The sequence below is a fragment of the Triturus cristatus genome, chromosome 1_2, assembly GCF_964204655.1.
Source record: "Triturus cristatus chromosome 1_2, aTriCri1.1, whole genome shotgun sequence".
Lineage (NCBI taxonomy): Eukaryota > Metazoa > Chordata > Amphibia > Caudata > Salamandridae > Triturus > Triturus cristatus.
Window position 1 is genome coordinate 404,720,744 of NC_140580.1, and position 144,179 is coordinate 404,864,922.

The window sequence follows — 144,179 nt, forward strand, 5'->3', positions numbered from 1 at the left end:
TGCAGGAACATACTGTGGCAGTCCCATGGCGGTGCCACAGCACTTCTGCCCGCCAAGGATTACAGTCATAATCCTGCGGGTGGTGTGGCGGTGGCTTTGGCGGTCCTCCCGTGGAGCACTGGTGTGGCACACCACAGGAAGTCCTATGAGCATATTACGAGTTGCCTCACCACCATCCTTTTCATGGCTGTGAGACTGCCATGAAAAGGGTGGTGGTGAGGCAACTAAGGGGGCCCTAACAGGGCCCCCTTGTGCCTCTGTGCATTGGGGTGCATGCAGGGGGGGGCACCTCTTGCACCCACCTGTAGTTTTGCACCCTCAGTTTCTGCACAGTGAGGAATGCATGAAATGGTGCATTTCTTCCCGTGCAGGAACGTACAGCTGCAGTCCCATGGCAGTGCTTTGCTAAGGCTTTCCTATGAGCCATAGACAGGCACCGCCGCAGCACATCCGCCCACCAAGGATTACAGTTGTAATCTGGCAGGTGGTTTGGGGACAGCTTTGGCAGTCCTCCCGTGGAGCACTGGTGTGGTGCTCCACAGGAGGACCACCAAAGTCGTATTCGGGCCCTAAATATTACCTGGGAGAGGACAAGTGCTCAGTCACATGGTATATTCACCTAAATGCTATATAGTGGTAAATGTATAGCCAGAGCAACTGAAACTAAGCAATTGTGCGGCCATGACGCATTTGCTACATAATCCTTCATCTGCTATATATTCTACAGATTTTATCCTAAAAAATGTTTCTTGCTCAAACGGTTCAAAAGTTACTAAAAAGCCCTGCAACACTTGTTGCCATGCAATGGAAGGCCCATTTGAAAGTTCACTGGTCACCTATTGTTTGCTTATTACTATTTTTGGGTGGTAAACTGATACCAATGGGGGCAGCCTATCTACCGATAGTGTTAACAATTGTAAAATGAGAGAATAATGAAGTAATACTATGACAAAATGTACTGCATTACACTGCATACATTTTTTTTACCACATCATTTAGTGAACCCTGCCACACAATTTGGCTGTCCTCTGCTGCATAATTTCAGTGGCCCTGTGCATATCCTTTGCACCAAGTAGAAGTGTGTCACTGTCCTGGCTCTTCTAATTGAATCAACTGTCTGTTCCTGGGCAAATAATAATCTCACTGTGCCTCATTAAGTGATTTAACATTGTGAAAGCACTTTGAAAAAAACTTACAGGGCATACTCTCAGTTTAGGTCCTGAGAATAGGTTTCATGCATTCATTTAAGGCTGTTTGCATCCCGCTAGCTGAAGGCTCTACTGAAGCTGCTTTGTGCAGGACCCCTGGTGTGCTGCAAAGCCTCCCTGTCTGCCATACACAAGCATCTCTTTCACAGCTCATCAAAAGCTGAAAGAGAGTTGGTTGCCATTTGAAGGGTTAAAAGTGCGGGACATGGGGTGTCCTGCTGTGCCCTTGTGTGGGCAGCACACCCCATGTCCCCAATCATAGCCTGTGATTAGCCTGGGAGAGGCCCTGAGCATTGCACTTATGGTGTAGAGCTGAGAGCACCAGGGGATGGGGCGCCCTTTCCCTGTACCTTGCAGTCATGGCACAGTGTGGTGAGGCTCAGGAAAGTGTGTCCCTGTAATTATTATTATAAAATATCCACATCATTGCGAGGCATTGGGCCTCGCAGCTCTACATCACAGTTGTGAGGCCCAAGACAGGGGCCTTAGAGGTGCGGGCCCCATGTTTGTCGGCTGGGCATGGGGCCCTGGGCAGCTGCCCATACGACCCATGCCTAGCGCCGGCCCTGCTATCCACTTCTCCAGAAGTCATACCTCCAGAGAAAACAACTGCAAAGCGCACTGGCCTACACTCCCCGGATGACGGACCCCACCGCACCTGGTCCCACACCACTCCTGCTGCCCAGAGTGGTCGGACTATGGTAGGCTGCAGTCAGGGGCACAACTAGACCCAAACTTCTGGGGGGGTGGGTTGGGGGGGAAGGGTTTTAAGACTTGCAGCCAGGTCTGGTCCTAGCACTGGTCGCGTATGGTGCAACAGTCTTTTTTGGCACCCCTACCCCATTTCCTCCTCCACCATGAATAACTAACACTTGCCAACAATGCACATCATATCTCTATAGCCCCTTTCGGACAAACATTTCATTTTTTTATAGGGCTTCTCGTAGTTTACTCACACTCAGGTCTGTGATCTTCATGGTACACGTTCTTTGTAGCAGGCACATTAACCCTCTGCATTGTGTGGGTGATAGGAGTGCCCATGTGAGTGCACGGTGAGCAATGCGACAGTGTGAGAGTAGGGTGAGGAGTGACTGCAGGGTGAGTGAGGTGACCATATAAATTTGGGTGCGGATGTAAGAGCAGAGTGGAACGAATTAATGTGTGGTTAGAGATGGGCTTGTTTGAGTGAGTTTGCAGAGTGAGCAGTGAGGGGGACAGGTGAGTGAAGTGTCCCATGAGTGCAGGGTGAGTAGTGTCCTAGTGTGACCGCAGGGTGAGGCACAGGGTGAACAGCGCAAGTGCATTGTGGGTGCAGAGTGATCACTGTGAGTGCAGAGTGAGCGGTGTGCTCATGTGACCGCAGGGTAAATGGAGGGAGAACGGTGTGAGTTCATGGCAAGTGGCATAAGTACTGTCTGGTCATTGTGAGTGCAGTGTGAATGGCGTGAGTCCATGGTGATCAGTGTGAGTTGCATTGTGATTGCTGTGAGTCGAGGGTGAGTTTGAAAGTGAAGGGCGAGTAGTGAGTTGCCTGAATGCAGGGTGCACTTCCAGACACTTGAAGTAACTCAGCATGTTATTGAGCGCTGGCGTAAGGTTTCAGATATCAGTTAAACTATTGCTATTATGACATTATTCAGGGACAGGGCTGGACTGGCCGTAGCTGGCACCGGGTTTCTACTCGGTGGGCCAGAAGAGTCGGGGCTGGTTTTGGGCTGGTGGGTGCTGTTTTTGGTACAGGGGTCTGCTTTTTCAGCAGTGCTGCATTTGCGACCCCCTGTACCAAAAGCAGTTGCAGTGTTTTCCACACGCTCCTCCCCCCTCCCCGAGTACCACCCCACCCCTCGCGGCTGGTCCGACTCAATTGCCAATGCCGGTTTGCGTTCCCAGGCCAGCCCTGTTCAGGGATTGAGGGTGGAGGAAATAAATATATTGCTCATCCTGCAAGAAACTTCCAGTCTTGTGATTAGTATTGCCAGCTCATTACATTGATGTCCCAGACATTACAAAAATAAGCAGTCACCTAAGGCCTATTTTCAGCACTTATCTGTGCATACTTGGAACAGCAAATATAAAAGCCCTTCCAGCCTAATGGGCATTTCATGCCTGGCTTCAGTGCTCCTCATCCCAGGGACGATGAATGAAAGTGGTGTACCAGTTGGTGCTCACCACTGCAGCCGAATCCAACAAAAGGGAGAAAAATCCCCCAGGTCTGGATACAGTTTAGCAGGGAGAGGACGTCCGAGAGAAGGCAGGCAAAAGAGCTCTTGGGCTGGAGGAAGTGAAACAGAGCATGTTGACAGTCACCAGGAATAACCAGGCAGGAAGGGTGCGATCAGGTGCTAAAGCCCCTTATTTGACCAGACTGGTTGCCACCGAAAAATGTAGCCACAGTTTGCCCTCTGCCCTAAACTGGCTCAATCTGACCCGCACCTGTCTCAGTTGCTTGAGTGGCTGCGTCAAGGCCCCCAGTCCGTAAATACCTCCCTACGTTTCCTCCAAAGCTGTGCTTTGTCCACACCATCACAAGCCATAGGGAAATGTCTAAAACAAGCAAACTATAAAAGAAAGTGCAACTGTCTTAGAAAGAGTGGTGCATGAACATAGATAATGCAAGTAGGGAGGTTCCGTGTTTGGATTTGCATAGAAGCTTTATCATCATGTGAACAAATTCATCTATAATTGTAGGGGTTCGCCTGTAATTACAACTTTAAGAAGGGGTAAAAGATGGAAACCAGAGTAAGATACCAATGTCAAAGCCAAGAAATAGCTACAAAATGGGGATATCCCAAAACAATGGGATTTCTTTAAATAAGCAGCTCGTATGCTGATAGGACTTGGGCCGCCGTCAGTCCTACATCCCCAGGTGTTTGGTGGCACATCACTGGACCTATCAAGATGATTAATAAAGGACCAGAATCTTTAGGGTCCTCTGAAAATTACATGCAAACTGTGGTTTGGTATGACAAACAGGCATACATGGAGAAGCAATGGATTGAGATCTCTGAGATCAGTTAAACTGATCTCAGAGATCTCAATCCATTGCTTCTCCATGTATGCCTGTTTGTCATACCAAACCACAGTTTGCATGTAATTTTCAGATGCATTGCACATACTAGGTTCAACATTCAATGGCAGATTTACGAAGGACTTGTGTTGTCCTTACGTGACGCAAATTATCGCAAGGCAATGCAAGTCTTTAACCAGGGCCGGACTGGCCACAGAGGGCACCTGGTGTTTCCCCGTGAGGCTGCCAGAGTGGGGGCCGGGTTTGGACCCCTGGGGGCCGTTTTTGTTACCGGGGAGCGTTTTGACCCATAGTTGCAATATCACCCCCCTGTAACGAAAGCAGCGGCAGTGTTTTCCACGTGCCCTCCACCCCTGCCCCCCTACCGCCTGCGGCCAGTCCGACTCAAGTGCCAGGGCTGGTTTGCATCCCAGTCCGGCCCAGCCTTTAACAGGGATTTGTTAAGCCATGCAAAGCCACTTTGCGTGGTTTGGTAAATGCAAAGTAACGCAGCGCATAGTGCTGTCTTGTGTTACTTTGAGGTGGGTGGGTGTCTCATCGGTGGAGAAGGGGCGTTCGCATGCATCCACCCATCTATTTAGGTGCAAACCAAGATTTACTAAGATTTATAAACCTGGGTTTGTGCCAAAATGGTTCATCGCCCGACACAGGTGCAGATGTTCAAACCTCATGATTATCCTGACCGAAGCGAATTTGCATTTGTTTGGCAATAATTTTGCATCTTGAGCAATTGTGCATGCCAATCACATTCACCTGCATAAGCAATTGAAAAGGTGTGTGAACCTAATTTGGGAATCTATTTCAGTGTCTCATTGAAGCAATCATCATCTAAGGAGCTAAATGTTGGATTTCGTATAAAATCACCAGTCTTAACCAAAGCTGATGTGACCTGATTTACCTTTAGCTGTACTAGGACCTCTAAAAGCTGACAAAAGGATCATCCAATGTAAAATATGCTATTTTAGATAAAGCTTTCCTGAAACATAGATGAAAGTACCCCCAATGCACGTCCCCTGTCGTCAAGTTTTAATGCTGGAGCACTAAAAATGTCAAATACCAGCAGCGGGATCTCATCCAATGAAGACGATTCCTAGAGGCAGGTGAGGTCGCATGATGAAGTTAACTCCGCCTCCTCCCAATCTTGGGCCCTGATCCCAGCTGCTGAATAAAACCAAACCTCAGGTATGAACTGAAAAAAGCATGGTTAAAGTGAAGTTATGGTTAGCTCATATTTAATATCTTTACGAATGTTAAAAGAAACAAAAGAAATTCACTTAAAACGGCAGTTAATGTGAAGCTATTATTTTGAATCAAAACTGAAAAAATACTCTGAATTTTACAAGTTGTATTTAACTCTGCAATCCATACCTTGCACGACTGCCAGTCAAAGCATATCTCACACACAAGTACAATGTTTATGACTGTTAGATTTGGGGGTCTCTAGTTGGCATAGGTAGGTACCTGTGACAAATAGGGACCCTTGCGTCTAGTCAGGGTAAGGGGGTACACTCCTTAAATGACCCCTGCTCACCCCCTTGGTAGCCTGGCACGAGCAGACAGGCTTATCTCAGAGGCAGTGTGTAAAGCATTTGTGAACACATACAGTAATCAAGTGACACCACTACAGATGGACACCACACAAGTTTTATATCAAAAATAAGTATTCTTTATATAGACTTATCACAAGACCACAACAGACAAAAATCCACAATACTGTACTTTAAAATGGTAGACTTAGCTTAGTTCTCTTAAGATGGTAAATGCGACACTCAGAGTTCCATGTACCTTAAGATGCGTAACGCAAGACAACGAAAGTGTTGCAAGGACGGTGATGCGTTGAAGATCTGGTGCAAAGAAACAAAGATGGCGCTTTCTTCTTGATGCGACACGCTTCCCGGTGATGAGGCGGCGTCTGCTGCAACGTAGGTCCTCTTCTCCGGCGATGCGAGATGTTTCCTCACGATGTGAGCTGCGACAGCCGCTGCAACATGCTTCCCAGTGATGTGGCGGCGTCTATTGCGACGTCGATCCTTTCCCCTGGCGATGCAAGTTGCTTCCACAACGATGCGACCCCCAACAGGTCTTGCGACACTCTTCCCGGTGATGCGGCTGCATCTGATGCGATGTCGATCCTCTTCTCTGGTGATGAGCTGCGACAGCCCCTGCGACATGCTTCCCAGTGATGCGGCGGCGTCTATTGCGACGTCGATCCTTTCCCCAGGCGATGCGAGTTGCTTCCACAACGATGCGACCCCCAACAGGTCTTGCGACACTCTTCCCGGTGATGCAGCTGCGTCTGATGCAACGTCGATCCTCTTGTTCGGCGATGCGAGGCGCTTCAGTGGACCTGCGATGCCTTAACTATTCTTCCGCGATACGCTTCCCGGTGATGCAGCAGCGTCTGATGCGACGTCGATCCTCTTATCCGGCGATACGAGGCGCTTCGTGTTGTGAGGCGGCAGCGGCAGTTTGGCGATACGCTTCTTGTTCGTGAGTCGCGCTTCCAGCTACTTGCGACACGCAGTCCCTGAGAAAGCCTCGCAAAACAGCAGGCACTTCCAAAGAACTCTGGGGAGCTGGTGGGTGAAGTCTGTTGTCCCTCAGACTTCAGCGGGAGGCAAGCTCTTTTCAAAGGCCTTGGAGATCCTTCACAAGTTGAATAAATTGCACACAAAGTCCTTTCTCCTTTCTTTGGCAGTCAGGCAACCACTGCAGGCCAGTCCCTCAAGCTTAGGGATAGTCTCTCCTCAATCTCTTCTGGTTCCGCTCCTCAGAAAAGGTTTCTTCTTGTTTTCCAAAGTGATCTAAAGTTCTTGCGTTTGGGTCCCAATATTTATACCCAGTTTCTCATTGTTCTCTGAAGGCAGAGAGGCCTTTGCCTAGTCCAACCCAGTTCTGGCCAGTCCTGGAGCACTTTGTTGACAAGACTCCTTCTTTCCTTTCAGAGTGCAGGGCAGAGACATCAGACGCACCACAGGAGGTGGAACAAGCATTGTGGAGGGAAGGCACAGCTCTATTCATGTCCCAGGTGCAACTCCTTCCACCCATCTAGATGCAGATCTCTCTATTCAGCCCTGTGCTGACTCACCCTGTCTCCTGAAATTTCCCCAGCCCCTGTCACTCAAACTCCAGACAAGGAATACACAGCCTAGCAGAGGCAGGTTTGGATGGTTAGACAAGACAATACCTACTTTCTAAAAGTGGTATTTTCAAACACAGAATGTTAAAACCAACTTCACTAAAAGATGTATTTTATCATTCTGAGTTCAGGCATACTAAATTCGAATTTCTACCATGTTCCCTGAGTCAGCTAGGATTATAGGATGTAATAATCAAACTGACGATTCTGGCCTATGGGGAACAGGTAGCCTTGCAATAGTGAAAATCTAAAATGGCTGTAATTCACTATTAGGACATGCCACACACACCAGAGCATGTCCTACCTTATACTTACAATGTACCCTGCCCTTGGGCCTACCATAGAGGTGTCTGATATGAAGAAAATGGAAGGTTTAGGGACTGGCAAGTGGATGCACTTGCCCAGTCAGCATGGCAGTACCAGACTGCACACAGGCTCTGCAATGGCAGGCCTGAGACACACTTTTACAGGCTGCTTTTGTGGGTGGCACAACCAGTGCTGCAAGCCCACCAGCAGCATTTGGATTTACAAGCCCTGGGCACTCCTGGTGCACTTACTAGGGTCTGGCAAGTAAACCAAATCAGCCAATCATTGAATCCCTAATTCATACTTCAGTTTACAATAGGGAGCACTTGCACTGTGGCACTGGACAACAGTGGCACAGTGCCCAAAGCATCTAACACCAGCAAAAACACATGAGGCAACAGCAAAACATGGAGGGGAGACCCACGCCAAGGTGCCAGGTCTAACAATAACCATACAAAAATATAACCAGTAAGTAACAATTGTTAATTAGTGGCTGGGGAGTACTCCATGGTGATGATGGAAGATCTACCTTTTAAGATTTAACACTTGATGAAGTTTGTCAGGGTCTATGGGGGGGTGTTCAGTAGTCTATTGCTAATAAGCAGGCATGGAAATGTTTTATTCAACTGTCAAGAGAAAGTATGCAAGTGAATTGCAACCCCTTAGATATTGGTATTAAATGCAAGATCTTCTCGGGATAAAACCTCCCTATCACTTTCTTTCACGGCAAAGGTAAGGTTTAACAAATAACACATAGGTGTGCTCAATAAACAACCACAATTACAGAGTGCCTCAAGCAGTTTAAAAAAAAGTGGCCTCAAGTTCATCTAACAGGTTTTGTATAGCAGGTGTCTGAGAAGAGGATGTTTGAAACTGTGAAAATTCATCTCAATAAAGACCTTCATCAGGTTCTGTGGATATGATATCACAGAAAAGATCAGATCACCTTTGCAGATTGAATACATTTCCCATGTGGAACTGATCCACAATATACACTTCATGTTATATAATGCCCTTTAATACTCGAGAAGCTAGGGAAGGAGCAGAGGGTGAATGATAGAGTGGGGGACTCATTCAGATTTGGACGCTAAAGAGCCGAAGTGACATTTTTAGGTCGAGCCTAGACTCTGGTGAAGATCTGCTGTAGTTCAGTACATGAGGGAAGACCCACCAACTCCCCCACCTATATTTTTCATTTGCTTGTCCTTCATAAATGCTGCCTTTGAGTTTGTTGATAGACTTGTTAGTCCCGCCTTATTACGGCCATGTCCTCATTTGTATCCTCCCATTCTACTGGCTCCTTTACTTCAAGTGTTACATAGTACGTGTTATTTAGACTGTAAGCACTATTTTCTTTAATGAGGTTCTCCTACTGCCTTCTCTACTCCCGCCTCCATCCTGTTGTCTGTGCCATCTCCCCCCCTCCCCCGCCGGCACTTCCGTTGTCCGTGCCTGTTTGCCCCCTTCTTCCCCCTCCCCCGCCTGCACTCCCATTGTCTGTGCCTTCTCCCCCCACCCTCGCCTGCACTCCTGTTGTCTGTGCCTTCTCCCCCTCACTCCTGTTGTCCCTGTCTCCACCCCCGCCCTCCCTCTCGTTGTCCGTGATGACTACCGTTTGCAATGCAATAGGTCTCGCGTAATTCCGAGTCCTATTGTATTGTATTGAAAATGCTTGTTTTAGGACTTGTGCCATGAGTTTACCAAACTTCCTTTCACTCAAGGTGGAGTTAAGTGAATGACTTGTTTGCGGCACTCACAAATTAAGTCTTTTTTCTCTGTCTCTGGCTCGGTGATGCTTAAATCACTTGTCAACCCCAAACGAACGATGGTGTTTACCGGGATGCAGCTAGGAATTTCGATTAGTCGAGTGGTGGGCTACTGACCCCGAGGGTGAGCGGAGGGGAAGAGGATGCTGAGCCGCCTCCAGGAGCTAAAGCGAGAGGAGGAAACGCTTCTCCAGATCAAAGCAGCATTGCACGATCAACTAAATCGCTTAAAGGTATGTATTTCTCCGATATCCTCCAACGTAAGGCACTGAAATAGTGTCACTCCTAAACAAAGGCCTTTGTAACTTATATGGGCATGTGGTGAGTGAAAGAAAACTCCCTCAATAGTACGCCCTTTACCCTGAGAAGTCGCACTACTGTGATTGAGCATGTATGCAGTCTCAATAGGTACTTTGTTATTGTCTTGTGTTTGTGGCGGTCCGTTCCATCTCCTCTACTTCCACCTTTGTGGGTTAGGATCTTCAAGTTACTCTCTTCAGGGATGAGACGCACTCACTTAGCGGTCAGATGGGTTTGGCATCTTTCTCAGGAAAAAAAAATATCTCTATTTGTGTTTTACGGCTTTTGGAAAGGCCAAGTGCTGGTAGATAAAAAATAATTTGTGTACATTTCACAGTATTCTTTTGTACAGTGGCGAGTATCCCTGTCACTTGCTATAATCGTTCAGCATTTATTTAGGCAGCTCCCTGGTGATTTCTTCATGTGTTTGGTTTTTTTGGCTTACATTTTAAGAGGGAAACTATTAGATTTCACTGCTTTTCCATTTTTTTCTTTACTGGCATGGATTTTTCATAAAATCATAGTCCAAACCAGTAAAAACCAGAATAGCCAGGTGGTAACTTTAAGGTTAGGACGAGTGCTTGCTCAAACCAGGCTAAATCTCACACTTGATGAGGAGGGATAGTAACAGAACTTAAAACGTGCCTTTGCTTAGACCTCAACATTGTGCTGAGCAGCTTTTTGACTGACGAAGAGGCTGCAGAAAGCCCAGCCCACCTGCTGAACAGATCCTGAGGTTTTCTAGCTCCGTCCATGATTAGTTTACCCAGTACAAGTTTTTTCTTTGCATTCTGGAGTATGTATACTAATGGATCAACAGGACTCCAAATCTAAGAATATAAAAAAAACATGGACGACCAACTAAGGCACGGTCTTGGAAAAATGAGCACTCTCTGCCCAAGCATGTAGCAGACATATGCTCCTCATTTTCCATATTTTATCTGGGCACATGTGGTTATCTATTCAGTGCTACTGTCATTCTGTTTTAAAGAGGTTTTGATGTTACTTAACCTATTAAATTTATTTAGGTTTTTTAAAATCATTTTAGCGACGTATTGTAATAGCATTTTATAGCCCTTTCTACCTCTGCGGAAGTGTTTTCAAAATACATCCTTGTATGTATTTACCCCCTTTTGTGGTGGAATTAACAGATGTGATTGCTAGTGGGAGATTCAGGGGTATGTTAGTTTGTGTGAATGGGCAATGTAGAGAAGGATTAGAGTATTGCTAGACTGCAAGCAATCAACTATCAATTTCTAAAGAACAGAACTATTATGGGGAATTGATTCAGATGTGGGCAATGCACAGAAATAAAAATGGAATGAAAATTCAGAGGACATGCAGTTTTTAGCTGCACTGCTCTGTGAGCCATGCTGTATTGGAGTATGTACTTGAAGCTCCGCCCACTCTCTACCGATTATTAGGCTTGTTAGTCCCTCCTTAGTAGCGCCTTGTCTTCATGTGTAACCTCCCATGAGGACTGTCCCTTTTGCTTTGGTTGTATCACGGTACGTCTTCGTTAGTCTGTAAGCACTATTTTCTTTAATGACTGTCTCTTACTGCAGGAGGGCAGGAGGGTCTCTTGTGTGCAGCTATGACCACCAGCTTGTTTATTTAGCTCGTAGCAAATGGGGTGCTCTTCAGGGACCATGGGAGACAGAAGGGGGCAACTCAGCGATGCCTTCAAGCATTTGGAAGGCAATAGGTCTAACATTTTCAAGAGTTTAAGCTATTGGCATTGTAAATGTCAATGCCTTTTATTTATGTTTTAAAAACCAAAACATAAATAAAAGGCAATGTGATTTACAATGCCAATACCTCAAACTCGTGTAAGTGCGAGACCTATTGCATTGCAGAAGCTTGTTACACTAGTGTTCACCTACTTCAATGCAACTTCAATGGTTGTGACAGTACTGACAAAAAACATCATGTGTCAATATCTTTATAAAAACTCTGCCCCTTCTAGCAGTGCTCCTTCCCAGTAGGAACTGAGTTAAAATTAAAACAGACAACTTCTGCGGGGAGAAGGGATTGGTGATATCAGTAGTGTAGCAAAGATGCCATGGGCCCTGGTGCACGCAGGATAATGGCCTCTTTGACTGCTGTTGGCACGGTAAAATACAGCCATTAGCAGCGTTTAATAAGCCCCTCTATGCCGCGGTGCTGCTGCACCTGCTGCACAAAGGGTAGTTACGCCTCTGGGGAATGGGTCTTAGCAGGAATTAGTAGCAGTGCCTTTTAAGCATTACCAACTTAAAAGGGTAAACAACGTTTACCACAAAACATTTTCCCCGCAGGTAATTACAACGCGGTTGTTACAACGACCGCGTTGTAGTTCCGCATACCATTACTCCGCAAGTCGGAACAACGACTTGCGGAGGGGGGGAGAAGGTGTTGGATGTAAAATCCAACACCTTCCCTACTGTCCGTACAGACTGGAGGGGGAATAGTAAATTATACTATTATATACTAAATATATTGTTACGACTTGCGGGGTAATGGTATGTGGAATTACAACGCGGTCATTGTAACAACCGCGTTGTAATTCCCTGCGGGGAAAAACACTGCGTGATTACGAGGTGTATTCACTTAAAAGAGCACCCTGTGCCCTCCATTGTCAGACGCCCCACCATCAGGAGAACATATCTGGGGAGCAAAGGGTGCACTACTAGAACTAAATACTCGCATGGACCATACTCAGTTGAAGCAAAATGTGGATCCCTGGCACAAGCCAAATGAAGATGAATAGAAATACATTACATTCACCCAGTCACAACACTTACCGATACATCAGTCCTGCAAGCAGCTATACTGGGTGGGTGCATCATGAGAACTGTCTCCAGGCCAAGATGACTAAGTGAGCCCTAAGATATTTTCTACATAGCACACAAAACAATTTAATATTCATTGTTTTCCCTTCATGGTTAGAAAGTTGGCTACCATGTAAAGACTAGCGTCATTTGTGTATGGTGTGTGGCTACCATAACCTTGGAGAGGTAGTCAACATGTTAGGAGTTCAAGGGCTTGTACCAGTCTGACTACGTGTTAGTGGTGATGAACAAGAAATGTAGCTGCACTAAACCGTTTGGTGTGCCTTAACAAAAGTGGTTAAATAAATAGTTAATAAGCAGGTTAATGTAGAAATTAAAATCATGTATTTTACTTCATTACTAAATATAAAATGTGCATCAATGTAGATTTTCCTGACGCTAGAGCGGCAGAATGTTGCAAACGTTTGAAACACTCTGGCGCGCCAGTAACATTATACAGTCCTCTCTTGAATAAAAGCAGCAGCAAAGCTGGCCATTGCAATATAAAATGCGATTCATAGAAGCGATGCAGGACCACAGAACTAATAACTTCAGCAAGTCTGCCACTTTTACCATGCCAGATCCGATTTAAGCTTTTCCACTTACCACTTTTCTAATGGATGTTGGAAAGAAGAATTTAAAAGTGGCAACAGCATAAGGAACCGAAAAACAGTTGTCAGAAGACAGTTAAAATAGGGATAGCAACAATGGAAATTCAGAGTAACAGTGCCACCTACAGGTCAAACCCCGTCTAGAGGTAAGTTCATTGAAAATTCAAACTGTAAAAATAAATACAAATTATGAAAGTAAACAGGCCTTAGGTTGTTTGTTGTATTTATTATTTCTTTTTCAAATGCATACAGCACGCGATTACCAAGAAGATGGCCTGGTGCTAATAAGCCTGAGTCATGCCATACCTGGGACTGTAATACGTACAGTACTTTAGGAACGCAAAAGGTGCGTGCGTCCATTTTTTATACTTTGGTATTACACAGTCCCTTCTGTAACACACGTATCGTCTGCATACATATAGTACTGATGCTGTCTTAAGGGGGTATTTCCTCATTTGCATGAGGGCGTGGCCTCAGAGAAATGAGGGAAGCACATTGTTCCTGTACTCACGTTGAATTATGGAGGCAGGCATAGAGGCAAAAAGACTGTAGGGGCACTGACTGTGTGTGCCACTAAGAGGTGGCGCACTACCAGGGTGCCGCCTGAGGGCAGCCATCTTAAGGGGGCAAAAGGAGGCCCATGGATCACCCAACAACCCCAAACTGCAGCAGGTGCAGTCATTCCTTCCATGCATCTGCAGGTGGATCTCTGTGCCCCTTTGAAGTGCATTTTGGGTGCCACCTGCTCTGTGAAAGACAAAGCAGCAGCTTCAAACAACTGTTCTGCCTTTTGCTAATTCCCAGCCCCTGTGACAGCTGAGTTTGTAGCCGCCCTTTAGGCAGCGCATGGATTGTAATAGGATACCCTGGCCTGGTCTTGTCAAAGGTGTGCCTTGGTGCAGACCAGGGCAGCGAGCCCTTCTATATTACAGCCCCAGATGTCCAGCTCGCAGCTTCTGCTTTTACATACTTAATTCTGAAAGTATGGACAGATGGCGTGTCTAATGGCAGAGTTGCAAGTGGTTCCACTTTCAGAAACACCTGCAAAAGGCCACAATACCGGCAGAAATTGCTGAATAAGTGTACAAAAATACCATATAATCTATGGTAATGTTGCACAGAAAGTATTCGCAGAGAAATATCATTGCATGTCATGTACCATTTTAGGGGTACATTTTTAATACCCATATTTATGAATACTATTCAACCAAGAGGAACAAGCACAGTACATTTGTTGTCATGGACCTTTTCCCCAAGGCAGTTTCCTCCAGGGCTGCAGGCAAAAGACTAACCACAGAGTGGCGCGTACCCTCCAGCAGTAGACAGAGTTGGGAGCAAACCAACTTGCTGGAAGCAGGGCCGGACTGGTCGTAGCAGGCCCTGGGCATTTCCCCGGTGGGCCAGAGAGTTGGGGGCAGGTTTTGTAGCCACGGGGGACGTTTTTCTTACAGGAGGCCAGTTTTGCAGCAGTGCAGAAATATCGGTCTCCTGTAAGAAAAGCGGGAGCGGTGCTTCTTGCAGACCCCCCCCCCCCCAACCTGTGGGCCGGTCGAGCAGCAATATGCCAGGGATGGTTGCTGTTCCCAGTCTGGCCCTGGCTGGAAAGCATTAACTAAATATAGAAATGTGAAGTATATTAATAAGGCATCAACTTTAGGTGTCTTATGACTACCTCCAAAATGAAAAAAGATTGAAGCATTCCTGCTAAGGTAGATAAAAATATCACAGTTGGCAAAGCACAACCGAAGATCCTGGTGACCTACTGGAGTAGAACATCTATGATAGGGAACCAACCACCATAATAATAGCCTGGAACTCTGCAACACTGATGGCAGATAATCCACTGAGAGATATTCGTACGTCCACCATGAAAACATTGCTGGAAATGCATGCTGAGAAAAAAGTTCATCAAACAGGAAAAACACAAACTAAAGCATCCAAAAATTGTTTTACACTTGGAAGATCACTACCGGCATTAAGATCAAATTGAAAAATAATTAATGCATGTCATGGTGTTCCATCATGCATAGGCCAGAATAAAATAATTCTGAGGTATGAATCAACAGCAGGAGAAGAATAAAGCAACAAGCCAGCAGTGGAACATCCATCCACCACCTCCAGATCTGCTCCTATTTTAGGATTAAAAATATGACATGTCTAAGCAAGACTGAGCGTCATAAAGCAGTTTATCGGGTTGACAGAGAAAGGTATGTCCACTGTGGCAATATGTGCATCCTTTAAGTATTGTATTTTAATGTATTGTAATTGTATTTATATAACGCTTACTACTTCTGATGAGGTACCGAAAATAAGCGAAAGAGACAAAATGCAAAGTGAAATCCCAGGAATTTGGGGAAAAATAACTGTGAGGAATAGAAAATTTGGGAATCACACCAGGGCCAAGATTTAACAGGAAGTCAAGTAACGCAGGCCAGAAAATAAATTTGCTGTGCTGCACTGCATGAATATCTCCAATGATGTGGCACTGTTCTGCTCTCTCCCCATGTTGGCACACTTGTGGAAGCCATATGCCCACGCAAACACCTTTACGACATGGTGCAAGGCTTTCGGTGTTGTCTGAAGCATAGGCTTGGTACTGGAAGGTAGCCCTTCCAGTACAAAACATATGATTTAAGTCTATATCTACTTGGTATGTGTGCTTTACAATTCAGTCAAATGAAAATTGGAAAAACAAGAACAAATGAAAATGTTTCTCCTTTTTGTTCCTGCCTTGAGGACTCGTAGGATTATAGTGCAAATCCATGTTTGCTATTCTTTGCAGACAGGAATTTGTGTCAAAACCCATGGAGGTTGCACGGGAATGTAATGTCAAAAGACAAGGACCCCCTGCTACTAATATGGATTCCTAGGGCAAGGAAAATACAATAATGGAAGAAAAAACCCCTAGGCAGCAATCGGTCTCAACAATATGTAAGACCTAACCAAACACAGACATGATATTGGAGACTCAGTGTACACTTAAATTCAATAAAACTTAATTTTATTAATACAAATTCTTTCATAATTATAGTAGTGAATGTTTGAATAATTCCATAAACATAAAGTGCTAAACAATAACATCACAACATAACTCACAAAATGGACAATAAAAGAGGAATACAATCAACAGACAAGTGCATTTTGACGGCACACACAAATGACAATTCATAATTTTCTACAAAAATGTATCAGAAATAAGCTAGATAAATTAAATAAACAATGATTTAGTCAAGTGGCTGGTTGATGAATCTTCGTTTCAGCATACAAGACACCTTCATCAGGAAAGCCACAATAATTTGCGCGTTTCGGCGTACAAAACGCCTTCTTCAGGAAAGCCACAATAATTCCTAAGCATAAAATGGGAAAATGTACACTGAGTCTAATATAAAAAGGACACATAAAACATGTTAAAAGCCTTCTTGCTCTGTGATTAAAAAGAAGCAGGAGCAGTGATTTAAAAGAGGACAGAAAAGAAAAATTACCATTCACCAAAAAAGTAAACAGTGCATAGTATTTGAGTGGGAAATACCTTGGAATGGTAAAAGAATCTAATAGGAGGAAAAAGTTTTGATAAAGTAGCGTAACTGTAATATGTGTATCCCCATAGTGAACATAAAAGATAAGAGTGAAACCTAAAAGAAAATGGAAACAAATCTATTGCTTACCATGAAAGGATAATGTATGGACCAAACAGAAGAGAATGAAGGAACATGGACAATAATAAAAAAGTGTTGGAACTCTGAAAAATAAAAATAAATCATGTAAGCCTCAAAGGAATGAATATACATAAAAGGCTATCTTCTACAACCGTGTAGGATGCAGAATAAATTGAATTGCCTCAAGGAATATCGCAAGGCGCTTGAGCCCAAGCTGCCTTAAGTCTGATTCAAAGCTCAAGGTGAAGAATGTTTCCATAGTAACTGAAAAGTAATAAGGCTGAGTGTGAAAAAATGTATGTGAAAACCAACTGTGATGGTAAACAATACAAAAAAGGAACATAAATGACGTGTAGTTCAGTCTACCTGAATACTAGTATAGTTGATGCGTCGTTTGTGGAAACAAAAACCTTCTCAAAATGGGGCTTCATCACCCTCACAGTAGGAATAAGATTCATGTGATCACAATGGGTGAGGGTTGCCCAAGAATTGCCTCTGAATAAACATTTCACTCTACGGAGGACAGAGGATAGGATAAAGTTAAAATTGGCCCAAGTGTTGTCCGTGAATAAACATCCCACTCTACAAGAATAGAGGGTCAGTTTTAATTGCAAATGATACGACATGAAGTCCGTGGATAATATAGTTCAGAAATAATCAACAATAAGTCGTGCTGATCACGCAAAATGGGGAAAGAAGAGAGGAATTCCCAAATAGAAACTACAGCTCAATCTGACCCATCGTAATGAGTCTGGCTCTAAAAGATTACAAAAGTTTATGGTAAAGCATGGGAATGCCCATTCACTACCCACAGAATGTCCGCTTGATGCAAAGTAACGCAAGGCAGTACAGTCCACAACTTTGCGGTATTTTGGATTACTGTTCCATGCAAATCACCATTTTTGTTGGATAGTAAATTCCATCTGAGCACTTACCATCGGGTTTTTTTTTTTTTAAAACGAACTCAAACCTGATGCAAAGTGATTGTAAATCTGGACTCAGATCCCTAAACTGAGGCTTGATGCTGCTGGTATATGAATTCATGATCCCAGGTAGGAGTAAACATACAAATTAGAGTAAACATACAAATTAGGCCCGGGTGAAATTTAAATGACACCAGAGCAATTTGCATAGTTTTGGCAACTTCACCTTGCATTTGTTACGTAAAAATCCTGAAATTATGCTATTACACCACGTCGCGTACTTACTCAACCGTTCGTGCTACTTTATGCAGGATGCATGCATGAATACCACGAAAGGCCAGAGCATGAGAGACTGTTGCCTGCACACCATATGTTGTTCACACTAAATTTTACTGCAAAATTCGTCCTACGATCAGAAACTAACACAAGGAGAAATTTCACTCTAAAATGTTACACAAATGAGGGATTAGCATTTCACTTAATTTCATAAAACTTTCAAAAAAATTCTCATAATTATGTGTAATTACACAAAAGCAAAGTACTGGAATTTCCCACACCTCTAATAGAAATCACTAACTCATAAAACAGCTGGGATTAATGTGAAAGAGACAGTACATAAATTCAACTGCACAAGAAGAAAAGTCTTGTCATAGGCTATTCAGCCTTCAAAAATAGCTCTGATTGCTGTTTACTGGAGTAACAGTGCCATCTACCGGCCAAATTCATTAGAAATAAACCCAATGTAAGAAAATGAACAGGCCTTACTAAGGGGCATATCAGCAAGGTGAAGTGATAATTATCGCTAAGCGCACTTAGTGCTAGGATAATTATCGCTGGCTATCGCTGGATTCTATTGCGGAGATAGCGTGCTATCAGCAACGCTTATCTCCAAAGCGATAGAAATCCATGCGTTAGCTAGAAAACAGTGCGATTATCGCTGGAAATCCAGCGAAAATCGCACTGTGACAGGCGATACCTTGCTGATAGGGCAGGGTGGACTTAGCCATGTAATCCACCTCCCATTAGATTAAATAGCTAAGTCAGAGTAAAACAGGCGCACAGGAACCTGCGTTATGCACGTTTAGCTCTTCTTTTCCAATCGCTAAGCCGGTTAGCGATTCCCTTGATAAATGGAAAAATGTAGGTTACCGACATTTCTCCAGTTATTTTGGGAAGGAACACCCACTTTGCATCTCATTAGAGATGCATAGTTGGGTGTTGTGAAAAAGTGCGCTAAGGCAAGGATTCACACGATAGCGTGACCTTGCTGATACTGCGATAAAATTATGGCCGCTTTTTGGCCGAAAACGGCCGCAAAAGCGGCGATAATTTTATAGCGCCGCCTAGTTGATATGCCCCTAAATTTGTTGTATTTATTCATTTTTCAAATTTATAGAGTGCACAATTAACAGGTGCTACCTTGGCGCCAAAATGCCTGAGTCCTGCTGTAACAAGGCATCCACCAAAAGACATCTGGAGCAATATTACATCCAGTGCCCCTGGATTGTGAATGAGATGGGCATGTGCGCCTGTTTTTAGTGCAAGTGGGGCACTGCAGGTATTATGCAGCCCCTTCGCTAAAACAGATAACGTCTGAACACATGTATCGCCAGCGCTACCGTAAGAGGCATTCCCTCATTTGTATGGGGAAGCAGTTTGCCTCTGTGCTTGAACCATACTATGGATGCAGGTCAAAGACAAAGGGGCTTATTTACAAGCCCCTTGCGCCACTTTTGCATCATTTTTAACATGGGAAAAGTGACATATGGGTGGCGCAAGGGGCTTGTAAATAAGCCCCAAAGAGTCTGTCCAGAGGCTCAGTGACAGTGCAGTGCACCACAAGAGGTGGCACACAATCAGTTTGCCTTCAAATGTCAGTGCTCAGACACCCCTCATTGAAGGCGAGTGCAGTCGTTCACTGCACCTGCCTTCAGGGGTGTCTCTGTCCCCCTTTGAAGTGCAGGCTGAGCACCGCCTGCATTGTGAAAGGAAGAGCAGCTGCTTCAAACAGTTCCTTTGCCATTCACGGGTTTTCTGCCCCCACAACAGCTGTGTTTGTAACCACACTGGGAGCAGTGCATTGATATTATTGGGGCACGCTGGTCCGGTCTGCACATAGCACACCAGACCGTGTCAGTAACACATTTCTATATTACTGCCCCAGATGTCCCCTCCGCCGCTTCTGCTTACACACACCTCATTGTGAAAGTGTGCAAAGATGGCATGTGCCATGGCAGAGTTGCAGGTGGCTCTACTATCAAAAACGCCAGCAAAAGTCCATAACTCCACCGGGAATTGCTGTATAACTGTGCAAGACTACCATATAATCTACAGCAATCTTGTACTGAAAGCATTCTAGAAGAAATATCCTTCCACATCATGGAAATGTTCACTTTTGGTACTGGAAGTATACCCCTAATTGGCGACATATTTCCAACACCCATATTTGTACTAGTCAACAAGCAGAACAAGCATGGTTCAGTTGATGTCATGGATATTTTCCCCATGGCAGTTTCCTCCAGGGCAGTGGAGGACACTTTGCGTGGAAAAGACCTGCCACTGTGTCAGGGAATTCTAAATGTATCAGACATCACCCCACCAGCATGGCAGTGGTGCTCCGTCGCACTAATGGATTGACGCCCCAAACACCAAGGTGTGCCAGAACCATAGTCTTTAATGATAATGTGCTGAAACGATACATTTGCATTATTGCTTGCACTTTGGGTCCAAATTAGCACCACCTCCTTATTGTTACTGAAAGGGACGGATTTCCTGTGCAGACATTTGGTAATTAATACCACTGTCTTTGTGTGCCTTACACATTCGATATCAACGATTTTGCAATCTTGTGTATCAAAAATGTTGGACATGCCAAAGTGTTCCAGTCTCAAAGCCATCTCGCTCAATTCCTTTTTTGCAAAATGCCTGATTGTAATGCCATCTTGAAATATCATGCCCCTCCAAATTCAAGTTGAAGAGGAAAATAGGTCAAGGCTATTTCAGACACTTTAAGTAGGAGCTAAATTTGGTGGATGTTAAAAACTTTGGGGCTTATTTACAAGCCGCTTAAGTAATTTATGACCCTGTGACCTGTAGCAACCTTGTACAACACAAAGTATTTCCGTCCGATTTCGAACCACAAGGTCACTCACGGACCTTGTTGCTTTTTAATCATTGAAGGCACCCCCAATCCCAATTGCAGCAACCTAGAGTGCACAAACCGTCACACCAGGAATTTCCCTGATCCAATCAAGAATCTTGTTCACCCTAAGACGATAAAGGGTTTGTTCCAAATCGGCTGTCTTTACTACCCCCTGTCCTGAAGAAGACCCGTTTTTTGATATCCTCAATTAAGCCTGTGATAGGGTTGAAACGTCGACGGCCATCTGTCCATACTTCAACTGGTCACCAAGCTGAGAAATTAATTGCAATTCAATTACAAAGCTTGGGATATATGTTATTACGTGATGAAATTGGACCCTCTTTCTTTCATCGCCCTCCCAGAAAATGGACTAATTGTAAAAATATGTTCAGTATCTTGTCACCCAATATACACTTAATCTGTCACTTTCGCTTTATCCACTTGTCACTTTGAGTGACCTATTCACTTGCATCATTTATATATTTGAATATAACTGACAGCATGTGATTATTCAATATTATTAATATTTTTTTAAATGCTAAGTAAAAGATGACTGCTTTTTTTCATTTCTGGTGTTGTGGAAATATGGATTTTTCTGGTCAGTTATGTCCCCTATCTTGGACCCCAACGGTTCTATGTGCATGTTACAAGTACATGTATGTTCCCTCCAGTTCCAGTTATGAAGACGCAAACACATGTGCGTCCACCGTCAACATGTCCTCTGTCAGATCCGCCATGAATAGGCCGGATATTCCATTCCTAAGTATGAAAGGCCACCGGTTTTATATGGTTCACTTATGCCATTCTACAGTCCAGGCAAGTAGGCCCTGATTCTGTCATCAAACTCTTCTTGCCTTCTGCCTCTGAAAACTCCAGTCTGAGCCTGCATCTGTGACCATGAACTTTGTCTCATTCTCTGCACGGCTCACGAAGCCTGACATCAGCCTATTCTCTGCCAAGAACTGTATTTCACCTTCGAGTTATCTGCTTTCCCCTCAGCCGATGCATTCCTGCCTAGTAGTTTAAGTAAACATTCTTCCAGTTACCAAGCAAAAGGCCCGGCTTCTCTGCCCTTATGCAAGTAATTCATAGTCCTGTTACCATGGAATATTTCTACCCCCTCGCATTTAGTGTAGACACTTAGACGCTTGTACACGCACGCACAGTCAGTATAGAATAGATTCTGTCCGAGAGTCCTTCTTTCGTGGATAACATAGTTCTTTAAACATAGGATGTTAGATATGATTTGGGATTAGGTTGACTTGACCCCCCAGACTTCTTGTCTCCACATGTAGAGCTAAATGTCAAGTCCCCTTCACCCCCTAGTTACACGTCAATTACACGTCATGTTGCTGCGCGCGCATCTATGCCAAGTATTATCTTATAGATCCACCTATATGTGACATCATAACCAATTATGTTCCTTTTTACTCCTTATTACACCCATTTTCGGTTACACATATGAATCGTCATTTTCCTTATCAATTGTTACGCCTACTGCATTCGCTTCATTGTAATGTATGTACTATAAAAGTCATTTCTTGTCAATAAAGTATGTACTTCACTTCCTGAACCTCCGTGGTGATGGAACTTGGAGCAACCGATTATAATCGTTCATTGGAATAAAGCCCATTCCGAACCTCTAATACCACGGATTCTGCCTCTCATTTTACTGAGCTATTTTATTATGTTTCCGTATCAAATTAAGTCCCGGTAAAGGAATTTTATTTACCACATGAATGGCGCCCGAATAGGGACACTTTCTCATCTCACGCGCCGGCGGTGAGTTGCAGGCCCGGTCTCCTGCCACAGCTGGACGGACAACAACGCGTACCAGCAGGATTTCCTGTATCTCCCTCCGGTCAAGCGGGGGCGACTGAGGCTGCGATCAACACCCAGACGAGGCGGTGAGAAGTGCGAAGTATCCCGACCAGAGCCTAGCTGAGAGAGCAAGATCCGAGGTATACAGAGGCCCACCAGTTTCCGAAGTCCCAAGTCGAGTCCAGTTTCCGACGAGTCGAGTCGAGTCCAGTCCGGTCCAAGTCCAGTTTCCGAGGCCTTCCGTTTCCGAAGCTACCCGGTGAGTACCATTACTGGGGAGGCATTTCTGACGTGCACATAGGTTGTGCCGGTCAAGACGGGTTTGGGTACACAAATCCGGTCTGCACTGTTTTAGCAGTGTATATGTACTGTTTAGCAGTATATCAAGTATTCCGAAGTATCTAGTTATTGTCAAGAATTATGCTTGGTGATTAGTTATGTAGACGATCATCATTGTTGGTTATTTTAAAGGTTAAAAAAATGTTTAATGTTTAATGTTTAAGGTGTTAAACGTCCTGCATACTGTGGTATGAATGGTTGTTCATTATTGTGCTTTTGTACTAAGTGTGTTCAAGATTAAGTATCAGATCAGTTCTCAATATGCCGCTCTTTTCAAAATTAAGACAGATCACAACAAGAAAAGGGGTACTCGAAGAAGCCGTTCCTATTCCTCCTAGGGACACTCCGGGGTACTTCATGTATCATAAACATGGCTTAGATGCTATATTATTTCTTGATTTATGGGTAGACTACACCAAGGAATTACCAGAAAGTCAGAGGTGGCCCACAGCGGGAACCTGGGATGCAGAGTGCATCATGAAAGTAGAAGAAGAGTTATGGAAAAGGAAAGTCAGACAGTCACAGAAAGATGCCATTGAATTATGGCGTAAAGAATCACATAGACGAACAGAAAAAGCACGTAGACAGGAAGAGAAGAGTAAAGAGAATTCCAATAAAGTTCGGGAAAATCTATTAATTGAGGAAGGGATCCGAGTGAAATCAGAACAAGTAGACAGACAAAGAAATGCCCTTATGAATGTCACCCCAGATGAGCAGCGGTTAGCTGGGATTTATATGATTCAACAACTCATTATACTATATCAGAGTCAGCGTTCGGACCCTGGTCCCTTACCTGACATATTGACTGAATTGCTTATGAATAAATGGAGAGGTGCAGGTACTAAATTAATTAAAGAAATTCTAGAATCAAGAAAGCAGTATATTCTTTTTGTATGTTCAGACCGTGTCTCATTGCCCATCAAGGAAAGAACCACGTATTACATGGATAGACAGAACCCTCTACGAGAAGTGCACCCAATAAAGGGCGAGGACAATGAGTTTAAGCGCGTATTTGTATACACGCCCATATCAAAAATAGAATTGTTAGAAATGAAGAAAGTGGTACCCAGTCATGACAAAGACCCAGCGGGTTTTCACCGAGAAATTAAAGACATGTTACTCATGGGAGAGTATACCTATCCCGACATTATGACAATATTAAAGGTATTGATGCCTGCTGGCATTTACGAGAAACTCAAGGAAAAAGAGTGGGAGGTAGGAGATCAAAAGATAGATTGGACAGCACTAGAAGCAGAAGAAAAGGCCCGAGGTCCAGGTTCGGGGTTTGGGGACAAAACTAAAGCACTACCAGGTTTATTAGTACAGGTACTGCCACGTTTATTAACTACGAAAAAGGAAGATTGGGGTACAATTTCAGCCTGTAAACAGAAGCAAGATGAAGACACTAGTGATTACTATGCCCGATTTGAAAAATGTTTTGGTATAAATAGTGGCCTAAAAGCAAGTAGCGAATCATACCCACATCTGTTTGTAACAAAATTAGTAGAAAATGCCCTGCCCCAAGTAAAGAATAGAGTATTAAAATTCGAGAGTACCTGGCAAGGTAACACTCCATCACAAATGTTACAAATGTTACAATACCATCACAATAGAATTAGAGAGGAACAAGAACATGAACACAGACGCATGAAAGACACGAAAATGAAAATGCTAGTTTCTCAGACAGTTCCAGCTGAAGGACATAAGAAGGGTATGACACATTCCGGTGATTCAGCAGGACCTGTAAAAGGGACATGCAATTATTGTAAAAAGCCAGGTCATTACGTACACGATTGTCCAGTTTTGAAACATAATATCAGCATAGGTAAAACACAAGAAAGACCACGGCCACCTAGACAGGACCAGAATGAACAAGGAGCTCCGCAGCATGCACAGTCCATGCCAGCTTCACAACAGTCTATACAGTTTGTGCCAGCTGCACCAGCGCTGCCTGTCGCTGCCACACAAACCACGACACGACAACTGTACCAGACCGCACAGTACGACTATCCTGATTATCAACGATACGCATGAACAAGCCTAGAGAGGGAAGTTGACTTACCCCTTATTGAAATACCTGTAGATCAAGAAGGACCTTATGTACATAGTGAATTATTAGGCCAAGATAGAAAATTTTTACTCGATACAGGGGCAAGTCGAACAACTATAAAACGTAGTGAAGTTCCAGGGGCACCCCTCTCAGGCTCACAGAATATTTCCCTTGGTTTTTCAGGAAAACCTATTGTTAATGAAGTGTCACAACCTCTTCCACTTACGATAGGACCTCTGACCCGAACTACAGATTTATTGCTTACTAAATCATGTCCAGAAAATCTGTTAGGAATAAAAACACTGAAAGCTCTAGGAGCCATAATATGTTGTTCTCCGGAAGGAGTAAGGTTGTTTTTACGTGATTTTAAAGGTCATTATGTGTCTAGAGACATGGATCCCCGACTGCAGACTTTACCTACACATCTATGGGCACAAGGCCCTACTGATGTTGGATGCATGAATATTACACCATATCGAGTCACATTAAAGGCAGGAGTGGTGCTACCACGAATGCGACAATACAAGTTACCACCAGATACTGTAGTGGCTTTACTACAAATCATTGACGAGCTCATTACCCAAGGAGTAGTTGTAGAAACAGACTCCAATGTATGTAATTCACCGATAATTCCGATTCTTAAACGAACAGATCCAAAGGCCCCGCCAGTATATCGATTGGGTATTGATCTGCGCGAATTAAACAAGTGCATTGTGCCACAATTCCCTGTGGTCCCAGATATCTCGTCATTACTGACAGCCATTGATTCCGAAGCAACATTCTTTACTGTAATTGATCTCAAGAATGCTTTTTTCAGCGTCCCAATAGATCCGGAGAGCCAATATTTGTTCGGATTTAGTTTAAATGGACGTAGCTTTAAATTCTCACGCGCACCTCAAGGATTTACAGAAAGCCCCAGCATCTATAGCCAAGCACTGAAACGAGAACTAGATAGTATCCACATGCCAGTTAACACTGCTCTGCTCCAATACGTCGATGATCTGCTGATCACCGCAAGAAGCGAACCGGAATGTGAAAAAGCATCACTGACAGTTTTAAAATTTCTAGCCGAAAAGGGGCACAAGGTGTCCCCTTCTAAGCTGCAATTCTGTGTCCAGCGAGTTGTTTATCTTGGACACTCGCTGTCCAAGGAGGGAAGGCAGCTTACACCGGACCGCATTCAGTTAATAGCTAACATGCCAACACCCAAGACACAAAAGGAGGTGCGGGCTTTCATAGGTCTCACTTCATATTGCAGGCAGTGGATCCCTCAGTACGCATTTCTAGCAAAACCACTCATTCAGTTAACCACACAGGAGGCAGCCACATCGACTGTTCTCCCTTGGACTCAGGAACATACACAAGCTTTTGAAAGCCTAAAGAAAGCTTTATGTCAAGCACCTGTTTTAGCAACGCCATGTTACAGAAAACAGTTTACACTCTTTGTTACAGAACGCGAAGGTACTGCCTTGTCAGTACTCACACAGGAACAAGCAGGAGCACGCAAACCATGTGCTTATTTTTCTAGTACATTAGATCCCGTAGCTCAGGCTTTGCCTGCATGCCTAAAATCAGTGGCAGCGACAGCTTTAGCAATCAGACAAAGCGATGCCATAGTGTTAGGACATCCATTGACAGTTCAAGTACCACATGCAGTAGAGGTTCTTGTAAATAGAACGCAAACACAACACTTGACTATAGCGCGACTTACAGGGTACGAGCTTACATTGTTTCAGCCACATATAGAAATCAGACGCTGTAACACATTGAATCCTGCCACACTTTTGCCAGTAACCGGAACAGACCCACTAGCTCATGACTGTATTGAAGTTATTACTATAACGACAAAACCCAGACAAGACTTAACCGATGTCCCATTGTCAGATCCAGACCTGACATTGTATGTAGATGGTTCATGTATGAGAACAAGTACAGGAGAGTTAGTGGCCGCTTACGCAGTCACAACAGATACTGAAGTCATTGAAACTAATCGTATAAATACTTTGTCAGCTCAAGCCGCAGAGCTCATCGCTCTGACACAAGCCTGTATTCAAGCCACGAATAAAAAAGTCAACATATACACTGATTCACGTTATGCATTCGGAGTTGTACATGACTTCGGCGTGCTGTGGCGAGAGAGAGGTTATTTAACTTCCCACGGTGCCCACATTCAGCACGGACCCCTCATTCATGCCTTATTAGATGCAATACATCGACCCACTGCAATATCAATTATGAAATGTAAGGCTCATACGAAGGTTACTGATATCATTTCCCAAGGCAATGATCTAGCCGACAGAACAGCTAAACAGACTGCTCAAACTCAAACCCCCGACATGATAAAGACAATAGTCCCGACACCGACACATTGTATGACAGTTAAAGATCCTACTTTTGACGTAATTGACATCCAGACACATGCTACATCAGAAGAAATAAAGAAATGGACTGAATTAGGAGGGATCCAAACGGATCAAGGATGGATGATGAAGGAAAAGTCCGTGTGGTTCCTTCCTGATTCAATGGTCCAAGTTATAATTAACACTATACATAGTCCAGCACATCTAGGAGAAAAAGCTATGCTAGACAGCATTCAACACATTTGGTTCAATAAACATTTACGAGCAGCAGCCAAACAAAAAGTCCGTACCTGTATGATCTGTTGCCAGTTCAACCCAGGAAAAAGCGTTCCCGTAGAACAGGGTGGATTTCATCCTCCTGATCACCCTTTTGAAGCCCTCCAGATGGATTATATCCAGATGGAACGATGTCGAGGATTCAAATATGTTCTCGTAGTTGTCTGCGCTCTGTCCCGCTGGACGGAGGCATACCCGGTTTCAGATTACACTGCCCCGACTACTGCCAAACAGCTAGTTCGAGAATTCTTCCCACGATACGGTTTACCACGTGTTGTTCACTCAGATAACGGCCAGCCGTTCTCATCCGAATTAATGAAACATGTTTCACTCTTGTTAGGTTATCAGTGGAAATTCCACTGTGTCCGACACCCTGAGGCAGCAGGTCTCGTAGAAAGACATAATCAGACACTGAAAATTAGATTGTCCAAAATATGTAGGGAGAAAGGTGTCGACTGGGTAGTAGCACTACCAGTTGCACTCTTCTTCACAAGAATGGTAGCACACTCTCGAACAGGGCTATCCCCGTATGAGGTGATCTTCGGCAGACCACCAAATATGTGGGGGACGCCTATACCACGCAAAATAACTGATGTTGACTGTAATATGCTGACAGATTACTTGGCTTCCTTGATGTCTGCACTACAATCTTGTCGTTCACAGGTAGCTGCAGCCTTTCCCGACAACACTGAGGTGAAACCCCATGACGTAGTTCCGGGTGATCTCGTATTTGTGAGAAATTTCGACCGAAAGACTCAGCTGGAGCCCAGGTGGAAGACACCCAAGTTGGTTCTGCTCACTACAAGGACAGCCGTGAAGATCGAGGGCCGCAAGGGCTGGATTCATTCAAGTCATATCAAGAAATTTCATGGACTATCCTCGGATATAGACATTGTGCCCTGCACTCCCTCACAGACTGATTCAAAACTTCCTTTGGTTGAAAAGACTAAAACCGAACTCTATAAAGTAAAATTGAGGCCTAGAACGTCAGACAATTTGATTGTTTAAGTCCTCTCCAAGGTGAAGCGGTTGAATTTGTCTCTGACATGTATCCTCTAGACCTGAATCATGGACAGTCGCGGAAAATGTTGAAACGACAGGCGTATTGTAAATCACTGCGTAGCCATTGCATACTGACATTAATAATCTTGTTTTTCTTAAGTCTTTTAATAATTACTGCAAGTATATTGTTGCACATATATTACCCTATTGCCAGAAATGTTTACAATGTTACTGCTGAACATTCTTTTAGTGACTTACCCCCGCATGAATTGTCTTATAGACTTGCGCTGCGCAATAACACTTTCATTAGTATGTTACATCATTCCCACCAGACTAGTAATGCTACTAATTGTTGGGTGTGTGGCCGGCTCCCTCCCTATCAGAATTATGAAGGAGTCCTGCCTTTCTTTCCACATCCGTTTACACATAATGGCTCCTGTGGAGCATGGTTTAGTTTAATCAATTCCATAGACTCAGATACAGCCGTTTACCAAGACCAGTGGGTATGGGGAAATCTGAACCTAGTTTTATTCAAAGTCTGTTACCCTGACAAGGAGGGTCGCCCCAAAGGAACAGGAACTGATCTAGAAAATGAAGTATATGGATTAGGTAACTTTACTCCTAATCTCATGATTCTAAATGTCGAATCCGAAGTTGAACTAGTCTTACCCACCATGTCAGTATTCCCAGCGAAGGGTGAATTGTGTGTAAGAAAGGTTGGTTCCATACATATGGGCCATAGTAAATGCACTACTATAGTAGAATTCAGTGATCAAGGCAAATCTTCATTTAGAGCTTATCGCCACTCCTACTTTATATGTGGTCAGACTGCATATATGCGTCTACCTCTAGATTGGGATGGTACCTGCTACATTGCATTCCTTTTGCCACCTGTTTTCCTAGCTCCTCCTGATTATTACAGAAATATTCATTTAGTACACAACAGAGAGCGGAGAGATCTCCCAATTGTCGATTACACTGAAACAGCATGGGAAAAATACACAGATTTCAATAAAGGTCTCTTTCCCTATATAGGTACTGTTACTAATAGTAAGCTGATACGTAGATTAACTAGAACCCTTGAAGCGGTAGTGAATGAAACTATTTCCGCCTTAGGCAATTTAACAGAAGAGCAGTCTGCTATGCGGATTGTTGTGCTTCAAAATCGTCTTGTCCTTGACGTCATCCTGGCTGATAGGGGCGGAGCTTGTAGGGTCATCGGATCAAGCTGCTGCGTATTCATACCAGAAAATTCGCCATCTGTATATAAAGCTATAACTCGCCTTCATAAGATTGTAAGCCAGATACACCAGAACCCAGGCACTTGGACTTGGTCCGGTTGGTTTTGGAGTGTATTATCTACCTTTGGATGGAAGGTCCTATCTTTCCTAGGTATTGGCCTTCTCATACTATTCAGTTGCTGTCTATGTCTACAATGTGGACCAGCGATCTGTGGTCTGTGTGCCACATCGTGTATTCCACCACCAAGATCTCATTCGTCATGGAAGGAGAAAGAAGAACAAATGATGTTATATGAACAGATCAATGGATTAATGAAGATTGATATCTCTTGACGGGCAAGTAGGGGACAAGGAGGGAATGTGGAAATATGGATTTTTCTGGTCAGTTATGTCCCCTATCTTGGACCCCAACGGTTCTATGTGCATGTTACAAGTACATGTATGTTCCCTCCAGTTCCAGTTATGAAGACGCAAACACATGTGCGTCCACCGTCAACATGTCCTCTGTCAGATCCGCCATGAATAGGCCGGATATTCCATTCCTAAGTATGAAAGGCCACCGGTTTTATATGGTTCACTTATGCCATTCTACAGTCCAGGCAAGTAGGCCCTGATTCTGTCATCAAACTCTTCTTGCCTTCTGCCTCTGAAAACTCCAGTCTGAGCCTGCATCTGTGACCATGAACTTTGTCTCATTCTCTGCACGGCTCACGAAGCCTGACATCAGCCTATTCTCTGCCAAGAACTGTATTTCACCTTCGAGTTATCTGCTTTCCCCTCAGCCGATGCATTCCTGCCTAGTAGTTTAAGTAAACATTCTTCCAGTTACCAAGCAAAAGGCCCGGCTTCTCTGCCCTTATGCAAGTAATTCATAGTCCTGTTACCATGGAATATTTCTACCCCCTCGCATTTAGTGTAGACACTTAGACGCTTGTACACGCACGCACAGTCAGTATAGAATAGATTCTGTCCGAGAGTCCTTCTTTCGTGGATAACATAGTTCTTTAAACATAGGATGTTAGATATGATTTGGGATTAGGTTGACTTGACCCCCCAGACTTCTTGTCTCCACATGTAGAGCTAAATGTCAAGTCCCCTTCACCCCCTAGTTACACGTCAATTACACGTCATGTTGCTGCGCGCGCATCTATGCCAAGTATTATCTTATAGATCCACCTATATGTGACATCATAACCAATTATGTTCCTTTTTACTCCTTATTACACCCATTTTCGGTTACACATATGAATCGTCATTTTCCTTATCAATTGTTACGCCTACTGCATTCGCTTCATTGTAATGTATGTACTATAAAAGTCATTTCTTGTCAATAAAGTATGTACTTCACTTCCTGAACCTCCGTGGTGATGGAACTTGGAGCAACCGATTATAATCGTTCATTGGAATAAAGCCCATTCCGAACCTCTAATACCACGGATTCTGCCTCTCATTTTACTGAGCTATTTTATTATGTTTCCGTATCAAATTAAGTCCCGGTAAAGGAATTTTATTTACCACAGTGTATGTGTATTTATCTATAATTTGGTTCTCAAAAGGAATCTTTTCAGTTCTTGTTTGCCTCGAACTATAATTGGCACTTTGCAAAAAGAATTTACTTAAGATTACAAAGGAATTGTACAACCCAACAGAACTAACTGTTGTTGATATAACTTAGGCCCAGGTTCTGAAGGATACTGGGTTACCCCTTGTTCTTTTACTTTGCATTGGCGCATGGCGGCCATTTGTGTGCCAGCGAAGGGGAAAGCACAGGGATGCATTGTATTGGCGTAAATATGGAGCATCCTTGTGCTTTTAAAATGATGCAGCTTGGCACACCAAAATGGCTTGCGTGCTGCATCATTTTGTTGTAAATGAGGCCCATATTTTTTGGCCTGCATGTACGCATTTATACATCTTTGCCACATTTGTCTTTTATGTGCCATCTTAACTTTTTTAAATAGAGATCATGTCCCCTAACATGTATTTGTTCTCTGTGCTTTGCATGCGTAGTGTTGTCTGTGGTCGAAAAGTAATATACACATAAAACCACGCACAAGGTTTGAGGAGTGGGTAGCTCAGGGCTTAGTTTGCCTTGTGAGTTTGTAGAAATTCACAAACATCTCTTAGTGCCTTTATCACTCCAGAAATGGTCAGAGATTTGCTATTGGAAAGTGCTGACACAAATCCCCTTCCAGATTGGGATGAGGAACAGAACACTCCTAAATTTTGTGGGGAAGTAGAGGGAAAAGAGAAAAAACAGAAAGAAGCAAATGTGTTATTGCTCAGCAGGGCTGCCTATCCCCAAAGAGGAATTGGATTATGGACTCCACTATGAGTGCCTGAGATAATTCTAAATTGTGCAGTAACTACTATTCACCAGACATACTGGAATTAAGAGGGTTGCAACAAACCGAACTCCCCCTTTTTTAGTCAAGTCACACATGCCAATGATGGTCAGAGGAAAACGTCCAATAAATGCTGGGACACGCAGATTTTGATACTGTAAACACCAACATTGTTTTTTTAAGGGCAATACTAGATAGAAATCAGTGAAAATGTTCACACTCAATCCATTCCGAACACCTAGGGATAAGATTGTATAAAGTGTGTTAAATAACTGCCAGGACATCGGGACCCTACTAATCGAAGTGTATGTGCACACTTTTTCACAATGGAAATTGCAATGTGCACAAATGTGGGATTATATTCCCACCTAGTGTTTTACTATGCGAATAGCCAGCTTAATGTACTATCCTTGAAGATAGCAAATAAGATTGTTATTTATGCTTCATACGTTTCTTTCAAATTCTCTACAAAGATCAAAATATTTTATATTAGAATAGTTAATTGCAAAGCAAAATGATATGATGGAATGTCCTTTATCGTAGTATCAATTTGTGTATTTCAAGGGAAAATTGTTCTGACATCATTCATTAATGACAAAAGGATTTACAAGGAAACGTAATAGCGATTATTATAATGATTACTTAAGTTGACTCAAATAATAAAAAAGTGCAAAAAATAAATAGCGCAGCACTGCTTGGTAAACTTACACACTTTGACACCACACTGAGATGCCTTCGAGGTCATGTTTCTTACCATTATTCTGGTCATACTGCTCCACACAACTATAAAAGTCTTAAGATTGTGCAAAACCGGCCTAGAATCGAACATGGTACCTGTTAGTGGTCTCCATTAGATGCCACCCTCGAAGAGCAGCAACACGGATGTCTGCAGAGTGTGGCCAACCTAACGGGCTATGCTATCAAGCACAAACTGCATGTGGTGGAAGAGAAAGCTTTAAGAAACTTAGGGGAGAGGATGTAGCCTAAGGGCTAGAGCGGTCGACCTCGAAGCTGGGAAACTGAGTTCGAGTCTTGGCAACGACTCTAAAACATCCTGTGATTCTGGGCAAATCACTTTGGGCCCAATTCACACCTAAAGTCTAAGTTTACTTTGGTAACTTGGCTTCTAAACTTAGGGGCAGATTTACAATAACTGGCAAGAGGTGTATGCCGTGACGCAAAATAGGTGGCGCATCCCTGCTGATATGCAGGGATGCGCCACCTATTTTGCGTCACGGCATACACCTCTTGCGCCACCATGGAAGTGCTGCATTTACAATGCGGCGCACCATGGGGTAAGAATAGACAGATGCGTGACGCATCTGCTGTCGTAAAGGTGACGCATTGCTGGAGTCGCGTCGCAAGTGCGACGCAGCTCCAGCAAGGCTCGGGGTACCTCTATGCCTAACATGCTGCGTCAATCCTTACGCCTGCTTCAAGCAGGCGCAGGGTTTTGACGCAGCATGGCCGTAAAAGTGACTGAGTGAAATCTTGTAGATTTCGCTCAGCCACTTTTAGGAGGCGTTCTTGTGCCCGAACGCCCCCCCCCCCTCCCTTCGCTGGAACGCCCACATTTGGCGCAGGGCTTTACAACGTGACGCATCTCCCTAGATGCGTCACATTGTAAATACCCCGCAGCATGGCGCTGGCTTTGCGCCGCTGCTGCGTCACAAAAGTTACGCAACGGCGGCGCAAATTTGGCGTACGGGGCTTGTAAATCTGCCCCATAGACTTCAGGTCTAAGTTTATCTTTGTGAATTGGACCCTTCATCTCCCCGTGCCTAACAAAACAAATGAATGTGTACTTTCTCGGGTCTAGCGCGCTATATAAAAAAAAAGAAAAAGTGAACCATCCTATGCACATGGCTTTCATGGCCTCATGGCCTCCTGAGTAAGGCCAGCCTTGAGGTCAATGCACCCGCACCTGAATATTCACCTATGGATTGCTTTGCTATAAAACTCTTTGCTCCCTGTGCTGTGGGTAAGAGGGAACTCACTGGGAGGTCAAGGAACTTGAATTTACTGCAGAGGGGGGGAAAAGTGCACTCACAGTAACACTCTACTGACGTTATTTAGCATTCCTGCCCTCAGGCCCTGTTGTGTGGGTGACATGCTGTTGGCAGTGCCCTCGACATGGCACCGCTGCAGCATAATTTTGTCCTCCATTGCTGCATAATTCCAATGCCCCCAAAGCAGGCAGCACATGTTAAAAGTGCTTGTGCATGAAGCAGAGAGACTGTGAATTTTGCAAACTTAGGGGGATATGTACAAGTCAAGTGGCGGAGTGAGGTGTTAGCCGTAATGGCTTAACGCCTCACTGCACCACTTTAGAAAATCAAGGCTGCACCATATTTACAACAAAATGGTGCAGCCTTGCGTTTCCCCCTGTGCTGGTGCTACACTTAGCAGTGTAGCGCCAACGCAAGCACCCTTGCACCTTAGTGCAAGGGTTTCTGCGTGCAGGGAATGATTGTTTATGTGTCGGAAGGTGTCCCTTCCTGTACATAAGCAATCCTGAAATGCCATTTTGTCACTTTCATTTGCGCTGCTTCACGCAGCACACATGAAAGTCACAAAAGGGCATTTTTTTTACAGATTCTTTATGTAGAGGAAGGGGGAACCTTCCTGTACATAAACAATCCATGGCATTGTGTTTATTCCATGTGTGCTGCATAAGGCAGCACACATGGAAAAAGCAAAAATGTGGAGAAATAAAGTATTTCTCCTCGTTTCGCCAACTTAAGACCAGGTTTTCCCTGGTCTTAAATTTGGCGCTGCCTCCTATGCATGTTGCCCTTGTACATAGGGGGCAGCGTCAAAATCAATGGGTGTTGCGGTGGAACACCTACTGCAACACCCACTGCCCACCCCTTTCACGTTAACGATTGCGTGAAAGGGGCCTTATTTACAAGGCAGCGTTAAGCCAAGTTAAGTGGCTTAACGCTGCCTTGTAAATAAGGGAAAGCCCCTATCGCCAACACAACGTCGGAAAAAGGTCCGTTGTGGTGGCGATAGGGGTTTGTACATATGCCCCTTAGTTTGGTGTGTATGCAAATCCTGCATTGTCAATCCCTAGTAATTGCAGCTTCTACTGCTGAAACTAGGCCAATGAAGGTACCAATGGGTGAGGCAGACTGGCCTCAAGGGCAGGGCCAGCTGGTGGCGCCCTGTGCAACAATGTTCGTTGAATAATAATATCCACATTTGTAAAGCGTGAACCATCACCCGTAAGGGTTTCTAGGCGCCGTCGAGAATATTAAGCAAGCTATTGCCCAGAGTCACATGGTGCTAGGCTAATCTGCCGCCGGCACCGGGGATTAAACCGTAATCCCCAGATTCTGGAGTCAGTCACCCTGGCTGCGGCGCCACACCTCTTCCACTTTGTTGGTGCCCCTCAATGACCACCTCTGCCACGGATTCCTTCACTACTACCCCTTAACAGTGCCCCTCAAGTTTCCATAACCACGCTCACTCTCACATGCATTTAGTTTGATTTACAGAGCCACTGAAATCAGTGTACGGTGTCAGAGCACTTACATCACACACATTACACAGAGACAATCAATCATTTGTGTGTAAATCACCGTATAGGAAGTTTTACATAAGATAAAGGACTACAAGGTGTAGGATTCACATGACAACCATACTAGTAAGCAGTATAGTCTAATAGTGATTGGTCTGGAGAAGAACAAACTCTGAATTTAAAACGTAATACCAAGGTTGGGGGTTCTCTTTAATAATCAGAATTGATTCATATCCAAATGAACACTTTTTGCAACATTAGGATAATCAAAGACTGGGGGGAAAAATATAATGCTCTAATTTATACCTTGCAGTTTGCATGCAGCTCTTAGATGACAGTTAATAGATCACTGTTCTATGCTAGTATTTTAACTTGTAAACTGCAAGTAACAAAATGATCTCTCTGACAAAAGCAGTAACCCACTGACCTATTTACATTCTGTGCACTTTGTGATCTGAATGGTACGTGTTCTTTGCAGCAGGCACATTAACACTCTTCGCTACCTTTCGATGAGTCAAAACTTCCACTAGAGAAAACTCTGACCTCTCTCTAGAAGAACATTAATCACCAGAGTTATCATGGCAATTTTATTGTTGCCGAAAATTGCTGGAGGCCAGGAAGAAGGCAGCAAGTGCATTTAAAACCATAATATACTTGCAAACAAGATGACCCTACTCGAAGTCAGCGCCCGATGCGATCCCACCGCCCTAGAGCCACCCTGCTCAAAGGTCCTATGACCTCAGTGACAGAGTCACTGTTGCTCTAGGATGTGCTACTTTGTAGGCCTGCCCGCAATACTGGAGGTGAACTTCAGTATGGATTGTGGTGGACAAGCCTTTCAGGTTACCCCACACTTGCCATCATTAGGGTCCACCTGCTGGTGCTAAGACACCAGCGCTTCTAAGGTCTTGCGGGCCTTCTAAGGTCTGGCATGGGAATGTGCTCCCTCAGGAGAGTGGTCTGGGGACTGGTCATGAAGGCTGAACCTGGTTCCTCAGTTCCAAATTCGGCAGCTCTGACCATAGTGCCAAATCCTCCCCCCTCACTGAACACCATACTGCCCCATTGAGAGAAACTCGCAATGCCTTCAACTACATCCCGATTGTGCCCCCATATAAACACCTGGATGCGACTCAATTCAAATTACGTACTGGACTAGAGAAATATGCTGACTGAAAAAAAAGTAACATCCTGGAAAAAGCAAACCCTCATAGGGAAGGCAAAATTAAGTAAAGCATGTGAAATGTAAGCAGGAAAAACATTGTTACCTTAATGATTTTATATACTCATTATTCAGAAATCAATTAGTGATTTTGTCTGAAAAGTTATGGACATGACTACAGGGCCCAGAAGGGACCCGTTTTAATGTCCATTGCTTCTATCCTTACAGAACGTGAGCAGTATGGTTTAAAAAGACCACATCCCTGAACACATTAACCAGGAATTGTAGTACCTCCAGGAATGGTGCACTTCCCCACCTGCGGAAAACAATGTTTTTCAAAGAAAGATGAGAAAACGAAAGTAGCGCTTCACTGGCAAACTCTATGAAGTGGCGCTAATGTGTTTAGGTGTGAAGAAGAAAACCAATCTGGCTATTTTGCGTCAACTTCGTCTTGCTTTATTTATTTATTTTTCAGATTTTAAACCTATTTCTCTCCATCCAGAGGCTACACTTTGGAATAGAAAAATGTAAGAAAAAGATTAGCTTTCCAGCATGTTTATCTTTTTTGGATCCATTTCACAGGGGATTAAATAAACGAGAAGAGGAGAGAGAGGGTGAGAACCGTAGCTTGAAGTCACGGTTTTCAGTAAGTGGGGAGGAGTGAGACCGAAAGAGAGGGATTAAGAGACAGCTGACAGTGGCAAAGCAGAAGTGGACTTCTCTGGGCATGAAGGAAAAGTCAGTCCTTTTCCTTCACTGCTCACCCGCCCCCGCACGCCAAACCTTATCTGTAGGCTATTTCAGCCGTACTGGGACACGTTTTAAAAAACAGAAGTAGGGGTACTGAATCGGTTGAATTTAAGAAGTAGGGGCACGCTGTGCCCTGCCGATCCCGTCCACTTCGATCACTGGTCCTGACCTCTTCAGACTATAGCTGCTATGACGATGCAGGGACTAGAACAGAGGAAGCACATGCACACCAACTTCCCGAGAATAATTCTGTGATGCAGGGCGGGGCTCTGGAAGAGAGCTCTGAGGCTGTTTTCATTTAAAGTGATAGCGCTTGCACACTTCCTATGCACTAACGGCGGAGCTCAGGGAAAGCGAGAGGGAGGAAGGGATTAAGGGTGGGTGCACTGTGGGAGGGTGACTCAGGAAACAAAGATAAAGCCCTGTAAGAAGCTTGTCTTGAAGCAAGGAGGTGGCTTGACATGTAAAGCAGCTGCCTTTGGAGCTGGAGATCAGGGTTCGATCCTCAGTGTGGGCTGTATTATCTAATCTTAAATAAATAAACAGCGATCTCGGAGGTGGGTGGGGAGAGATACACAACACGTGGAGACAGATATAATATTAAAAACACTGTCAAATGTAGCAACGGACAGTGCAGGGAATTAAAGGGAGGAGGTGGCACCAACAAATACGGACTTGAGCCTCGGGGTGGGCTGTAATAATTAAAGGGAGATCTCAGATGGGGGTAGGGAGAGACAAATAAAACAAGCATTGGCAATGAACAAGCATTGGTAATGCAATAGTACAGGGGCATGAGAAGGCATGGGAGGGAGTCCCAGGAAGAAAGTAGTCTGTGCAGTATAGGGGCCAATAGCCGTGGAAGGACACAAATGAAGACATGTCCATCATAAGGCGGGACTAACAAGCCTGCAACCAATCGGAAGGCAGCATTTAAGTCACAAGCCAATGAAAATGATGGGTGGAGAGTGGGAGGAGCTTCAACGAAGCTTCCATGCTATAGTGTATACTGCATGTCTCAACGAGACAGCGCAAGCGCTGTCTAGGCGAGACCTAAAAAGGAACATAAATGACGTGTAGTTCAGTCTACCTGAATACTAGTATAGTTGATGCGTCGTTTGTGGAAACAAAAACCTTCTCAAAATGGGCTTCATCATCCTCACAGTAGGAATAAAGATTCACGTGATCACAATGGGTGAGGGTTGCCCAAGAATTGCCTCTGAATAAACATTTCACTCTACGGAGGACAGAGGATAGGATAAAGTTAAAATTGGCCCAAGTGTTGTCCGTGAATAAACATCCCACTCTACAGGAATAGAGGGTCAGTTTTAATTGCAAATGATACAACATGAAGTCCGTGGATAATATAGTTCAGAAATAATCGACAATAAGTCGTGCTGATCACGCAAAATGGGGAAAGAAGAGAGGAATTCCCAAATAGAAACTACAGCTCAATCTGACCCATCGTAATGAGTCTGGCTCTAAAAGATTACAAAAGTTTATGGTAAAGCATGGGAATGCCCATTCACTACCCACAGAATGTCCGCTTGATGCAAAGTAAAGCAAGGCAGTACAGTCCACAACTTTGCGGTATTTTGGATTACTGTTCCATGCAAATCACGATTTTTGTTGGATAGTAAATCCCATCTGAGCACTTTGCATCGGTTTTGTTTTGGAAAACAAACTCAAACCTGTGTTTGTAAATCTGGACCCAGGTCCCTAAACTGAGGCCTGATGCTGCTGGTATATCAATTCATGATCCCAGGTGAGAGTAAACATACAAATTAGGCCCGGGTGAAATTTAAATGACACCAGAGCAATTTGCATAGTTTTGGCAACTTCACCTTGCATTTGTTACGTAAAAATCCAGAAATTATGCTATTACACCACGTCGCGTACTTACTCAACCGTTCGTGCTACTTTATGCAGGATGCATGCATGAATACCACGAAAGGCCAGAGCATGAGAGACTGTTGCCTGCACACCATATGTTGTTCACACTAAATTTTACTGCAAAATTCGTCCTACGATCAGAAACTAACACAAGGACAAATTTCACTCTAAAATGTTACACAAAATGATGGATTAGCATTTCACTTAATTTCATAAAACTTTCCAAAAAATTCTTATAATTATGTGTAATTACACAAAAGCAAAGTACTGGAATTTCCCACACCTCTAATAGAAATCACTAACTCATAAAACAGCTGGGATTAATGTGAAAGAGACCGTACATAAATTCAACTGCACAAGAAGAAAAGTCTTGTCATAGGCTATTCAGCCTCCAAAAATAGCTCTGATTGCTGGTTACTGGAGTAACAGTGCCATCTACCGGCCAAATTCCTTAGAAAAAAAACCAACGTAATAAAGTGAACATGCCTTACTAAGGAGCATATCAGCAAGGTGAGGCAATAATTATCGCTATGCGCGCATAGTGCTAGGATAATTATCGCTGGCTATCGCTGGATTCTATTGCGGAGATAGCATGCTATCAGCAACGCTTATCTCCAAAGCGATAGAAATCCATGCGTTAGCTAGAAAACAGTGCGATTATCGCTGGAAATCCAGCGATAATCACACTGTGACAGGCGATACCTTGCTGATAGGGCAGTGTGGATTTAGCCATGTAATCCACCGGCCATTGGATTACATGGCTAAGTCAGAGTGAAAGCAGGCATACAGGAACCTGCGTTAAGCACGTTTAGCGCTTCTTTTCCAATCGCTAAGCAGGTTAGCGATTCCCTGATTTCTCCAGTTACTTTGGGAAGGAACGCCCACTTTGCATCTCATTAGAGATGCATAGTTGGGCGTTGTGAAAAAGGGCGCTAAGGTGTGGTAAATATTTCATTACCGGTACTATTTTTTATGCGGTAAAATCTAGTAAGAATAACTCAGTAAATATAAGAGGCAGAATCCGTGGTATTAGAGGTTGTAAAAGGCTTTATTCCTCTACAAAGGAAATACAATTCGAATTGCAGGCTTCACACTCCATCACCATGAGGGTTCAGGAAGGAAGGCAATACATTATTGACAGGTAAGTATTTTTATAAGAAATGCATTATAGTGTAACAGATGCAGGAGGCGTAACAGTTGATAAGAGAGATAAAATATGCATACGTAACCAAAAGGGCGAACATATAGGCGTAACTTAGAAAACGTCATTATACATGATGTCACAAGTGGGTGGATCCATAAGAGAATCCTGCAATGTCAGCAGAAATATTTGGCAGAGATGCGCGCGCAGCCGCATGACGTGTGATTGACGTGCAACTAGAGGGTGAAGGGGACTTGACATTTAGCTCTACGTGTGGAGACAGAAGTCTGGGGGTTATGTCAACCTAATCCCAAATCATATCTAATATCTTATGTTTAAAGAACTGTATTATCCAAAAGGAAAGGTCTCTCGGACGAAATCTATTCTATACTGACTATTAGTGCGTGTACGAGCGTCTAAGTGTCTACATGAGATGCGAGGGGGCAGGAATCTTCCATGGTAACAGGGCTATGAATTACTTGCACGAGGACAGTGAGGCCTGGCCCTTTGCACGGTAGCTGGAGGAGTGTTTACCTAAACTACTAGACAGGAATGCATCGGATGAGGAGCGAAGCAGATAATCTTGAAGGTGAAATACAGTTTTTGGCAGGCAACAGGCTGGATCAGGCACCGTTAGCCGCGCAGGGAGTAGGACAAAGTTCATGGATACAGATGCAGGCTCGGGCTGGAGCTTCCAGAGGCAGAAAGCAGGAAAGGCTTGATGACAGAATTCAGGGCCTACTCGCCTGAATCTGTAAAATGTGGAAAGTGAACCACATAAAGTCGGTGGCCTTTCATACTTAGGAATGGAATATCTGACCCATTCATGGTGGATCTGAAAGAGGACATGTTGACGGTGGACGCACATGTATTTGCGTCTTCAAAACTGGAACTGGAGGGAACATACATGTACTTATAGCATGCACATGGAGCCGTTGGGGTCTACGATAGGGGACATAACTGATCACAAAATTCATATTTCCTCATTCCCTCCTTGTCCCCTACGGACCCTCAGGTGATATCGATCTTCATCAATCCATCGATCTGTTCATATAGCATCATTTGTTCTTCTTTCTTCTTCTGGGATTTTGAACGAAAACTTGGAGGTGGGATACACGATGTGGCACACAGGCCACAAATCGCTGGCCCACATTGTAGACATAAGCAGCAACTGAATAGTATGAGAAAGCCAATACCTAGGAAGGATAGGATCCTCCATCCCCAGGCTGACAACACGCCCCAGAACCAACCGGACCAAGTCCAGGTGCCTGGACTCTGGTGTATCTGGCTTATAATCTTATGAAGGCGGGTAATGGCCTTATATACTGACGGTGAATTTTCTGGTATGAAAATGCAGCAACTTGATCCGATGACCCTACAGGCTCCGCCCCTATCGGCTAGGATGACGTCAAGGACAAGACAATTTTGAAGCACAACAATCCGCATAGCAGACTGTTCTTCTGTTAAATTGCCTAAGGCGGACGTAGTCTCGTTTACTACTGCTTCAAGGGTTCTAGTTAATCTACGTATCAGCTTACTATTAGTGACTGTTCCTATATAGGGAAAGAAACCTTTATTGAAATCTGTGTATTGTTCCCATGCCGTTTCAGTGTAATCGACAATCGGGAGATCTCTCTGCTGTCTATTGTGTACTAAATGGGTATTTCTGTGATAATCAGGAGGAGCTAGGAAAACAGGTGGCAGAAGGAATGCTATGTAACAGGTACCATCCCAGTCTAGAGGTAGACGTATATATGCGGTTTGACCACATATGAAGTAGGAATGACGGGAAGCTCTAAATGTAGACTTGCCTTGATCACTGAATTTTATTACAGTGATGCATTTACTATGGCCCATGTGTATGGAACCATTCTTTCTTACACATAATTCCCCTTTTACTGGGAATACTGACATGGCGGGCAAGATTGGTGTAGCTTCAGATTCAACGTTCAGGATCATGAGGTTAAGTGTAAAATTACCTAATCCATATACTTCATTTTCTAGATCAGTTCCTGTTCTTTTAGGAAGTCCCTCCTTGTTAGGGTAGCAGACTTTAAGCAAAACTAGGTTCAGGTTTCCCCATACCCAGTTGTCTTGATAAACTGCGGAATTTGAATCTAGGGAATTAATCAAACTAAACCATGCTCCACAGGAGCCATTGTGTGTGAACGGATATGGAAAGAGGGGCAAAACTCCCTTATAGTTCTGATAGGGAGGGAGTCGGCCACATATCCAACAATTTGTGGCATTGCTGGTCTGGTGGGAATGATGTAACATACTAATGAATGTGTTGTTGCGCAGCGCAAATCTATAGGACAACTCATGCGGAGGTAATTCGCTAAAAGAATGTTCAGCAGTAACATTGTAAGCACGTTTAGAAATAGGGTAATACATATGCAGCAATATACTAAAAATGATGATCAGAAGACTTAGAGAAAACAAAATTAATAATGTTACTGTGCAGTGACTACGAAGCGATTTACAATACGCATACTTTTTAAGCTGCATCTGTTGATTTCTTTCTCTATTCCGGTCTAGAGGATACATGTCAGGGACAAATTCAACCGATTCACCTTGGAGAGGACTTAAACAATCAAATTGTCTGACTTACTAGACCTTAATTTTAGTTTATAAAGTTCAGTTTTCATGGGTTCAACCAAGGGGAGCTTTGAATCCGTCTGTGAGGAAATGCAGGGCTTAGTGTCCACACTGGACGGTAGTCCATAAAATTTCTTGATATGACTCGAGTGCAACCACCCTTTACGTCCCTCGATCTTCACGGCTGTCCTTGTTGTCAATAGAACAAGTTTTGGCGATCTCCACCTAGGCTCCAGTTGGGTCTTCCGGTCGAAATTCCGTACTAGGACCATATCACCTGGAACCACGTCATGGGGCTTTACCTCAGTGTTATCGGGAAAAGCTGCAGCTACCTGTGAACGACAAGATTGTAGTGCAGACATCAAGGAAGCCAGGTAATCTGTCAGCATATTACAGTCAACATCAGTGATTTTGCGAGGTATAGGCGTCCCCCACATATTTGGTGGTCTACCGAAGATCACCTCGTACGGGGATAGCCCTGTTCGAGAATGTGCTACCATTCTCATGTAAAAGAGTGCAACTGGTAAGGCTACTATCCAATCAACACCTTTTTCTCTACATATTTTGGACAATCTAATTTTCAGAGTTTGATTATGGCGTTCCACGAGACCTGCTGCCTCAGGATGTCGGACACAGTGGAATTTCCATTGGTAGCCTAATAAGAGTGAAACGTGTTTCATTAGTTCCGATGAGAATGGCTGGCCGTTATCTGAGTAGACAACACGTGGCAAACCATACCGTGGGAAGAATTCTCGAACTAACTGTTTGGCAGTAGTTGGGGCAGTGTAATCTGAAACCGGGTAGGCTTCTGTCCAACGGGAAAGAGCACAGACAACTACGAGAACATATTTGAATCCTCGACATCGTTCCATCTGGATATAATCCATCTGGAGGACTTCAAAAGCATGATCGGGAGGTTGAAATCCACCCTGCTCTACGGGAATGCTTTTACCTGGATTAAACTGACAACATATCATACAGGTACGAACTTTTTGTTTAGCTGCGGCTCGTAGATGTTTGTTGAACCAAATGTGTTGAATGCTGTCTAGCATAGCTTTTTCTCCTAGGTGCGCTGGACTATGTATTGTGTTAATGATGACTTGAACCATGGAATCGGGAAGAAACCATATAGATTTTTCCTTCGTTATCCATCCTTGATCCGTTTGGATCCCTTCTAATTCAGTCCATTTCTTTATTTCTTCTGGTGTAGCATGTGTCTGTATGTCAATTATATCAAGGGCGGGATCCTTAACTGTCATGCAATGTGTTGGTGTCAGAACTATTGTCTTTGCCGCGTCAGTTGTATGAGTCTGGTTCTGAGCAGTCTGTTTAGCTGTTCTGTCAGCTAGGTCATTACCCTGAGAAATGATATCGGTAACTTTTGTATGAGCTTTGCATTTCATAATCGATATTGCAGTAGGTAAATGAATCGCATCTAATAGGGCTTGAATGAGGGGTCCGTGTTGGATGTGGGCACCGTGAGAAGTTAAATAACCTCTCTCTCGCCACAGTACGCCGAAGTCATGGACGACTCCGAATGCATAACGTGAATCTGTGTATATGTTGACTTTTTTATTTTTAGCTTGAGTACAGGCTTGTGTCAGAGCGATGAGCTCTGCTGCTTGAGCTGACAAAGTGTTAATACAATTTGTTTCAATGACTTCAGTGTCTGTTGTAACTGCGTAAGCGGCCACTAGCTCTCCCGTACTTGTTCTCATACATGAACCATCTACATACAATGTCAAGTCTGGATCTGATAAAGGGATATCTGTCAAGTCTTGTCTGGGTTTTGTCGTGATAGTAATGACTTCAATACAATCATGTGCTAATGGATCTGTTCCGTTTACTGGCAACAGTGTGGCAGGATTTAACGTATTACAACGTCTGATTTCTATGTGTGGTTGAAACAATGTCAATTCGTAACCGGTGAGTCTCGCTATAGTCAAGTGTTGTGTTTGTGTGCGGTTCAAGAGAACCTCTACTGCGTGTGGTACTTGTACTGTCAATTGATGTCCTAACACTATGGCATCGCTTTGTCTGATTGCTAAAGCTGTTGCTGCCACTGATTTCAGGCACGCAGGAAGAGCCTGAGCTACTGGATCTAATGTACTAGAGAAATAAGCACATGGTTTGTGTGATCCTGCTTGTTCCTGAGTAAGTACTGACAAGGCAGTACCTTCGCGTTCTGTAACAAATAGTGTAAACAGTTTATTGTAACATGGTGTTGCTAAAACAGGTGCTTGGCATAAAGCTTTCTTTAAGCTTTCAAAGGCATGTGTGTGTTCTTGAGTCCAAGGGAGGACAGTCGATGTGGCTGCCTCCTGTGTTGTCAACTGGATGAGGGGTTTAGCTAGAAATGCATATTGAGGGATCCACTGCCTACAGTACGAAGTGAGACCTATAAAAGCCCGTACTTCCTTTTGTGTCTTGGGTGGTGACATGTTAGCAATTAACTGGATGCGGTCGGGTGTAAGCTGTCTTCCCTCCTTGGACAGCGAGTGCCCAAGGTAAACAACTCACTGGACACAGAATTGCAGCTTAGAAGGGGACACCTTGTGCCCCTGGTCAGCCAGAAATTTTAAAACCGTCAGTGACGCTGTTTCACATTCAGGTTCGCTTCGGGCGGTGATCAGCAGATCATCGACATATTGAAGCAAGGCAGTGTTAACTGGCATGTGGATACTGTCAAGTTCTCGTTTCAGTGCTTGGCTATAGATGCTGGGGCTTTCTGTAAATCCTTGAGGTGCGCGTGTGAATTTAAAACTTCGTCCATTTAAACTGAATCCGAACAGATATTGACTTTCCGGATCTATTGGGACGCTAAAGAAAGCATTCTTGAGATCAATTACAGTGAAGAACGTTGCTTCTGAGTCAATAGCAGTTAGTAATGAAGAGATATCTGGGACCACAGGGTATTGTGGTACAATACATTTATTTAGTTCGCGCAGATCAATAACTAATCGATATACTGGTGGTGCCTTTGGATCCGTTCTTTTAAGAATCGGAATTATCGGGGAATTGCATATATTGGAGTCGGTTTCTACAACCACTCCTTGTGCAATGAGCTCGTCAATGATTTGCAGCAAAGCCGCAACAGCATCTGGTGGTAACCTATATTGTCGCATTCGTGGTAGTACTACTCCTGTTTTTAGTGTGACTCGATATGGTGTAATGTTCATGCAACCAACATCAGTGGGGCCTTGCGCCCATAAATGCGTAGGTAAATTCTGCAGTCGGTGATCCATGTCTCTGGACACGTAGTGACCTTTAAAATCACGTAAAAATAATCGTACTCCTTCCGGAGAACAACATATTATAGCTCCTAGAGCTTTCAATGTTTTTATACCTAACAAGTTTTCTGGACAGGATTTAGTAAGCAATAAATCTGTAGTACGTGTTAATGGACCAACCGTGAGTGGAAGAGGTTGTGTTACGTCATTAATTATAGGTTTTCCTGAGAATCCAAGGGAAATATTCTGTGAGCCTGAGAGGGGTGCCCCTGGAACTTCACTACGTCGTATAGTTGTTCTGCTTGCCCCTGTATCAAGTAAAAACTTTCTGTCTTCTCCTAATAGTTCACTATGTACATAAGGTCCCTCTTGATCTACAGGAACCTCTATAAGGGGTAAGCCAACTTCCCTCTCTAGGCTATTTCATGTGTATCGCTGATAATCGGGATAATCTGCTTGTGCATACTGGTACATCTGTTGTGTCGTTGCTTGTGTTGCAGCAATAGGCTGCGCTTGTGGTGGTGCTACGATCTGTTGTGGAGCTGGCTGTTGCGGGACTGACCTAGGTTGTACATGCTGAGGGATTTGTTGTTGATTCTGATCTTGTCTAGGTGGACGTGGTCTTTCTTGGGTTCTACCTGTAGCAATGTTATGTTTCAGGACTGGACAATCGTGTATATAATGACCTTGTTGTTTACAATAGTTGCATGTCCCTTTCGTTGGACCTGCGGAATCACCCTTTTGGTGACCATCAGCTGGAACTGACTGAGCAACAAGCATTTTCATTTTTGTATCTTTCATACGTCTTTGTTCATGCTCTTGTTCTTCTCTAATTCTATTGTGGTGATATTGTAACATCTGTAACATCTGTGATGGGGTGTTACCCTGCCAGGTACTCTCAAATTTCAATACTCTATTCTTAACTTGCGGCAGAGAATTTTCAACTAATTTTGTCACAAACAGATGTGGATATGACTCGCTACTTGCTTTTATGCCACTATTGATACCAAAACATTTTTCAAATCGGGAATAGAAATCACTAGTGTCTTCATCTTGCTTTTGTTTACAGGCTGAGATTGCTCCCCAGTCCTCCTTTTTCGTAGTTAATAAACGTGGCAGTACCTGCACTAATAATCCGGGTAGTGCTGTAGTCTTTTCCCCAAGTCCTGCTCCTGCAGCTCGGGCCTTTTCTTCGTTTTCTAATGCTGTCCAGTCTATCTTTTGGTCTCCCACCTCCCATTCCTTTTCTTTGAGTTTCTCGTAAACACCGGCAGGCATTAATACTTTTAATATTTTCATAATGTCGGGGTAGGTATACTCTCCCATGAGTAGCATGTCTTTTATCTCACGGTGGAAACCTGCTGGATCCTTGTCATGGCTGGGTACTACTTTCTTCATTTCTAATAATTCAATTTTAGTTATAGGCGTGTACACAAATACGCGTGTAAAGTTATTATCTTCACCTCTGATTGGGTGTACTTCGCGTAACGGATTCAGTCTATCTATGTGATACATTTTTCTTCCCATAATGGGAACTGGAACGTGTTCTGGGCACACGAAAGTTATATACTGGTTTCGAAATTCTAGAATTTCTTTAATCAAATCAGTACCTGACCCTCTCCATTTATTCGTGAGTAGTTCTATCAATATGTCAGGTAAGGGTCCTGGATCGGAGTGTTGGTTTTTATATAATATAAGGAGGTGTTGAATCATGTATATACTAGCTAAGCGTTGTTCGTATGGGGTAAGATTCAGAAAAGTGTGTGCTAGTGCATCATCATTGTATTTGTCGGGACAGTCGGCCCATTGTACTGCTGACCTGGCTAATTCTTGTTCATCCATGGAATCGAGCATATGGTACCCCCTTCGATCTCGGAGTAATTTATCAGCGGCTTGGAATAGGTGTTCAGGGGATCTTGTATTTAACATAGGGGTTTGAAAATGTCTGTTACATTCTGGACGTATCGGACATATCGGATCATTGAAGCCTCTAGTATTATTATTATGGGGTCTTCCTCTACCTACGTAAGCTATCGTTTCTAATTGTTCTGATTCTTGCTCCTCCTCTTCCTCTGATTCAATTCTGTCTGCTTCTCGTCTTTCTTTATGTATTCGTTCTATTTCCTTGCGGATCTTTCGACACATAACTACTATGCATGACTGTTTATCATGTTTCTCGTCTGATATATTCTGACCCCATTTGACAAGTTTTTGCATGGTATCATGATCTGCCCCAGGCCTGTCCTGGTTCCTAATCACGCAATTTATAAAAAAACGTAGTAGTTGTCTTTGGACATCCACTTTCTGGTATTCCATAGCTTCGTTAATACTTTCTGGACCTCGCCCTGTTTGGACAAAGCGATATATATCGTCTAGGTGTTCAACCATCCCTGGTATCGTCATTAAATACAATGTAGCTCGTCGTATACGTAGTGATGATATGAGCAATCTGTCCTGTTTACCTGGTACTGGATCGTATCTACAATCCACAAGCTGTTCTTTAAACATGTCGGATGTCGCTAGTTGGGGTGTACGCTGGAGTGCTAAATCTCTAAGAGTCTGTTTATTTCGCGGCGGTGTGGCAAACATGTCTGTCGTACCTCCTGTAGCACCATCTGAAGTGCTGGGCAAGAAAGGATTCGTTGGGCGTAAGACAGAAATTGTAGATGCGGGAAAAACAGTAGAAACGGTCGGACCTGTGGGAACTGGTGTAGGAGTTTGTGATTGCGGGGATACAGACGGATGCTCTTGGTGTTGAACACCATCGGCATGCGGTGTGTGTGGTATGGTATTAGCATACTCGGGAGCTACGTCATCTAAATAGGAGGAAAGGAAAACGCCCTTTGCTGTTTTGGGATGTGTTTTGGGATGTGCTTTTATCGGGAGCAATGGAGGAGTCAAGTCTTTTGGTATTTCCGGGGTAGCCTTAGGTAATCCTTCGGCCAGAAGAGGATACATACCATTCATAAGAGTATTTCTTTGTCTATCTACTTGTTCTGTTTTTACTCGGGTACCTTCCTCTATTAATACATTTTCTCGGGTTTTATTTGAATTCTCCCTACCTTTCTCTTCCTGTCTGAGCGCTTTTTCTGTACGTCTATATGATTCTTTACGCCATAATTCAATGGCATCTTTCTGTGACTGTCTGGCTTTCTTTTTCCATAATTCTTCTTCTACTCTCATGATGCAATCTGCATCCCAGGTCCCCGCTGCGGGCCATCTTTGACTCTCTGGTAAATCTTTGGTGTAGTCCACCCATAAATCAAGAAATAATACGGCATCTAAGCCATGCTTATGATACATAAAGTATCCTGGAGTATCCCTAGGTGGAATGGGAACAGCTTCTTCGAGTACTCCTTTTCTAGTTTTGATCTGTCTTAATTTCGAAAAGAGCGGCATTTTTAGATCTGGTTACTTAATTTTAAACACACTTAATACAAATAAACACAATAATGAACAGTCATTCACACCACAATATGTAGAACGTATTAAAACATTTAATATTTAACATTTAACGAATAATGATGACTAATAGGAAACTAGTTACAGACATAATAGTAACACTAAATAATACTTAATTATATGCAAGACATACTAGATATACTGCTAAACAGTACAGATACACTGCTGAAACAGTGTAGACCGGATTTGTGTACCCAAACCCGTCTTGACCGGCACAGACTATGTGCACGTTGAATGCCTCCCCGGCAATGGTACTCACCGGGTAGCGCGGAACGGAAGGCCTCGGAACGGAACTGAAACTGGACCGGACTGGACTGGACTCGACTGGACTCGGAACTTCGGAACCTGGTGGGCCTCTGTATACCTCGGATCTTGCTCTCTCAGCTAGGCTCTGGTCGGGATACTTCGCACTTCTCACCGCCTCGTCTGGGTGTTGATCGCAGCCTCAGTCACCCCCGCTTGGCCGGAGGGAGATACAGGAAATCCTGCAGGTACGCGTTTTTGTCCGTTCAGCTGTAGCAGGAGACCGGGCCTGCAACGCACCTCCGGCGCGTGAGATGAGAAAGTGTCCCTATTCGGGCGCCAATTTCTGTGGTAAATATTTCATTACCGGTACTATTTTTTATGCGGTAAAATCTAGTAAGAATAACTCAGTAAATATAAGAGGCAGAATCCGTGGTATTAGAGGTTGTAAAAGGCTTTATTCTTCTACAAAGGAAATACAATTCGAATTGCAGGCTTCACACTCCATCACCATGAGGGTTCAGGAAGGAAGGCAATACATTATTGACAGGTAAGTATTTTTATAAGAAATGCATTATAGTGTAACAGATGCAGGAGGCGTAACAGTTGATAAGAGAGATAAAATATGCATACGTAACCAAAAGGGCGAACATATAGGCGTAACTTAGAAAACGTCATTATACATGATGTCACAAGTGGGTGGATCCATAAGAGAATCCTGCAATGTCAGCAGAAATATTTGGCAGAGATGCGCGCGCAGCCGCATGACGTGTGATTGACGTGCAACTAGAGGGTGAAGGGGACTTGACATTTAGCTCTACGTGTGGAGACAGAAGTCTGGGGGTTATGTCAACCTAATCCCAAATCATATCTAATATCTTATGTTTAAAGAACTGTATTATCCAAAAGGAAAGGTCTCTCGGACGAAATCTATTCTATACTGACTATTAGTGCGTGTACGAGCGTCTAAGTGTCTACATGAGATGCGAGGGGGCAGGAATCTTCCATGGTAACAGGGCTATGAATTACTTGCACGAGGACAGTGAGGCCTGGCCCTTTGCACGGTAGCTGGAGGAGTGTTTACCTAAACTACTAGACAGGAATGCATCGGATGAGGAGCGAAGCAGATAATCTTGAAGGTGAAATACAGTTTTTGGCAGGCAACAGGCTGGATCAGGCACCGTTAGCCGCGCAGGGAGTAGGACAAAGTTCATGGATACAGATGCAGGCTCGGGCTGGAGCTTCCAGAGGCAGAAAGCAGGAAAGGCTTGATGACAGAATTCAGGGCCTACTCGCCTGAATCTGTAAAATGTGGAAAGTGAACCACATAAAGTCGGTGGCCTTTCATACTTAGGAATGGAATATCTGACCCATTCATGGTGGATCTGAAAGAGGACATGTTGACGGTGGACGCACATGTATTTGCGTCTTCAAAACTGGAACTGGAGGGAACATACATGTACTTATAGCATGCACATGGAGCCGTTGGGGTCTACGATAGGGGACATAACTGATCACAAAATTCATATTTCCTCAAAGGCAAGGATTCACGCGATAGAGTGACCTTGCTCATACTGCGATAAAATGATCGCTGCTTTTTGGCCGAAAACGGCCGCAAAAGCGGCAATAATTTTATAGCGCCACCTTGTTGATATGCCCCTAAATGTGTTGTATTTATTCATTTTTCAAATGTATAGAGTGCACAATTAACAGGTAGGTGCCTTGGCGCCAAAATGCCTGAGTTCTGCTGTAACAAGGCATCCACCAAAAGACATCTGGAGCAATATTACATCCAGCGCTACTGGATTGTGAATGAGATGGGCATGTGCGCCTGTTTTTAGTGCATGTGGGGCACTGTAGGTATTATGCAGCCCCTTCGCTAAAACAGATAATATCTGAACACATGTATCGCCAGCGCTACCGTAAGAGGCATTCCCTCATTTGTATGGGGGAAGCAGTTTGCCTCTGTGCTTGAACCATACTATGGATGCAGGTCAAAGACAAAGGGGCTTATTTACAAGCCCCTTGAGCCACTTTTTGCGTCATTGTTAACATGGGAAAAGCGACATGTGGGTGGCGCAAGGGGCTTGTAAATAAGCCCCAAAGAGTCTGTCCAGAGGCTCAGTGACAGTGCAGTGCACCACAAGAGGTAGCACACAATCAGTTTGCCTTCAAATGTCAGACACCCCTCATTGAAGGCAAGTGCAGTCGTTCACTGCACCTGCCTTCAGGGGTGTCTCTGTCCCCCTTTGAAGTGCAGGCTGAGCACCGCCTGCATTGTGAAAGGAAGAGCAGCTGCTTCAAACAGTTCCTTTGCCATTCACGGGTTTTCTGCCCCCACAACAGCTGTGTTTGTAACCACACTGGGAGCAGTGCATTGATATTATTGGGGCACGCTGGTCCGGTCTGCACATAGCACACCAGACCGTGTCAGTAACACATTTCTATATTACTGCCCCAGATGTCCCCTCCGCCGCTTCTGCTTACACACACCTCATTGTGAAAGTGTGCAAAGATGGCATGTGCCATGGCAGAGTTGCAGGTGGCTCTACTATCAAAAACGCCAGCAAAAGGCAAAAACTCCACTGGGAATTGCTGTATAACTTTGCAAGACTACCATATAATCTACAGCAATCTTGTACTGAAAGCATTCTAGAAGAAATATCCTTCCACATCATGGAAATGTTCACTTTTGGTACTGGAAGTATACCCCTAATTGGCGACATATTTCCAACACCCATATTTGTACTAGTCAACAAGCAGAACAAGCATGGTTCAGTTGATGTCATGGATATTTTCCCCCATGGCAGTTTCCTCCAGGGCAGCGGAGGACACTTTGCGTGGAAAAGACCTGCCACTGTGTCAGGGAATTCTAAATGTATCAGACATCACCCCACCAGCATGGCAGTGGTGCTCCGTCGCACTAATGGATTGACGCCCCAAACACCAAGGTGTGCCAGAACCATAGTCTTTAATGATAATGTGCTGAAACGATACATTTGCATTATTGTTTGCACTTTGGGTCCAAATTAGCACCACCTCCTTATTGTTACTAAAAGGGACGGATTTCCTGTGCAGACATTTGGTAATTAATACCACTGTCTTTGTGTGCCTTACACATTCAATATCAACGATTTTGCAATCTTGTGTATCAAAAATGTTGGACATGCCAAAGTGTTGCAGTCTCAAAGCCATCTCGCTCAATTCCTTTTTTGCAAAATGCCTGATTGTAATGCCATCTTGAAATATCATGCCCCTCCAAATTCAAGTTGAAGAGGAAAATAGGTCAAGGCTATTTCAGACACTTTATGTAGGAGCTAAATTTGGTGGATGTTAAAAACTTTGGGGCTTATTTACAAGCCGCTTAAGTAATTTATGACCCCGTGACCTGTAGCAACCTTGTACAACACAAAGTATTTCCGTCCGATTTCGGACCACAAGGTCACTCACGGATCTTGTTGCTTTTTAATCATTGAGGGCACCCCCAATCCCAATTGCAGCAACCTAGAGTGCACAGACCGTCACACCAGGAATTTCCCTGATCCAATCAAGAATCTTGTTCACCCTAAGACGATAAAGTGTTTGTTCCAAATCGGCTGTCTTTACTACCCCCTGTCCTGAAGAAGACCCGTTTTTTGATATCCTCAATTAAGCCTGTGATAGGGTTGAAACGTCGACGGCCATCTGTCCATACTTCAACTGGTCACCAAGCTGAGAAATTAATTGCAATTCAATTACAAAGCTTGGGATATATGTTATTACGTGATGAAATTGGACCCTCTTTCTTTCATCGCCCTCCCAGAAAATGTGCTAATTGTAAAAATATGTTCAGTATCTTGTCACCCAATTGTATAATACACTTAATCTGTCACTTTCGCTTTATCCACTTGTCACTTTGAGTCACCTATTCACTTACGTCATTTATATATTTGAACATAACTGACAGCATGTGATTATTCAATAATATTAATATTTTTTTAAATGCTAAGTAAAAGATGACTGCTTTTTTTCATTTCTGGTGTATGTGTATTTATCTATAATTTGGTTCTCAAAAGGAATCTTTTCAGTTCTTGTTTGCCTCGAACTATAATTGGCACTTTGCAAAAAGAATTTACTTAAGATTACAAAGGAATTGTACAACCCGACTGAACTAATTGTTGTTGATATAACTTAGGCCCAGGTTCTGAAGGATACTGGGTTACCCCTTGTTCTTATACCTTGCATTGGCGCATGGCGGCCATTTGTGTGCCAGTGATGGGGAAAGCACAGGGATGCATTGCATTGGTGTAAATATGGAGCATCCTTGTGCTTTTAAAATGATGCAGCTTGGCACACCAAATTGGCTTGCGTGCTGCATCATTTTGTTGTAAATGAGGCCCATATTTTTTGGCCTGCATGTACGCATTTATAAATCTTTGCCACATTTGTCTTTTATGTGCCATCTTAACTTTTTTAAATAGAGATCATGTCCCCTAACATGTATTTGTTCTCTGTGCTTTGCATGCGTAGTGTTGTCTGTGGTCGAAAAGTAATATACACATAAAACCACACACAAGGTTTGAGGAGTGGGTAGCTCAGGGCTTAGTTTGCCTTGTGAGTTTGTAGAAATTCACACACATCTCTTAGTGCCTTTATCACTCCAGAAATGGTCAGAGATTTGCTATTGGTAAGGGCTGACACAAATCCCCTTCCAGATTGGGATGAGGAACAGAACACTCCTAAATTTTGTGGGGAAGTAGAGGGAAAAGAGAAAAAATAGAAAGAAACAAATGTGTTATTGCTCAGCAGGGCTGCCTATCCCCAAAGAGGAATTGGATTATGGACTCCACTATGAGTGCCTGAGATAATTCTAAATTGTGCAGTAACTACTGTCACCACACATACTGGAATTAAGAGGGTTGCAAAAAACCGAACTCCCTCTTTTTTAGTCAGGTCACACATGCCAATGATGGTCAGAGGAAAACGTCCAATAAATGCCGGGACACGCAGATTTTGATACTGTAAACACCAACATTGTTTGGTACACCCCATTTTAAGGGCAATACTAGATAGAAATCAGTGAAAATGTTCACACTCAATCAATTCCGAACACCTAGGGATAAGATTTTATAAAGTGTGTTAAATAACTGCCAGGACATCGGGACCCTACTATTCGAAGTGTATGTGGACGCTTTTTCACAATGGAAATTGCAATGTGTACAAATGTGGGATTATACTCCCACCTAGTGTTTTGCTATGCAAATAGCCAGCTGAATGTACTATCCTTGAAGATAGCAAATAAGATTGTTATTTATGCTTCATACGTTTCTTTCAAATTCTCTACAAAGATCAAAATATTTTATATTAGAATAGTTAATTGCAAAGCAAAATGATATGATGGAATGTCCTTTATCGTAGTATCAATTTGTTTATTTCAAGGGGATATTGTTCTAACATCATTCATTAATGACAAAAGGATTTACAAGGAAACGTAATAGCGATTATTATAATGATTACTTAAGTTGACTCAAATAATAAAAAAGTGCAAAAAATAAATAGCGCAGCACTGCTTGGTAAACTTACACACTATGACACCACACTGAGATGCCTTCGAGGTCATGTTTCTTACCATTATTCTGGTCATACTGCTCCACACAACTATAAAAGTCTTAAGATTGTGCAAAACCGGCCTAGAATCGAACATGTTACCTGTTAGTGGTCTCCATTAGATGCCACCCTCGAAGAGCAGCAACACGGATGTCTGCAGAGTGTGGCCAACCTAACGGGCTATGCTATCAAGCACAAACTGCGGATGTATGACATTACAACGCACACTTTTACAACGCATGCACTTACAACGCATTTTTTACAACGCATAATCCATTACAACGCATGACATTACAACGCATGACACTACAACGCATTTTTAAAAAATACCTTTACAACGCATTACCATTACAACGCATACTACCTTTACAACGCATACCATTACAACGCATAATATTAAATTACATTTAAGGTAAGTATTAGATAGTATAGGGGTAAAAATTACTATTCTAACTCCAGGGGGTGCAACAGTAGGGTAAGTGTTGGATAGTGTAGGGGTAAAAATTACTAATCTAACTCCAGGGGGTGCAACAATAGGGTAAGTGTTGGATAGTATAGGGGTAAAAATTACTATTCTAACTCCAGGGGGTGCAACAGTAGGGTAAGTGTTGGATAGTATAGGGGTAAAAATTACTAATCTAACTCCAGGGGGTGCAACAGTAGGGTAAGTGTTGGATAGTGTAGGGGTAAAAATTACTAATCTAACTCCAGGGGGTGCAACAGTAGGGTAAGTGTTGGATAGTATAGGGGTAAAAATTACTATTCTAACTCCAGGGGGTGCATCAGTAGGGTAAGTGTTGGATAGTATAGGGGTAAAAATTACTATTCTAACTCCAGGGGGTGCATCAGTAGGGTAAGTGTTGGATAGTATAGGGGTAAAAATTACTATTCTAACTCCAGGGGGTGCATCAGTAGGGTAAGTGTTGGATAGTATAGGGGTAAAAATTACTATTCTAACTCCAGGGGGTGCATCTGTAGGGTAAGTGTTGGATAGTGTAGGGGTAAAAATTACTATGCTAACTCCAGGGGGTGCATCAGTAGGGTAAGTGTTGGATAGTATAGGGGTAAAAATTACTATTCTAACTCCAGGGGGTGCATCAGTAGGGTAAGTGTTGGATAGTATAGTGTAATATTATGCGTTGTAATGGTATGCGTTGTAATGGTAGTATGTGTTGTAATGGAATGCGTTGTAAAGGTAGTTTTTAAAAATGCGTTGTAGTGTCATGCGTTGTAATGTCATGCGTTGTAATGGATTATGCGTTGTAAAAAATGCGTTGTAATGGTAGTGCGTTGTAAAAGTTGCGTTGTAAAGGTTGTTCCCCACAAACTGCATGTGGTGGAAGAGAAAGCTTTAAGAAACTTAGGGGAGAGGATGTAGCCTAAGGGCTAGAGCGGTCGACCTCGAAGCTGGGAACCTGAGTTCGAGTCTTGGCAACGACTCTAAAACATCCTGTGATTCTGGGCAAATCACTTTGGGACCAATTCACACCTAAAGTCTAAGTTTACTTTGGTAACTTGGCTTCTAAACTTAGGGGCAGATTTACAATAACTGGCAAGAGGTGTATGCCGTGACGCAAAATAGGTGGCGCATCCCTGCTGATATGCAGGGATGCGCCACCTATTTTGCGTCACGGCATACACCTCTTGCGCCACCATGGATGTGCTGCATTTACAATGCGGCGCACCATGGGGTAAGAATAGACAGATGCGTGACGCATCTGCTGTCGTAAAGGTGACGCATTGCTGGAGTCACGTCGCAAGTGCGACGCAGCTCCAGCAAGGCTCGGGGTACCTCTATGCCTAACATGCTGCGTCAATCCTTACGCCTGCTTCAAGCAGGCGCAGGGTTTTGACGCAGCATGGCCGTAAAAGTGACTGAGTGAAATCTTGTAGATTTCGCTCAGCCACTTTTAGGAGGCGTTCTTGTGCCCGAACGCCCCCCCCTCCCTTCGCTGGAACGCCCACATTTGGCGCAGGGCTTTACAACCTGACCCATCTCCCTAGATGCGTCACGTTGTAAATACCCCGCAGCATGGCGCTGGCTTTGCGCCGCTGCTGCGTCACAAAAGTTACGCAACGGCGGCGCAAATTTGGCGTACGGGGCTTGTAAATCTGCCCCATAGACTTCAGGTCTAAGTTTATCTTTGTGAATTGGGCCCTTCATCTCCCCGTGCCTAACAAAACAAATGAATGTGTACTTTCTCGGGTCTAGTGCGCTATATAAAAAAAAAGAAAAAGTGAACCATCCTATGCACATGGCTTTCATGGCCTCATGGCCTCCTGAGTAAGGCCAGCCTTGAGGTCAATGCACCCGCACCTGAATATTCACCTATGGATTGCTTTGCTATAAAACTCTTTGCTCCCTGTGCTGTGGGTAAGAGGGAACTCACTGGGAGGTCAAGGAACTTGAATTTACTGCAGAGGGGGGGAAAAAGTGCACTCACAGTAACACTCTACTGACGTTATTTAGCATTCCTGCCCTCAGGCCCTGTTGTGTGGGTGACATGCTGTTGGCAGTGCCCTCGACATGGCACCGCTGCAGTATAATTTTGTCCTCCATTGCTGCATAATTCCAATGCCCCCAAAGCAGGCAGAACATGTTAAAAGTGCTTGTGCATGAAGCAGAGAGACCGTGAATTTTGCAAACTTAGGGGGATATGTGCAAGTCAAGTGGCGGAGTGAGGTGTTAGCCGTAATGGCTTAACGCCTCACTGCACCACTTCAGAAAATCAAGGCTGCACCATATTTACAACAAAATGGTGCAGCCTTGCGTTTCCCCCTGTGCTGGTGCTACACTTAGCAGTGTAGCGCCAACGCAAGCACCCTTGCACCTTAGTGCAAGGGTTTCTGCGTGCAGGGAATGATTGTTTATGTGTAGGAAGGTGTCCCTTCCTGTACATAAGCAATCCTGAAATGCCATTTTGTCACTTTCATTTGCGCTGCTTCACGCAGCACACATGAAAGTCACAAAAGGGCATTTTTTTTACAGATTCTTTATGTACAGGAAGGGGGAACCTTCCTGTACATAAACAATCCATGGCATTGTGTTTATTCCATGTGTGCTGCATAAGGCAGCACACATGGAAAAAGCAAAAATGAGGAGAAATAAAGTATTTCTCCTCGTTTCGCCAATTTAAGACCAGGTTTTCCCTGGTCTTAAATTTGGCGCTGCCTCCTATGCATGTTGCCCTTGTACATAGGGGGCAGCGTCAAAATCAATGGGTGTTGCGGTGGAACACCTACTGCAACACCCACTGCCCACCCCTTTCACGTTAACGATTGCGTGAAAGGGGCCTTATTTACAAGGCAGCGTTAAGCCAAGTTAAGTGGTTTAACGCTACCTTGTAAATAAGGGAAAGCCCCTATCGCCAACACAACGTCGGAAAAAGGTCCGTTGTGGTGGCGATAGGGGTTTGTACATATGCCCCTTAGTTTGGTGTGTATGCAAATCCTGCATTGTCAATCCCTAGTAAATTGCAGCTTCTACTGCTGAAACTAGGCCAATGAAGGTACCAATGGGTGAGGCAGACTGGCCTCAAGGGCAGGGCCAGCTGGTGGTGCCCTGTGCAACAATGTTCGTTGAATAATAATATCCACATTTGTAAAGCGTGAACCATCACCCGTAAGGGTTTCTAGGCGCCGTCGGGAATATTAAGCAAGCTATTGCCCAGAGTCACATGGTGCTAGGCTAATCTGCCGCCGGCACCGGGGATTAAACCGTAATCCCCAGATTCCGGAGTCAGTCACCCTGGCTGCGGCGCCACACCTCTTCCACTTTGTTGGTGCCCCTCAATGACCACCTCTGCCACGGATTCCTTCACTACTACCCCTTAACAGTGCCCCTCAAGTTTCCATAACCACGCTCTCTCTCACATGCATTTAGTTTGATTTACAGAGCCACTGAAATCAGTGTACGGTGTCAGAGCACTTACATCACACACATTACACAGAGACAATCAATCATTTGTGTGTAAATCACCGTATAGGAAGTTTTACATAAGATAAAGGACTACAAGGTGTAGGATTCACATGACAACCATACTAGTAAGCAGTATAGTCTAATAGTGATTGGTCTGGAGAAGAACAAACTCTGAATTTAAAACGTAATACCAAGGTTGGGGGTTCTCTTTAATAATCAGAATTGATTCATATCCAAATGAACACTTTTTGCAACATTAGGAGAATCAAAGACTGGGGGGAAAAATATAATGCTCTAATTTATACCTTGCAGTTTGCATGCAGCTCTTAGATGACAGTTAATAGATCACTGTTCTATGCTAGTATTTTAACTTGTAAACTGCAAGTAACAAAATGATCTCTCTGACAAAAGCAGTAACCCACTGACCTATTTACATTCTGTGCACTTTGTGATCTGAATGGTACGTGTTCTTTGCAGCAGGCACATTAACACTCTGCGCTACCTTTCGATGAGTCAAAACTTCCACTAGAGAAAACTCTGACCTCTCTCTAGAAGAACATTAATCACCAGAGTTATCATGGCAATTTTATTGTTGCCGAAAATTGCTGGAGGCCAGGAAGAAGGCAGCAAGTGCATTTAAAACCATTGTTAGACCTGGCACCTTGGCGTGAGTTTCCCTCCCACTTTTTGATGGTGTGCCTCGATTGTTTTGCTGGTGTTGTCCGCTCAGGGCACTGCACCACGGCTAATCCGTGCCGCAGTGCAAGTGCTCCCTAAATAAAGTGTACCTGTAATTGATGTCCCTGATTGGTTTATTGGATTCACTGTCAGTCCCCAGTAAAGTGCACCAGGGGTGCCAGGGCTTGTGAATACCAATGCTGCTGGTGGGCTTGCAGCGCTGGTTGCGCCACCCACAGAAAGCGGCTTTGTAAAATGTGTCTAGGGTCTGCCACCGCAGACCCTGCGTGCAGTCTGGGACTGTCGCGCTGACTGCGCAAGTGCCCCCACTTGCCAGTCCCTAAACCTTCCCTTACCTACATATTAGCCACCCCTCTGGTAGGCCCACGGGCAGGGTGCATTGTAGGCATAAGGTAGGACATGCCCTGATGTGTGGGGCATGTCTTAGTAGTGAATTACAGCCCTTTTCGTTTTTCACTATTGAAGGCTACCTGCTCTCCATAGGCCAGAATGGGCTGCTGGAGTCGCTACACGCTGTGACCCCAGTGGACTCATAGAGCATGGTAGAATGTCAAGTTTAGTATGCCTGAACTCAGAATAATAAAATACTTCTTGTAGCCAAGTTTATTTTAATATCCTGGGTTTGTAAATACTACTTTTAGAAAGTTAGTATTTACTGACCTGACCATCTCAGTCCGCCTCTGCTGTGTGTGTGTGTTCTGCCTAGCAACAGTAAGGAGCAGGGTTGGGGAATCCCCAGGGACAGGTTGGCTGCCAGGTGGTGGGTAGAGAGGTGACACCTGGATGGGTGGGAGGAGTACACCTTGACTCTTGAATAGATCTGTGCTCTGCCACCACAAAGCCGGCGCCGCCCCCTGTGGAGCGGCTGATGTCTCTGCCCTGCTGCTGAAAGGAAAGAGCAGAGTCACCATAACAAAGTGCTCCAGAACTGGACTGAGCCAGGCCCAGGCCCCCTGGCGCTAAAGAACAAAAGAATCATGGTATAAAAGTAGGAGCCTGGCTCCTAAGGAATCAGAATCCTGTTTTACCACAAAGAACCTCTGCCCGACTAGAAGGAGAAGAAGACACTGGAGGAGCTGGCCTGCTGCTTGCCTTGCTGAGAAAGGAGAGGAAGAGACTTACTGAAAAGACTTTGCTACTTTGTGCTTGAACATTCTCCAAGGGCTTGATCTGAGCTTGCCCCTTGAACTGAACCCCAGGACCAGTGGGTTCTCTGTGCTTTTGCTCGTCCTCCAATTCGAGCCGTGTGTGCATCCCGCTGGAAAGAGACTGCGCCCCTCATCGCCCCTCCTAGGGCCGTGACACTCAGAAGCTTGCCTGCCTCAAACCCGTGAGAGCCCCGCTCCGTCCAGAGCCGCTCTCTGTCCCCGGGCCAGGCCGCCTGCATCCCTGTCACCGCCTGCTACTGGAGCGCGCTGACCGCGCTATCACCCCTCCTGCCGGAAGCCGTCCGACGACTGTGATCTACGCCGGGTCATCCAGCTGCACTGACCGTGCCCTGTGACCCCGCTTCGCTATCCCCGGACATCTCAGGCCGCGCCGCCCCCGCTGTGGAGACCCCCCTGCACCGCCGTGCTAAAGGGTCGCTGGCCGCGCCTGCCTACTTGCCCACACCTGCTGATTGAGGACCCAAGAACACTTCCGAAGCTGAGAGTCGCACCGACCTGTGCCGACTCTCCACATCACGAAAGAAGTTCCAGTATCTGGCTCGGGGCCCGCAACGCCTTATTTCCCCGTTCGCAGGAGCCGATCGCTGTGAGTACTGGAACCACAAGTAACACTTGCAAGAGACTACAAAGTCTCCATTTGAAGCTAAGAACAAAGAACATTTGCCTGCTTTACAACCTGGTGGCATAGCGAAAACGTTATTGGTCTTGTGATAAGTCTGCTGAGATATATATACCTATTTTTACATAAAGAAGCGTATTTTTCTACATATCCAAGTCTGGTGTCCGTTTCTGGGGGGATTGATGTATTTACTGTGTGTATGATTGTAAGTGCTTAACCAACAACGCCTGAGGAATCGCCTTGGCTGCTCACGCCACGCACCTAGAGGGTGAGCAAGGGTCATTCAAAAGGGGTTATCCTGCGCCCTGACGTGGAGGAGAGGGTTCCTGCTTGACACAAGGGCAACCTTGCGCCAACCAGAGATCCCCGACTCTAACATTGGTGGCAGCGGCTGGGATTTCGGATTTGCACTTGTAATTTGCATACAGTGAATGATTAATCACCAGATAGTGAGAGCAGACCAAGTAACGCAGCCACAGGTTTTCATTTTTTGAACTTTGTTGAGACATCTGCCATTACTGCAACCATGCCTGGCTCACTCTCTGCTGGAAGAGCACTCTCTGTGATTTCTGGAATAGATGAGGTGGATTGGGAGAGACTGGAAGGCTACTCGATGGAGCAATTGAAAGGCTACAGTGTAAAATTCCGAGTCCCCCATGCTGGATTCAAGAGGAGGGTCCAGTACGCCAAGGCGTTGAGAGCCTGGAAGGAGTCACGAGACCCACGGAATGCGGGGGACATCGTTCCACCCGACAACCTTGAGGAGCCCAGCAGAGTCCGGTCGCCAGAGGAGCTGGCAGACAGGGCAGCAGACAGGGCGCATGCAATGGAGATGGCAAAGTTGGCAGGACAAATGGAAATGGAGAAACAGAAGTTGGCCCTGGAGGCACAACAACGCCAAATGGATCATGATATAAGATTGAAGGAGTTGGAGCTGAAGGCGAAAAGTTTGGACACCGCTCCTTCTGGTGGCAGCACTTCACCGGTGCAGGTAGAGTCCAAGGTGTACATCCCCAAAGATGTAGTGAAGGAGTATTTTAGAAAGGATGACATAGGGCAGTGGTTTAGAGCCTACGAGGTGGCCATGTCCTCACACCGGGTCCCTGAGAAAGACTGGGGAGCGGGGTTGTAGGGAAGGTTCCTTGCTGAAGGGCGGGACACACTGTTAGATTTGCCCTTAGAAGTCCAGACCTCATACCCCCATATGAAGGAAGCTTTAATGACCAGGTATGGGTTAACTCCTGAGCTATATAGACAGAGGTTCAGGGAGACTAAGAAGATCCCTGAGAGTACGTATGTGGAATATGTGACCTTTTTCTGCAGAGCACTGGATGGTTGGGTGAAGGGTAGCAAAGTGAATGATTATCAAGGGCTGCTTGATTTAATTGCATGGGAGCACTTGTCCAGTCAATGTTTTCCTGAGCTACGCCAGCACCTGATTGATAGCAAGCTGTCCAACCCGAGGAAGCTTGCTGAGGAGGCGGACCGCTGGCTCAGCACCAGGGTCCACAAGGGTCAAGTGGGAGACTCCGCCAAAGGTGGGCAGGGTCCGCAGCAGAAGAGTGGGGGGGACAGGGGTAAACAGAAAGGGTACCAAAAAGGCCCCCAAAGTAATCCCCAAGGGAACCCGCAGAAGGGTTCTCAGCCTCCCCCACCCCCGCAGCAGAACGGGGCCCCGACAGGTAGACCTGTTCCAAAGGGGCCCTTCAATTGTTATAGGTGTGGTGACCCGGGTCACATTGCCTCTGATCCTAAGTGTCGCCTGTTTGGTAAGACCGCACCCACTGGTGCTTGTTCTGCTTGGGTTTTCGGATCAGATAGAACCCGCTCATCAGAGCCTCACTAACCCAGCCAGAACGTTACCCCCTCCCTAGAACCTATTTACAATCCTACAACCACATATATCTATCACCTAAGGACAGGGGATTCCTACTATGCATACCAAGATCTCATAAGTGGCGGCCTCGCGGTCCCATACGAACCCAGTCCTCTCTGTCCATACGACAGTATCACAAGTGGCGGCCTCGCGGTCCCATACGAACCCAGACCTCTCTACCCAGACGGCAGTCTCAGCACAATCGGCGGCCTCGCGATCCCATACGGATCCAGACCTCTCTGCCCATATGACAGTATCACAAGTGGCGGCCTCGCGGTCCCATACGAACCCAGACCTCTCTGCCCATACGACAGTATCACAAGTGGCGGCCTCGCGGTCCCATACGAACCCAGACCTCTCTACCCAGACGGCAGTCTCAGCACAATCGGCGGCCTCGCGATCCCATACGGATCCAGACCTCTCTGCCCATACGACAGTATCACAAGTGACGGCCTCGCGGTCCCATACGAACGCAGACCTCTCTGCCCATACGACAGTATCACAAGTGGCGGCCTCGCGGTCCCATACGAACCCAGACCTCTCTACCCAGACGGCAGTCTCAGCACAATCGGCGGCCTCGCGATCCCATACGGATCCAGACCTCTCTGCCCATACGACAGTATCACAAGTGGCGGCCTCGCGGTCCCATACGAACCCAGACCTCTCTACCCAGACGGCAGTCTCAGCACAGTTGGCGGCCTCGCGATCCCCTACGAATCCAGACCTCTCTACCTAGACGGCAGTCTTATACGACAGTTCATCCTATGATCACCATAACATACAAAAAGGGAATCAGTCTCACTATTTATCAGATCACACAAGGATTGCCAGTTCGGGCATAGCCTGTTCTCAGGTTTGAGGGGCTCCTCTTTCCCTTATTCAGTTACCACTTACCTGATCAGGGTTAACATCTGTTCATGTAGCCGCAGCTGACTAGAAGAATAGGCTACCCTCTTATACAAGAACACACAGCATATGTTGGTTCACTACAAACTGGATACTTTATTACTCATTACACATACAATCACATAACATTACGATATAACACATAACCTGCAAAGAAAAGTGAAAGATTAAGTTGTACACTCTAATAAGAAAGGGTCGACATCACCTTAGTAGTATGTAGCCTGCACTCAGTGGTCATCTAGGCTCCCTTCTCGTCTGTGCCTCGGCTCGCCTGGAATCACCCTTCTCCGAGTCACTGGGACCTCTTCCTTATCGGCTACTCTCTCCTCTCTGGCTATTCTGTTAGGAAAGCATCTGTCTCTCGGTTCTTCTCCGCCTTCAAGATGGCGTTTGTCTTCCCTGGAATAAGTAGTAGCTCTACTGCTAACGGCTAGATGCCGCCTACGGACTGAACATGTAACTGCCTCAGACTTTCACTAATATAGAGGTGCATTTCCTCATGGAAAATTCCGGCCCGTAACCTGCCGCCCACCAAATTCTTATACCTTCCCGTACCAAGGACACGTTCCCAGGCGGCCGGCCTGATGTAGTGTCTTCGGCATGAAGAAAAATACAATCCTTCGATAAGGGCCGGCCTGAACCGGTTCTCTCCAAGCGAATAACACCTAATAACTAAAACATAACTCTTGACCTAGAAGAATCCCAAGCTGCCGGAGCAGAAAGAAAGATGGAGTCTCTCCCGTTTGAGGCCTACCAGGCCTGCATTCAGCACGGCTCCATGAAATACCCTCACTACAGGACAGGTTATCCCTAATACTAACGAATCTATCCCCTAGGCTATATGTGCAAGCCCTGATCTATGGGGAAGAGCACAGAATCATGTCGAAGTGCCTAGTAAATAGGCTCCATCCACTACTCTAACCCTTAGGCTTGAATGGTAAGAGACTGAAGTCATATTCAATCACTTGTTAACAAAAGAAGGCCAGGAAAATCGAGCAGAACATTTCACCCTTGACTTCAGTCTATTATACATTCATTAAACAGAACTAACATCTGTGGAAGAATAATATGAAACAAAACTAACTGATCTATGTCTATTACCAAGTGTGCAGAATTGAAGTAGTGAAGGAATACACTGAATAAAGCAACAGATGGAAATCAAAATGGCGATAGTAATCAGAATACCTCCTAATATTTGACGTAACATATGTAAATCAGGTAACCAATTAAAGAGCCAGTCAAACCAGCCCTGGTCAATGTGTTTTCTAACTTCTTCTGTTAAGTCATGTAGCTTATTAATGTGAGCTCGAATGGATTGTGTATGATCAGACAAGTTAAAACAACAAAGACCCTCAAAATCAGAACAATCGTGTCCATGTTTAAGCAAAAGATAATCAATGGCCGCTCGATTTTGCAAGATAGCCCTTCGTTCACCCTGGGCGTCTAATAGCATGTCCGACAGGACTGTAGAAGTATTATTAATGGATTTTACCATCCAGCAGGCCATTTTCTCAATAGATTTTGCATTATAAACTGCCAAAGCAGGAACACCAATAATTGAAATAGCCAGGCTAAGGTATTCGGACTTAGAATATAAATGCAAAGATGAGTCACAATCCTCCTGTAACCTCACTGTATCTCGAATCACACGAGAGTTGGCATTCGGATGTGACGAAAACATGAGCAAGCTTAGTCTAGTAATAGCACAAGGGCCTCCAGAAATATTTGCGGGGACATATGGCCAGGAAGTATTACCACATGAGAAAAGCCATCCAGCAGGTAGTAACATCGTGCGATAGTGACTGGGGGTAACTACCATACTCTTACAAGTCATGTTGTTCTGAACAGAAGTACATGTTTTCGGTGTCCTTTGAAAGCACAAAGTCCGTTCATGAGTGGTGAATGAGGTGGCACCTTTCAATTTTAAACGCATACATTCCGAAATTGCACTAGGATTACACGTAAGGAAGAAACACAAATCACCTTGTGTGATATTATAAGTAACTATTTGGGACTGGATGGGGGTAGCGGATCTGACAGTTCAGTACACAAGGGGCAATATTGATGGGTAGCGAAATCGCCCAGAAGAACATTGGGGCGAGCGGTTGATATATTAAAAATATGACTCAAAGTCTCCAACGATGCAGGGACAGCAACCAAACAAGTTGCCAAAATGTCGTTTACTGATCTCATCGGTGTCAAGCAGAAATGAGGGGCGCTAGTCACCCGTTTCGCTAGTGAAGTCCAAAAGTTCGATGACGAATCCCACGCAGCAAAGGAACGCGACACTCGGGTTTTCAACTCATCCCGGGTTGATGGGATCCCTCCTCTCTCGTCGCACCAGCCCGAAAACAGTCCGACGCCGACACATCCTGCAGCAACAGTCCAAAGAATGATCTGAAAGAGAATCAAATACAGGCATTATTCATTCTCGTAAGTAACATTTGTCAGCCGGGACTGCTTCCCAGCTATCTTTCCCTGGTCTCATAACTAAAATAGTATTATCTTGACCGGTTGCAATGACCTCTGCTTGTTCAGGGGGATTCTTAGGCGACTGCACCCAAACTCTGGCCCCAGGATTGTCGGTGGAGCCAAAACCTTTCTGGCCTCGTACAGTTAGCAACGTTGGGGCAGTGCCTTTTACCATCTCACCACTGAAGACAGGCATTATTAGCAATTGAGCCACTCGGTCAGTTTTATGTATCAGTAGGTCAACCTCACTGCTATTCAGCAGGAGCACCTTAATCTCTCCCTGATAATCACTGTCAATGATTCCTCCAAGCACCTGAATGCCTTTTACAGCCAGCCCCGATCTAGGGGCAATTAATCCGAAATTTCCAGGTGGTATCTGAACACCAACACCTGTCTCAATGATGACTCGATCTTTACTTTTTATAATGATGTCATCCATGGCATGCAAGTCTAAACCTGCCGACCCTGGGGTCGCTCTGCATGGAGCCAAAGCTCCGGGAGTAATCTCCCAGTACATCACAGTCTCTCTGATCTCGTTAGGTTTAGCATCAACATTCGGAGGAAACAAACGCATAAGTGGGGATTCAGCATTTAGAAAAGGACGATTATTCAAAATCAATAGCGCTTGAGGCAAAAAATCTCGCCAATTCTTATACTTGTCATCTGTTAATTTGCGAAGTTGGTCTTTTAGCAGGCCATTCAACCTCTCCACAAGACCCGAGGCCTGTGGATAATAAGGTATATGAAATACCCATTCAATATTGTTTTCCACACAGAATTCCTGTACCAATCTTCCACGAAAATGGGATGCATTATCAGATTGAATTTGGAATGGCACACCATAATACATCATAATCAATTCCAATGTTTTAATAGTATTCAATTGGGTAGCTTGCTTACAGGGAAGGGCCACCAACAGGCCACTGTATGTATCAACAATGGTGCAAACGTATTGACAATTCCTACTCATAGGAAGTGGACCAATGTAATCAATCTGCCAAATTTGAGCGGGCAATTTCCCGCGATGTAAATGACCTTTAACAATTTGGGGCACTTTGCGCTGCTTGATATGCTGACAAATGGGACAATGTAGAATAACATTTTTAATTAAATCTAGGGGAATATAAATTCCTCGATCAGCAGCCCACCTGCTAGTGGCTTTCTCTCCAAAGTGTCCTGCTTTCTGGTGGGCCCATTTCGCCAATCCCGCAATATCAGAATCTTGCGTGTCCACCACTGCCTCAGCAATTTTAGATTTCTCATCTGCAATATTATGAAAGAATTTGTCAAGAGAGTCTATCGGGGTATGAGCATCCACATGGAAGATTGTAACAGTACTCTGTGGGAGCATTCCCCAAATCTCCTGCCATAATTCCTTTCCCCATAATTCCTTGGAATGAATTTTCCAACTATGGGAATGCCAAGTAGGTAACCAAACTGCCAGTCCATTGGCAGTAGACCAAGAATCGGTAAAAATATGACATGTGCCAGGTAACTCTTGTTTCAGAACTTGATAAACAGCATAGAGTTCAGCAAATTGACTGCTCTTACCCTCACCAGTTGTACTCAGCAATTTTTGTGTGATCGGATTATAGGACACTGCTTTCCAATGCCGTTTCGTCCCTATGAACCTTGCTGAACCATCCGTAAACCAGACATGGTTTCTATCCTCTGCAGACAAATCATCAAAAGGTTTACCCCACTTAACAGGAGACTCCTGTACTAAGGGTACGGAACATTCATTCTCAGTTTCAGTTGATGGCGCCCGTGCCACCTGCTCATGCAAAGATGCAACTCCTTTTTGTCCCACACGTGCCCTGTCTTGTATATACCATTTCCATTTAATCACACTCGCCTCTTGAGCGTGTCCAATTCGGTGAGTTTTCGGCGAACTCATAACCCACTGCATGATAGGAATTTCAGGTCGCAAAACTATATCATGTCCCAAAGTCAATTGCTCGGTATCCACCAGAGCCCAATAACATGCAAGTAGCTGTTTCTCAAAAGGTGTATAACGCTCACCAGCATCAGGTAACTTTTTGGTCCAGAAACCTAACGGTACTCTACTCTTACCTTGTTTCTGCCACAAACTCCAATTCGCATAAAGGCCTTGTACAGACACATTCAAATCCACATCACCATCACATACAGGCCACAAATCCAGAGCATGCTGAATTGCTTCTTTCGCCAGACTGAACGCATCTTGCTGTGGTTTACCCCATTCAAATGCATTCTTTTTACGAGTGACCTGGTACAAATGGGCCAATATTTGACTCAAATGAGGAATATGCTGGCGCCAAAATCCAAACAAACCAATGAAGCTTTGGGCTTCTTTCCTATTTCTCGGAACTGCAAAATCAAGAATTTTCTGTTTAACCTGAGGGATCACTTCTCGGTGCCCTTCATGCCAATTAATACCCAAAAATTTTACAGCCTGGGACGGACCTTGTAATTTATCCGGGTTCATTTCCCAACCTTTCTCACGCAAGCACTCAATGACTCTATCCAATTGGGTCTGAACATCCTCTTGTGATTCACCTTGGATCAAAATATCATCAATATAGTGACATATCTGAATTTGTGGATGAACTGGTACCTCAGCCAGATGCTCTGCCACCAGCCGGTGACATATCGTAGGACTATGCACATAGACCTGAGGAAGACTTCTAAACGTCATTTGACGCCCGTTCCACGTAAAACTGAATTGTTCCTGACACTCAGGGGCAATCGGAATCGAAAAGAAAGCATTAGCAATATCAATGGACGCATACCATGTACCTGGATGTTTTTGGATTCTTTCAATTAGGGTAATAACATCCGGTACTGCAACAGTCAAAGGGGGTGTGTGTCTATTCAATTCTCGATAATCAACAGTCATGCGCCAAGAATTATCACTCTTACGTACAGGCCAAACAGGATTATTCCAAGCAGAAGTAACTGGGGTTATAACTCCTGCATCCACCAACTCCTGAATAGTGGTACTTATCTCTTCATGACCACCTGGAATACGATACTGCTTCTGACGAACCACTTTTGTCGCCTGAGGAACTTTTATGGGGGGCATTCTTAAACGACCAACCCGTACAGGCCTGGACGATATATAATGTTTAGTTCCAAATTGGTAACATCCATCATCTAAGTGCAAAGTCATTCCTTTCAAAATATCAATTCCAATTATGAATTCTAAGAGTGGCACCACTAATACAGAGTATTCTTTTCTAGTAATTCTACCTATTCTCATTTCAAGTAAGGTTTGAACTGCGGGAGTTTCCTTTCCACCTAATCCGGTAATTGTAAAAGGCTGACCTTTAAACTTCTTTGATTTTCCATGAATAAGAGTGGCCTCCGCTCCTGTATCTACCAATGCTCGGGCCCTTTGGATATTACGATGTCTCCAATAAATATCAATATCTACATAGGGTCTATTATCTCTGTGAGCCCATCTGTGTACTGGAGCTTGACCTATTTCCTAGTCCTTTTTATTGTGTTCTGTGTACCAGGATAAATCAGGATAAAGACTCTCACGGTTCCTAGGTATCGATACCTCCTGTTCATATCCATCTCCATTACGAAATGGATTACTGTTCCCTGCATTGTACTGCGGGTTTCGATCGGCCAATATGTGTCGATCCTCTCTCCTTCTCAACTCAGGGGATTGATCCCTATCATCTCTACGTCTGCTGTTAACATAATCATCTCTCCCCCTCTCTCTTTCCCCCTCTCTCTCCCTGTCTCTCTCCCGACGGGGGGACAAATCACGCGCATAACGTTGATCATCACGACGATCAGAGCGCCCACGGCGGTCATCATCACCGCTACCGTCAGAAAAACCACGATCACACTCAGTTGTCCGAACACGCCGGGCACCCTCCTTTCGATCCAAGCCACGTTTGCGAAACATTTCCCACAAACGAGAAGTAGTCTCACCATCAATGTCCTCCTTTCGCACACCATCAGCCAGAAGAGCAAGAAACATATCACGTCTAGTAAATTTATTTTCACCAGGAGTACGAGTGTCAGGCCGGGACTGCCGTTCAGGTTTAAACCACTCACCCAACTCACCGAGTTGGCGTACCGATTCCAGCACCACAGATAACATGTTACCAGTCTGATTAATTAATAAAGTCATCATGACCTGCTTATAAGCAACAGGGGAAGAACGAATAATACGATTCCGCACAGAAGATGTCAAAAAAGCATCAAGCAACCGGTCAGCAGTATTCAGAAAAATTGCCGTTTTCATCACCTCCTCTTTGAGACGTTGCGCAGCATCGCGCAAAGTATACCACGGTTTGTCATTCACAGGCCAGTCAGACTCAGTAGGATATTTTTGATTACAACCCTCAGTCGCCAATTGAAGCAAAGAAATTTGACCACCACCATTAAAGTTACGAAAATGATCCTGTACAGTAGAATCCGAACTCAAGGAACAAAACTTCAAACAATCGCCAGAATCCAACATAATGCCAGCAGCGCCCAGTTCATAAAGGCGCACCATCCATGTGAGTAAGGGCTCACCAACTCGCTGCCGAAATCGCTGCAAAATATCACTAATTTCTTGTTGAGTAAAATCCTCCAAAGAGTCTAAAGCAATACCATTCGGAGCACCGGGAGCCTGCTGCACCTTCCGTCGAAAAACTGGATGCGCCGAGACCGCGGGATGAGCATCACAAGGAGCTCGACCAGTACACGTAGAGGAACAATCAGTGGAAGAAGCATCGACCCCGCTCGAAGGACGAGCGCAATCACGGGGTGCACCATCAGAGGCGCAAGAAGCAGATTTACAAGCACGGCCGGAGCGAGAGGACTCACGCTTGGCAGACTCCTCACCCGAGGAAGGAGAATCACTCGAGTTCCAGATATTACCATCCCATTCATCAGGATTCCAATCCAGTCCGGCTTTCGCCACGACCAGACGCACCTTCCGCGTCGAAACCCGACCACGCCGATTCTTGTATTTATAACGAGCAATTCGCACAGCCGCTCTCTCGGCAATAGTTTGGTACGTCTCAAGTTTATCAGCAAGCAACTTATTTTGACACCGCAACAAAGTATGAGCATTCTGAATCTCAACAAAGTTCGCTTCCAAATCCTTATGCAAGTTCTGCAACTTCAACAACCTCTCATGGAGAAGCCTGTACGCAGACAGAACAATCCAACCTCTGCGCCCTAAAACGGGAAGCTCATCACCCTTAGATACCGGCGCCTTCTGTAAGCAAGTAATCACATTAGCCGGCTCCGCCAGCTCCAAAAAAGAATTCCAATTCTCACTCAAACCAGTAGAATCAGCCCACTCACGGGCTAAAGCTTCATAAGGCGTTGAATCCCAGCCGGGAATATCAACGGGCAACTTAAAAGTAGATTTCGACTTTCTAGAAAACATTTTTGAAAAGAAAGAAAGAGAGAAAAAGAAAAAGAAGAAAGAGAAAAGAAAATTACACGCAGGTAGATACAAATAATATACAAACAAAACCACGCACGCGCCAAAGGCAAACACAATACAACCACAACGCACACAGGTTTCGTAAACGGTTCGTGACGCCAAATGTTCTGCTTGGGTTTTCGGATCAGATAGAACCCGCTCATCAGAGCCTCACTAACCCAACCAGAACGTTACCCCCTCCCTAGAACCTATTTACAATCCTACAACCACATATATCTATCACCTAAGGACAGGGGATTCCTACTATGCATACCAAGATCTCATAAGTGGCGGCCTCGCGGTCCCATACGAACCCAGACCTCTCTGCCCATACGACAGTATCACAAGTGGCGGCCTCGCGGTCCCATACGAACCCAGACCTCTCTACCCAGACGGCAGTCTCAGCACAATCGGCGGCCTCGCGATCCCATACGGATCCAGACCTCTCTGCCCATATGACAGTATCACAAGTGGCGGCCTCGCGGTCCCATACGAACCCAGACCTCTCTGCCCATACGACAGTATCACAAGTGGCGGCCTCGCGGTCCCATACGAACCCAGACCTCTCTACCCAGACGGCAGTCTCAGCACAATCGGCGGCCTCGCGATCCCATACGGATCCAGACCTCTCTGCCCATACGACAGTATCACAAGTGGCGGCCTCGCGGTCCCATACGAACCCAGACCTCTCTGCCCATACGACAGTATCACAAGTGGCGGCCTCGCGGTCCCATACGAACCCAGACCTCTCTACCCAGACGGCAGTCTCAGCACAATCGGCGGCCTCGCGATCCCATACGGATCCAGACCTCTCTGCCCATACGACAGTATCACAAGTGGCGGCCTCGCGGTCCCATACGAACCCAGACCTCTCTACCCAGACGGCAGTCTCAGCACAGTTGGCGGCCTCGCGATCCCCTACGAATCCAGACCTCTCTACCTAGACGGCAGTCTTATACGACAGTTCATCCTATGATCACCATAACATACAAAAAGGGAATCAGTCTCACTATTTATCAGATCACACAAGGATTGCCAGTTCGGGCATAGCCTGTTCTCAGGTTTGAGGGGCTCCTCTTTCCCTTATTCAGTTACCACTTACCTGATCAGGGTTAACATCTGTTCATGTAGCCGCAGCTGACTAGAAGAATAGGCTACCCTCTTATACAAGAACACACAGCATATGTTGGTTCACTACAAACTGGATACTTTATTACTCATTACACATACAATCACATAACATTACGATATAACACATAACCTGCAAAGAAAAGTGAAAGATTAAGTTGTACACTCTAATAAGAAAGGGTCGACATCACCTTAGTAGTATGTAGCCTGCACTCAGTGGTCATCTAGGCTCCCTTCTCGTCTGTGCCTCGGCTCGCCTGGAATCACCCTTCTCCGAGTCACTGGGACCTCTTCCTTATCGGCTACTCTCTCCTCTCTGGCTATTCTGTTAGGAAAGCCTCTGTCTCTCGGTTCTTCTCCGCCTTCAAGATGGCGTTTGTCTTCCGTGGAATAAGTAGTAGCTCTACTGCTAACGGCTAGATGCCGCCTACGGACTGAACATGTAACTGCCTCAGACTTTCACTAATATAGAGGTGCATTTCCTCATGGAAAATTCCGGCCCGTAACCTGCCGCCCACCAAATTCTTGTACCTCCCCGTACCAAGGACACGTTCCCAGCCGGCCGGCCTGATGTAGTGTCTTCGGCATGAAGAAAAATACAATCCTTCGATAAGGGCCGGCCTGAACCGGTTCTCTCCAAGCGAATAACACCTCATAACTAAAACATAACTCTTGACCTAGAAGAATCCCAAGCTGCCGGAGCAGAAAGAAAGATGGAGTCTCTCCCGTTTGAGGCCTACCAGGCCTGCATTCAGCACGGCTCCATGAAATACCCTCACTACAGGACAGGTTATCCCTAATACTAACGAATCTATCCCCTAGGCTATATGTGCAAGCCCTGATCTATGGGGAAGAGCACAGAATCATGTCGAAGTGCCTAGTAAATAGGCTCCATCCACTACTCTAACCCTTAGGCTTGAATGGTAAGAGACTGAAGTCATATTCAATCACTTGTTAACACAAGAAGGCCAGGAAAATCGAGCAGAACAGTGCTCCACCCCGGCAAGTAGCTAGTGTTACCTTTGGGGAGGAGGTAGCAGTCCAGGAGGGTGGGGGTCCCGGGCAGATGACCCTAGTCTCTCTAGGAGACAGTGAGATGGTCCCCGAAACTTACTTGCCCTCTAACACTAAGAAATATGGGCAAGTAGTGACCATCAATGGAAAGAAGGTTGAGGCTCTTAGAGATACAGGAGCCAGCGTGACCTCGGTGAGGCAACACCTTGTGTCTCAAGAGCAGATTGTACCCAATGCCTACTGTAGGGTTGTCAATGCTGACAACATAGAGAGTCGTTGTCCAATGGCTCAAGTTCCCTTTGAGTGGGGGGAGGTCTCTGGTACTCTACAAGTCGCTGTGAGAACTGACATGCCTGTAGACTGTCTGCTAGGGAACGACCTGGAGAGCTCCCCTTGGGAAAAGGTGGAGAAGACCACGCATCTGAGGATGGTGGGTCTACCCGACTGGGCGTGCGTGACCACCCGGTCCATGGCAGCCAGTAGGGGTGTTGAGAGGGTCCTGGAGCCTGAGGGAGAGGTCCAGGAACCGGCCTTAGGGAGAAGGCGCAGGAGGCGCGGGAAACCGGCCCCCGAAGTTCCCACGGCCCAGGAGGAAGTAGACCCTGAGGGGGATGCTCTGGAGCCTACCGGGGAACAGATTGCCGAACTGGGAGACCTGCCTGAGCTGACCCATTGGCAGCAAGAAGGAGGTCCCTCCAGGGAGGAATTCTGCAGGGAGCAGAAAGAATGCCCTTCTCTCGTGGGTATGCGGCAACAGGCTGCAGACCAGGCCAATGGTGTTCAGGCCAAAACACATTACGTGTACTGGGAGAGTGACCTCCTGTATTCCGAGCCTAAGGCTGCTGAACCTGGGTCAGCCCGTGTGCTGGTGGTACCCCAGAAGTTCAGAACCTTCCTACTGGGGCTGGCTCATGATGTGCCTTTAGCAGGACATTTGGGGATGGACAAGACCTATGACAGGCTTGTCACACACTTTTACTGGCCCCAAATGCACAAGAATTCAGATTCCTACTGCAGAACCTGTCAGACTTGCCAGGCAAGTGGTAAGAGCGGAGGGAAGCATAAGGCTCCTCTGCAACCTTTCCCTGTGGTCGGTACGCCATTCCAACGAGTGGGTATTGATATTGTGGGGCCTCTGGACCCCAAGACAGCCCTGGGCAACAGGTTCATCCTGGTCTTGGTGGACCATGCCACCCGGTACCCTGAAGCCATCCCTCTGAGGACAGTGACGGCCCCCGTGGTGGGACGGGCACTGATGGGAATTTTCTCCCGAGTGGGATTCCCTCTAGAGGTGGTGAGCGACAGGGGGACCAATTTCATATCCACGTATATGAAATCCCTGTGGAAGGAGTGTGGGGTAACTTACAAGTTCACCACTCCTTACCACCCCCAAGGAAATGGGTTGGTTGAGAGATTCAACCGAACCCTCAAAGGCATGATCATGGGCCTGGACGGTCCAATGAGGCGTAAGTGGGACGTCCTCTTGCCATGCCTGCTCTTCGCTTACCGAGAGGTGCCACAGAAGTCTCTAGGGTTCAGCCCCTTTGAGCTTCTGTATGGTCACCCGGTAAGAGGACCTCTGAGTTTGGTAAAGGAAGGCTGGGAGCAATCTCCCAGGAAACCTCCCCAGAATGTATATAGTTACATGCTGGCCTTCCGAAACCAGACTAGGCGTTTCAGGCAACTTGCTGAGGCAAATCTGGAAGCCAGCCAGGAGGAGATGAAGCGGTGGTACGACCGGAATGCCACTCTGGTGGAGCTTCAACCTGGACAAAAGGTGTGGGTCTTGGCCCCAGTGGAGCCTTGTGCACTTCAGGATAAGTGGACAGGTCCATTTGAGGTTGTGGAGCGCAAAAGTCCTATCACCTACTTGGTGGACATGCGGTCTCCCAGGAACCCTTTGAGGGTCCTACATGTTAACCGCCTTAAGCCCCACTTAGAGAGGACCGAAGTGGGCATGCTGCTGGCCACTGATGATGGAATGGAAGAGGAGACCGAGCCTCTTCCTGACCTCTTAGTGGCCTCTGAGAAAGATGGGTCAGTGGATGGAGTTAACCTCTCACCCACCCTGACGCCCGAACAACAGGAAGATTGCCGCCACTTGCTGGGGCAGTTTCCCGATAGGTTCTCCCTGGTTCCTGGTGTCACAGATTGGTGCGTCCATGATGTGGACACAGGAGACAGCTTACCTGTGAAGCACAAGGCTTACAGGGTAACTGACAGGGTCAGAGCTTGCATTAAGGAGGAGGTCTCCAAAATGCTTGCGCTAGGGGTGGTTGAGTCCTCCAGCAGTCCTTGGTCCAGCCCCGTGGTCTTGGTCCCCAAAGCTGCTGCGCCGGGAGCCACACCTGAACTCCGGTTCTGTGTGGACTACAGAGGACTCAATTCAGTAACGAAGACTGACGCGCACCCCATCCCCAGAGCTGATGAGCTCATTGATCGGCTGGGGGCTGCCCGGTTCCTCAGCACGTTTGATTTAACGTCTGGGTACTGGCAGATCGCCTTGACCGATGGGGCCAAAGAGAGGTCAGCATTCTCTACTCCAGATGGGCACTTCCAGTTCCGAGTCATGCCATTTGGAATGAAGAATGCCCCAGCCACCTTTCAGAGGTTGGTCAACCAGGTACTGGTTGGGCTGGATGCGTTCAGTGCCGCCTACCTGGATGACATCGCAGTGTTCAGTGCCACCTGGCCCGAACACCTGCGCCACCTCTGGGAAGTGTTGATGGCTCTGCGCCGAGCAGGCCTCACGATCAAGGCAAGCAAGTGCCAGATCGGGCAGGGTTCCGTGGTGTACTTGGGACACCAAGTGGGGAGTGGCAAGGTGGCACCCTTGCAACCCAAAATTGAGACCATCCTGGCTTGGGAACCCCCCAAGACGCAGACCGCAGTGAGGGCCTTCCTGGGGCTCACTGGGTACTACAGGAGGTTTGTCAAGGGCTATGGAACGATTGTTGCCCCCTTGACAGAGCTGACTTCCAAGAAGCAGCCCAGGAACGTGATTTGGACTGACACCTGTCAGAAAGCTTTCGACACCCTGAAGACTGCCATGTGCACGGCGCCCGTGCTCTTGGCCCCTGACTTCTCCAAGGAATTCCTAGTGCAGACAGACGCTTCAGAGCATGGTGTAGGGGCTGTTCTCTCACAGATGACTGAGGAGGGCTGGGACCAACCCGTAGCCTTCATCAGTAGGAGGTTACTTCCACGGGAAAGTAGGTGGAGTGCAATTGAGCGAGAAGCATTTGCTGTGGTCTGGGCGCTGAAGAAGCTAAGACCCTACTTGTTTGGGTCTCACTTCCGGGTTCAGACGGACCACAGGCCCCTCAGATGGTTGATGCAAATGAGGGGTGAGAACCCGAAGCTGTTGAGGTGGTCCATCTCCCTACAGGGTATGGACTTTACGGTGGAACACCGTCCTGGTACAGATCACGCCAACGCTGACGGTCTGTCCAGGTATTTCCGCCTTAGTGACGAGGAACCCCCTGGGCAAGGGTAGTTCTCCCCACATTTCAGCTGGAGGGGACACGTGTTAGACCTGGCACCTTGGCGTGAGTTTCCCTCCCACTTTTTGATGGTGTGCCTCGATTGTTTTGCTGGTGTTGTCCGCTCAGGGCACTGCGCCACGGCTAATTCGTGCCGCAGTGCAAGTGCTCCCTAAATAAAGTGTACCTGTAATTGATGTCCCTGATTGGTTTATTGGATTCACTGTCAGTCCCCAGTAAAGTGCACCAGGGGTGCCAGGGCTTGTGAATACCAACGCTGCTGGTGGGCTTGCAGCGCTGGTTGCGCCACCCACAGAAAGCGGCTTTGTAAAATGTGTCTATGGTCTGCCACCGCAGACCCTGCGTGCAGTCTGGGACTGTCGCGCTGACTGCGCAAGTGCCCCCACTTGCCAGTCCCTAAACCTTCCCTTACCTACATATTAGCCACCCCTCTGGTAGGCCCACGGGCAGGGTGCATTGTAGGCATAAGGTAGGACATGCCCTGATGTGTGGGGCATGTCTTAGTAGTGAATTACAGCCCTTTTCGTTTTTCACTATTGAAGGCTACCTGCTCTCCATAGGCCAGAATGGGCTGCTGGAGTCGCTACACGCTGTGACCCCAGTGGACTCATAGAGCATGGTAGAATGTCAAGTTTAGTATGCCTGAACTCAGAATAATAAAATACTTCTTGTAGCCAAGTTTATTTTAATATCCTGGGTTTGTAAATACTACTTTTAGAAAGTTAGTATTTACTGACCTGACCATCTCAGTCCGCCTCTGCTGTGTGTGTGTTCTGCCTAGCAACAGTAAGGAGCAGGGTTGGGGAATCCCCAGAGACAGGTTGGCTGCCAGGTGGTGGGTAGAGAGGTGACACCTGGATGGGTGGGAGGAGTACACCTTGACTCTTGAATAGACCTGTGCTCTGTGGAGCGGCTGATGTCTCTGCCCTGCTGCTGAAAGGAAAGAGCAGAGTCACCATAACAAAGTGCTCCAGAACTGGACTGATCCAGGCCCAGGCCCCCTGGCGCTAAAGAACAAAAGAATCATGGTATAAAAGTAGGAGCCTGGCTCCTAAGGAATCAGAATCCTGTTTTACCACAAAGAACCTCTGCCCGACTAGAAGGAGAAGAAGACGCTGGAGGAGCTGGCCTGCTGCTTGCCTTGCTGAGAAAGGAGAGGAAGAGACTTACTGAAAAGACTTTGCTACTTTGTGCTTGAACATTCTCCAAGGGCTTGATCTGAGCTTGCCCCCTGAACTGAACCCCAGGACCAGTGGGTTCTCTGTGCTTTTGCTCGTCCTCCAATTCGAGCCGTGTGTGCATCCCGCTGGAAAGAGACTGCGCCCCTCATCGCCCCTCCTAGGGCCGTGACACTCAGAAGCTTGCCTTCCTCAAACCCGTGAGAGCCCCGCTCCGTCCAGAGCCGCTCTCTGTCCCCGGGCCAGGCCGCCTGCATCCCTGTCACCGCCTGCTACTGGAGCGCGCTGACCGCGCTATCACCCCTCCCGCCGGAAGCCGTCCGACGACTGTGATCTACGCCGGGTCATCCAGCTGCACTGACCGTGCCCTGTGACCCCGCTTCGCTATCCCCGGACATCTCAGGCCGCGCCGCCCCCGCTGTGGAGACCCCCCTGCACCGCCGTGCTAAAGGGTCGCTGGCCGCGCCTGCCTACTTGCCCACACCTGCTGATTGAGGACCCAAGAACACTTCCGAAGCTGAGAGTCGCACCGACCTGTGCCGACTCTCCACATCACGAAAGAAGTTCCAGTATCGGGCTCGGGGCCCGCAACGCCTTATTTCCCCGTTCGCAGGAGCCGATCGCTGTGAGTACTGGAACCACAAGTAACACTTGCAAGAGACTACAAAGTCTCCATTTGAAGCTAAGAACAAAGAACATTTGCCTGCTTTACAACCTGGTGGCATAGCGAAAACGTTATTGGTCTTGTGATAAGTCTGCTGAGATATATATACCTATTTTTACATAAAGAAGCGTATTTTTCTACATATCCAAGTCTGGTGTCCGTTTCTGGGGGGATTGATGTATTTACTGTGTGTATGATTGTAAGTGCTTAACCAACAACGCCTGAGGAATCGCCTTGGCTGCTCACGCCACGCACCTAGAGGGTGGGCAAGGGTCATTCAAAAGGGGTTATCCTGCGCCCTGACGTGGAGGAGAGGGTTCCTGCTTGACACAAGGGCAACCTTGCGCCAACCAGAGATCCCCGACTCTAACAACCATAATATACTTGCAAACAAGATGACCCTACTCGAAGTCAGCGCCCGATGCGATCCCACCGCCCTAGAGCCACCCTGCTCAAAGGTCCTATGACCTCAGTGACAGAGTCACTGTTGCTCTAGGATGTGCTACTTTGTAGGCCTACCCGCAATACTGGAGGTGAACTTCAGTATGGATTGTGGTGGACAAGCCTTGAAGGTTACCCCACACTTGCCATCATTAGGGTCCACCTGCTGGTGCTAAGACACCAGCGCTTCTAAGGTCTTGCGGGCCTTCTAAGGTCTGGCATGGGAATGTGCTCCCTCAGGAGAGTGGTCTGGGGACTGGTCATGAAGGCTGAACCTGGTTCCTCAGTTCCAAATTCCGCAGCTCTGACTATAGTGCCACATCCTCCCCCCTCACTGAACACCATACTGCCCCATTGAGAGAAACTCGCAATGCCTTCAACTACATCCCGATTGTGCCCCCATATAAACACCTGGATGCGACTCAATTCAAATTACGTACTGGACTAGAGAAATATGCTGACTGAAAAAAAAGTAACATCCTGGAAAAAGCAAACCCTCATAGGGAAGGCAAAATAAGTAAAGCATGTGAAATGTAAGCAGGAAAAACATTGTTACCTTAATGATTTTATATACTCATTATTCAGAAATCAATTAGTGATTTTGTCTGAAAAGTTATGGACATGACTACAGGGCCCAGAAGGGCCCCGTTTTAATGTCCATTGCTTCTATCCTTACAGAACGTGAGCAGTATGGTTTAAAAGACCACATCCCTGAACACATTAACCAGGAATTGTAGTACCTCCAGGAATGGTGCACTTCCCCACCTGCGGAAAACAATGTTTTTCAAAGAAAGATGAGAAAACGAAAGTAGCGCTTCACTGGCAAACTCTATGAAGTGGCGCTAATGTGTTTAGGTGTGAAGAAGAAAACCAATCTGGCTATTTTGCGTCAACTTCGTCTTGCTTTATTTATTTATTTTTCAGATTTTAAACGTATTTCTCTCCATCCGGAGGCTACACTTTGGAATAGAAAAATGTAAGAAAAAGATTAGCTTTCCAGCATGTTTATCTTTTTTGGATCCATTTCACAGGGGATTAAATAAACGAGCAGAGGAGAGAGAGGGTGAGAACCGTAGCTTGAAGTCACGGTTTTCAGTAAGTGGGGAGGAGTGAGACCGAAAGAGAGGGATTAAGAGACAGCTGACAGTGGTAAAGCAGAAGTGGACTTCTCTGGGCATGAAGGAAAAGTCAGTCCTTTTCCTTCACTGCTCACCCGCCCCCGCACGCCAAACCTTATCTGTAGGCTATTTCAGCCGTACTGGGACACGTTTTAAAAAACAGAAGTAGGGGTACTGAATCGGTTGAATTTAAGAAGTAGGGGCACGCTGTGCCCTGCCGATCCCGTCCACTTCGATTACTGGTCCTGACCTCTTCAGACTATAGCTGCTATGACGATGCAGGGACTAGAACAGAGGAAGCACATGCGCACCAACTTCCCGAGAATCATTCTGTGATGCAGGGCGGGGCTCTGGAAGAGAACTCTGAGGCTGTTTTCATTTAAAGTGATAGCGCTTGCACACTTCCTATGCACTAACGGCGGAGCTCAGGGAAAGCGAGAGGGAGGAAGGGGTTAAGGGTGGGTGCATTGTGGGAGGGTGACTCGGGAAACAAAGATAAAGCCCTGTAAGAAGCTTGTCTTGAAGCAAGGAGGTGGCTTGACATGTAAAGCAGCTGCCTTTGGAGCTGGAGATCAGGCTTCGATCCTCAGTGTGGGCTGTATTATCTAATCTTAAATAAATAAACAGCGATCTCGGAGGTGGGTGGGGAGAGATACACAACACGTGGAGACAGATATAATATTAAAAACACTGTCAAATGTAGCAACGGACAGTGCAGGGAATTAAAGGGAGGAGGTGGCACCAACAAATACGGACTTGAGCCTCGGGGTGGGCTGTAATAATTAAAGGGAGATCTCAGATGGGGGTGGGGAGAGACAAATAAAACAAGCATTGGCAATGAACAAGCATTGGTAATGCAATAGTACAGGGGCGTGAGAAGGCATGGGAGGGAGTCCCAGGAAGAAAGTAGTCTGTGCAGTAAAGGGGCCAATAGCCGTGGAAGGACACAAATGAAGACATGTCCATCATAAGGCGGGACTAACAAGCCTGCAACCAATCGGAAGGCAGCATTTAAGTCACAAGCCAATGAAAATGATGGGTGGAGAGTGGGCGGAGCTTCAACGAAGCTTCCATGCTATAGTATATACTGCATGCCTCAACGAGACAGCGCAAGCGCTGCCTAGGCAAGACCTAAAAAGGAACATAAATGACGTGTAGTTCAGTCTACCTGAATACTAGTATAGTTGATGCGTCGTTTGTGGAAACAAAAACCTTCTCAAAATGGGGCTTCATCATCCTCACAGTAGGAATAAAGATTCACGTGATCACAATGGGTGAGGGTTGCCCAAGAATTGCCTCTGAATAAACATTTCACTCTACGGAGGACAGAGGATAGGATAAAGTTAAAATTGGCCCAAGTGTTGTCCGTGAATAAACATCCCACTCTACAAGAATAGAGGGTCAGTTTTAATTGCAAATGATACAACATGAAGTCCGTGGATAATATAGTTCAGAAATAATCGACAATAAGTCGTGCTGATCACGCAAAATGGGGAAAGAAGAGAGGAATTCCCAAATAGAAACTACAGCTCAATCTGACCCATCGTAATGAGTCTGGCTCTAAAAGATTACAAAAGTTTATGGTAAAGCATGGGAATGCCCATTCACTACCCACAGAATGTCCGCTTGATGCAAAGTAAAGCAAGGCAGTACAGTCCACAACTTTGCGGTATTTTGGATTACTGTTCCATGCAAATCACGATTTTTGTTGGATAGTAAATCCCATCTGAGCACTTTGCATCGGTTTTGTTTTGGAAAACAAACTCAAACCTGATGCAAAGTGTTTGTAAATCTGGACCCAGGTCCCTAAACTGAGGCCTGATGCTGCTGGTATATCAATTCATGATCCCAGGTGAGAGTAAACATACAAATTAGGCCCGGGTGAAATTTAAATGACACCAGAGCAATTTGCATAGTTTTGGCAACTTCACCTTGCATTTGTTACGTAAAAATCCAGAAATTATGCTATTACACCACGTCGCGTAATTACTCAACCGTTCGTGCTACTTTATGCCAGAGCGTGAGAGACTGTTGCCTGCACACCATATGTTTTTCACACTAAATTTTACTGCAAAATTCGTCCTACGATCAGAAACTAACACAAGGACAAATTTCACTCTAAAATGTTACACAAAATGATGGATTAGCATTTCACTTAATTTCATAAAACTTTCCAAAAAATTCTCATAATTATGTGTAATTACAGAAAAGCAAAGTACTGGACTTTCCCACACCTCTAATAGAAATCACTAACTCATAAAACAGCTGGGATTAATGTGAAAGAGACCGTACATAAATTCAACTGCACAAGAAGAAAAGTCTTGTCATAGGCTATTCAGCCTTCAAAAATAGCTCTGATTGCTGTTTACTGGAGTAACAGTGCCATCTACCGGCCAAATTCATTAGAAATAAACCCAATGTAAGAAAGTGAACGGGCCTTACTAAGGGGCATATCAGGAAGGTGAGGCGATAATTATCGCTAAGCGCACTTAGTGCTAGGATAATTATCGCTGTTTATGCTGGATTCTATTGCGGAGATAGCGTGCTATCAGCAACGCTTATCTCCAAAGCGATAGAAATCCATGCGTTAGCTAGAAAACAGTGCGATTATCGCTGGAAATCCAGCGATAATCGCACTGTGACAGGCGATACCTTGCTGATAGGGCAGGGTGGACTTAGCCATGTAATCCACCTCCCATTGGATTACATGGCTAAGTCAGAGTGAAAGCAGGCGTACAGGAACCTGCGTTAAGCACGTTTAGCGCTTCTTTTCCAATCGCTAAGCAGGTTAGCGATTCCCTTGATAATTGGAAAAATGTCGGTTAGCGACATTTCTCCAGTTATTTTGGGAAGGAACGCCCACTCTGCATCTCATTAGAGATGCACAGTTGGGCGTTGTGAAAAAGGGCGCTAAGGCAAGGATTCACGCAATAAAGTGACCTTGCTGATACTGCTATAAAATTATCTCCGCTTTTTGGCTGAAAACGGCCGCAAAAAATAATTTTATAGCGCCGCCTTGTTGATATGCCCCTAAATTTGTTGTATTTATTCATTTTTCAAATTTATAGAGTGCACAATAAACAGGTAGGTGCCTTGGCGCCAAAATGCCTGAGTTCTGCTGTAACAAGGCATCCACCAAAAGACATCTGGAGCAATATTACATCCAGTGCTCCTGGATTGTGAATGAGATGGGCATGTGCGCCTGTTTTTAGTGCATGTGGGGCACTGTAGGTATTATGCAGGCCCTCCGCTAAAACAGATAACATCTGAATACATGTATCGCCAGCGCTACCGTAAGAGGCATTCCCTCATTTGTATGGGGGAAGCAGTTTGCCTCTGTGCTTGAACCATACTATGGATGCAGGTCAAAGACAAAGGGGCTTATTTACAAGCCCCTTGCGCCACTTTTGCATCATTTTTAACATGGGAAAAGCGACATATGGGTGGCGCAAGGGGCTTGTAAATAAGCCCCATAGAGTCTGTCCAGATGCTCAGTGACAGTGCAGTGCACCACAAGAGGTAGCACATAATCAGTTTGCCTTCAAATGTCAGTGCTCAGACACCCCTCATTGAAGGCGAGTGCAGTCGTTCACTGCACCTGCCTTCAGGGGTGTCTCTGTCCCCCTTTGAAGTGCAGGTTGAGCACCGCCTGCATTGTGAAAGAAAGAGCAGCTGCTTCAAACAGTTGCTTTGCCATTCACGGGTTTGCTGCCCCCACAACAGCTGTGTTTGTAACCACACTGGGAGCAGCGCATTGATATTATTAGGCCACACCGGTCCGGTCTGCACATAGCACACCAGACCGTGTCAGTAACACATTTCTATATTACTGCCCCAGATGTCCTCTCCGCCGCTTCTGCTTACACACACCTCATTGTGAAAGTGTGCAAAGATGGCATGTGCTATGGCTGACTTGCAGGTCAAAAACGCCAGCAAAAGGCCATAACTCCACTGGGAATTGCTGTGTAACTGTGCAAGACTACCATATAATCTACAGCAAACTTGTACTGAAAGCATTCTAGGAGAATGCGTAGTACAAGGTTGCTGCAGATCACGGGGGTCATAAATTACTTAAGCCATAATCGGTTCTCTGAGAGATTCCGGCAGTACAGAAGTTCATAGGCTGAAACAAGAATATGTCTTGGCCATGATTTATTCTTAACTCCGTGACTGGCAGCAACCTCGCGCCTCACGTCTTTTTCATTGGGACTCTTACTTCACCACAGAACTGATTCTGGCTTAAGTAATTTATGACCCCGTGATCTGCAGCAACCTTGTACAACACAAAGTATTTCCATCCGATTTCGGACCACAAGGTCACTCACGGACCTTGTTGCTTTTTAATCATTGAAGGCACCCCCAATCCCAATTGCAGCAACCTAGAGTGCACAAACCATCAAACCAGGAATATCCTTGATCCAATCAAGAATCTTGTTCACCCTAAGACGATAAAGGGTTGGTTCCAAATCGGCTGTCTTTACTACCCCCTGTCCTGAAGAAGACCTGTTTTTTGATATCCTCAATTAAGCCTGTGATAGGGTCGAAACGTCGACGTCCAACTGTCCATACTTAAACTGGTCACCAAGCTGAGAAATTAATTGCAATTCAATTACAAAGCTTGGGAAATATGTTATTACGTGATGAAATTGGACCCTCTTTCTTTCCCCGCCCTCCCAGAAAATTTACTAATTGTAAAAATATGTTCAGTATCTTGTCACCCAATTGTATAATACACTTAATCTGTCACTTTCGCTTTATCCACTTGTCACTTTAAGTCACCTATTCATTTGCGTCATTTATATATTTGAACATAACTGACAGCATGTGATTATTCAATATAATTAATATTTTTTGAAATGCTAAGTAAAAGATGACTGCTTTTTTGCATTTCTGGTGTGTATGTGTGTTTATCTATAATTTGGTTCTCAAAAGGAATCTTTTCAGTTCTTGTTTGCCTCGAACTATAATTGGCACTTTGCAAAAAGAATTTACTTAAGATTACAAAGGAATTGTACAACCCGACAGAACTAATTGTTGTTGATATAACTTAGACCCAGGTTCTGAAGGATACTGGGTTACCCCTTGTTCTTTTACTTTGCATTGGCGCATGGCGGCCATTTGTGTGCCAGCGAAGGGGAAAGCACAGGGATGCATTGTATTGCCGTAAATATGGCGCATCCTTGTGCTTTTAAAATGATGCAGCTTGGCACACCAAAATGGCTTGCGTGCTGCATCATTTTGTTGTAAATGAGGCCCATTTTTTTGGGCCTGCATGTACGCATTTATAAATCTTTGCCACATTTGTCGTTTATGTGCCATCTTAACTTTTTTAAATAGAGATCATGTCCCCTAACATGTATTTGTTCTCTGTGCTTTGCATGCGTAGTGTTGTCTGTGGTCGAAAAGTAATATACACATAAAACCACACACAAGGTTTGAGGAGTGGGCTTAGTTTGCCTTGTGAGTTTTTAGAAATTTACAAAGATCTCTTAGTGCCTTTATCACTCCAGAAATGGTCAGAGATTTGCTATTGGAAAGTGCTGACACAAATCCCCTTCCAGATTGGGATGAGGAACAGAACACTCCTAAATTTTGTGGGGAAGTAGAGGGAAAACAGAAAAAACAGAAAGAAGCAAATGTGTTATTGCTCAGCAGGGCTGCCTATCCCCAAAGAGGAATTGGATTATGGACTCCACTATGAGTGCCTGAGATAATTCTAAATTGTGCAGTAACTACTGTCACCACACATACTGGAATTAAGAGGGTTGCAAAAAAACGAACTCCCTGTTTTTTAGTCAATCACACATGTCAATGATGGTCAGAGGAAAACGTCCAATAAATGCTGGGACACGCAGATTTTGATACTGTAAACACCAACATTGTTTTTTTAAGGGCAATACTAGATAGAAATCAGTGAAAATGTTCACACTCAATCCATTCCGAACACCTAGGGATAAGATTGTATAAAGTGTGTTAAATAACTGCCAGGACATCGGGACCCTACTAATCGAAGTGTATGTGCACACTTTATCACAATGGAAATTGCAATGTGCACAAATGTGGGATTATATTCCCACCTAGTGTTTTACTATGCGAATAGCCAGCTTAATGTACTATCCTTGAAGATAGCAAATAAGATTGTTATTTATGCTTCATACGTTTCTTTCAAATTCTCTACAAAGATCAAAATATTTTATATTAGAATAGTTAATTGCAAAGCAAAATGATATGATGGAATGTCCTTTATCGTAGTATCAATTTGTGTATTTCAAGGGAAAATTGTTCTGACATCATTCATTAATGACAAAAGGATTTACAAGGAAACGTAATAGCGATTATTATAATGATTACTTAAGTTGACTCAAATAATAAAAAAGTGCAAAAAATAAATAGCGCAGCACTGCTTGGTAAACTTACACACTTTGACACCACACTGAGATGCCTTCGAGGTCATGTTTCTTACCATTATTCTGGTCATACTGCTCCACACAACTATAAAAGTTTTAAGATTGTGCAAAACCGGCCTAGAATCGAACATGGTACCTGTTAGTGGTCTCCATTAGATGCCACCCTCGAAGAGCAGCAACACGGATGTCTGCAGAGTGTGGCCAACCTAACGGGCTATGCTATCAAGCACAAACTGCATGTGGTGGAAGAGAAAGCTTTAAGAAACTTAGGGGAGAGGATGTAGCCTAAGGGCTAGAGCGGTCGACCTCGAAGCTGGAAAACCGGGTTCGAGTCTTGGCAACGTCTCTAAAACATCCTGAGATTCTGGGCAAATCACTTTGGGCCCAATTCACACCTAAAGTCTAAGTTTGCCATTGGTAACTTGGCCTCTAAACTTAGGGGCAGATTTACAATAACTGGCGCATATCAGCAGGGATGTGCCACTTATTTTGCGTCACAGCAGACACCTCTTGCGCCACCATGGATGTGCTGCATTTACAATGCGGCGCACCATGGGGCAAGAATAGACAGATGCGTGACGCATCTGCTGCCGTAAAGGTGACGCATTGCTGGAGTCGCGTCGCAAGTGCGACGCAGCTCCAGCAAGGCTCGGGGTGCCCCTATGTCTAACATGCTGCGTCAATCCTTACGCCTGCTTCAAGCAGGCGCAGGGTTTTGACGCAGCATGGCCGTAAAAGTGACTGAGTGAAATCTTGTAGATTTCGCTCAGCCACTTTTAGGAGGCGTTCCTGCGCCGGAACGCCCCCCCCCCCCCGTTCGCTGGAACGCCCACATTTGGCGCAGGGCTTTACCACGTGACGCATCTCCCTAAATGCGTCACGTTGTAAATACCCCACAGCATGGCGCTGGCTTTGCGCCGCTGCTGCGTCACAAAAGTGATGCAACGGCGGCGCAAATTTGGCATATTGGGCCTTGTAAATCTTCCCCATAGACTTCAGGTCTAAGTTTATCTTTGTGAATTGGGCCCTTCATCTCCCCGTGCCTAAGAAAACAAATGAGTGTGTACTTTCTCGGGTCTAGCGCGCTATATAAAACTCTAAGTAAGGCCAGCCTTGAGGTCAATGCACCCGCACCTAAATATTCACCTATAGATTGCTTTGCTTTAAAACTCTTTGCTCCCTGTGCTGTGGGTAAGAGGAAACTCACTGGGAGGTCAAGGAACTTTAATTTACTGCAGAGGGAGGGAAAAAGTGCACTCACAGTAACACTGTACTGACGTTATTTAGCATTCCTGCCCTCAGGCCCTGTTGTGTGGGTGACATGCTGTTGGCAGCGCCCTCGACATGGCACCTGTGGGTGACTGCACTTCGAAAGCGCTGATGCACTGTCCACAGCAATGCCACAGAAGTACTCCTTTCTGCACATGCCACCAGGATATATCCTACTAGGTTTTTGGCTTTTTCAAATAAGTATTTCACTTTAAACTCACCAGAACATTTTCGTCAGTCTAAACCAAGAAGAGTGTGGTGTAGACTGACATTTAGACTTGCGGTCATGTAAACTTTCATCAAGTTTTGTTTATAGATTTTTTATGAGGAAACTGGAAAGCAATGGCAGTCTGTAAACCCATAATAGATCTTTCGCGTTCACAATAGGTAAACTCGACCTAAAAAAGATTAAAGAGGGGTAATTTCAATGATATTTACATCAGTTTGAAACTATTCCTGCTGCAGACCACAACCGATAGCTCGTGGACTGCCACAGTTCAGCGGAAGTTTTCTTCCAGAGAATCCTGGCATGTCACCTGCCCCAGTCTCAACTTTCTCATTGTTCCTGCCACATCCCCCGCTCTCTGCCCCCAAACTACCCTCGCCTGGTTCTGGATCTCCAGACTGCTCTCCCGGCCATCATTTTATCTGCCACATCCTCGCCATACTGGAAATGCACTTGGGGCCATTTTGCAGCCACATGATTCCTTGCCATTCAAGCAAGAAAACTTTGCAAGGCTGGAGTTAGGCAAAGTCATAAAACTTCGCCTGGCTTTGCATATGTGAAGTTTGCATTTTTGTTAAACTTCACTGCGTCTACCTGTAGCAATAATCTTAGAAAAAAACAACCAAATTCTTACATTACTGCATACAACTTGGCGGAGCAAGGGACTTGCTGCGCTGGGTTGCTTGAAAGGGAGAGAGCAAAAATGCTCCATGCTTAAAAAGATGCGGATCATTCCTGCTCTCTCCTTGTGTTGGGGCGCTGTGTGCTGCCTACCGTCAATGCAGGCACTCTTACACCATAGCGCAAGTATGCCTGCGTTATGGGCAGGATTGTTTTTCTCCACAGAGGGATAACTTTCTGCACAATAACAATCCTTAGTGGCATATTACTCTTTCATTGTATGCTGCAGAATGCAAAACACATGAAAAGAGAAAGTAAAGAGGAAAAATAAAGATATTTCTCCTCTTTACGCCTCTGTCAGGTCCCATGATGTCACAACTTGCGCTACAGGAGTCAGCGGTGCGTGCGATCCAAGATGGCCACCACGCCTTGAGCTCCGTGATTTTACCTGCAAGGACGATGTTTTTTAAGGGCTGCTCCACGTCTTTTTTTGTCACCCAGGTGCTCCTTCATGCCTGCAGTGATGGTGGACTTAAATTCAGTGGTCTGGTGCCTCTGTAAAAAGAGCGGTAGGCTTTTTCTTTTTCTCCTCAGGGAGGGCTCCTGCTTCCCTCGGTTCTCTCTGTGGGCTTCACACACAGAGGAGGCGGGCTTGACTTGCTGGGCACCTCGTTTCTTCAAAAGCCTCTCCTCTCTTAAAGGGGTTTGTTCCTACCTCTTGCCGGCCACCACTTTTTTATTCCCTATTAAGCTTTATTGAGACACTGTGTTGAGACTTTCTGGAGCTGTTTTTTGCTATATTAATCATATTTTTGCGTCAGAATACCACATTTCACTTCAAATTTTTGCTATTTGTGGTATCATTTATTTATTGTTACTTGCTTGCTTTCTGTTTGTCAGTATGGATTCCAAAACAGTGTCAAATAAATGTAAACAAGCTGTTTCCCCTCCTCCTACCAAATCCAAAGCCATTGACTCACAAGATAATTCATTGGCAAACATTTTGGAGGAAATTCAAGCTATACATATTAATACTGACACAATTTCTTCAGATATCAAAAATATTCAGAGAGATATGGCTTCATTATTAATGAGAGTTGCAGACAATGAATTTAAAATTAGTGATAATACTAAAACCATCACGACTATGGCTCCACTTATTCCTCATGTTGCTTCTCTCCAACGGTCCTTACTGGATTTGGAAAATAGAAATAGACAATTCAACTTACGCATATTTAATGTCCCGGAGGGAGTTGAGGGACAGAGTTGTCATCTTTTCCTGGAAAACCTTTTGCCCAAAATATTAAATATCAAATTTCCAGAACGTTTTGAGATTGATAAAGCTTACAGGATTCCCTCGACTCGTAAACCTCACCAGGTCAATCCAAGACAAATCATATTTAAAGTTCTGAGGCATCATCACCTCCTCCTCATACATAAAGCTGTCAGAGAAATATCTTCACTCCTAATTGAGGGAAATAAAGTCTTTATTCATCAAGACTTTGCAAAGGAGACAGTTCAAATACGACGACAATTTTCAGAATTAATGCCTTGTCTACGAGAAGCTGGTTACAAATAGGGCCTTTTTAACCCTGTGATTATTGCCATCTGGAAAAATGATGTCTCCAAGTCTTTTTCAGCTCCTGCAGATTTAATTAGTTTCTTGGATCAACATAATCCTATTCTCATGGACTCTCAGCCTTCTGGTTCTGCGGGCTAACGTTTATAGTCCTTAACCTAGGTTGAAATTTTCTCATTATGCAGGTGCATATGTTGGTGGTTTTTCTTGCTTTTCACCTCCGTCTCCAATGTCCTATTGGTATGAGGTCTTCGTCACTGACCTCTCTGTATATTGTTCATCTTGTTTTGTCTTTTTTATATGGGCTGCTATTCTTTTTCTTTCAATCTTTCTTTCAATCTTTCCTATTAATTATAGGATAATATGACTAGGCCACGTAAGTTAACTGTTGCTTCCTTGAATGTGAAAGGTCTGGGCCACCCTGTTAAAAGACGTCAAATTTTAGAATATCTCAAAAAGTCTAATGTAGATATTTGTTTTGTACAACAAACCCATATCGATGATAGAATATTGCATTCTAAAGATTGGGTAGAGCTTATAGTTTTGTCTCCTGCTGCAAAACGTAAAAATAGCCTAGCTATATTTTATTCACACAGAGCTCAGGTACAACTATTGTCTCATAATCATAGCGCAGATGGTAGATTTGTTTATGCTAAAGTTCAAGTTGATAAACTAATTTTAAATTTGGTCAATATATATGCTCCTACATCTGCTGATCCTGCCTTTTGGTCTTATGTTTCTGACGAAGTACTTAACATTGGTAATATGTCCCTTATAGTAGGTGGTGATTTTAATCTTATCAGAGATCATTTGTTAGACCAGTCTTCTGCTTGTAAATTCTGGCCTAATAAGGCATTTTTTGCTGTAAAAACTTTACTTTCTGTTACCAAATTGGTTGACGTTTGGAGATTGGAACATCCTACAGATAGAGAATCTACTTTTTATTCCAATGCTCATTCTTCTTTTTCTAGCATTGATTACTTATTAACTTCATGTAACCTATGTCATATGATTAGTGAGGTGGTTATACATCCTATTACGGTTTCAGACCATGCTTTGATTTCCCTCTCTTTATGCATTTCTGACCCCCAAATTCCTAATAAAAAATGCAGAATGAACTCGGACATAGTTCATAATCCAACCAACTCTAAAAAAATGGCCTTAGCTATTAGTGATTATTCTTTGAATAATAACTCAAGTGACACTTCCAAAATTATACATAAGCATGCTTTTAAAGCCTACATTTGTGGAGTTTCAATTTCTATTATGGCGCATGAAAATAAATCTTTTTACTCACACCGCACCAAATTAGAGAAACAGATTGCATCTGTTGAAAGACTTTTTATTACATCTAGAGATCCACAATATAAGTCCCAACTTCAGAAATATAGATACAAATATAATTGTATGCTTAGTAAAAGAGCAGGTTTACTTATCTCAAAAGAAAAATCCAGTTTTCATTTCAATTCCAATAAATCTGGTCGATTGTTAGTTAATTATATACGCCTCAAGCATGACAGGATCCAAATTCCAGCCATCAAAACGAATAATGTTACTTTGATAGCAGATATTGAGGATATATTGAAAGATTTTCTTTCCTTTTACCCTTCCTTATATCACGAACCTCTCGCACCTACTGACAATGTTAGTGATTTCCTTAATTCTTGTTGATTGCCTCAGATTTCTGCTACTGATAGATTGACCTTAGATAATCCCATTGACGTTAAAGAAATTGTAACAGCAATTAATGCATTGAATTCCCCAAAAAAATCCTGGTCCGGATGGTATTCCGGCCGAATTCTATAAATGTTATCAGGACCAATTATCCCCTTTTTACTTTCCCTTTTTACAGATTTTCGAGGCACTTCCATCATGGGGGGCTCTTTCAATGAAGCCACTATAATTGTTCTTCCCAAACCCAATAAAGACCATACCCTAGTATCACATTTTTGCCCTATCTCTCTAATTAACCAGGACTGTCAAATATATGCCAAAATTTTAGCGAGTAGATTATCACCCTTATTATCCAGTATTATACAAACTGATCAAACTGGCTTTATGAAAGGTAGATTATCTGCTCACAATACCTGATTGCTTTGTCATGTATTATCCTTTGCCAAAGAATCCAGCTGTCCAATTGGTGTAATGGCCTTAGATGCGGAAAAGGCATTTGATAAGGTTAATTGGCAATTTTTATTTAAAACTCTAGAAATTTTCCATTTTGGTCCCATTTTGTATTAATATGATTAAAGCATTGTATTCAGCCCCTCAGCTTCCATTTTTGTCAATGGTATATGCTCTTGCTCATTTCGCTTACACAGAGGCACTCTCCAATGATGTCCTCTCTCTCCTTTACTTTTTCTTATTGCAATTGAACCCCTTTTATGTTCTCTCTGCTTCAATAATACATATTCAGGTGTTGTTTTGAAAAATACTACCATTAAAATTTCTAAATACGCTGATGATGTGTTATTATGTTAATGATCCCCTTACCTCTATACCTATTATTCTTGATACTTTTCATAAGTGTGCTGATGTTTCTGGCTATTCTCTAAATACTATTAAGATATAATTTTTTCCATTAAATGTTTTTTGTAATTCTACAATACTGGCAAATACAGATATAATTTGGTCTCCAAAAAAACTCAAATATTTAGGTATAACTTATACTGGCTCGATTAAAGACACAATTGAAACCAATTGCTCCACAATTTTAACAAATACCAAAGAGAATCTTGATAGATGGTCTAATCTTCATCTAAATTGGTGGGGACGTTTTGAAGCAATTAAAATGTCTATAACTCCACAAATTCTATATTTATTATCTATGTTACCCTTCTCTTTCCTGTCCACTTTTTATGCTAAATTATATAAGTTATTTACTAGGTTCATCTGGAATAATAAACCTGCACAAATCAGACTTAAGACGTTACAACTGCCCAAAAGGGAAGGTGGGGTTGGCCTTCCAGATTTAAAAAAATACCATTTTGCATTCCTGGTGACACAATGTTCCTTATGGTTCCATAGAATTCCCTCCTCTAATGCACCTAAATGGCTTATCCTGGAGAAAAATGTTTTGGCTCAATATCCACTAACTGCATTTCTTACCATGGCAAACAGTTATTTTGGTAAATGCTCCCCCATTATTGCCAGCTCAAAAATTGCTCTTTTATCATTTGATAGTAGTTTTTCTATTGTTCTGTCTTCCACTAAAAACGTTTCTTTTTGGTTCAATCCTAAACTTTAATATCATACGCATATTTCTTTCTGGAACTTATGGATTACTGCTGGGATATTCTTTGTTGCTGACATTTGTCATTATGATATGTTTTACACATTTGATGTGATTCCAGCTAAATACAACCTATCTTTGTCGGAATTACCCAAATATTCATTACTATGTAATACTGTTCTTAATGCCTATCCGCAATTACTTTCTATGTCTCAGTCCTCTGGTATAGAGTTTTGAATTTCCATGTTCATCCGCTCAGGACATATACCCTCTAAAGTGTACAAAAACGAACCACTTCTGATTCCTCCTTCTCCCAATTTAATCGTAAATGGTCACCACTCATTAATTTTCAATCCACTAAAATATCCTGGAAGGATATTTGGAAATCTAACACAGCTAATTATCTTCCGGTTGCTCTTATACAAACTAATGTTTATCTACTTTACCAATGCTTCTGGACTCCAGACAAATTATTTAAAGCTAAACTTCTAGATACTTCAAATTGTTGGCATTGTAACTGGTGACCTACATCATTTATTTTTCAATTGTTCTATTATTCATCAGATTTTATTAGACATATGGAATATTATAACCCGGATCCTTAAGATCCGAACAACCTTATCTTCTCCTATTCTAATCCTCAAATCTTCTCTTTTTCAATCTACACTATCCCCTATGGATTGTAAATTGTTTGACTTCCTTATTTGTACTGCAATCAAATCTATTACATGTAATTGGAAGAACGCTACCTTACTTTCAGTTAATGCATGGTGGGAATGGATTATTTTTCTTAGAAGGGGGCAATGCTCTTCTCCACACTTTCCTAATGATTCTTCTCCTGCTAGATCTAATATGTGGTCAAGTTTGGACGCCTATATCAATGCATGTTCTTCAATTTAAAATGCTTCTTTGAAGTTTTACCAACCAGTTTATATTTAATGTAGCACTTTTTTGTTTGTATTATCTTTTTTACATCTACTGTGTATTTATCAATGCTGGTATAGATATTATATTTCATGACTATTGGCTGTTTATATTTTCTGTTATAATATGTACCTATACCATATTGTTCGGTATTATTCTTTGTATTGTGTTTTAATATTTATGAAAAATTAATCTAATAAAACATTTCGAACTGAAAAAAAAAAACTTGCGGCTACACATCAGAGCCTCCTCCTCATTTCTTGAATATCGCAAGAAGATGAAGACGTGGCTTTTTGAGTAGCCTCACTAGGCCCTAGGTTTGACAAAACTCACACCTGCTTAGTGTCAGGATATCCTGCTGGGTGATAGTGTGCTCTACAAATCTGTGTAACATTGCTGGGAGGTCTGTCAGGTCCAGTTGAGGGCCACAATTGCCATTTATGGAGGTTATCTTGGTGCTGAAGAACTGCAAGAGTTGGTTGCCGAGGTCTTGTAAGGTGGTGACATTACTGGCGGTAGTTGTTCCAGAAGGTGAAGATTTCTTTGCTGCTGTTGGCGCTGGCATCAATGCGCTCTGTTGGTGCTGTGAGTTTTGTGGTTTGGATCTGTTGGTAATAGTGTCTGAGGGCAGATGTGTTCCTGCCCAATTTGTCTTGGTTTGTTCCCCACCTGCCCTCCAGTAGTTTGCATTAATGGTTTGTTATCCCATGTTCCTCTGTGTAGCAGCTGGCTTGAGGTCTGGGACTGATGAATTTGCTGTGCCTGAGGGGAACCAGGAAGTTGGTGGATGAGGTGATCCAGTTGTTGAAGTTGTTTATGGAATCAAGTAGGCTACTGCTTTGTTTGGCCCAGTGTTCCGTGAATCAGGTTGTTCAGTCTTCTTCTGTGATGTTGTTTCAGTTTCAGTGGGATGGCCTAGTGATGATTGGTCTGTGGTGGTGTGAGATTTGGATAGTGAACTTGATGAGGGTGTGGTTGTCCAAGTGATTGTCACAGGTTCGTCTACTAAAATATTGTTGATGGAGAAGAATCTCGGGTCCAGGAGGTGTCTGGCGGAGGGAGTCAGTCCTTTCACACTTTGTGTGAGTCTGTTTCCGAGGTCTTCAAGTAACATGACTGTGTTTGGGTCAGCATGGTTTTTCAGGTGGAAGTTCAGGCTTTTAAGGAGGGTGAATGTGTTGGCATCAAGGATGTGGGGTGTGATTAATACTGCAATGGTTTAGGCAAAGATGGTGAGTGGTCCTGGTGGTCTGTAGATAAGTTGGTCATTCAGGGTAAAGTTGGCTGTGATTTGGAGTTTAGAAGACAGATGTGCCATGTAGCTGGTGGTAGTGTCTGTGGAGATGGTGCAGCTGATATTGTTCTAGAAAACAATGGTGATTCTGCCCATTGACTTGCGCTGCCTGTCCTACCTGGCAAGTTTGTATTTGGCCAAAACCCATCTCTCAGTAGCACAATCTGGAAATTACATGACCCACAGTTCTCAATGATTAAGCGCCTGATTTAGAGTTCCACTGGCAGGTCACCCCATCACAAATGACACTTGTAATACAGTGATCAGTATATCTGTTTATGACAGAGTAACCTGTTGCTGGAGAGAAGAACATGGCGGACGCTAGTTGAGCTGCAGTTTTCTGCCGGGGGCACTTACGTCCCGCGTTTGATGTGAGGCGAGGTTGAGACCCGCGATGTATTCTCTTGCGTCCCTTGTCAGTGGACTTGAGAGATTTTTTCCACTTGCCTCTCTCCTTTTTTTCTGCTGCCTCGGGCCGAGGATTGCCTCTTTCCGTCTCCTTTTTCCGGGTGATGTGTGTTGGCGTGTTCGCCGACCTGCCGCGTTTGTCTGCTGCTGCCCTGGAGCTGAGGGGGGGGCACAGAGCAGCAGCTCGCGTGCTCCTCTGGGCTGATACCAGCAGAGGCAGCACAGGACGACTTTTTTCCCACACTGGAGAAGGCTGCTCCTTCAAAGCAGTTGAGTCTGCCCTCGCTCCCTGAGGACAGAGGACTCTGGCAATCCCTCCCGCAGCCACAGCAACAACTACTGCAGCAAGCAGAGGTGCGGGGGGGGCAGGAAGGGCATCCCACTGTAGTTTCCGCCAACACTACTTTGATCACTGAGAGCGGTAAGCTAGTGCTTATTCCCATACAGCCACAGCAAAAACAATCGGAGGAGGTACAGGAGGGTCAGGTGGAGGGAGATAATCCTAGCAGTACCCTTGTAACCAACACTGCACCCACAGTGCCTGTAACAAAAGGTAGTAGGAGAGGCAAGAGACGTTGTGGTGGGCGCAGGGGGTGGCAAAAGTAAAGGCTGGTGGTAAAAACACGAAATATCCCCGGGATGGAAAATCTGGTATAAGTGACAGTATAAGTCAGGGGAAGGAGAGGAAGGTTTGCGCGGCCCCAGTTACAGTGGTTGCCAGCAGCTGCTCAACTTTTCAGCAATTCGAGGTTAAAGGTAGGAGCATTAAAATAGGTACAGCTAAAAGTTATACTCTGAACTCGAGAATTAAGATTACGCCTTCCTTGCAGTCATATTTTAAAGTGCAACCATTAGTGTTGGACGTGGTCAAGCAAGGGGAGGCTTTAAGGAAGCGTTTGAAAGAGCAGTTGGAGATAATCCCCTCTTTTGACAGGATGGAGGTGGAGGGTAGCCCCCTCCCGGTTTACAAACTTCACCTGAAACTGAAAATGTATCTGCAATTTCTGGACTGTCCCAAATTAAGGCCTTGGACACAAATAGTGTCTCCCTGCAAGAAGCAATCTCAGGTTGTCTAATGAAGATGAATAACGACAGCACAGAGCAAGGCAATGTTTCCGAGGAGCAGGGAATTGGCGATGGAGGCACTCTTCTCTTCCCTTTCGGTTGATGTCAAGAAGGGTTTGTCTGTCTCTGAGGCAAACCAAGGGGAGATCCGGCTTTTCTGTGAATCGTTGGAGAAGAAAATCGGTCTCCTAAATTCCAGGACAGTGATTTTGGAAAATTCAGTGGGAGAAATTAGGGATGACTTGGGAGCGGCCAGATCAGATATTGTATTGCTCAAGAGAGAGGAGGTGATGCTCTGGGACAGACTTGAGATGCTAGAAAATAATTCACGGAGGAACAATTTGAGTCTTTTGAATCTTACGGAAAGAAGGGATGGGGGAAGACCTCAAGTCCTTCATTGTTACCCTTATAAAAGAATCAGTTCAGATTAAAGAATCGGAGGAGGAGCTGAAGAAGGATATACAGAGGATCCACAGGGACCCCTTCAGGAAACATCCTAATCGGACAAAGCCGAGGAAGATTCTTATAAACTTTCTCACGTTTTTCTTGAAGGAAAAGATCCTCAACTGAGCTTTAAAGCAGAAGTCTCTGAAACCCAGAGACTTCGCCTATGAAATCCGCTCCGACCTGGCCTGTGTTACTCTGGATAGACAATGGGAGTTAGGCAGGAAAATGGACGATTTTAAGAAAGTTGGCGAGGTTGCCCAGCTAAAATTTCCTCCACTCCTGTAAGTTATGCATAATAACAAGATGTATAACTTAAAATCGGTGCAGAAGGCGGACAAGCTTTTGGACAGTCTACAGAATAGATTACTCATGGAGTCTCTCGCATGCCACTCGTATTAGGCTCCCCGGGGTTCTCGGGGGAGGGCCCAATCTTACCTGAGACCCTGAGTTCTTTGCGATGTTAGACACTAGAGAGAGAAGCATGATATACTGGCTTGTTAGCTAATTCAAGCTCATGGGGTCACATTTAGAGAAGCAGAGTTGTGGGAAATTGGAGACAGGGTCGCAAGGCCTCCGTCTCTTGCCTTTTTGTAGTACTTGAGCATATAGGGACATGGTAGGTTGCCTCGGTGGGCAGAATCTGGACTAGTAGTCCAGGTAAATGGCGGTAGGGTTCTTCAGGAGGGAGGTTGAGGTAGGGGGTGTAATAGGGAAGGGGGGAGCACGGGGTGGGGAGCATTGGGATAAAAAAGAAAATAATTCCTCATTCGCTAGTTTGATTTTGTCATGTTTGGTCTGGGATCGGTTCTCTGGGAGATTCGGCACACTTAAGGTTCTGGTGTTTAAACCCCTATGAGTATTATACAGTTTTTATCCTGGAACATTAATGGCCTGCGAGTGAAAACCAGGAGTGTGAAAATTTTGCAGTATCTTAAAGACTCTCCGGCGCAGAACATTATCCTTCAGGAAACCCATCTCTTGAAAGAGGAAATGCCTGGAATTTTTAGAAAGGTAAAATGAGAGGGACACCTCATTAGCTCTGTTCAGAGTGCTGACATCAGGGGTGTAGCTATTTTGTAAAAAAACAGGATACCTCCCATTTTTTCTTTGTATGCCCAGCTTATCTAAAACCCAGACTGAAATGGCTCAAACCTGTGTGCCTGCAGCTTGGAACGAGGGACTACTCTGTAGCGCTTAGAATTCTCAAGACTGACGCTAATACTACCATAGCATGCGGGGTGGCTAAATTCCTCGGCTGGGCATGGCTGATCAGGCAGAAGGCTACTTGACTTGATTAATTCAAATGTTTTATAATACTCACAAAGCTGCCTAAATTTAATACATTTTTTAAATATTTATTGTATCTGAAAGCTTTTTTTACGACTTGATTTTAAATGTATTACTCTGAATTGTGTTTTTATGTGTAAATGTGCTTTTATGATATTACATGTCGAAATAAAGCTTTGTTGACTGACTGACTGTAAAAAAACAGGCAAACGCTTGTATATTAAGTTCAACGGTAGACCCATGTGGCAGGTGGGTCATCGCTAAATTATCTATTCAAGGCTTCTTGCTGATGGTATTGGGCTATTATGGCCTCAACGAAGATGACCCCTCCTCTCTGAAAACTATCTTTTAAAATCTTTTGGAATTTCCAGACCAAATATTATGGCGAGGGATTTTAATATAGTCTTAATCCTAAACTAGATAAGTCCCCAAGCAGTAGAGCAAATGTACTGTCCAAGTCTCAGACGTATCTTCAAATGATGATGGCACAGACTGGACTCTGTGACATTTGGAGAGATAGGGCGGGCTCCCAGCTAGGAGTTTCTTTTTACAACAGCAAGTATTGCCATAAGTCAAGGATCAATTACATTCTGGTTAGCCATGACCTTAGGGGTAAAATCAAGGATATTGGCTATCTGACTCCTCATCTGTTAGACCATGCAGCCGTATGGATGGACCTAGTTTTGGGAGAGAAAGAACATTCAAGGGTGTGGACATTAGATCGTTTCTTACTCCTTGATGAATCTGAAGTAAAGTATTTATCTCATGAAACAGAGGGTTTTCTAAACACAAACATTGGAATCATTACTTTACTACCCATAGGGCCTACTTATCTCCATTAAGACTGTCCAAAATATCCAAGGGCCTCCCATTCAGCTGCCAGAAGTGCGATTTAGTAAATGCCTCAAACATTCACATGTTTAAAGATTGCCCAGTGATAACAGAATACTGGGGGAAAGTAGGGGCAACTATAGCTGATATTTTGGGATCCCCAGTCCAAATTTAACTCGCCTCGATCATCTTTGGCATAGCTAGCGAGGTAACGGGTCCGGCTAGGGGGTTCCACTTTTACACAATCTTGCTGGCCAGGAGAGAAATCTGTAAGAGATGGGTAGAAGTCAACCCCCCACACACATGCGGAATGGCTGTCTTCTCTATATAAAACATCTAAGACTGACTTGGGTAGACTGCAGAACAGCAAGAAGAAATCATTATGGGATTGCTTATTAAACTGGTCTCAGCGCTAGTTTTTGGGGGAGTATAATTTAGGGGTTTGAGTTGTTATGCTAGCACGTTTGAAATCATTTTGGATCCTATGATTAGGCCTCTCTGGAAACTCTCTGACAGTGTTGGGCCCCTTCCTCAGTTTTCCATCCTCAGCAGGCCAACATAAACAGTCTTCGGCTACAGTTAACCGGAAGAGAGTTAGACTACCCCTTCCCAAAAAGGGGCCAGTGACATTCTGTGGGATTGTTGTACATTGGTAGGCGGGCATTGTTTCTTGGTACATCTCGATTGCCTACGCCTCCTTAAAACCGAGCAACGGTAACAGCATCCAATTTTCTTGTCAACTGGGGTCTGAGGCGAATGAGGATTTAAAAATAAAAAAGTCAGAGTAACCTGTTAAAAAAATCAGACCCTTAGTATCTAGGAGTCTTGTTCAAATATAACCCTAGCAGATGCTTCCACAATAATTATAAATGAAGCATTACTCTGTGTTTTAGGCTTATAAAAAAGTCATATGCATTAATACTGCCAAAAAAGACAGGCTCCCGTACCACCTATGTTTCCTTTTTTTGCCTCATCTGGAGGTGGGGCAACCACTCAGTTTTCGATAGCATTGGCTCAGCAGCTTCTGCCATTGAAAACACCAAGCGACTGGGACTGTTGCCAGAGAATTGACCTCCCCGTGCTGCTGCATGACAGGTTTTTGAATGCTGATTTCTCCTACCCGAGACTGCTTTATAAGTCATGGAAGAACTAGAAAGTAAAAATCCCTGCACATTAGGGAAAATATTTTTTTTCATCACAAACAAGCAACCCTTTTGAAGAACAAGAAAGTGCGTCTTAGTCGGCCTTGGCCAGGCAGCACTGAGCATTTTCCCTGTGAGTTTACCCATTGATTCGTGGAAGCCTTCTGGGCATAACATTTCCACAGTATGATGGGATCTTTAAATTTGGTGACCCAGCTTTCACCTGGCTACCAAAGGCAAGGCCCCTACAGCCGCAGCTGCTTTGTGGCAGTCTGTCAGGTTTAAATGAGGCCCCTAATCCTAAAATTGACTGTTTCCTGGCATTTTTTATTAAAATCTACCAGCAACAAGAAACAATGTTTCAGAATTACCCCCATGATTCCCTCATGCATGTTGCTTGAGAATTTTCTGTAACACATACCTGAAAGATCATCCCATCACACTTCTATAAACCCAGACTTGATGTCTCATATCTACAGCACTAGTATTCTTTGATGCCTCCTGTTCACAGGGTGGCATAGCAGTGTCGGTGAGCATTTTCCTCTGTCTGTCACTTGAAGACAATACCTGAACTACATTCTTATCACTTAGAACATAGGTAGGACCTACATAGATATTCCTGTGACACAAATGGTTCAACTTCTCCTGAAATTACTCTAAATTAAAAGAAGTGTCCATATCTAAGGTGTTCCTAGTAGCAGAGACTAACCTTCCCATCCCTTCTCCAAAACTGTCAAAACACATTCATCTATCATCTTTGGCTGATCCTCAGGAAAATACAATCATGGACTCTGCTGAGACCTGCAAGTAGGAACAGCGAGGTTCCATGCTTCGTAATATGATGTTAAATATATACTGCAAGGTCTACCTTGCAAAGGCCAGCAATGAACAAGCCCTGCCTACTCAAAGAAGCTGCAGCATTTCACCATAGCACAAACATTGATAAAGCCATTTTGTTTTGAGTTTGGATCTCAACTTTATGTCTTGAAAAAATATTTTACTTAAAATGTGTGCCTCTCATTGTATGAAAGACACAGTAATGGTAATGTGGTGGATGGTTAGTGGACTTAAGCATTATATAAAAATAAGATATGTGTGTAGGAAAATTACTGATCTACCTCATTTTGTTTTGGACTGATGCTGCTGTTTTTTTAACTTTGTGCACTGGGACTCTGTGAACAAGACCCCAGTGTATGTCCTCTGAACCCCAAACCATGTTGAAATTTGGTATACTCCTAATTGGCATATTTAACTTACCCAGAAGTCCTTAGTAAATGGTACAAAGTGTACCCAGGACCTGTACGTTAAATGTCACTAGTTGACTCTTGCACACATTGGGTTTCCACTACTCTAGTCTGTGGAAAACATGACTGCGGGCCTACCACTGTAGACTGTCTGTGCTGCTTCAAAACTGCAAATTCCGGCTACCAAAATAACCCCTTTTAGCAGGCCGAAACCCAATTTAAAATATTGATAAGGCACCCATAAGTAGGCCTTAAATTTCCATAGAGGAGTGTACATGGTATTTAAAAGTAGGACATGTAAAATTTCAATGTCAAACAGGTCCTTATAGAGGAAGGAACCTAAAAGATATTTTTGCTGTAGCTGCTGGATGTTTTATTCACTTAGGAACCATCTACTTTGTTCATTCTTGGACTTTATAAAATATTTATAACAAGACCAATCAATTGATCAAGTTGAATTTGTAACACATTGTTTGCAAAAAGTATTTTTTTTAAATCACTGTTTATCTGCCTCATGTATCTAGATCACATTTGTGTGAGCTGTCACCCAAGTGGTAAATCCCCCTTTGACGAAGTGTGAACTTGCTCCCAGAGGTGAGACAAAGGCCTTGGGTGTGGATAGGTGTTCTGTTTTTCTGAAAGGATGACCATCAAGGCTGTGCCCAGCAATGTAGATAATTTCAAAGAGGACTACCCTGTTATAGGCAGATGTAGGTAACACCCGGTCCTGCCTTCTTCTTTGTCCCTTTAGTCAGCCAGGTACCAATCCCAGTGGGAAAGCAGCTGTCCTCAGGCTGGTTTTGAGTGACCATACACACGAGGTTGCTCATTTTCCTAGCCACACCTCTAGGTTGGGCAGTGGAGCTTTGCACATGGCATGAAAGGTTCTGCATGTTTTATTTAGGTACAGAGGGGTACTGTAGAATTGTTAAGAGTATGGCACACAAAAAAGTTTGCAAGATTGGTTAGGGGTACACCTGGGAACTTTTTCCCTATTGGTTAGGAAGGGCCAAGGAGTCACACCCACCAACAGACCAATGCCAGGCATAATTGTGGCACCCCTGGGTGCCCACCTCAGAACACAACCTTCTGTTGAGACCCATGAACAGACTTGAAAGGCTGGATCTGTTTTAATTGTACCCAAGACAAAGAAGTGGACTTGAAGGGTCAATTGGCTGACCTCCTGCTAAGCTTACAGGTATGCCACACGCTGCTAGAAACCTTTTCCTGAAAAGCCCAGTTAACCAATTCCAACTTGACATGCCCTTGACCTTGCCGGTGGCTTTTGTTAGAGTGAGCCTTGACCTCCAAGTGCCGTTCCTGAGGTCCTCGGACCCTTGGCTGTGTCAAAGTGTACTCCTCCTAACATCTTGAAAATTCAGGGACTCAGAAAGCTTTCGGGCTCCAAAGACCTCTGAAGGACTGGGATAAACCTGTCAAGTCAATTCAAAGAAGGTGTGTTGCCACTGGGCTATTGATTGAAGGTGCTCCCTCTCAGAGATTTTCCACAGCATCAAATCCATTTCATTGGAATGTTGCGGAAACTGTATCTGGACTCTTGGATCCCTTTTTAGGTCGAGCCTAGCAGAGTGCATGCACTGCTCTGTGAGGCATCATGTATCTCTTCAGTGGGCATTAATCACACCTCTTGGTCCCCATTAGTTCTTTTGTTTATTTATCAGAAATCCCTTTTGTTCAGTGACTCTTTTTCGCATTTGTCCCTCCTTTCGGTGGATGGTTCCTGTCCCTGGCGACTGGTCCTACTGCATGTATTAATGATACTTTGTCTATTTTGTTTCATTTGTGCAGTTCTTTTCAGTTTCTGTTTTCCTTTGGTTTGCGTATCCTACTTCCTATCCTGTAATTACGGCCACTTCAGTAAATATTTACATTACCAAACAAGGCTCATATGTTGTGTGGAAGAGCAATAGCAATCTTCATAGCTATGCCTCTGCTTTCAGTTCTTAACCAGAGCCTGTTCAGCTCTTCTCCATTACCCCTCCCTTGTTGCACCCTTTTCACTGATAAGACAATAAGGTGTCAGTGCTTACCAAACTGCTTGCATACTGGCCGCCTGTCTCTTTTCACAGAATGTGACAATTATACAATATAAATACATAGCAGCAAAGTCTCAAGCACGCTCGCCTTAATATGCCGCACAAGCATGTTACTAAGAAGCATAATACAAACAAAACGTGCACTTTTTCAAGCACACACAATCATATACCAAAATCAAAGTTACAATAAAAACATACAGATACTGTCTTGTTAACAGCACCTAAAACGATTGCTGCACCTGAAATAAGATATTTATCAGGTTCATGTTTTAAGGACTACTTCTCTGTATACAGTTGGGGGTGTTCCAAAAGCAATGCAGGTATTTAATAACGTAACCACATGCAAACTCTACTCCAAACAAATACATAAGTAATCATTGGGCCATCTTATTTTTAGGAATTCGCAAACAGTTAAGGTGCATTAAAACAGTCTGCCCTTGCACTCACTATCATCACACAAACTGCATGCTCACCATTTCATCACCCTAACCTGCCACATATTTTTTTTAAACATTTGAGACAATGTGTGCATATAAAGTGCTCATGTTTTTCAAACCCATTGAATTGTAACTTCATTAGCCTTTTACATTGTGTATCTTTACATATGTAATGGCTATTGCTTTGTTAGGGGAGGGAGATGAACGTATGTGCCAGAAAATATTTTTAACCTTTTTACCCACAGCTTCCATGCATTCCGAGTAGCGACAGTCTGGGAATTCCGTGCATGCCATGTAACACAAGGGACCTACATACTGCTCAAGGCTTCACAAACACGTAAAGCAGATGCCAGCAGAGAGTGTTTAATCAGTCAGCCATCTTGTCATGTCTCCTTATGGCATTTGTGATACCAGGGCATTTTTTTGGATTTGTGATTTTTCACATTATGGCAGGTTGTGGGTGCTTGTGACATTTCTGAAAGCAGAACATCTCCAATTACAGTGCACAGTGGTGCCTGAGACCTGTCTGACTGCAGTACACTGGATGTACATGTAAGATCTCAGAGTGTAGTGCACGGTGGCACCTGCAACACCTCTGACTGAAGTGCTCTGGTGGCACATGTGAGATCTCAGAGTGCACTGGTGGTGAGAATGGCAAATGTGTCAATAAATGTTTCATGAGGCAAGCAAGTATTCCTGAATCAGACTGCAAATTGTACTGTGTAGTAATTGTATAGCTCTTCAATCCCTGGTGGCACAGCACCCAGGATAATGTGCTGCACGGATAAACACTTATAAGGTCCCAAAGGCGAGGCCTATTGGACATACCAATGCTTGTTGGTTTTAGATTTTTGACTTGCCCTCCTGGAGGAATCTGAGCTCCAAAAATGTGATTAAGTTCAAAGTTTGAAATGTTCACAAGGTGGAGGTGCCAAAAGTATCTGGCTTGCATGGAGCCTTGCTTGGGCATGAATTTTCAATTTCTCCCATTTAAACATTTACCGCCAAAAGTTAATGGCTTCACTGGACTTCTTCTGACAGCTATCCAGCCTTTTGGAGCCCATCTTGGCAGAGTTTAGTTTGAAGTGCTCTGGTGGTGCATGTGAGATCTCAGAGTGCACTAGTGGTGAGAATGGCGAACGTGTCATTAAATTTTTCCTGAGGCAAGCATGTATTCCTGAATCAGACTGCATAATCTAGTGTTTGTAACTGTGGCACAGCACCCAGGATAATGTGCTGCATGGAAAAACGCTTATAAGGTCCCAAAGACGAGACCTATTGGACATACCAATGCTTGTTGGTTTTAGATTTTAGCCTTGTCCTGCTGGCAGAGTCTGAGCTCCAAAAATGTGATTAAGTTCAAAGTTAACACAAGGAGATGATGAACGGAGCGCTGAAACTTTTCAGACACTCACCCCCAGTCACAGATCTGGGTTTAATCCATCATCATTCTTTAGCTCACTTCGCCACCTCAGTTCAGACTCTATATCCAAATCAGTCTTGACCCTGTGCCTCATGGGAACAGTCCTGCCCGAACTGCCAAGCCAGGTCTTCCCTGAACCAGAAACAAGCATCCTGGGACCGGTTTCTGGGTAACACCCTTCACCCTTTGCCACTGGATTCAAGCTAGCCTGACTGATGAGGTCTGTTAGCCCGAAACTGGTCCCAGGATGCCAGTGGTGATACATCCCAGGATGTATCACCACTGGCGGCCGTTCCCAGCACCGCTGGGGTGTTTAGGCTCCTAAGTGCGTATGACTGCTTGGCCGGCCGTCTTGGCCCAGCCAAACTGTCATGCGCACTCTGCATATTCCCCACCAGGCTGCATTACACAGCCTGGTGGAGAACATGCCCATGCCCCCAGTCTCCATCTGAGCATCGATCATCAGCTCTCAGACCAAACACAATGCTACATTACAGCATTGTGATTGGCTATGGTTGCCCAATCACAACGCTGCATTGCAGTGCTGTGATTGGCTTAGGAGAGCCTGTGTGCTTCCGGACTCTTCAGCAACGAAGGAGAGACGGAGGCGGCCATGACATGAGGAGGTGTTTTTAAAATGTTCTTTAAATATTGTTACCTCCCGTCCCCCATTCCCTGCCAGCCGCCACTGATACTAACAGATATCACATCAGTATTATAACTTTTCTAACTGTTCCCAGAAAAAATATATTTTTTCCATTAACCCGACTTGTGACATAACCATTTTTCATTCCAAGGGGTTATGAGGGTGAAAGTCACACGTCCAATTCCTACATTTACACCCTTCCTTTGCAGACTCTTCTGTGAATTTCTCACTTCTTTTCTCAGTTTTAATTGTTCTAACATAAGGAATCCAACTCACAATCTGCAAATGTGGTGCTCACCTGGGTCATATTTGGTTACCACTGTAACATGGATGACCCTAAATTGTTCTACCATCCTTGTAGTCTCAAAGGTAAATCTCCCTTTGATCCCTTTCCCTCCCTCTCTATGTTGGACTGGAGAGTATGGTGCCTTGTCCATTACCTTTGTTGCGCGGGTGCGTGGTTGTCTCAACTGTGGAAAGAGAGGGTCAAAATGTGTTGGCAGTTTCTTGAACCTTTTCTGCTTAGAGCAGTATAATTTGATTATGAAACATGAAAACTTTGAATCAAAAAAAGGAATGAAATTGAACTGTGTATGTGGAGAAGGAATTATAAAAATACCCTTTAAACCTCATGTTATAATATGGGTATACATTGACTATTGAGAGCATATATTTAGATTTATCACTCATAACTCATAGACATCAATAGGTTCTGTATCTTCAAGACTTTTGTGTTCTTTGATTTATGTCTTGTAATTTGTGTTAACTGATTTATGGATTTGTGTTGTTTGTACTAGGGTAGATAAGATTGTCAAAAATTGAAAAACATAACTGTGAAAAAAACTTTTGAAATAAGAACGAGATTAATACTCAAACACACTAGATCAATGTGTATGTCGTGTTCTTTTTAGATTAATATCGATTAATGGCCAAGTGGGATCCAGTATAAATTTTGTATTGTGACATTGATCCCTCCCCCTAAGGTAGGCCTTATTGGATCATGCCCCATTATTTTTATATATATATAACTCTTGTTTGGTGGCAGCAAATATATAATTTTAGAGTCAAGTAATGAAATACAATGTTTATGATCATTATATGACTGCAACAATGTTATGGACTGCAGGCATCCAAAAGCATACAGCTGAAGAGTAGCTGCAATTTCTGCTATGCCCATCATTAGTTTTACCTGTAGCTGGCCACAAGTTGTTTATTTACATTACTGATTAATTCAAGATAAAGTGTGAATGCTTCCCTTGGAGTTACTAGCCCCTGTTTCTACTTCCTGAATGTCTGTTTCAGCTGCACAAGGTTTCCCACAACAGGTTCATACTGAGGCTACCCCTTTATGTGATGGCTGTGCTGACAGAGAAAAGGAAATGCCTGCCTACAGCTCATTGAAGACTGGCATTTGATATGAGTGGACACTGCTTTTGTGCTCTTCTGAACATTGAGACTAGTGTTACCTGTTTCCTTGAAGCTAGGATTAAGCGTGATGCTCTACTGAAGATCTGCCGGCTAACTGTTCTGCTGAATTTACCTTTGTGAAAGGACCAGGCATGCCCAAGGTATTCATAGAGGATAACCCACAGAACCATGAAAACTGGAGAATGGAAAATGCCTGACCCAGAAGAACCAACAGGTGGAGGCAAGCTGGGTAATGATTACCTGGTGAAGATATTTGTACTGTCAATGTTTGGTTATTTCACATCTGTGGGACCCTCCCACTACTATTAACCTTTCCCACTCCTGGCTAGTTTCCATACACATAGCACTGAGTACAAGTTCATTGCCGCCTGGGTTTTGGAAAATGTGTCCAAAAACACTTGAGAAACATACAGCTGTCCCCTTGCCCTCTGTGACTAGTAGGAGAGGAAGCTCCCAGTCAGCAGGCTTGCTGGCAAAGCTGATACTAATTGGTTCTTGTGCAAGGCAATTTTCAGGAAACAACTAAAGTAGGAAGCCCCTCTTTTTCAAAAGGCGCAGCTGGCACAGGTAAGAATGGTGGGCCAGGGCAGGGGGTGGAGTCGACAGTCAATGGGATAGGGAAAATAAATAAGTAAAACCACTTACCTTGTGCTTGCCGCATCGCTGGCCGCGCTGGTTTTTCAATCAAGCTTAGCAGTAATTTTTAGTAACTTTTAAGCAACATCGGATGCCTCGTACTAGATTTTGAAATACAATAAGACAGCAGCACTGCAAATGTTTGCAAACACCCAGAAAGCTACAAGTTTGTACAGTTTATTGCGATTCAGAGGAGGCTGTGTGACCCACAATTCTTACACTCTGATCTTGTGTCAATGTGTCTCTACCTGGGGAGAGACTGCATCTCCGTGCAGCAAAGGTAGATATGGTTGTGACAACAGTAGGGGTGTGAGGCTGTTGGAAACACAACAGTGAGCAGTCAGGGTATGAGCGGATGAAGGATTGTCTGGAGACTCGTGCTAGAATTGCCCTATAGAATCTCCTAAAAAAACGAAACCTCAAAGAATTGTGAATGAGCTTTATTCTTGATCCAAACTTAGATGGATGAATCTTAACTCCACGCCTTGGTTCCTCTGCTCAATGCACCACCTAATGGAGTTTTAATACACCCAGGAGAGAACCACTGTGCACTAGTGAGTTGAGATTGTGCCCAACGAACTGCAGTGGTCATGCTGTTCCATTTCCCTGCATTGACATCATCTTGGGGAGCTGAGAGAGTGAATAAGCAAGTGGATTGGGAGGTAAGAATTGCTTTTTTGTCAGGCGGAGCTCATAGCGACAAGGTTCTGCTGAGTAAACAAAAATAGCTGGATTCAACTACAGTTTGTTTTTTATCTTTTTATGCCAGAAAATAAGAAATTTAAATTTAGCAACAATCCTAATGCTACTGCAGGATTTAGTTGAGATCATTTTCAGTAAAAATTGGACTGGATGGTAGTGCCCATGAAATCTTTATATGTACAATGATTCCCACTGTGATAAGCTGGCCTCCTTTTTTGTGGAGAAAGTGGAAACAATCTACCAAAGCTTTGACACACTCCACCAGAACCGAGAGGTTACTGTCCCCGATACGTTGGGATATGAGACTCTTGCAATGCTACCTGAACTGACTACTGAGACCTTTGATAGGCTTAGCCTCAGGGTCAAGTCAGGTTCTCCCTCGGACCCGTTAAAGCCAGCCTTAATTAACACACTTTCCCCACTCTGCCGTGACCCCATATTGAATCTTATCAATATGTCTTATCAATATGTCATTGTCCAGCGGAATGGTACCCACGGCTTGGAAACAGGCAGTGGTTACTCCTATACTAAAAAAAGCCAACTCTGACCCCCGGCTGCCAGAGAATTATCGACCCATATCCCTGCTGCCTTGGATTGCCAAAGTAACAGAAGCCCATGTCAACTCTGTTCTGTCTGAGCATCTGGCTCGCAACCAGATATTGGATTCCAGTCAGAACGGCTTCCGGTCGGGACACAGTACCGAGACGGCATTACTTTACATCACGGAACATCTACGCCAGGTTCTGGATTCAGGTCGCACTGCAGCGCTTTTACTATTAGATCTAAGCGCTGCCTTCGATACTGTGTCCCACCATATACTGATCCAACGCTTACAGGAGGCGGGAGTGACTGATCTCGCTCTCCAGTGGTTTCGGTCTTTTCTATCAGATCGTTCTTTTAAAGTGGCCATACCACCTGGCCAATCTGCCACTTATCCCCTGGAGCTGGGGGTACCACAGGGATCCTCGTTGAGCCCTACTATGTTCAACCTCTATGTGAAACCGTTGGCTGGTGTCGTTAAACAGTGGGGTCTTACGATGGCCTCATATGCGGACGACACACAGCTAGCGGTGACACTTAGTGGAGACCCTGAGGTGGAGGCCCCCAAATTTCGAGCGGGTTTGTTGGCAGTAGCAAGCTGGCTTCGCACCAACTGCCTTCAGTTAAATGCCACCAAAACAGAGGTGTTGGTATTAGGGAAGCATGCTGAGCTATGGGGTAACCAGTGGTGGCCATCAGAGTTGGGGGTCACTCCCATTCCAGCTTCTGGAGTGAGAAATTTAGGCATCTGGTTGGACTCTGCGCTCACCTTCAAGGACCACACTAAGAAGGTGGCTGCCATGTGCTATGGCATTCTGCGGGGAATAAGGCCGGTCTTAAAGTATTTTGATCCCCCCACCAGACAGCTTGTGGTCCAGGCCTCTATATTATCTCGGCTGGACTACGGCAGTTCACTGCTGTTAGGGGTGAATCAAGAGGAGGCCTCTAGGCTCCAAAGGGTGCAAAATGCCGCGGCTCGGGCCATTGTGGGCCTCCCTAGACATTGCTCAGTGTCTGGTACCATCGTGGCCTTACATTGGCTCCCGGTCAGACAGCGAATTCAGTTCAAAGCGCTATGCCTGACCTTTAAAATTTTGAAATCTTCTTCGCCCCCGGCACTTGCTAACCTACTCACGCCCTATGTTCCTTTGAGATCCTTGAGATCGGAGAGGCTTTACCTGGCGGTCTGTCCGCGCTTTAAATTGAGTAGAATGGGTGGCCGCTCCTTTAGGGTGCTCGCGGCAGGTTTGTGGAACTCGCTCCCGGTACACATCCGAGCTCTTGAAGACCTGCTCGCCTTCAGGCAGGCGATTAAAACTTTACTGTTTCCCGTGTCTGGTTAATTTCCTTTTCTTTTATTGTGTGTTATGTTGTAGCATCTGTCACAGCGCCAGGACGCCCCTTTGCTGGGGCAGCTGTGCGCTATAAAAATATAAATAACATAACATAACATAAGCAAAACATGGCTGGAGCTAAAAGTGCATTTAAGAAAATTCAGAAAATTTGTAGCAGATTGAGGGCAACCTGTGCTCTCTGAAAGTAGCTGACCTCTCCCTTAAGCTCATATGTGGTGAAGGATGAACTCCGGGATCTGCAGGTGTGGGCGACTAATTGGAGTTGAGTAATCCACACTCAGATCTGCTCTGCCCCATGCATATATTTCCTAAGGTTGGCTGTACTCGGGGTTTGATTGAAGGCAACTGCCACATCAAATTACCACCTGTAAGAGTTCAGGAATATGAAAGACCATAACCAGGTCAAAGGGAGCCATCAGGAGTGAAATTGTACCCATGTTTTGTAAGTATAAGCCAATGCTTGCGCTTGGAGAATCAAGGAACTTTGATCAGAATTAAGGACAAAAAATCAGTATGCCATATCTTGACCAGAATGCAAGATGAAGCTTAAGTTTGATGATTGGAGGCCACAAGGATAAACACATATTTTCTACATAACTCACAGACAGAACAATCATTGCAGGATTACAGAAAGATCAATAAGCCCTCCCTATCGAATCATACAGCTAATTCAAAAGCTTTGTGTTGGACTTGGCCCTTTCTGCAGAATCCCCACATTTTTTGCATTCACCCTCCGATTTTGAAACCAATTGTTATTGGCTTTTAGGACTCTGCACACTTTACAACTGCTAACCAGTGGTAAAGTGCTTATGCTTTCTTTTTTGCACTTGATGAAATTGGCATACACCAATTGCCACATTTTATTTACTTATAAGTCCCTAGTAAAGTGGTACTACATGCACCCAGGACCTGTAAATTAAATTACACTAGTGGGTCTGGAGCGCTCATTGTGCCATCCACTTAAGTAGTCCTTTAAAAATTTCTGAGGCCTGCCTTTGCAGCCCGTGGGTGCAGTTTTAAACTGCCATTTTGATCTGGCTGAATAAACAATTTGCCAGGCCTGAACCTTTCTTTTTAATACATATAAGTCACCCATAGGGTAGGCCCTAAATGGCCCATAGGGCAGGGTGTTGTGTATTAAAAAAGTTGGTCATGTACCTTTCACCTTTATATGTCCTGGTAGTGAATAACTTTTAATTTTCTGTTCACTACTGCAAGGCCTACCTCTCCCATAGGATAACTTTGGGCTACCTTATTACATTTAATAAGTGATAACTTTCAGTAGGGAGAAGGTTGGAAAGTCGACTTTGGTGTCTAAAGGAAAAAGACGCTTTAATGCTAAAGTCAGATTTTATGTCACAGTTCTGAAAATGCCACCTTTAGAAAGTTGGAATTTTCGCTTCCCAGTCATTTGGTCCCTGCAGCCTGTATTCTGGATCACATGACTAGATGTAGCTGGCAGTTGGTCTTTGTGTATTAGTCGCAGACCGTGAGACAAAGGAGAAAATAGGTGTTGGCAGGATTGGCCATCTCTGACTTGAATGAAGATGTGGAGCTGTCACCTACTACACTTGCACATCACAAAGACACTGCCTCAGCACACTTGCAAAGGGTTTCACACAATCCTTTGTGCTCCCAGACATGTTTGGGCCAGGGCAAGGTGGCAGGAAATTCCAAACACCTGGGGGGGGGGGGGACCTACAGAATCTTCTCCTATTTTAAAGCTGGAACCAAGCATAAATATTGGACCCTCAGACCCAACTCTTCAGTACATCTCTGGACTTGAGGAAGATTTAAAAGGACTGCTGTGCTGCTCTGCTGCAAGCAGGACTGTTACTCTGCTGCCCTGCTGCCTGATTGAGAAGTACTGGACCTGCACCTTGAATACAGGACCACCAGAATTCCAAAGGCTAGTGGGCTGACCTCCTGATCAGAGGCTCAACAACAAATAAGGCTCCAACCACCTTGAACCCTGCACCTGGGCCTGCTTTGCGTTTGTTCCCAAGTGGTCCTACAGCAGCTCTGCATTGGCATGGCCACTGCATGACGCATACCTGATGCAGCACCCTGGAGCTCTTTGGAACCGCCACTGAGCAATGCATCCTTGGCACAGGACCTTCCATTGCAATCCCACAGCTCCTTGAAACCACAGCCGCATAATGCATCTTTGACACATGACCTCACATCGCAGTCCCACAGCACCCCAGAATCTCTGCTATCTGATGCACCGTCAATGCAGGACCTCTCATAGCAGTCCTGATTCGATGCTGCACAATGTCTCCTCAACACAGTACATCATAACGCTCTGCAACCAAGATTTAAGGTAATTTGTTCAGCAGCCCTGTCTTGGCCTGAACTTGTGACTTTGTCCCAATGCGGAGAGACCAGATAGCCACAGTTGGCACTTTGTGATTTCAGGCACTATTTTCTTTAAAATTGCATATCTCCAGTTCTACGGATTGTATTTTTGTCATTTTGGTCTCAAATAATTTATTCAGATTAACACTATTTTTCTAAAATGGTTAGGGATTTTGCTTTATGTTTTCACTTTATTACTGTTCAGAGTGCTGCATGAATATTGTACACATTGTCTCTAAGTTAAGCCTGACTGCTTGTGTGCCAAGCTACTAAAGGGTTAAGCATAGGTTAATTTGGGAATTGCTTGTGACCTCGCCCTGACCAGAATTGAGGTTGCTGCTTGGGTAGGGTTTTATCCATCTCAACCAGTAACCCAATTGCCTACACTTTTAAAGATAACTCAAGAAATGTGATCCCATTCGAAATCAGGTAACATCCGAGCACATACCCTACCACAAGCAAAGTGACAAGAGAATGTGTGGCAGGCAGTTACCAAGACCGTTAAGCAGATAGAAACAAAGAAGAGTTGTAAGGGGTTTAGGCTCAAATTCCTGTCCCGAAAATATCTTTGAATCCAAACCTATTTTCAGTTACAGGGAAGCTTGGAGTCAGCCCAGACCACAGTGCTTCAATTTTGGTTGACATGTAAGACCATCAAAATAATCCAAATAGACACCCTGACAGTCTTGTACATCTGCTGAGTTGGATAATAGATGAAGTGGGAAAGATAAAAGCCAACCTAGCTGCATCTACTTCTCTGTTAAACTCCAAGATTGAGAAATTAGATGTTACGTTTTAAACGTTTTCCCTTAAAATCGTGGAACTAGCGCAAGAGGGTCACCAAGCATGAACATATTTATCTATGATTAACTTACGAAAAAGTATCAATGTATAAAAGTGAACAAGACATGGAAAATCATTCCTGTCAAAGTAATCTAATATTTGTGCAGATACCAGTAAATTGTAAAAGTGGATCTGGAACTAGGTTGGTTATGGGAGAACTTATCAGCAAATGCATTCTTCCAGATTTCATAGGGGGATTTGCCAATCATGCACATCCATAGCATTCCATTTAATGTACCTAAAGCACTCAGTTCATCCATGCACCGTTGTGGTTAACTGCAGTTTTTCTAGTCGAGAAACAGATTCTGACTAGCGCCATTTTAGCCAAATTGTTTCAAATAAATAATGAGTTTGATTTATGTGTGTTTCCCCACATGTCAATAGAATCAGCTAAACAAATAAGAGAAGTTTAAGCAACTAATTACACTGTTGCAAACAGTAGGTGCCCAGACATTCAGCTTTCAGCAAATAAACCTGCAAATACTCTTGAACAGAAGATGGCTACTTATTCCAAGTAGAGTCTGCGCAGACGTTTCTAGAAGAGTTGAAAACAAAAACATAATGATGAATTGTCTTTTAGTCCTCTTGAAGGTGGAATATCATAAAAATTAACTAAGTACCGACTATCCAAAACATTCTGTCTTGCCATTCCTTTTTTGCTCTATGTTCATTTAGAGCAACAGGGCTTCTAAAGCATATGAATAGATAATGAATCACCCCCTGAATCTAGGGAACTAACCAGGACCCAGGTACTATACAATGGCAGCCATCCAGAGGTAGGGGGTAAGGGGCCAGATGGTGCTTGAAGTGGGGAGGGCTAATTGTGGCAAGGAAATGAGGGATGTTGGATGGGAAGGGAGCCAGAATAAACACATTGTGGGAGCATGTGTGGCAACAGGCCAAGGGGTGGAACATATTTCTTAAAAAGTGTGTTCGCATGCCCAGTATTAAAGAGAACAATATTTACAGAAGGAAAGCCCGTTTTTGCCTGCCTGCTGTTGCTGTTTTGCCTGTTGCCACGGAAGGGGAGAGGAGGGGAGTCAGGACTACCGCCCCCCAGCCTCCCGTGCGGTGTCGCCGCCAGCACCATTATCCTGCGCCAGGAGGCGCTTTAAAAGTGCTTGTGGGCTCCCGCAGCGCGGGAAGCCAGTTTTTGCCTGCCTGCTGTTGTTGTTTCACCAGTTTGCCGAGGAAGGGGAGAGGAGGTGAGTTGGGACTACCATCCCCAGCCTCCCATGCGGCCGTCGCCACCAGCACCATTATCCCGCGCCAGGAGGCGCTTTAAAAGTGCTTGTGGGCTCCCGCAGCGCGGGAAGCCCGTTTTTGCCTGCCTGCTGTTGCTGTTTCGCCTGTTTGCCATGGAAGGGGAGAGGATGGGAGTCAGGTGTACTGCCCCCAACTTCCCGTGCGGCCATCACCACCAGCACCATTATTCCGTGCCAGGAGGCGCTTTAAAAGTGCTTGTGGGCTCCCGCAGCGCGGAAAGCCCATTTTTGCCTTCCTACTGTTGCTGTTTCGCCTGTTTGCCATGGAAGGGGAGAGGAGAGGAGTCAGGACTATCGCCCCCAGCCTTCCGTTTGGCCTTCACCTCCAGCACCATTATCCCGTGCCAGGAGGCTCTTTAAAAGTGCTTGTGGGCTCCCGCAGCGTGGGACGCGTGTGGGCTGCAGCCAGGCACATCCCGGGCCAAGGGCGAGCCCATCCTGCGCCCATCATCGACCGGAAGAGGCTGGGCTGGGCCACCTCCCTTACACCATCAGACTGCGCTGCACATGGGCTTAGGTTGCGAGCCTTAAGGTACTGTTTATCATATATGACATTTTGTTCTCAACCTATTATGCTATTAACGGGACATGGTCTTACTGTACTGCGCCCTCTTGTTTGGGTATTATCGCCCTCTCGCCAGACTCTTGGGGAACCCCCTTCTTCTATTGTGCTCCCAAATTAAATCTTGTGATGTCGTCCCCTTATTCGCAATGAGTAAACATAGGGGAGTCGCTGGCACCCTGGACGCCTTCATCATCAGGGCAGAATCAATGCTTACACACGAGATTGAACTCACGGAGAGGTGATTGTCCCTAGAACCCCTATCTTTGCAGAGGCACTCTTCCTTAGGCTCCTCATTAGGTTCTAACACCTTGGGTGGGGCGCCTATTACCTGTTTGCCTATTACTTGTTTGCCCTCTAATGCGGATGATCAGAACCAGCCCCCTCCTACAACCGATCTGGAAGCACCTTCTGCACCTTCTGCTACCTCAAATGGGCCCAGTTTAGCTACAAGGTTACGGACCCTCCTACCTCACTCTAAGGAAACCAATGATAAGACGAGTGAGCCACTGGGGAAGCGGAGGAGGGCATTCGAAAATCAACAGAACAGAAGCGGCCCTGGAGACCCAACTTTGAGGTGCCTCAAGATCGCACTACTGGCACACAGACTGACAACACCCTGCTAGAACCCGTAAGCGGTGCTCTTATGAACACCGTGCCCGTCATCGCTGGGGGAATCACTGTGGGTATGGCTTTTGCACAACTGAAAGAATTACTCAACAACAGCTTTGGTGAACTGCGGGCCATCTAGACTTTTTGGACACTGAATTACGTAAATTGTCAAGCCTAAATGGGTCATCACAGCCTACTGCTCCCATAGGGGTAGGCCTGGGTATAAATGCTCCTCAGACTATGGTTACAGCGCCTCTAGAAACCATGCTGGTCAGGGTAACAGCCATTGAGGATTTGCTGAGACTGGACCATGGAGCACATACCACTAATTCTTTATGCATCCCCCAGATTGTTTATTGGTAGATGGAGCTGTGACCTCTTCCTCCCAGGCAAATTCTTCGCACACTTCAAAGTGTGGGCCCCTAAGACCCATTCCTATCATTGGCCCAATACAGAATTCTGCTATAGCCCATTCCAGGCCTAGCAAAATCCAACTGCCACCCGTCTCAGACACAATCCCTATGGGAAGGGAGGAGGCGAGTTTGAACTTGCCCCCCAAAGCCACCCCATATACCATAATTTTAGTGAATGTACCTCACCCTTCCACCCAGGCATTTGAATCATGGGAGACATTGAGAAACAAGGCCCTCTGCTGGCTCGGGACTAAAACCGGGCTCACAGAGGCCTTGTTTGGCGAATTCAAAATGGTGAGAAGAGTAGGCTGGGTTGGGAGAAGGAAGAAAACACTGTCCGATGACTGCATTGTTCTTACCTTTAGGTCACCGAGATTGGTACGTGATATCCTGTGTAGACTTGGTAGTGACCATGTGTCACAAAACGGAATTAGCGTTCTACCACTAGGATACTTTTATCCTCCTAGGTACCATGTACATCAGCCCTCATTACAGAACCCTAAAATCCCTACTATTTGCCAACAGTTCAGTATACCACTGCAAAATAGATTCAACCAAACTGCTTTTTGTAATAACATGCAGGGACATCATTTGACAACCACAAATACTAATTACCCTTATCCCTCAAGTTATATTGTCCACCATTCTAATGTTTCTAAAGCTGTTTGTGGTCCTACCAGGTGCACTACCATTGGCGAATCCCGGTCTAGCTTAATGAACATACTTTTCTGGAACGTGGCAGGTTTAACAACCAAATTGGTTAATCCCGACTGGCTTTATTTTAATTATGGTTTCGATATTTTATGCTTTCAAGAAACCTGGGCAGCCGATATTTGTCACATCAATGGGTTTAAAACATTTTTTTACCCCTGCTACTTTGTCCAGTCATGGGAGGAACAAGGGTAGACTATGTACTTTCGTATCACATAGGTTGAACGTAATTAGGATAACCCTTGTAGTATCCAATACCTAATATCAGGTTTTAAAAATACATATTGACAAATCACATTGTACCGTTCTTTTAAACTTTTACAATAACATACCCGTGCTGCAAACCAGGGAAGTTTTAAGGCAGTTACAGGAGGATTTGGACTCTATTTATGGGACCATAACTAAAGACCTTTGTGTAATCTGGGGCGGGGACTTTAATACTAGGCTTTGCACTCATATGGCAGGAGGATATTGCGGTCTATTACCTCATGATGATATAGGCACCTCTCATTTCTCTCATTCCCTCTTTGGGGATACGTTAAACCTGGTCATACACACTTTAAATTTGGGCTTTGCCAATGACCTTTGTTCACCACCCATACCGTTTAGCCCTACATTTAACGGTCGCGGGTTGTGCACAATTATAGAGTTTCTTTTAATATCTAATAAATACGCCAATAGATTACATAATTTTAAAACTCACTCTGTCGCCTTTAGCGACCATTTTCCAATTAGTGTTGCTGTAGACCTGCCGTCCAAATTGCTATCAATTGGACATACGGTCAAAGGGCCTTTACAGGACCCTGTTATCAATAGAACTAATGGATACACGATTAGATGGGCAGATGTAGATACTTCTTTTTTAACCAAATCACTTCTAACTAATTGCAAAACAGATTGTTTAGCATGGCTCGATGAGACTGCGCTAGATGTTAACATTCTTAACTGTTCCTGTAAAATTTCAAAGGTCATTCATAATAGTTTAATAATCGACCCCAAAAGATCCTCCAATGGTTTGCAAGGTTGGTTTGATTCCCAGTGCAGTAAGTCACTTGCAGCTTTGAAATTTGCCCTACACCAGCCGAGGAGAGATCCGGAAGCAATAAGAAGGGCTAGAGCGGCATATGAAACGTCGCTCAAAGCACGAAAGGAGGCTATCAGATTAGAACTATGACAGGCCCTTAAGTGAGCCTCTGCCTTAAAGAATATGAAAGGCTTTTGGAAGGCCGTGAATGCCCCGTTCTTGGCCCCGAAAAACTCTCCAAGTTTTGAAAACGCGATCAGGGAATACCTTTGGGTGTCCCACTTTTCCAGCCTTTACTGTAAAAACGCAATCCCCAATACCAGAGAGGTCACTGGATCAGGCACTGTCAGTCACCTCCCAATCTGCATTGATTTCAACGTGGACGTGGTGATCATGTCCATTAATGCAAGTACAGGGGGTAAAGCTCCGGGACCCGACAGTATTCCTGTTGATTTCTATAAATCCTGCCCGCTGCTTTGGGGCCCACTTTTAACCCTGGTTCTAAGGGCTTGCTGTACACAAGGGTTTACCCCGACATGGACGGAATCCATCCTCGTTCCTATCTTCAAGAAAGGCGATCGTAATGACACGGCCAGTAACAGACCCATTTCTTTGTTAGATTCCCTTGTGAAAGTTGCTGGACGTGTAGTCTTGAACAGACTGCAGTCGTGGGATGAGGATTCGGGTGTCATCTCAGAGCTACAGTATGGTTTCCGTCAAGGTCTCGGTACTGTGGAACAGAGCTTGAACCTAAACCTTATAATAGGTAAATACTGTAAAAACGCAATCCCCAATACCAGAGAGGTCACTGGATCAGGCACTGTCAGTCACCTCCCAATCTGCATTGATTTCAACGTGGACGTGGTGATCATGTCCATTAATGCAAGTACAGGGGGTAAAGCTCCGGGACCCGACAGTATTCCTGTTGATTTCTATAAATCCTGCCCGCTGCTTTGGGGCCCACTTTTAACCCTGGTTCTAAGGGCTTGCTGTACACAAGGGTTTACCCCGACATGGACGGAATCCATCCTCGTTCCTATCTTCAAGAAAGGCGATCGTAATGACACGGCCAGTAACAGACCCATTTCTTTGTTAGATTCCCTTGTGAAAGTTGCTGGACGTGTAGTCTTGAACAGACTGCAGTCGTGGGATGAGGATTCGGGTGTCATCTCAGAGCTACAGTATGGTTTCCGTCAAGGTCTCGGTACTGTGGAACAGAGCTTGAACCTAAACCTTATAATAGGTAAATACATGCAGGCAAAAAGAGGGAGCCTTTTTATGTGTTTTGTCGACTTAAGCTCGGCGTTCGACTGTGTCAATCACCAGAAGTTGTGGTGCATCCTAGAGGACATGGGGGTGGAAAAGTAATTAATCAACTTCCTCAAACAGTCATACTTAGACGCTCGGGCGCGTTATGGTAAACCTGATTAATTCAGTCCTAGTTTCCCTCTTAGGAAGGGTGTCAGTCAGGGGTGCGTTTTAGCACCCCTCCTTTTTACCCTTTATATAAACAGCCTAGGGGACACCTTATCAAGGGAATGCTAAGGCCTAACCAGACTAGGAATTAAGACAATCGGTGCTTTGCTATACACCGACGATGCAGTCTTGTTAGCCCGCATCCCAATAGGCCTGTAGAAATTTGTGACGTGTTTTTCCTTTTATATGTCGAACCTGGATCTCCATGTTAATATAAGTAAAGCCTTTGTAATGAAATTTAGTAGGCCCAGTGTGAAGTGCCGCCATTTTTGTATTAATGCTAAAAAACTTGAATTCACTAATCACTTTTCCTACCTGGGTATTGTCATCGATAATAGGGGCTCATGGTCAAAAGCTATTAACTGTAGAAAACTGTTTTTTGCAAAAGCCATCGGTGCCTTGATTAATTTTTCCAAGAAGTCAGGAAAGCGTTCCATCAAGGACTTGCGGATAATATATAAAGCTAAATGTATTTCAGTTGCTCTATATGGAGCTGGCATTTGGGGTTATGCAAATGTAGAGTCCCTCCAGCAAGTTGAGAATAGGTTTTTGAGATTTTTGTTAGCCGTCCCAAATTCTACAGCTACGTACATTTGCCATCCTGAACTAGGGCTGTGTTATCTATCTGACATTATTAGAATCCAGCCAATTTTATTATGGCATAAGGTTTGGACAGGTGTTACTACCGGCCTTAATCGGGACGTGATCAAAAATTGTCTGAATTTGCAATGGGCCCAACGTATTCCCTGGCTCGTCTATGTCAAAAACTTTATGCATGACCTAGATTGCTCAGATTATTTTGCCAAACCTGATACCCTGTCTCAAATCTTAAGGAAGGACCTCAAAGCTTTATGTATTAACCACCTGGAGACGATTAGATTGTCATCTAATATCATGAAAATCTCATTCAGAGCCAATCAATTGCTCTTGACCAGGAATCCAACCCTACTTATTAACAACTCATAGAAATTATGACAGGATGCTACTGACACGTCTACGTCTTGGCAATTTCCATAACCTGGTAACATTCGCTGAGGTAAATGACTGGTCACACATTCTTTGTCCATGCCCCTGTGACGAATCATCTGCACAGTTCACAATTCACACACTATTTTTCTGTAAGTTTTTTACCCTTCTTAGGAAAAGATGGATTCTTCATTACTTGAAACTTCAAGGCCTGAGACAATGTCGACCCGCTTTTGTTAAGCTTCAACCTGAAACCTGTTTTGCTTTTTGTAAACTGTATATAGCTGTTTTTTAAAAAAATATTCTTTTGAACTTCTAATGGTGTTATTTTATTATATGTCTGTCAAATTGTGATCACATGAATTAACTTTCTTATGCTTATTGCTATGTATTCTGCTTTTATGATTTGACATTTTTAAATCGAATAAAGCGTATCTTGATCTTGAATATTTACACAGCATAATTTTCCAGCTAATCCTATGTTAGCAACATGTGAAGTTTAAGAATTATCTCATGGAACATTAATGGCTAAAGCAATGTTTATAACCATAACACTGCTATTAGGTAGATTTAGGAGCATAGCCCCTATATTATTCTATTAAAAGAGACCCATATTCCTAGATGTAAATCATCTTGTGGTCAGGCAAGTTGGGTGGGATATTTATATTTTTCATCCACACAAGCTGCTTAAAGAGGGGTTGAGATTCTATTAGAAAAGAAGCTAGAAGCCAACTTTCTGAGGTCTGCATTACATACGAGAGGTTAAAAGGTATCGGTTTTGCCTAGAAGGTAATACATTTAAAATAGCTAATTTGTGTGGACCAATAGAAGACAGACCTTAACCAATTCAATAATTGGTTGGTTCTTTACACGAGCACTGGGGAGACATGTCCACAGAACCATCTATGCATCTAACCATCCAATATTTGCACGTGATGGGGAGGGGCAGACATCTTATAAAGTGGTTTGCGAAATCCCTTCGGTCCCATACAGCATTATCGCTGCTCTCCCTACGAGCATATTGGGAGACAGATCTTCAGCGACCTCTCACTGATACTGAGTGGAACAGGATTCTGAAGGGCCCAATAGGCGTTCCACGTAACATACTGTTTCGCTCCTACAGTACTTTATTATGCAGAGGACATACCTCACGCCAGCGAAAATAAAAAAATACTACGAGAGGCGTCCGCTGCTTTCCCGCGTTGTCAAGCTGTTGGTGCAGATTTGCTGCACATGCTGTGGAACTGTCCGAAACTGGGGTAATACTGAGAGTCAGTAGTGACAGCACTAAGCTGCTACATGGGCCGCGCTATCTCCCCCATCTGGGAGTCTTGCATCATGCACCTATATGTGAACAACAAATGTTTACGAGTCAGCTCTCGGTTTCTAGCGCTGGGGTTGATCACTACAAAGAGACTAATCACGAAGCGTTGGCGGTCTGCAGATCCCCCAGTGGTACAGGCCTGGAAGCGTTCGCTACAGGTCTGGGCTGCGGCAGAGAGTGTAGCACTGCGCCGGGAAGCCGCACTGGGTCTTTGAAAGTTCCCAATTGCGGAATACTGGGAAATAATGATGCGTGAACTTCTGAGTAGCAATGGAAACCCAGAGCCCGACGACGGCCTGACATAACACGACTAGCGGCACGTGCGATGGCTGCGCGCTGCTCCTACACAGACATACGTTGATTTAACTAGACTGCGGTTCCCTCGCCATCTCCGCACTGCGCAAGCCACCCCTCAGGCGCCGCCACGTTGACGTATTCTGCTTTCCAATGACTAGCAAACGATCTACCCACCCATACCCCCCACCCAGTTATTCGTAGTTACCCCCGGTTCCTTCACCACTTAACACCCTTCTAGCAGCTCTGACATACGGAAGCAGTGAGTGTGCATTCCACATGAGCGTATTCCCCCTACTGGTGCGCAATCACGAATCACGGGGCGCACACCACAGAACACTTACCTGTGACCTACCTCGCAACGCACATTTACCATGTAGCTGGCACAGCCATCCAATTCCCTACAATAGGTAGCAGTCACGTTTGCCACCTCTACACCATTTAGTTTGGGTCTCTCCTGCCACACTGGTAAACATGATAGCTGAATGCTACAAAATGCCGTGGGGGGGTGTGCCCCGTTGGCTAGATCACATCATCGCCGTCAACGTCACCCAGACAATTTGTTAACAGCATTAGCTGTTGACATTCGCACTCTCAGAAGCTGGCACCCCAGAGGTATTATGGCACCCCAGTAGCCGAAGGGTGTCCCACATATGTACCGATGCCATGTTATTCTGATGACAAAGTATTATACTCACTTTTGATATCAGGTACTGTGTATGTCAGAGCTGCAGAGTTGTGAAATGTTGTATACTGTATTAAAATATTGTTTCACCCAAATAAAATAAACAGATTTAAATAAAAATAAAAAATTGGTTGGTTATTTACCGCAGATTTTTAATTCTATTCAGTTTTCTAAATTAGATCTTCCATGCAGTGTAGGAAGCAGGGAATGAACGTGCATCTTGGATAGGTTCAGTACAGCCTCACAAATTGATTATGTTTTAGTTCTGAAGAGTTTGAGAGGGGTTAAGACTACAAATATACCAAATAGCTTCCAAGATCATGCTGTTAACCAACTTGCATTATAGTTCGAAAATATAAGTGGAAACACAATGCAGACAGTTAATATGGGTGAGTTTCTAGGAGTAAACATTGGGCAGCAGAGGCAAGAATGTTCATTGCTGAATTCGTTCAGCATGATACTGTTTCAGCAGAGGTTTCTATTTTATGGGACATTTTTAAAGCTGCATTACGTTTTAGGATGATTTCCTGTCATATATTTAAATCAAGAGAGGGAAGAGACACCCTTTAGGATACTTTATCACATTCTGACAGAATATTCGAGGTCATAATCTATGGCTAGCAACGAAGAATGGGCTGTAGCGAAAAATTGTTTGCCAGAGTTTTATAGATGCCACTGGGCCAAACATACAGGAAACCTTGAGACTACCAAGATTAGGCCTTCAAAATAATGTTAAAAAACATAGAGATCGAATTCCAGAAAGCATTACAGATGATCATAAACATATTTCATAACTATTATTTCAACACAATAGGCAATACTATCAAGAGGATTACATCTCAGATAAATTGGCAATACATACTTTCTTGGCACATATTCAGTAAGTAAAGCTATTTAAAGAATATGCTGAGTGAATATCGCTGGCATGTATAGTGGGTGAGTTAGGAGAAGTAGCTCCCAACAGTTCACTGACAAAATATCGAGTGAAAAAACATCTACATACAAAAATATCAATTAGAAAAATATTGAATTTAAAAATATTGCCTCCATAACCTTATAATTAAAATGACAAAAATATCGATTTTTAAATATATATACATTTAAATAATACACATTAATTAAATGAAATATGAATACTAATATAATGAAAATAAAATATATGTAATAATTGTTTTGAAAAATACAACAATTATTATTAAAGAAATTACAACTAACATATATAATATTATACACATTTTTATCTACATATGTCAAATTTACAAATAACGAAATTAATATTCTTAATTACAATATACACACTTTATTTACATATATTTAATTTAAAAAGACCTAAATTAATTTTTGTAATTTATATTATTGTTTAATACTTTTAAAATGTTATAAATAATAAATATAAATACATATATCCAATAACACAAAATATATATATAACAAGCCATTTTAATAACAAATGAAAAACTCAAACAAAATATAAATATTGAATTTACTGAAAATAAATAAAATGCTAAAAACATTAATAATTCTGAATATTATAATTGGAATAACCAAAAACATATTAATATAAGCTTGAACAATATAAAGTAATCTGCACAATTTTAAAATTAATACATATACTCCAATTTATAAATAGTAGACAAAGTTTCAAACTCAGGAGGAGTAAAATTTACATATCCCACTACAGTCACTGCAACAGTATGTAAAATGTTGGGTGTCGAAGGGGTAAAATGTACTATTCCCACTGCAATTAGTGCAACAGAAGGGGAAGTGTTGGATTGTGGAGCGGAAAAATTAAGTATTCCCACTCCAGTCAGTGCAACAGTAAGGAAAGTGTTGGATACAGAGGGGGGAAATTTACCATTCCCACTCCAGTCAGTGCAATAGTAGGGAAAGTGTTGGGTTGGGGAGGGGTAAAATTAACTATTCCCACTCCAGTCAGTGCAACAGTAGGGAAAGTGCTGGATCGTGGAGGGGAAAAATGTTATATTCCCTCTCCAATCAGTGCAACAGTAGGGAAAGTGTTGGATAACGGAGAGGTAAAATTTACTATTCCCACTCCAGTCATTTTATAAATCAATACAAATATCATTTTTCTAAAAAAAAGCAAAGTCTATTATCAAAATAATAACAACCAATAAATACAACATTATTTACAATTAAAAAGCTTAGGACAATTAACACATGCAGTAATAAATAACAATAAAAATGTTACTCTCTTTAATTTTGATATTACTGACATAACTTTCTGCCCTATATCTCTACACGCTACACACCGCACATCCATAATGTATATTTAAATTTATATTATTTACACATATAACATAATGATTTATCTATTAAAATATTAATGCTAATTAACTACTAATGCAACAATTACTTTTAATTACCTTTTCACCCTTTATCCGTACCAAAGAAACGACCCACACCTAATATAAACATTTTACAAATTAATTAAACAATTTACATAATTAATAATTAAACAATTAATATTACTAATTAACTAAGAATAACTTAATTATATTTAACTTTCAACCCTTTACCCCTAAAATACAACTCCCACATATAGCCTAAACAATATTTTAATTACAAATGTTCATAATTAATTATATAAATTAAACCATTATTAAAAATTAACAATATTTATGACTTATAATTTCCTACATATCCTATATCCATACAAAAACCACAAAACACCCCCAAACAAAATATCCCACACCTAATATAAACATTTTACAAATTAATTACACAATTCACATAATTATCACTTAAATAATAATTTATAATAATAATGTTTTCAATAATTATAATTACTTTCCCCTATACGCTAAACGGACCCTTGCTAACTGAGCGCAAAGTAAACACAGTTAAGGACAGAATAGCCAAGATTCTGTTTGCAATTTGCCAATGTGCATTTTTTATTAACTGTGATTAAAAGAGCCTTTCATATTTTTCGAAGTTTAACATGTCTTGGAAATTCCATTTATTGTGAGTGATAAATGTGCTAAATTAAAAAGTTGTTTAATCTCTGGAGATAGCCCCAGAGACCCCAGAAAGTCACCACTTAAGTGAGCTTTAAATAGCATCTGGTGTTTCAGGGTCATAAGCTAAAATTGTTAATCTGCCTCTGGGTTGCACAGTAGTAAACTTGCTTGTCAAGAAACTTGTCAGCAAACATGAAGTTACTCGCAGTAGTGCGGGAGTCACAACAGGGACAATACTGCTCCCTAAGCACTTAACCACGTCATACCGTTGCACCCTCTTGTTCCTATACGGTACATTGTCAAACAATGATGATCCAAACTACCAGCAGTTGTACAAAGAGATAGCTTGTTTGCCCTCCTGATTTACCACACAGTTAACATATATGACAGACCTATCAACCTCTATGTTTATGTGTGTCGGAAAAAGAGGATACAATTTGTCACCTTGTTTTCTTGACCTCAAGCCGCTTGGATAAGTGCACTTCATGATCCAAAGGTTACAAGAAATACCTGTACTCTAGGTGACAATCCTAGGGTTTTTTCTACAGTAGTTCATCTTCTCATGCATAATTGAAACACCCCAAGGAACTTATTCAAAATAATCCATTTGCAATATGGAGTAAAAATTATACTCCCAACTGATTTAATCAAAAAGCCAAAGGAAGCGTACTTAGTTAGCCTGGAGAACGTATTTACTTCAACCGAAGCAAATGCAATTTATTACACAATTCACAATTGTATCACAAACATTTTTAGTTTTTCAGGCACAAAAGAAAGATAGTGAAAAAGGTGAAAATAGAACCCAGTGAGATGATCATAGCCTACAAAGTGAACTTAGTGTTTAAGAGGTCTTTAAAAAAACAATGAGAGGCATGTAAGAGTGTAACGAGTCTTTTTTGCTCTCCCTTTGTTGGTGTCGACGACGTTTCAACCCACTCTGGGTACGGGGTCTCTTCAGGACAATTATCTGGGGACTAAAGGTATTCAAAACTCGAATTGAAGATGAGTGGTTGATAACATGTCTGACGCAGCTTGGGGCATCTAATGTCTCCGCTGTATCAGTGATCAAGGGCAATACTTGTCGAACAAGGGGACCAAATGAGTAGTCTGTATAAATGATAGGACAGCCTTGAGGAAACGGGGTGTCCGTAATCCAAGTCAGAAGGGAGGACTTTGAATAATGTTCCCGTAATGACTATAATACCTGTAGGACATTAAGGCAGAGGTTACTGCCAATATATCTCAAGGGGGTGCAGTCTAAAGCGAGCAGTGTGTATAAATTGCTTACTTTTCCAGGAAACGAACTCGTTTCCTGGAAAAGTAAGCAATTTATACACACTGCTCGCTTTAGACTGCACCCCCTTGAGATATATTGGCAGTAACCTCTGCCTTAATGTCCTACAGGTATTATAGTCATTACGGGAACATTATTCAAAGTCCTCCCTTCTGACTTGGATTACGGACACCCCGTTTCCTCAAGGCTGTCCTATCATTTATACAGACTACTCATTTGGTCCCCTTGTTCGACAAGTATTGCCCTTGATCACTGATACAGCGGAGACATTAGATGCCCCAAGCTGCGTCAGACATGTTATCAACCACTCATCTTCAATTCGAGTTTTGAATACCTTTAGTCCCCAGATAATTGTCCTGAAGAGACCCCGTACCCAGAGTGGGTTGAAACGTCGTCGACACCAACAAAGGGAGAGCAAAAAAGACTCGTTACACTCTTACATGCCTCTCATTGTTTTTTTAAAGACCTCTTAAACACTAAGTTCACTTTGTAGGCTATGATCATCTCACTGGGTTCTATTTTCACCTTTTTCACTATCTTTCTTTTGTGCCTGAAAAACTAAAAATGTTTGTGATACAATTGTGAATTGTGTAATAAATTGCATTTGCTTCGGTTGAAGTAAATAAGTTCTCCAGGCTAACTAAGTACGCTTCCTTTGGCTTTTTGATTAAATCAGTTGGGAGTATAATTTTTACTCCATATTGCAAATGGATTATTTTGAATAAGTTCCTTGTGGACATTTTTCTTACTTAACAGTAATACCCAGTTCACAGGGACATATGGGTCGCTCTTGTTTGTTATAAATATTTGAAACACCCAGCAGCTTATGACTGTGCATTCATCATTGTTATTTTAATCTGATTGGTAAAGCGTGCGTATACTCTCCAGAGTGTACTGGCGCTCAGACAGAAGGTCGCAGACCAAGAAACCTAGATTGACTGCCTGACGAGCCAAGTCTTTAGTTTCCTCTTGAAGGTAGAAAGATTATTTACCAAGTGGAGGTCTAGTGGAAGTTTTTCCCAGATGAGCGGCTCCAGGTAGGAAAAGGATCTCTTGCCTATTCTAAGGTTGTTGATATGGGGCACTCCTGCAAGGCGCGCAGAGGATGAGCGCAGAGTGCGTGCGGGAATGTATTCACTGATCCACTTTTGAGAAAGACCACGCCCCTATCATGTATGGCCTTAAAAACATCCTCTTTTTTATAGGGAGCCAGTGGAGGGCCCTCAGATGAGAGGACAGTTGAGACTAGGTGGAAGTCTGAGTAGCAGTCTAGCCGTTGAGTTCTGCACCACCTGAAGCCTATTGAGAAGAAAGTCAGGGAGACCGACGTAAAGGGCTTTCCCATAATCGAGTCTCATCATGATCAGGGCCTGAACCACCATTCTACCAGCAGACTCAGATAGGAGAGGTAAGCATTTTTTTTAGCATGCGGAGCGTGCTCAAGCAAGAACCAGCAAGGGCTTGGATCTGAGGTTGGAAGGAGAGGGAGCTCTCAATTTTAATCTCTAGGTTCTTCACAGTGTTTTGGGGGAGCCAGGTTGAAGATCAACACTCGGCCAGCAGGTTTCCACCAAATTGTGAAGGACATCTTCCTGTTCATATCCGTGCCATTGATGAACTGATAGTCTTCAGGAAGGCCATCAAAACCTTCCTCTTTCCTTCGGACTTGTAAGAGCTGTTATGGCCGTGTTACCTGATACTGCTTGTTGTCTGGTTTCTTTTGTTCATTATAGCGCCGGGACGCCCCTTTGCTGGGGCAGCTGTGCGCTCTACAAATCCGGATAACATAACATAACATCTCCAAAAAACACGATCTCGATTTATCCGGATTGCATCGCAGATGGTGCAGGTTCAGCCACTGAAACACCCTGGCGAGACACTGAGAGATGAGCACCCCATCCAAATCACTTTCCTTCTCACACGCGAAGAGTAGCTGCATGTCATCTACATAGGAGATTACTTTAGCACCCAGGGACTCAGTAAGTGTAGCCAAGGGCGTGAGATATATATTAAACATGGTGGGGCTGAGGATGGAGCCCTGTTGTACGCCCACAGTTAGGGTTCTGGCTTGCGAGGTGTAAGGAGGCAGACATAATTCTTGAGTATGCTTATTGTTAGACCTGGCACCATTGACGTGGGTCTCCCTTCCATTTTTTCACTGCTGCCTCCTGTTTTTTTGCTATGTTTTTGCTGGTCTAGATGCTTTGGGCACTTTGCCACTGCTATTCAGTGCCAAAGTGCAAGTGCTCCCTATCGTAAAGTGTTGTATTGGATTAGTGACTCCATAATTGTCTTATTTGATTTACTTGTCAGACCCTAGTACAGTGCACCATGTGTGCCCAGGGCCTGTAAATCAAATGGTGCTGGTGGGCTTGCAGCACTAATTGTGCCACCCCCAGAGGAAGCTTGTAAAATATGGCTCAGGCCTGCCATTGCAGAGCCTGTGTGCAGCCTGGGGCTGCCATGTCGACTTTGGCAAGTGCACACACTTGCCAGTCCCTAAACCTTCCCTTTTCTATATATTAGTCACCCCTAAGGTAGGCCCAAGGGCAAGGTGCATTGTATGTGAAAGATAGGACATGCCCTGAGGTGTGTGGCATGTCCTAATAGTGAATTACAGCCAATTTTGTTTTTCGCTATTGCAAGGCTATCTGTTCCCATAGGCCAGAATGGGCAGTTTGATTATAACATCCTATATTCATAACTGACCCTACGACAAGATAGGAAAATAAAGTTTAGTATGCCTGAACTCAGAATGTTAAAATACACCTTTTAGTGTAGGTGATTTTTACATTCTGTGTTTGAAAATACCACTTTTAGAAAGTAGGTATTTTCTTGCCTAACCATCCAGCATGTCTCTGCTAGGTTTGTGTATTCCATGTCTGGTTTGTAAGTGATAGGGTTCTGGAGAGGGCCTTGGGTCCAGCAGTCTGATGGGTCAGGGCTGGGCTGAATAGGACCTGCATTGAATAGAGAGTAGGGGGAGGAGATTTCCTTTCACTGACCTGAGCCCTCACAGAATAGAGAGTATGGGGAGGCGTTTTCCTTTCAGCTACCTGGGCCAGGTCTGCTTTCAACAATGCTGTCTCCACCTCCTGCCAGGAAGCTGCACCAGGGAGGACAGAACTGGTTTTGGCTGGGCCCAGGCACCCTCTACCTTCAGAGGACAAAGGATTTTGCAGTATAAATATTGGGGCCCAGTCCCCAGAAATTTAGATCACTTCTGGGAATCAAGACGAACCTTTGCCAAGGAGAAGAACCAAGAAAGCTGAAGGAGGAGACTGCCCCTGTGCTGTGCTATTTCTGCGGTTGGCCTGCAGTGGTTACTTTATTTGCCAAGGAAAGGAGAAGAGGACTTTTCTGAACTTTTCATCATCTTGAAGAAGAATCTCCAAGGCCTTGAAGTGTGCTTGCCTCCTGCCTGAAGTCTCAGGGATACAAGACTTCACCACCAGCTCCCCTGAATTCCCTTGCTGTGAATTCTACCTGCAGAGAGGTGCCTACTGTTGTTTGGGCCTTCTGAGAAGACTACGTGTCGCTGGGAGCTAGAAGCATGACGCAACAAGGAGAAGCGTGTCACTGCCACAGCAATTGCCGTTGCATCGCCAAAGAAGAGTGCTGCCGCCGCAGCTGTTTGCCATCGCATCACCGACAAAGCATGTCGCATCACCGGAGAAGCGTGTCGCCGCCGCAGAGGTCGCCATCACATCACTGGAGAAGCGTTTCGCAGAGCCCGTCGCGGCTCAGAAGTTACCGAGTTTGCCGCATGGCCGTCGGGCATGCACGCATCGCATCCAACGTTATCTCATCAAAGACGCCATTTTGTCTCATCGCACCGGATCGTCGCATCACATTTAGGCGCCATCTTGATGCATTGTCACAGGGCTGCAGTAAGAAACGATGCATCAACTCCCCAAACAGTAAGGAAGCGACGCATCACCTCCCCTCCGCTGCAGTAAGGAACCGACGCATCCACTCCCCTGAGTGTAAGGAACGGCGCATCAGCATCCCTGCGACTCTTTTGTTTGCATTGCGTGACGCATCCAAGGTACTTTGAGAGCAAAGTATTGCATTTACCATCTACATTGAACTAGGCTATTTTCTACCATTTTAAAGTCTATTTTTTGATTACAGTATTGTGGATTTTTGTCGTTTGGTCTTGTGTTAAGTCCAGTAAAGATTCCTTATTTTTCTAAACTGGTGTAGTGTCCATTTGTAGTGTTTTCACTGTATTACTGTATGTGTTCACACATGCTTTACACACTGCCTCTGAGATAAGCCTGCCTGCTTGTGCCAAGCTACCAAGGGGGTGAACAGGGGTTATTTAGGAGTGTAGCCCCTTACCCTGACTAGAAGCAAGGGTCCCTATTTGGACAGGGTACCTACCTCTGCCAACTAGAGACCCCCAGTTCTAACACTTATCCAGAAATGATGTTAGCCAATTCAAGGCAGAGTGTCTGATCCCTATCTCTTGAAGGCGCTCAAACAGCTTAAAGTGGGGTACAGTCTCAAAAGCTGCCGTGAGGTTAAGGAGCATCAAAATGGCTTTACCTCCCTTGCCTAGAGTGTTCCTTAATTGTTCAACCACTTCACGAAGAGCAGTCTAAGTGCTGAGATGAGGACCAAAACCAGATTGGCTGGGGTGTAAATTGTATTGTCTTACAAGTAGCGGGAAAGTTGGCAGTTCATTTTCTTCTCCAGAATCTTCGAGAGAGCGGGGAGGAGGGCCTATAATTCGCCAATTGCTTGGGATCAGCCGCTGTTTTTCTCAGCAGCGGGAGCACTTTCGCCCTTTTCTAGACCAAAGGAACCACACCCATTGCCAACGAGATATTAAATATGTTGTTCACTGTAGTTCTTGACAGATTGAGCCGCCATCATTAGCACAGTAGTCGGGCAGGGGTTGAAGGGGGAGCCAGACTTCAGGCCCTCTAATGCTGAGAGTGACTGATCAGGAGAAAGGGGAGTGAATTTGTCTAGGGAGAAGGGCGTGGAGGGGGAAGCAGATTCCTTTTGAGGAGGGCATGTGCTTGGAAAATATAAGTACTAATCTGGAAGTTGTTCTGAATGGTCTTGATTTTTCTCATAGAAGAAAGTGTCTGGTTCATCACACCACTCGGCAGTGGATGTCCATACTCTAGATGTAACGACGGGGTGCAGAAAGGAGTAAACAATTTAAAATATTTCCTTCGCTTTGTTATCTGCTTCCTCAATCCTAATGTCAAAGAAGGTCTTTTAAGCTAGGGACAGCTTCCCGTGGTACTTCTTCAGTGCAATCCTATATTTAGCTTTATCTTGTGGATGGAACTTGCATCTCCATACCCTTTCGAGCTGTTTGCAAAGTTTTGTGCATGCTCTAAGTTCATCATTGAATCAGGGGGCAGATTTTTTCAACCTATATTGGGATTTTATAATGGTGGCTAATGCGTTAACAGTCCCCGAATACAACTGTCCAGGTGTGTGGTGTCCTCTTCTACACAGCTGGTCGGGACTGGAGTACTAACTGTAAGAGCACGATTCAGGTCATCTGGCTGTATCTTATGATGGGCACGATGGGACGACTGAGAGGTGTCCTTCAGAGGTGGCCTGTTACTAGTCTGTAGCCAGGCAAATAAAATGAGGTAGTGGTCTGACAATGCAGTTAGATACTGTTCCTGGAACTTGCAGAACTTAGCTTTACTGAAGCATGCAGCAGGGAACATCTCACAGAGTTTTCAAATCCCAGACCTCAGCCTCAGGTAATGTGCAGGAGGCTTAGACTTCTCTCATGGCAGAGTAGGCAGTATGGAACCCTGCAGCAGCGCACCTAATGATAGACCCATTTTGTGCTCAAGTTACCACTTTTGAGGGTGCACCTCATAGACACCTGAAGACACCATCACTGTTTCCACAGGAGCATTAATGAATCACTCTATGAAATGAAAACGAAGTTTGCATATCTGCTGAGCTACAGCTGAAGTCAACCCTGAGCAATTTCTTTTTATATGGCTCTAGTCTCATGTAAATTGCCACAGTCTACTTTAGCCAGAGAACACCATTTGCCAGTGTTAAAATGAGAGGCTACTTCTTTGCCTCAAGTAAAAGAACCACTTACCTGTGCTCAGAGCAATCAATATCATTTAAGGAGGAAGACTTTGGAAGCTTTGGTAACTAAGGGCAGGCCAAGGCTAAGCTCACATTATACATCTGCCCTCCAACTAAAGGACTTCTATCAATTCCGAAAGCCTAGAACTGGAGGTTCTCAATGTGAGACTGGATGGGAAAAGTGGTGGTGAATACCTCAGACAAAGAGCCTTTAAGCAAAGAAAAACAGATTAGAAAAGCTAGGTTCATGAATTTAAAATAGCATGAGATGGACACAAGGCAGGGGAATTGGTACTGAGTAAGCCCAGTATAGGCTGTACACCATGACAAGGGGAGCACCACTTCTGTTTCTCTATTTACAGCAGTTTCACAGTGGGTTTCAAACATCACATCAAGTGCCTATTACCAGTCAATAAGCATGTGTTCTACATTTGCAACAACTGTACAGTGGCCTAGAAACATATCAAGTGCACATTACCAATAAAGAAGAATTTGTTCAGGATATTTGCTTATAAAAGACCAGCTATCTATATTATTTTGTCATTTGCAGCTGTGGCTGAGTTCATAAATGTCAACATGTTCTTTCACTACTGAAGACCAGACTGTCAGTACTGACAGGAGGGTCCTCTTGTGGGAGACTTTCAGCAAGTCCTGGTTTTTTAAATAACTGGACTTTGCACTATTGCATGTTATTGGAGTTGGGTATGAATATCCCAAAATACTAGATGCTGCTAGGCATCAACTTATACCTTCTGAAATAGTCACTCATTAAATGTGGACACATGCCAGCTATTAACTGCATACTTGTATCCACAGGGGCACTCGTGAGGAATTTGATCTCTTAGAAAATTACAGTTAAGTAATGAGAAACAGTAGCGATGGAAATGCATTAACAATGTGTAATTCTCAGTAGGAACATGAGTAGCCACTTTTAAATATGGAACTATGACAGAAATCAGTGTTATAGCAGCTGATTCCTGGGTTAATACGCCAGTTTCAGACCATTCCACCAGCTTTCTGATGGACAAATGCCCTGAGGGGGAACACAGGGAGTGCTGTATCCTTATAAGTTCGACGCTACAGCACTTGCGCTGCAGGATCATCTTTTGTGTGTACTTTGTGAGCTCTGGAGTATTGCAACAGGACTTGTCTGCTTCTGCTTTTTTTTACTTTCTGGTTAGGGACTTTTTTAGGTCTCGCCTGACCCAGCGCATGCGCTGGTCTGGCGAGACTTATTGAGAGGGCTCCAAAAAGTGCTACCAGGCCAGCCTAGGGCTACAGTGCATGTGCACCAGTGAGCGCGTCGTGCTTGACCGCGATTACTTTCGCTTTGATGTTTGATTGCGATCGCGATCACTTTCGCGGCCGCACGGCCGCTTGGCATAGCCAATAGGTCTCGCTTTTGGGACCTTATAAGTATTTAGTTATGCAACTGTTGCATGGCTAAACACTTATAAGGTTCCAAAGGCGAGACCTATTGGCTATGCCAATGCTTGTTTTAACAGCTGCTCATCACATGTGCGAACACTTGTTGTTTCTGCTCCCTCCTCACTGGTTTTCCTGTGGTACTGCTTTCCACTCCCACCGTGTGCTGTCCCTCCACACCCCCTTCCCTTTCCTTGCTTGTTTTTAAAATTATTGCTTTCTGCCCATAGTGGACTTCTGTTGGCCCCACCACCCTGTCTGCTTTTTAATTGTTACTTTGCGCTGCCAGCAGCAAAGAGCGTCATGCAGGAAGACATGCATGCATGGGTGTCATGCTTTATGTTTCAGCACGGCAACCAATTTTACCTTCACAACACGGGGGCTGCGCTTTAATTTTTAGCATGGCACCCTGCTGTCTTTTAACAAAGCCATTAGCTGTAGCAACCTGGATTCAGCCATGTGCTTCTACATACAAATCAGTCACAATTCTGTGTGGGCAATGTAGCCCCTCTTTTGAACTTGGTCATGCAGGGTGTGCTTTCTGCTTTAGGGTGCACCGGTGCCCTTGGCCTCCGCATACCAGATGCACCGTATGCATTCATGCCCGACGTGCCTTACACAGAAGTGCGTTAGGTCCTGGTGCGCTGAGGACAGAGATAGGGGGCAGATTTACAAGGCTGTTGCGCCACTTTTGCGTCACTTTCCCCCATGTTAAAAATGACGCAAAAGTGGCGCAAGGACCTTGTGAATCTGCCCAGAGTGTTACTGAAGTTTCGACAGCTGCTTTAATGCCCATTCACTTCCAGACTGGCTTGGGATCACTGTGCAGCGATGCGCACACAGGCTGTGCCCTGGGTGGGAATTCACAGGCCGGGCTGCTGTGTCCCAGGGTCATTTGGTGCCCCCAGCATTGGAGCCCACCTCTCAGCTCTACTTCCACAGTCTCTGCCCTGGATGGGCTCTCTCATTCGGGTGCTGACTGCTCTCTGTGAGTCTTTCTACTCAAGCTACGCAACCGCTGTCTCCTAGGTCCGCGCTGCCCCCGAGCACTGGTACATTGCACTGATGCCAACCCTACTGGCTGAATTCAGCCATTCACGCTGCGGCTTCTGCTCATGCTCTTGAAAGAGCGTCATTGGGGTTAAGATTTGTAGGGGTGCACCATATTCACTGTTAGTCAGCACCCGCATATGATTCAAGAGTGTTTAGAATTATTATAGAAATATATTCGTTGACATAGAGATGTAGTAATGTAATCAGGCCTTGAAAGAAATAAAGGCCATCAGTTATTATGAAGTGTATTTGTATTACGTTTAATGTTTTAGTTTTGTAATGATGTGAATTAAGTAACCGTAGGTTATGTTAAAAAGTTGGAACGTAGGTTGTTTATGTGTAGGTATAAGAAGTTCATGTTGAAATATGGATTGTAATGTGTTTTAGTTTGCATGGCCTAATTGTTCATGTAGAAGAGAAGGCCTAGTCCTTCCTTATTTAACTATGTTTATTAGGCTGACAGGGCTTTTTAGTAAAAGCTTAAATTGCAGAGAAATGTAAAACTTCATGATGCGAAGGGTTTTTCCATTCCCATGTTTTTGTTGCAGGTGCAAGGACATTTAGCTCGTTAGTTAAAATAAGTCTTTGTAGTAGGAGTTGAGATACGAGGAGCAGGCTTGGAGGGGAGTGAATTGGAATGGGAAATCGCAACTCTTGGTACAGAAGGAGCCTGGGACCCAAGGTCGAATTAATGAACAAAGGAAGATGAAAAACTCTGAATGGAAATTTACAGAAGGAAGACCTGTCTGAAGGGGTGTGCTAAAGGGCGGATGCAAAGATTGGGGGTTTTGTATTAGGGACAGGGCCCCGTGGGTTGAGCAGACGAGACTTAGGCGGGAGGCTAGAAGGAGCACCATAGATCAAGCTCTCACTAAGTGAAGACTTCTAAGGAAGTTTCACTGCTGACACCTTTTAATGCTTTTCTCGCCTGGGAGGGAATGTTGTGTAGGGATGCCACTTTAGAATAGAGTAGGGACAGAAATGTTTTGATTAATGACTTTGAAATTTGACCTCACAATAGCAATTTTGTACCTGATGCTTTTAGAAGCTGTAATCCTTTTTATTTTTAGTCGAATGCGGATACTTCGTAGAGTGGCAATTGTGTTAGTTCCCATTTATCTCTTGTGCCTTGTATTGAGGTGCTTATATATTCAGATGTTTTTGTTGGTAATAAAAGGTCGAAACCTCAGATTTTGTGTCCTCTTTTGTGAATGATGTCAAATTGCGGTAGATACGTTCTGATAATTGTGTTTCTTCCCTCTATGCTATTTGGCAAGTAAAAAGATCCTGGCGACCTGAGTGGGTTCTTGTAGATAATTGGGGAGAGACAAGAATCTGGCCTTCGCAGTTGGTAGCAGAAACGGATGGTTATTTCCGGTAGCGAGGGAAGATTCAGATTAGGATGAGTGATCCTTGAGGCCCATAAAGGTTAAGTGATGCTGTATCATCAGAAGGTGGGCAGCAGACGACGACGGCGGACGGACATTGATGGCGAGTAGCAGTGCGGCAGAAAGCAGCAGTTCAAGGAGTGAGTAAGAATAGGATGCGAGGTGGTGGATTGTGGTGTTGATTTGTTGTGTGATGTCTTGCGGAGTCGGTGTTGAGTGATTGCGAGATCAGGCTGTGAGCGCGCGCTGCCCGGGAAAGTCTTAGGCGATGAGAAGCCTAAGCGATTGGGTGTAGAATACACCCGTGGTAGATTTTGTTGACCATATGTATAAAAAAGGCTATTGAAAAATTGTTTTCATTGCCTAGAGGGTGGAGAGGATTCTGGGTCAGAGGAACACCTCCCTATATAACCAGTTAAACAATTTATTTTACTCCAACTGACCATCCAGTGGTCGGTATCGGTGCACGTAGATGGAATGATGTGAAGGAACTGGTGAGGGGAAATTTTAACTTCACCAATAGGTGAGCAAGGAAGCAATTCCTTTTGATTTAGGTACCCTCACACACCCTAGTGGTGTCATGCTTCATCATCGGGTCACCCCGACGCCTAAAAGTCGGCGTGGGCTCAACCACAATGTTGGGAGCTCTTTGAAGATATTACAAACCAGGGGGGCTAAAAGATCAAAAACCTCAGGCAGATCCCCAGTTTCCCTTTATTTTTGGGTCTGTCTGGGTTAATAAAATAATTAAAAATGGGGTCTTCTTAGGAGTATTATGGTCCTAGGACCCTAGTGCCAACATGTTTCAGTCCGTATACAGCCCTAAAGGTCCAGGACTTTCTTCAGGGCAAAAGAGGCCACCCTGGATAGCAGAAGAGGGAATTCCCTATCCTGTTTTTTGAAGCAAGGGCAGAGTAGCTGCTCCTTGTATGAGCGACTGATTAATTAATCTGTCATGCGTCGTATTCCATCTGTAAGAGAGAACATAGAAAACAAACAACTTATACTTGTAGGTGTTCTTAGTGATGGTTCCAAAGTGATATGTCTCACAATCGTGCTTAGGATAAAGAACAACACCTACATGTGCCAAGTGATTGTAAGGCATAGTGGAGTGCTATATCCAAACATGTGCCACTCATAACTGTATCTGTACACAATTAATCGACGTGACAGATATGTTGTGCGGTGGCGAATTTGCTCGCATCCTAACTGAATCTTCATGCCAGGTAGTATATACTATCAATGTAAAAAACTCTCCTAGAGTACGCTCACACACACCATTCTCACCGTATCTGTGAATGAACACAGTAATTTGAACCATGCGTGATTCTTAAAAAACATATGTGCATCTGTGAAATCAAACCACACACATGCAACCTTTCTTACCCGAATTTCGGATGACTTCCGTTTCACAGGGGATCGCGGGGCTAATGAGGGTAGCTCTATAGTCAAACCCTATCATTGGAGCCCCAGAACGGAAATAAGACAGGAAAGGAAAATTTGGAAAGGACGGCGTGAGGGCATTGGAGATAATGGATTTATCAAATTCCCTCTCTGTAAAGATGAAGCATGCCCGTATCCCAGGCCATTCACCATATCCACCAGACTTACTTCGTCAAGAGTCCTGCCCCGCCTGTCCACCTACTCGGTCCTGATCCCCGGCGTTTTGTGCCGTGTTTCGTTGATCAGTAGGTTTATACTTCTGTGTTTGTATTGTAATCACGGGATTGGTCAAACCAGACACGTGATGGATGACGTGAAAATGTAGTCCTGATAGTTCATAGAATATTGGGAAATGCGGTTTCTTGCCATATGAGGCCGTGATTTTAATAAGCATAATATATTACTTTAAAGGGTACCATAGAGGCAACTACTGACTAAAATAATTAGTCCCAGCGGAGATTTAACCCCGTATCGTTAATCGTAAACTTAGACTTCCGTGTTTGTATTACTATCATGGGATTGGGTCTTTCGGACACGTGATGGATAATGTTGTCCTATCAGACATGTGATGGATGACGTAAAAACATATAGTCCCGATGGTTATAGAATCATGGGAAGTGTAGTTTATGTCATTGGAGCCGTGATTCCAATAAGCGCTATATATTAATTCCATGGGTGCCATTAAGGTTACTACTGACTAAAATTATTAGTTCCAGCAGAGACTTAACAATGAATGGGAGCAATTGGAACTCATTGATGTCAAAATAATAAGGACACGTTAGTGATGCACAGTGTATGGTTATTGAGTGGGAGTTCTAAACTACTCATGGAGTATGAATATAAATATAAAGAGGCCCCGATAGCGGTTATATTCACAGGGTTAAAGGTAAAGTGATATACTATCAGCAGTGCTGATCAATGCAGTGTATGGGGGTCTCTTTACATGTCTCAAGTGGTGTGACCATATGACGTGGTCTGACATCCTATATTAGGGGTATTTTCGATATATTTATACCCACAATATGGAAACAGACTCTTCACTTGCATTTGGGGGGCTTGTGATGATGCTTTAGCAGTTACAACCTCTATTAATGAATAGGAAATTGTTATAATAAACCATCCTATTGACATATGGTCGTACTAGAGGGACCTTAATCGAAGTGATGAAGGGAAACTTTTTCAATTTACCTATTAAGTTGATTCCAGGGTATGCAATCGTTAAGGCCCTTCTCATGGGTCTTCAAACGATATACCCATCGTTGTTCTCGCTCTAAGAGTTTTTGCTGTTGGTTACCCGTATTTTTGACCTTTTCCAGTATGGTCCATTTAATCTCTGTATCTTTGTGGTTTTTTTCATGATAGTGTGTTGTTAGTCTAGTTGCTATAACTGCTCTTGGTATGGTGCTTCTATGTTCGCTGATGCAAATTTTTACCTTACGACTTGTCATTCCGATGTACATCATTTCACATGGACATTTAATCATGTAAATTACGGATTCAGAATTACAATTAGTGTGCGACCTTTGTTCCCACGGTGACTGTAAGCCTAGTTCCAATGTTTTAGTGGGTTCTGTAAACGGGCAGGCCACACATGATCCGCAAGGGTAATGTCCCATGACAGGCGGTGTTCCCCATAGTGTCATCTGATTTGTAGATTTCGGTGTAAATGTATTGGTATGTACTAGGGCATCTCTTAGACTTGAATTTTTTCTAAATGAGAACATAGGTTTCTCAAATGATAGTCTTTTGGATGTTAATATGGACCATTTTTTGTTTAATATCTTCTTCAGGTCATTAGATGAAGAGTTGTACGCAGTCACACATATTAGTTGGTCCGGCTGTTCTTTTATATGTGTTTCTAAAAGGGCTTCTCGTGGAGTGTTACGTGCTCTTTTATTTGCTCTTTCTACGATCTTGATGGGGTACATCTTTTGTTTAAGTTTGTTTGTAAGGACGGCTGCCTCTTTTTTGTACGTCTGAAGATTGGAGCAGTTTCTGCGTATCCTCAGGAATTGACCTACTGGGAGATTCTCTCTTAAGGAACGCGGATGGGCACTATCAAATCTTAATAGACTGTTCCTATCCGTAGGTTTTGTATACAGGGCACTTTCAAGAGTGCCTTCTTTGGCTGTAAATGTAACATCCAGAAAAGAGATACTTTCCTTGTGCACATTCATTGTGAAATGAAGGTGAGGGTTCAAAGAATTAATCCACGTCTTAAAGTTATCAAGACTCGTAATATCACCCTTCCAAATCATCAGGACATCGTCAATATACCTGTACCATTTACAGATATTTTCACTGAATGGATTACGTGTCCATATGTGTTGGTCTTCAAAAAAGCTCACATACAGGCATGCTAGACTTGGGGCGAATCTGCTGCCCATCGAAGTACCGTGTACTTGTAGATATAGTTGATCTTCAAAGATGAAGAAGTTTTCCGTGAGGGCCAAATGTATGAGAGTGATCACCCACTCAATTGGTGCTGCCCACAGCCAGTCCTCTTTTTTCAGAATTTCTTGAACCACTCTGATACTTTCTGTCTGAGGTATATTTGTATATAGTGCTTCCACGTCCAAACATACCAGAAAGTTATCCACTGGATTGTACTCCACCTGCGTTAGGAGGTTAAACAGATGCTTGGTATCTTGGACATACGATTTTATCTTCTTCACCAAGGTGCATAGGAACCAATCTGTGTATTTTGATAATGGTTCGAGGACAGAACCAATGCCTGAGACAATG